The following is a 140029-nucleotide window of genomic DNA, read 5'->3' on the forward strand; positions in this document are numbered from 1 at the left end:
CTCCGCTGCCCTGGGTGATGCCGGGTCCTGGAGGGAGCCCCCCCGCAGGCAGCCCGCTCTGCAGAGGGCCTGCTTCTCCCTCGGCCCTCACCGGCGCCTGCCCTCCCGCTCGCTCGCTCGCTCTCTCTCTTTTTTTAAAGATTTTTAGTTATTTATTCATGAGAGACAGAGAGAGGAGAGAGAGAGAGGCAGAGGGAGAAGCAGGCAGAGCTCCCTGCAGGGGGCCCGACGTGGGACTCGATCCGGGTCTCCAGGATCACGCCCTCGGCCGAAGGCGGCGCCAAACCGCTGCGCCACCGGGGGGCATGCCCAGCTCTGGCTTCTTAGATGCATTGTTTTCTGTTTCTGAGGTGGACTGTGGGCACCCCTGGCGTCTCAGAGCTTCCTGCCTCTGGTTTCCTGGGTCACAACTATTAGGGTCTTTATTTAATTAGCTACGAGTATAAGCATTGTTTCCCTCCATACTCTCTAAACTGGCTTATTGTTTTAACACCTTTGTTGTTCCTTTGCTAGTAAGTTAAAGACTTTGGTATTCGTTTGGTATTCGTTTAAGGTCGGTTTGTCTTATTTTGTATTTAGTAAAAGGGGGTCTCCTCTGACTAAGCTGAGAAAATTCCTGTAGTGGTAGGACTATAACTACTCAAACATGTCTTTACTACCCTAGCAAACTGGAAAAAAAAAAAAAAAAAATACCTGATAAGTAAACTATAGATGTGCCTGCCACATATGTAGAAGATAGAAATTCTTTGAAATGGGAAAATCTCTCAATTAACTATACTTGGGCAACAAAGCCATGAAATATCAATGTTTTTTTTTTTTTTAAGATTTTATTTATTTACTCATGAGACACACACACACACACACACAAGCAGAGACACAGGCAGAGGTAGAAGCAGGCTCCCAGTGGGGAGCCCGTTGCAGGACTCTGCTCACAGGATCCTGTGATCACGACCTGAACTGAAGGGAGACACTCAACCACTGAGCCACCCAGGTGTCCCTATCAATGTTTTTTTTTGTTGTTGTTCGTTTGTTTTGCTAAGATTTTAGTTATCTACTCATGAGAGACACAGGCAGAGGGAGAAGCAGGCTCCATGCAGGGCGTCCGATGTGGGACTAGATCCTGAGACTCCAGGATCACGCCCTGGGCCAAAGGCAGGCTAAGCCACTCAGGGATCCCCCCTTATCAATGGTTCTTAAGTAAACCTTTAGAGATATAAAACCCATTGTTTAACAGACTTTTTTTTTTTTTTAGAAAACCACACCTTATTTTTTTGTTTTTTTAAAAAGATTTTATTTATTCATGAGACACACACACACACACACACACACACACACGCAGAGAGAGAGAGAGAGAGAGAGACGCAGAGACCCAGGTAGAGGGAGAAGCAGGCTCCATGCAGGGAGCCAGACGTGGGATTCAATCTCCAGGATCTCCAGGATCATGCCCTGGGCCGAAGGCGGCGCCAAACCCCTGAGCCACCTGGGCTGCCCAGAAAACCGCACTTTAAAAAAAAAAAATTATTTTAGACAGAATGACAGAGAACATGAGCAAGGGAAGGGGCAATGGGAGAGGGAGAGCAAGAAGCAGATTCCCCACTGAGCAGGGAGCCAGATATGGGGCTCCACTCCAGACCCTGGGATCATGACCTGAGCCAAAAGCTGACACTTAACTAAGCCACCCAGACACTCCAGGAAACATACACTATATTTTGCAGCAATTTTAGATTTATTATTTATGGTGCCAAGTCTTGGAGTAAAAGCCCCTAGATTAGCCAGTGTTACACACTAGCTAGCTGCTTCTAAATACTGGAGTTCTTCAACTCAGAATGTCCTGTTTCCAATATTTTAGCTCTTTTCATCTATTCATGTTTGTTCAGTCATTCTAGTAATAATTTTGCAAGTGTGCTAGGGATAATTTTGTGAGGTATGGGGATGCTTCATTAAACCCAACTACAGTCTGCCCTTGTGGCACTTCCAGTTTATTTTTTTAAAGATTTTATTTATTCATGAGAGACACAGAGAGAGGCAGAGACACAAGTAGAGGGAGAAGCAGGCTCCATGCAGGGAGCCTGATGTGGGATTCAATTCCAGGACCCCGGGATCACACGACCTGAGCCGAAGGCAGACCCTCAACCGCTGAGCCACCCAGGCTTCCCAATGGCACTTCCAGTTTAGTGGATTCTTTCTGTCCTTCCTTAAACTGGTCCTTTTCCTGCCACTCCTTCAAGCAACAGCTACAGGGCTCTCCCAGAGCCCTTTCTTCATGTCAATGCTGAGTTCCTGTTTCATCTCCATCACCCCACCGCCGCAGCTGTGGCCACTACCTCTTCATGGCCAATAGGAAGATGGGAGCGGCTTGGAATGAGGAACACAGAGCCTCCCCCACCCCATACCTTTTTCTAAAGAAGGAAAAGCAGCAGGAGAGTTGGAGAGATCTCCGTTTTATTATGGAAAACTTAAAAAACAAACAGGCAGTTGATAAGGAAGGAGAAATGGGGGAGAAGGGTTGAGGGGCCTTGTTAGTCACCCCACACCCACTTGCAATTCAATTAAATTGTGAACCACTGGAAGGAACAGAATTAAATAATGAGGTGGGGGTACAGGGTTAAAATCCCCAGCTCTCCTTCTTGAGGACAACTGAGGTACAGTAATACTGAGCAAAAGTGGAGGAAGCCACACCCCCAAAGAGACAAAGGGCGGGAGGGGGGGGGGTGTTCCATATGGACTCAACAGTTAGGTGTGCTTGTAAACCTGGGACTTCGGCAGGTGGGGCTGGGAGCTAATGGGATTTGTAAACCAGGCTGGTGGTCAGGGGAGGAGGCAGGAGGTATAAGCAAGGGGGCAATGCCCTAAGGAATACGAAGGAGAGGGGCCTGTAAATGGAATGGGGCAGGCTGTCCAGGATGAGTGCTTAAATCCTCAGAGCCCCCACGGGGTGGTGGGGAGTCAAGGAAGGCTGAAGGGAGAGTGTGGAGATGGAGGAGGTGCTACACCCCAGCCCCAGTGAGCCCTGTGATCCTCCCCAGGACGTGATGCTCATTCTTAATTCACCTAGGATGCCACCAGCATGTCTGACACACTCACACCAGGGATCATTGGTGAGGGTGGAAATTGGGTGACTAGCTCTGCTCCCATAAACAGGATGAGGAAAGAAGGTTGGAAGATGTTGGTTGCCCCTCACTGCCAAGCTCATTTTCAGGGTCTCTCTGTTCTCAATCTTCTGGGCTCCAGGATCTTCAATTCTGGAAAAGGGGGGTATAGACAGACCCTCTGTTGAAGGAGGGTCACCTCCGGCAGGACTCATCTGTGGGAGAGGAGGCAGTAATGGTTACAGAGTGAGTGAGGGCCTCTGCCATCCACCGTCCCCACTTACTCTCTACACTGAGCAAGTCAGTGTTTTCCATGCCCAGCACCTGCTCCTACAGTACCAGCAGTCATTGTTCACCTAGCTCGCATCCTGTGCCAGGCATTCTTACAACCTGTTTAATCACATAGTAGCACCAGAGGAGATTAAGTAATTTGATGGCCAGCCATAGTTACAGGGTGCCTCGTAAACATTACTGAACCTTCTCAGTAAACCCCAGGCGGTGGTTATTATTAACCCCATGTCATAATTAATAAACTGAGGCCAGAGGTCAGGTGATTTCCTGGAGGTTACACCCCATGTAAGAAACAAGACGGAAATCAAATGCAGGCCTGTCTGACCCAAACCCGGTGTTTTTAAGCACACGAGAGTGCTCAGAAGGGGTCCTGGTTCTGAAATCTGGAGACCCCTTGTGCATGCACTTCCACTTCCCCATCTGTGAAGGAGAGCGGTGCGCCCGGAGGTCCTGCTGGAGGTCCTGCCTGCCCAGACTCACGCCGCCCCTTCCCTCCCAGGGCGCAGTGTCCGCCCTGGACGCCAGGGGGCGCCCTCGGACCGGCGGAGCCTCCGCTCACCCACGATCAGGGCCTTGGTGCGCAGGCCGCCCCGGAGCTCCCGCTGCAGCAGCAGCAGCTCCTCGTCGTCGTCGTCGTCGTCGTCGTCGTCGTCGTCAGGCTGGGCCGCCGGGGGGCTGGGGGCACCGGGAGCCTCAGGATCCGGGCCCAAGTCCTCCAGCACCGAGCTCTCCGAGGGGTACTGGTACGTGGTCTCCAGTGCTGTCTCGCTGAAGGAGATCTTGAGCTAGGGTGGGAGAGAAGGGGGAGGCCGAAGTTCAGCCCGGGAGGCGCCCGCCCAGGGGAACGCGTGCAAGGCGGAGGGAAGCCGGAGCGGAGCATCCACCCGGGGCCGCGGGGCCGGTTTTCCTTCTGATACAGGCCCTCCAATTCCAGATTTTCCCTCTTCTATCATAGCATTTCCAAAACATCAGACTCCGCACTGCCTGGGCAGAGGGGAGCAATACAGGACTCGGGTTCCTACTCTTTAGACTGTGGGTGGTGGGAGGGTAAAAAGAAATGAAAAAATATACTCCTGTAATCAGAGCTGAATCCTTAGGCACCGTTGAGGGCAATCAGGAAGGCTTCCCGGAGAGGAGGGAAGTTTGACCTGGCAGGAAATAGCTGACTGGACACAGTCCCAGGCAGAAGCAAAGACAAGCACATTGGTTTCCGCACCGTAGGCCCCCTGGGGTGCCTGGGAAACCCAGCAGCCTGGATACTGTGCCCTCCTGCTCCCCTCACTCTTCTCCTAGAGCCCGAGTGGACTCACAACAAACTGGGGCTAGGGCCTGGGAGGGGAGAAGAGACCTACCGAGAGGCCCAGAGGAAACAAGACTCTACCCTGACACACAGGAGAGAAGGGCCCTTGAGTCCCTGCAAGGCCCAGCTTGGGGAGGTGGCAGGGCAGAGAGGAAAGTCCATGCAAACACAGGTTGGGGTGGAGAATGCATGCACAGACAGGCGAAGAGCCAGAGGGGACCTGAGAGGACAGAAAATCCTTCACAAACACGCTGTCCCCAGAGCAGGCCAGCTCCAGCTGTCCTCACTGCCTTTCTACCCTTCCCCTTTGCCCTTCTAAGAAGCTCAGGGAGGCAGGGGCAGAGTGGGATTAACTCTGGGAGCCAAAGCGATTAAGACGACAAACAGGAGGATTCCATGTGAACTACTTGGAAAGGTCCAGATCATCTACTCGGGCCTTCCCAAGTGCCTGTTGGGGGAGCCAGGGCTTGGGCCCTGCATCCTTGAGAAGACAGAAGCTGGGAGGGTGGCTGGACAGGTGGATGCTAAAGGCTAGATGGAATGTGAAACCTGGGTCCTCACAGGAAGCTGGAACTCAGAGGCACCTTGGCTCTGGAGCTGGCATTGGCTCCTCATCTCAGTGGCAGGCAAAGCCAGAGCCTGATTGAGGCCCACAGGGTACTGGAGCCCCTGTGCCGCTCCCGCCTCACCTCTCAGGCATCTGTTTCCGCTCCAGCCACCCTGGTCAGGGCTCCACTTGGCTCACCAGGGGCACTCCCATCTCAGGGCCTTTCGCTGGCTATTCCTCCTGCCTGGAACACTCTTCCCCCAAATATCCCCATGGCTCCCTCTCTCCCAGTCACCTTAGTGAAAGTTCACATTCACACCCCCAACCTTCTGGCCCTCTAGGTTCCACTTACCCTGTTCTAACCCACCCCCCCCCCCACACACACACACAATTACTTACCACCTTCTAATGTACCAGGGAATTTACATTTGTTATCCTGGGTCTGCTGTCCATTAGAACGTGGAAGTTGCCACAGTGAGTAAGGAAGGGCTGCTCCAACCTCAGATGTGGTCCCCAGAGACCCAACTGTGGGAGGTACACAGTCTGTCTGTGGAACTGCTGGTAGACACGAGGGACAGCAACCAGACCCCTTACGTCCCAGCTTTTCAAAAAGGACCACTTCTGGTTCCGTTACTGACAGATTTACCTAAACTCCTGGGGACCCACTTGTTTTCTTTTCACATCCCCTTTTGGGACAACAAGCTCTGTAGTTTATTATCCATTCTGAAAAAAGATTCATTTTATTTGTTCTGAGTCATGTTTGTCTCTCTTCCCCAACCCTTTTTCTCTCCTCACCCCCCTCCCCTCACCCCTGCCCCAACTTCTGACTGGGCTCCTCAGGAATGCACAGCCTGCATGGGAGCTGAGGGTGGAGTGGGGCGGGAAACAGAGGGGGGTGATTCACTTGTTCCTCTCCCATCAGCTATATAAAGTCACAAGGGGGCCAGAGAGGGGAGGAGCCCAGCTCTCAGCTAGAAGGGGCTCTCAGAAAGGACACCAGCCACAGGGCAGGGCTGGGATTTCTGTCCTGTGGCAAGGATGTGTTTGATGACATTAGCTTGCAAACAGGAGTAATTTAGGGAAGTGGCGGGGTGGGTAGGGTGGGGTGTGTGTGGGGTCCTCTGGTTCCGAGCTAGTGGGTCGGGTCAGAGCTGGGTCAAGGCACACCAGTCTGTGCTGAGCAGGGTGCAGAGAGAGGGAAGGCAGCCTGACGTGGGGTGGAGGGGGAGGTGTCTGGGTCTAGAGAACTCTGTGCTGCTTCCCCACCCCCACCCCCAGAGCAGCTCGCTTCCTTATTCTCTCACCACATCCTGAGCAGTTCTGGCAGGCCCATGGCCCAGCATTTACCCACTCAGCCCTACCAGCCTTCCCGCCCCCACTCCAGGCTTCCTGTTTGGGTGATCTGCTTCCTGCTCCCCTTCTCCCTCACCTAGGTATGGTCACTACCACAGGTTCTGCCCTGCTCTCATATGGTCCCCAAACTCCAGGCCTCCCTCTGCTTTTCCTCCCCAAAGGCAGAGGCCAACCTCAATAGGAAGTCACTTGTTTGAACGCCTCATCCAGGCAGTTCCTGACCTACTTCCTCACATCTGCCCAGCCCAGGAAAGAAGGGGCTGGTTGCAGCCAGAGTGCTCAGGATAGACTCAGGTACCATGGCTCAGGGATGGGAGCTTGAGCTTCATGTGAGATGAACCGGGGGAGCAAGTGACCTGCAAGCTTCATCTAGGTCGTTGGTCCCTGTGGTTTCCCACTGACCAGGGACACACAAAAGAACCAAATCTGAGGATGTCAGAGGAGATGAGGACTGCAGACTAGGAAGGGCTTCCTGGTCTCTGGGGAGATGTGTTTGGTGCAGGAGCCTCTCTCTCCTTAGACATTTTCAAACTGGAAACTGGGTGGTGTGTGAGGAAGGGACTGGGCTGAAGCCAGGGCAAGAAGCCTGGCTGATCCCACTTCCTGCACTTCGTCCTTTTTCCAGTTTTAACCTCTGATCCTCTGCTGGCTTCAGCCCCCACCCCTGTCCCCAACTTCCATTGTATTCCCTGCTTTGGGCACAGGGCCTCCAAAGTCACTTCTCTCTTTTGCTACTCCAAGGGGAGGGAGAGGCCAGGGCAGCAAGGGCAGCAGGAAGACTGGGGAGGGAGGGAAACCAACTGCTGAGCCAGTTCTGGGGAAGGAGGGGAAGCCCAGGGAAGAAGGAAGAAGGGGAAGGGGAGGGGGAATTTTGGAAGAAGAGAAGGCTTTTCTTGTCCCAAGAGAGAAGGGAGCACTGTCTAAGGCAGTGGCCCAGCTGGGGGTGTGTAACCCTGAGGTCACCCACTTCAAATGGCCTCTGTGTGCGCCTCTCCCATGGAGCAGATTTGAGGTTCAGAAGTCTTCTCTTGGCTCTTTGGCCAGCCCTATTCCATCCCCTCACCCCCTCCCGCGGAGATCCCCTCGTTCAGTTCTGCCCCCTCAGCCTTGGGGCTGAGACCTTCCTCCACTCACTTCTCTCTGGAACCCCAAAGCCACCCGCTGTGCCTCTTCAGGCTTCCTGCCCCAACATCCTCTTCCCTGGAAGGCTGTATGTGCTTTCAACCTGATGACCCTGCTCCCATAGATTCTAGGCTGGAGCCTCAGTCTGACTCTCCCACCAGGAGGGCTGGGTTTGGCACGGCTCAGAGGAAGGGAAGAAATGGGGCGGCCCAGGGGAGGGGGAGCTGAAGGGGCAGGGAGGAAGGACCCAGAGCCCGAGGGTGAAGAGTGAGCAGCCTGGGCACACCCTGGGAGACACACCCAGGGACAGCACTTGATTTGGGACAGAACCCTTGGGCTTGGAAATGAATGGAAAATGAGGGCTACAACAAGAAGGAAGGGTGTGCATAGAGGAGGAAGGGTAGTGGCAGGAATTAACAAGAAAGAATAGAGGAAGACAAGAATACAGGGCTATAAAAAAGAAAGGAGGCCAGAGAGAGCTGAGGCTTCTGAGAAGTCTGAGGGCTGCTCCCTACCTGTTTGTGGTGCCTTTCGGGGGACCCCTTGACAAGGCAGCTGCGGCTGAGGCGGAGGTAGCCCCCCAGAACCAAGATCTCCTCCGCAGTCGGGTACCGCTTCTTCCCAACTCCAGGAACTGCAACATCAGCCGCGGCTGGGGTGGCGGGAGTGCTGGGGGCTGCTGGGGGCACAGACCGCCGGGGGTTGACTGTGAAGGTGTGTCCACTGCGGCGAGGGGTCCCCACCCCTGGCCCTGCCTTCACCCCATAGAACAGACGGTTCATGAGGGGATCCCCAGGGGACTGGGGAGCAGGTGGGGCTGGGGGTAGGGGAAACAGAGGGGCTGTTGGTGGGGGCCGGAGATCCACCGCTTCCTCTTCCTGCCTCGTAGAGCCTTTAGTCCCAGCGTCCTCTGGTGGGAAGGGGGAGGGCACAGAGCTACAGTTCTGCAGGGTTCTCAGAGGCCTGCTCAGAGCCCCTGCCTTCTCCTTCTCAGCCTCCCCTTCTCCAGCCTCTGTACCAAGAGGCCCCAGATACTTCTCAGCAGCCTCTGGGGGTTTCTGAGGTTGAGTCTCTGTGTCCCTGGGTGTCCGTTCTCGAACCTTTCCAGAGTTCAGGGTCCATTTCCAGCCTTCTGTCAGCCTCAGGCCCCTCTCACTATCCTCCACAGGGCCGGGCCTTTGCTCTGCTGCCTCCACCTCTCCAGAGCTGCTCTCTGGAGCCTCCCTTGTCAGGGTCTCTGACACCTTTGTAATCTCTTCTGAGGCCAGTGTTGGAATTGGTCTCTCTTCTTTTCTCCTACATTCCTCCAAACAGTCTTTTCTTTCTTCTTCTGAGCTGGGCCTCCACCCTGATGCCTCCCGTTGTACCAAACTCTGTTCCTGAGACTCTCCAGAGTCGGGCCTCCATTTATGGGACTCTGACAGCTCCAACTTCTGGTTGTCAGATTCTGCGGGGCTCAGTCTACTTTCCACCACCTCTTTTCTCCTGGGGCTTTGTTCTGCAGGCTCTGCCAGTCTCAGACTCCACTCTGGAGTTTCTCCAGGGCTCAGCCTCCATTTCCGTGCCTCTGACAGTCTAGAGCTCCTGTCTCCAGACTCTCCTGGGCTCTGCCTCCAGTCCCAAGCCTCTGAAGTTCTGGGGCTCAACTCTCGGGCTCCCCCTATCCCCAACTTCCTCTCTCTGGCCTCCCTGGGACTGAGCCGCTCTTCTTTTGAGTCTCTTCCCTTGGGGCTCTGATCTCGAATTTCCCCAGGACTGGGTCTCCTCTCCCGGGCCTCCAAAGGCCCAGGCCTTCTCTCTGCAAGTAACTCTTCATTGCGCTGCTGCTGCTGCTGCTGCTGGCGCTCCTGCCGAATGAATCGGTTCTGGTGCACCGGCCCAATGGCTTCTAGGAGGACAGCAGACTCATCTGGGTCTGGAGGTCCAGCCTCTGTAGTCCCAGGGGCAGGGCTAGGTTCTCCAGGAGACAGACCAAGCTTGGCCCGGCGGCGCTCCAGGATTCCCCGCTTCCAGGCTGGCATCTGGGACAGACGATCCCGCTCAGCCTTCTCCCGGCCACGAAGGGCCGCCTCCTCCTGCCGCCGTCGGGCCAGCAGCTGTAGCTTCCAGTCCGGGATGGTAGCCATGGTCGCGCGGAGGTAGGGGTGGGAAGTGCTGGGCTAGAGAACAGGAAAGAGAGGCTCCAGAGGTCCTGGGGGTAGGGGGAGGGGAAGCAGAGGGGCAGAGGAGGGACACCGAGATGGGCCCAGGCCCGGGCGGGGAAGAGTGAGAAGATGGAGGGCAAAGTAACGGGGAAACAGAAAGTGAAAAAGCAGTGGGCCCGGCGGAGGTGGCGTCGCGGCCCTGAGAGGAAGAATAGAGATTCAGGGCGAGGAGACAGCAGTCAGAATTGGCAGCGCGGGGTTCATGGTATCGGGGAGGCCCGAGGATGTGAGCGGAGAGAAGGGCGGAAAAGGAGTCGTAACGAGGGAGGCGAGAGCCCGGAGCGGCCGGGGAGCGGGGGCGGGGGCGGCGCGAGGAGGAGCACCAGGCCGGGTTTCCCCACCGCCGCCCCAGAGGCGGGGGGCGGGGGGGGCGGGGAGGGGTCCGGGAGTCCCGCCGGGAGGGAGCCGGGACTGGAGCGGCGTCGGGGAGCCGGGAGGAGCCGGCGTCCGGGGAGGCAGCGGGGCGCGGGGCGCGGGTGCGCCCACCCCGGGGCTCCCGGAACCCCGGCGCCCGCCCCCGCCCCTCCTGCGGCAGCCCCCGGCCCGGGCCGCGCCCCGGCTCCGCGCCCCGGCTCCGCGCCCCGGCTCTGCCGCCAGGCCCGGCTCCCGGCTCAGCGGCCCCGCGGAGCCCGCCGTCCCACCGGCTCGGGGCGCACCGACAGGCAACCGCGGCTCGACGGGAGGAGCCCGAGGTCCGCGCCGGGGCGGGCGGCGCGAGACACCCCCGCCCCGAGGCCGCAGCCCCGCAGCCGACTCACACGCGCGGGGCTCCCACGGGAGGGGTGCGGAGGAGCAGGCGTCCGAGGGAGGAGGAGTGGGACCGAGGGAGAGCCGGAGACGCGGGCGGGGAGGCGGGAGGGTGACCGCGACCCGGGGCCGGGCGGGGGGCGGCGACCGCTTTGTCTGAGGACAATGGGGAGGGAAGGGGGCGCGGGCGGGCGGCGCGGGCGGGCGGCGCGGGGCGGGGCCGGCTCCCGAGCCCGCGCGTGGGCCCCGCCTCCCCGGCTCCCCTTCTCGCGCCCGAGCCCCGGCCCGGCCCGGCCCTCCTGCCGCGAGCCCCGGAGAACGCAGGTGTCCAGGCCCTGGCCCCCGCCCCGCCCGCCCCGCCCGCCGCGCCCGCCGCGACTCAGGCCCCTCGAGGGACTCGCAGAGGAAGCAGCCGCTGCCCCGGCCGGGCCCGCCCCTCCCCAGGCGGTGGCCTCTCCCGGCCAGCCTGCGTCACTGCGGGGTCCCGGGCGGCCACCCGGACACGTACTCGGAAGCCCACGGCTTTGGTAACTGGCCCCCACGACAGCCGCTGCCCAGTCTTTAGCTTCAGCCCGCGTCCCATGGGTCCCGGTCCACGGCGGGGGAACTGGGGACTTGGAGGAAGGGGGCTGGGCCTCGGGGGTGTGCCCGAGGGGCCGCCGCCCAGCGGTCGCCAGAGGGCGCGGTGGCCGTCCGGACTCGACTTCGGCGTGCCTGGGCTCTGCTGGCCTTCCTTCCAAAGTCAGCCCTCTAGTTAGAGACACACTGATGGACTGCATGCCATATGTAGAAAAAACGGGCTGAATTTTATTTTTCCGCCGCAGACGTTCCTCGGGAGGGCAGAGATCTCTTAGTCACCAACATGAAGGGCGGGAGGATCCTCTCAGGTTAGAGGACAGAGCCCAGGGCCAGCGCCTAAGGAGGGGCAAGGCCTAAGGAGGGGCTAGGTGAGTCAGCAGAGCTGGCATTACCATCAAACCTGCAGACCCTGATCCTACTCCTAGGAAGGGAAGCCTGAGGGGGAGAAGGGGATCCCTGAGGTGTAGAAGGGAGCAACAGTGGGAGGGAAGTGGGCAGGCCCACCCTTCTTCCTTAGAAGGACTGTTCTTAAGGTGGGGTGGAGGTGGGTCAAGGCCTAAACTGTGAGGAAATACTGAAGTTCCCCACCCTTCCTCCGTGGTTTGGTGAGAAGTAGATCTTGGGGTCCAGTGGTTGAAATTCAGGATTAGGGTATGGAGCTGGGCCCAAGGAGTGGAGGCTCAAACAGGGGAAGGGATGGCCCCTTCAGTCCATAGATTTGGGCCTCTGGTCTGAAGCAGCCAGAGCCCAGATGTTAAAGGGCTTGGGACCAGGTTAGCTCCTCACTCGGCCTCACCTTCCTGGGGCCGGGAGAGCAAGTGCAGTTTTCTTTGTAACTGGGCCCGGAGGTAGCGGAGGTCTTGCTGGTCAAGCCCATGAGCCAGGCCCAGGTACAGGGTAAGGAGGAGAGCAAGGAGGAGGCGGTCAGTGCCCAGGGTGGGCACCACCCACAGCACCATCAGCAGCTCCACACACACTGGATGGCGCAAGTGGGAGAAGAGTCTCAGAGCCCGGGGAGACTTCAGGGCCAGAGGCTCACCCAGGCCCAGCACATGGTAGTACACCTAGGAGGGAAAACAGCTTAGAAATGGGGTCAAGCCCCTTTTGCAGCTTAGCCACCTCTTTCCTCCCCTTCCAGGAAACTTCCCTTTCTATAACTTAGGCCCAAGAACCACCCTTCTGAGACCTGGGTCCCTGGTCCTCATCTTGGGTTCACGAACTTTCCCTAGGCCCAGGAAGCCCATGATTTCAGGCCTTCAGTGGAGAGCTGAGGGGAGACCGTTTTATAAAAAAGGGAGGTAGGGGGGATCCCTGGGTGGCGCAGCGGTTTGGCGCCTGCCTTTGGCCCAGGGCGCGATCCTGGAGACCCGGGATCGAATCCCACGTCGGGCTCCCGGTGCATGGAGCCTGCTTCTCCCTCTGCCTGTGTCTCTGCCTCTCTCTCTCTCTCTCTCTCTCTGTGACTATCATGAATAAATAAAAAAAAAAAAAAAAAAAAAAAAGGGAGGTAGGTGAGGGAGTTGAAGAGGAAGTTGGAAGAGCATGGGAGAAGGACCAGAGATCCCTGGAAGGGAAAAAGGCATTCTAGATGGAATCATAGGTCTTAGGTAGGAATCTGGGAGCCTTACCTGTTTGAGGCCCATGAGCTCGGCATAGTCAAAGACGAGAAGGATGCTGAAGATGAGAAGCCAGGATATGACGTGGAGCACAAAGCAGAGGAGGGGCACCCAGGTGGCCCATGGTTCAGCCCGAGCCTCCCACAACACAGGGCCTCTGGGTACAGGTTCCCAGTACCGCATCACCAACTGGGGAAGGATGAGGTGCTGAGGTGCTGAGTATCTCGCTGGGTACCTAAGCCCAGAGGCTATCCCCACCCCAGGTTGGCCTGGAGCTGTCCCTGCCTCTACCATGAGCGTCACAAACAGTCATCACGTGGAGGGTGCTCGGTGGAGTCCTAAGTATGTAAGGATGACCTGTATCTACCCTGAGAACTTACAAAACAGATGGGGGTGACCAGATAGGTCCATAAAGTAGGCTATGCCAAGCACTCACTGAGACAAGTGAGTGCCAACTGGAAAGCCTTCTCTTGAGACCTAGGGAGGTGGTTTGAAGAAAGGGTAGCACTGAAAGAGGTATTACTAAGGGGATCTCAAGCAGAACAACATGAACAAAGTTGCAAAGGTGAGAATACACAAATCTGCTTGGGGAATGAGGAATGGTACACCATTCTTGATAAGAAGGATGTGTGCTGCAGAGGAATGGAAGCTGAGATTAGAGTCCCGAACACCCTCAGTTCTAAAACCACATTTTCAGAAGGTAAGGTCCTTGCTCCTCCAATCTAGGACACCCTTCTCACAGATAATTTCCCTTGGGGACTCAGTGGCCAAGACCTCATACCTGCAAGGCCAGGGCAGTGCATGCCACATACAGTGACCTCTGAAGGACCCCAAAATATCGAGACATCCATGCCTTCACGATTTCAGTTGCCATGAGGCTGTGCTGCCCCACAAATAATAGGAGGAGACCCAGATCCCAAGCCAGGGGAACAAGGATGCTGCGGTCCTGCACGGCAGCCAGCCATCCCTGGCGGGCATCTAGGGGTTTTCAAAGAAAGGGACAAAAGATCAAAAAGGTTGTGGAAAACACCCCCTAACCCTAATCTCCTTTTGCGGCCCCCATCCCTGTCCCCTTCATGCTTCCTCTCTAGGCTTTGCCTGCCTTGCTCTTCCATTCCCTGCTCCTTCCCCTTTCCCCTGGCCTCCTACAGAGTGGCGAGGGGGTTTCCTGCAGAGTAGCCGCAAAGGCAAGGCTGGAGAGGCAGCCCTCTGGTTCGGGTACTCCACACGCTCCCTCTAACACTCTCCCCTCCGTAGTCCTCTCTATAAAGGCACTTTCCTTTCCTCGCTTATCGCCCTTGCTCTCCCCACAGTCCTCACTCTCTTGCGTCTTCAAACCGCTAATCCCTGAGTCCCTGATTTAGCCCTCTGGTCTGCCCCGAAGCTCCCCCGGCCTCCAGGGTTCCAGCTCCCTCTCCCGGACTTCCTCCGTCACTGGTCTCCAAGTCCCGCCCCCGCCCCGCGTCCGGCCCCACCTCCCGTCCCAGAGCTCATCCGCGGTCCCGCGGGCTCACCCGGACCACCAGGCTCCGGGGCCCCTCCGAGAAGTGGCCGAAGAGAGGTGAAGCGCACGAACTCCACTCCGGTGCCAAAGGCCAGGATGAATGAGGCAAGGGCAGCAGGGATCAGGAGCAGAGCTGGGGCCATGGCGACCCACGGAGGGGTGGGGGAAGGGGCAGGCCTGGAGTTCCCGCTGCCGCAGGCCCCGCCCCCGCCCCCGCCCCCGCCCCCGCCCCGGGGTCCTGCCCAGGAAGGCGGGGCTCCTGCGCTCCGCGGACCAGGCTGCCCAGCTCGCGTCCGCGGCGCGCCCCCGTTCACGCTGCCTGCCCTGCGGGCCCCGGGTTCCCTGCCCCGAGTTCCCGCGTCACGGAGAGGTGTCGGGACTCCGAGGGACAAATGGGAAGGGCAGGGGTCCTGCGGCCGCTCCAGTGGGTTGAGTCGCAAGCTCGGCTACTTGTCTCATCTGAAGTGAAGCCAGTTCATCTCTTTGAGGATTCTTGTAGAAACCGAGAATTATAAGCCCCCTTTCTGTAACCTGGCCAGAGGTTGCAGAGCCTCAGTTAACACTATACTAATAAGCGGTGAGAGAGCGGAAGATTGTAGACCGAGTCTGAGAACCCGAAGCTCTATCACCCATGACGTCTTATTAAAGACTATTTTACCATAAAGTAAATTAATGTTTATTCTGTAACTTATTCTCTCCACTTGCCAAGGACAAAAAACGTCTTGTAACACTTACAGATTATTTCTAATAATGCCAAAGGCTGTTGATAGGTAATCATGAGCGTAACAATGTTAAAATATTTGTGATAGAAAATTTTGTTGTAAACTTTGTAGTATATTAATTTCATCCAAGCCTGCGATAATTCACTATCTATGACTTTACTCTGCAAGCTTATTATTAGTCTGACCCCACTTATTAGTGAGAAACCGCCAAGATCTATTTTCTGAACACATTTTCCTTCGGACCTGTTTGTAATACCTACAGACTGATATATCTGAAAAAGTATAAGTAATGTTTTCCTCCATCAGAATTAAAGATCTTGTTGCTAAGGACCTAGTCAGAGTAGCTATGACCGTAGCAGGGAAGTGAGACATCATTAAGTGAAATCCTGTGGCTTATAGACAGAGGAAATACAAAGAAAATTTACCAAGATGAGAATTAAGTTGCTGCTAGTCCTGTGGGTTCATGAATGAGAAAATTGTTAGACAGCATCCCACAGCCTTTACACTCCTCTTGGAGTCCCATACTCCTACCCTCCTCTTAATCAATGCTGTCGTAAACTGCTACCAGACATCTTAGGTTTTTCCTCCAGATGCACCCTCCACCCCCTGCTTTCGCTTCAAGAAGTTGTCCTGAATTCACTGTATCAATGAAAATCACAGCTTTTGGGGCTTTAAAAAAAAAAAATCACAGCTTTCATTGAGGAAGCCCTCTCTGCATAACTGCTCCTTTCTGTCAAGCATTAGGAGTTAAGGTGTGGACACAAGAGCTGTGGGTACTGGAGTACTGCAACATCATGATTGCTCTAACTCTCCCAACTCTTTGTAATTTTCACTTTATTAAACTTTCTCCAAATTATTTTTTCAAGATTTTATTTATTCATGAGATAGAGAGAGAGAAGCAGAGACACAGGCAGAGGGAGAAGCATTCTGCCTGCAGGGAGCCTCATGCAGGGACTCCATCCCAGGACCCCAGGATCGCGACCTGAGCCAAAGGCAGATAGATGCTCAATCACTGAGCCACCCAGGCGCCCCAGTCTTCAAATTTTTCTAATTTCACTGTACCATCATTTTCTGCTAGGACTCTGATAGAGATACTTCTCATTTGTGCTACAAGCTATATAGTATTTATTGAAAATGTAAAAAATGATCTCTATTTTCCAGAAATTTAAACTGGGGCACTTCAATGTCACTAAGTAGGAGGGCACAAGTGCTAAGTGGGAATATAGAGGCAGCTGAAATTGTAAGGAATCCTGAGGACCTCAAGGCCATAGTCAGTTTTACACAGTATAGGCTCCGAGTTATACAAGCAGACTAACATTTATTTGGGTCCTATCATGTGCCACACCTACAATGGCTGTGCTTAATATTTATTGAGACATGTTTGTATGTTTAAAAGTGAGCAGCATTGGGATCCCTGGGTGGCGCAGCGGTTTGGCGCCTGCCTTTGGCCCAGGGCGCGATCCTGGAGACCCGGGATCGAATCCCACGTCAGGCTCCCGGTGCATGGAGCCTGCTTCTCCCTCTGCCTATGTCTCTGCCTCTCTCTCTCTCTCTCTGTGACTATCATAAATGAATAAGAAATTAAAAAAAAAAAAAAAACAGAAAAAAAAAAAAGTGAGCAGCATTTGGTAAAGCTCATGTTCTTTCTACTACACCAAAGTTTTACAAACTTAAGTATAATTTACTCACAGAAAAGTCACAAACTAATCACCCATCATTTTTATTAAGGTGAAATTCACGTAACAAAATTATTTTATTTTATTATTATTTTTTTAATTTTTATTTATGATAGTCACAGAGAGAGAGAGAGAGAGTCAGAGACACAGGCAGAGGGAGAAGCAGGCCCCATGCACCGGGAGCCCGATGTAGGATTCAATCCCGAGTCTTCAGGATCGCGCCCTGGGCCAGAGGCAGGCGCCAAACCGCTGCGCCACCCAGGGATCCCTAACAAAATTATTTTAAAAAGAATAGTCTAGGGATGCCTGGGTGGCTCAGCAGTTGAGCGTCTACCTCCAGCTCAGGGCATGATCCTGGGGTCCGGGATTAAGTCCCTCATCAGGTTTCCTGCAGGGAGACTGCTTTTCCCTCTGCCCGTGTCTCTGCCTTTCTCTGTGTCTCTCATGAATAAATAAATCTTTAAAAAAAAAAAAAAAAGTCTAGTGACATTTAATACATTCATAATTTGGGCAGTCACCTTATCTCTAGTTCAAATCATTTGCATCCCTCCAAAATAAATCCCTGTACCCATTAAGCAGCCATTCCCCTCTTCCCCTGCTTCTGGCAACAACCACTCTACTCTGTCTCTATGCACTTACCTATTCTAGGTATTTCTTTTTTTTTTTTTTTTTTTAAAGATTTTATTTATTTATTCATGATAGTTACACAGAGAGAGACAGAGAGGCAGAGACACAGGCAGAGGGAGAAGCAGGCTCCATGCAGGGAGCCCGACGTGGGATTCGATCCCGGGTCTCCAGGAACGTGCCCCGGGCCAAAGGCAGGCGCCAAACCGCTGCGCCACCCAGGGATCCCCTATTCTAGGTATTTCATGTAAGTGGAATCATCCAAGGTGACCTTTTGTGTTTGGGTCCTTTCACTTAGTATAATGCTTTTGAAAGTTCATCCTTAAAACACTGTAACATGAATCAGTATTTCATCTCCCTTTATGGATGAATAATATTCCACTGTATAGATATTCCACGTATTTATTCACATAAATAATGTTGATAGACATTTTTCTTTTCACCTTTTTGCTCTTGTGAAGTGTGGATATAAACATTTTTGTACAAGTATTTGTTTGAACACTCTTTAATTCTTTTGGGTGTATACCTACTAATGGAATTACTGGGTCATTTGGTAATTCTACATCTAATTTTTTTTGAGAAACTGTCAGGTTGTTTACCACAGTAGCTGATCCATTTTATATTCCTACCAGGAATGTATAATAAGGGTTATAATTTCTCCATATCATTGTAATCAACCAACTTTCTTAAAATTTAAATTTATGTTTAAAAAAAAAAACCGCACTAAAACAAAAACAAAAAACCGCACTACACCATAAGGCACAGAGTGAATATTTATTTATCAGACGTTAAACCTAAGCTAATTTTGTAAACACTGGAAAAGCAGGCCAGAAAAGTGCAGAGATTTGCTCAAAGTCAAAGCTAAAGAACGCTTCTAACACGATGGAGGAGAAAGGAAAATATTCTAGAGGATTCCATAACTCCAACCTCAAATTTACTCACTCCCAGCATCCCTTCAAGTTCCTGACACTAAAACTGTTCCACTATCTTTCAGAGGAGAGTAAGGATCCCAGTAAGAGGAAAAGAAGTGGCTTCCAAACAGGAGGTAGGATACTGTGTCTGCCCAGAACAGTAAGTACATCAGTTCTGCTAAGATATCTGAGTATGGTACCACCCAACCCTAAGTGACCACTTAAGAAATCTGTGGCTCCAGACCTCCCTATCTGTTGTTTACCCATAATATTCCAAGATAAGTCAGGTCAGGTTACCCCAATCCTCTCTAAAGCCCTAGGTTCTTTCTTCCAAATCTTACTCTAACACTTTTATTCACTGGTCTGGGAGGGAAAAGAGTATTGTAGTGACATTTTCAGGAGGATGACATTTCCAAAGTGGAGAAGATGAACGCCTCTGGCTTGGCTTCCTGCTTTAGCACTCCTGTTAGCAGGAACTCAGGTGAGAGGATGGGCAGCCCAATCCGAAAAGGAATAGAGCATCGAGGGAAGTCCTGGGAGCATGTAATCACAACTCTCTGAGGCTGGGGAAAGACAGCAAAGACAAAGTCAGGGGTGAAAAAGAATTCTAGGAATAGGTTCAGAACCCACGAATCAGTTTCAGCATCACTGAAATAGACTCCCTGATATGAAGCACTTGCCAAAAGTACTCTTGCCAGAAAAGCCAAACCTGAATTTATTCAAGCTTTTATTTTTATTTAAAATTTTTTTTTATTTTAAAGATTTTATTTATTTATTCATGAGAGACACAGAGAGAGAGGCAGAGACAAAGGCAGAGGGAGAAGCAGGCTCCATGCAAGGGAGCCCGATGTGAGACTCAATCCTCTGTCTTCAAGATCACACTCTGGGCCGAAGGCAGGTGCCAAACTGCTGAGCCACTCAGGCATCCCTATTCAAGCTTTTAAAATTAACTATAGTTTATAAGGAATGTAAAAGAACAAGATAAATGACACAGCATGGGGGCAAACAGTAAAACCCAGACGGGAACATTCTAAAAAACAGCTGACCTAGTTTCTGCAGGAAGTCAATGGAATAAAAAAAAAAAAAAAAGCCTGGGTGGGTTGGGTGGGGGGAAGATCTTCTAGAGTGAAAGAGAATAAAGAGATATGCAATTGTGGCAATACATAGACCTTGTTTAAATCCTGATTTGAACTGTAAGGAGAACTTTTTGGCCAACTGGAGAAATCTGACTAATGGAGTATGAGAAAATGACTAAGAAGCTATTGTTAATTTTGTTATGGATCAATAATTGCATTGTCATTACGTTAAAAAAAAGTACATAATTTCTTAGAAAAGGATACTTTAAGTATATAGGGGGAAATAATATGATGTATGCAGTTTCCTTTAAAATAGTTCAGCAAGGGACACCTGAGTGGCTCAGCAGTTGAGCGTCTGCCTGCAGCTGAGGGTGTGATCGCAGGATCCAAGATCAAGTCTCACATCGGGCTCCCTTGGAGGAGCCTGTTTCTCTCTCTACCTGTATCTCTGCCTCTCTGTCTCTCATGAATAAATAAATCTTAAAAAAAAAAAAAAACAACAACTAAAAAATAAATTAGTTCAGCATAGAAAAACAATACATGAAGAAAATGTAGCAAAATCTAAACTACCTTGTTAATTCTGAGTGATTGATATATGGAGGTTCATTGATAATAAAGGTTCTCTCTGTATGTTTGAAAATTTTTAAAATACAATACAAATAAATCCACTTGGAATCAACAGACTTTTCCTTCATTCCTATCCCTTTACATACTACAGGGCTCCCTTATCCCCTCAATACTTGTGTTCCCACCCATACCTTATAAGACCGGGGCATGCTGGGTAGTACAGTGCCTCCACAGCAGCTGATGATCTCTCCCATCTGAGGTGGTGGTGGCTGGACTCCTGGAGTCACATGGATCTCATAGCCCTAAGAGAAAGAAAATGGTAGAGGCCACAGATGTATGCACTGAGAGGCTATGAATAGCTGGGGAACCTCAGGAGGGAGGGTTGGAGCATGGGGCACAAGACAGCCTCCTACCTCCAGCAACCTTTGCTCCCGAGCCCGGCTCAGGGCATCTCGAAGGCTGAAGCCAAAGTTCTTCTCCTGCTCAGGATCAGTCACCACATATTCATCCGGGGGCAAAAAGCAACCAGCCTTGTGGGACTAAGGACAGTAGCAGTCAGCATCAAAGCTCAGCCCAGCTCACCACCCAGCTCTTCTACCTAGCATTTGGAGGGAGCTTACAAAATGTTTTTTGAATTAAGCTTTCTGCTTCACTCACCTCCCTTGTCTTCCTGGGCCCCTCCTTCCCCTTTCTAGGGCACCCTAAGAGTAGTTTTCTGCCATGGTACCTCTTCTGTCATCTTCTAGCCTCTCACCTGGTGGAGCCAATCCAAGGAGAGGATGGGAATCCCCCGCCCCAGAGCACACAGGAACTTGACCGTACGGCGGACTCGATCAGTCACCAAGTGGGAAGCCTCTGCCACTGAGCTGGCCAGACTCCCCCCCAGGGCCAGCACTGCCCGCTCACCACGGGCATCCACCACTCCTGTGAAGAGAACCTGCGGAGGGAGTTAGCCTGAGCTGGACACAGCAACCCATGCCATCAGCGCCTGTTTCCAAACCCGTTGGTATCCTCCCATCCTCCCACATCTGCCTCCCACCAAGCCCCATGCCCCTTCTCTCCTACTTTGGGGACTGTGGACTCTTGGTTAGGTTTGGTTCGTCTAAGACTGCGGCTTGGGATTCTCTTGGGCTCCTCCTCTGCTTGGTCTCTCTTTCTCTTGCCTGGTCCTGGAACCACTACATCCTGGGATTGAGAAAGATCTTGCTAGGAGTTTCGGAGCCTCCAAGCCCTTTCCTAGCTTCAGTCAGGCCCTGTCCTCACCTCCTCCTCCCTTGGCCTCTCCATTGGATCTTCTTCCTCCTCCTTGAGGAACACTGTCTCCTGGGTGACTTCTCCTCTTTGGTGCCGTTTTTGAGGTGGGGGTGAATCCACAGTAGCCAAAGGCCTCTTGTGGCTCTGAGAGGCCTTAGGTGGGGGCCCCAGGGTGAACTCCGATCTGCCTGCTGCCTCCAACTTGTGGATCTGGGTAGCATGAGTGGGGGCTTCAGGAAGCTGGGCAAAGGCCGGCTTGGGAATGGTCCTGAGGGACTCAACTGTTCTCACTGCTCTTTGTCTTTGGTTCCTTGAGGACCGAGATTTAGGTTCAGGGAGTGCAGAGTAGGGCTCACAGATAATGGGAGCTATAAGGGACTCATGGTTCCTAGTGGCCCTCAGCCTCCTGCTGCAATTGGCTTGAGAGATGGGCTCAGGGGGAATAGGCTGGTCTGTGGGGACAGAAGGCTGGAATTCAGGAGTGGTAAGAACTGGCACAGCACTTATTGTAGAAGACCTTAGCATCTTACCCTGACTTCCCTGAACCTTGGGGGAGAACAGTTGATCTGTAGGGGTGACAGATTCAAGATCAGGGGCTGTGGGTTCAATTGGCTGGGGCATCTTGACAAAGGACCTATGTGTCCTGCCCCGAGTGGCCCGAGATGTGGGCTCAGGAGTGACAGGCTGATCTGTGGAGATGGAAGGCTGGGGTTCAGGCACTGTGGGGGCAACTGGTTCAGGGGTCTCGATAGAGAACCTTTGTGTCCTACCCCGAGTGGCCTGAAATGCAAGTTTGGGGATGACAGGCTGGTCTGTGGGGGTACAAGCCTGGAGCTCAGGGACTGTGGAGACAACTGATGTGTTAGTCTTGCTAGAAGACTTAGGTGTCCTGCCCTGAGATATACGTTTGGGGGTGACAGGCTGGCCTTTGTGGGTGGTAGGCTGGAGCTCAGTGGCTGTGGGGACAGTTGGCTTAGGAGTCTTGAGAGAAGACCTGTGTGTCCTGCTGTGAGTGGCTCCTGATGTGGGCTCAGTGATGACAGACTGGTCTTTGGAGGTAGACGGCTGAAGTTCAGGAGCTGTGGGGACAGTTGGTTCAGGGGTCTTGACAGAGGACCTACGTGTCCTGCCCCAAGTGACCTGAGATGTGGGCTCAGGGGTGACAGGCTGGTCTCTGGGGATAGTAGGCTGGAATTCAGGAGCTGTTGGGACAATTGGCTCAGGAGTCTTGACAGAAGACCTACGTGTCCTCCTGTGAGTGCCCCCAGATGTGTGCTCAGTGATGACAGACTGGTCTTCAGAGGTGGAAGGCTGGAGTGCAGGGGCTGTGGGGACAGTTGGTTCAGGGATCTTGACAGAGGACCTACGTGTCCTGCCCCAAGTGACCTGAGATGTGGGCTCAGGGGTGACAGGCTGGTCTTTGGAAGTAGAAGGCTGGAGCGCAGGGGTTGTGGAGATGTCTACTTTGGGAGTCTTGACAGAAGACCTAAGTGCCCTGCTCTGAGTGGCTGTGGAGACAACTGGTTCAGGAGCCTTGACAGATTTACGTGTCCTGCCTTGAGATATGGGCTCAGCAGTGACAGACTGGTCTTTGGAGGTGGAAGGCTGGACTTCAGGGACAAGGAGTTCAGGGGTCTTCAGAGAGGACCTACGTGTCCTGCCCCGAGTGACCCGAGATGTGGGCTCAGGACAGAGGGGCTGGTCTGTGGGGATGGTTGAGTGAGGTTCAAGGGCTAAAGAAGAAATTGCAGAGAGTGTCTTCCTGGAGGACCCTCGGAGCCTGACTTTGGATTTTGGGTACAGAGGCTCCATCTCTGAGGATAAAGGAGTCCCTGGAACTTCCTGATTCCCATTTTGCCTGGTCCTGGGAATGGGCTCTAAAGAAGATGGAGAGGAAGAAAGGAAGGGCTGAGACACAGGATGTTTTTGACTCTGAGAGAGGAGGGGGTTGTGGTGTGGGGTTGAAGCTTCAGGCACTGCAGCAGGCAGATGAGCATCTGCGGATTCCTGATCACCCTGAGGAGAAATAGAAGTAAGTGAGGGAGGAAGAGGCAGAGAGAAGAGAGACAGTACTTGGATACTATTCTTGATACTTGTTTATTGTTAGAGTGTGTTCCTGGCACTTCACTTGTCTGTGACCTCCCTTCATGAGACTTGGAACTTCCTAGGGAGGAAGCAGTCCTCATTCCCACAGACCTATCCTCATGCCAGTATAGTGTTCCCCAGAGATGGATGATGGTAATAAAAGGATGGCTGGAAAAAGATGGGAAAGACATGAAAAAAAAAAAAAAAGGACATTCTAAGTCAGGCAGAGGGAGACAGACCTTGGGAAACAGATACAGAAAATGATAGGTGTGAAGGGAAAGGTACAGAGCCAACTAAGGAGTGGTGACAATGGAAGACAATTGGGAAGATGGAGAAAGGAAGAGATTAAAGCAAGGTCAGGGGAAGGGGCAACAATGAAATAGAGGGAGGTAGAAAAAGCAGTTCTCACCACAGAGGCCTTCTCAGCAGGTGGCGCCTTGCAAGTCAGGTGGCCTAGACAGAAAGTGAAAAAAAGTGTATGTAGCTGGGGTCTAAGCACTCAGCCACTTAGGGGTTGTTTAGCACAAGTGCTGTGTACCACCTTAGGTTCCCCTCTGCCTTCACTTACCTCTCTCCTGCCTGCTGGGGCTCATCGGGGCTCCACCTGACTGGCTCCCAGAAGCTTCTGGGACTGAAGCAAGTCCCTGCTGGGCCCCCATCCCTGCACTAGGCTCTGGTGTTAGACTGGAGGCCTGCCCTTCCTGGTCTTGGCTCCCTTTCTCTATCTCCCCTCTCTGTGGGCCTCTCTCCAGTTTTACTTCTGGTACCTTCATGCCTAATCCACTTGGCTCACCCTCTCTCTCTACTACTGGTTTCTCTGCTTCTCTTTCAAATATTTCTCTTGCAATAGACTGCTTTTCTGTCTCTTTCTCTTGTGCCTCCCTGGGTATCTCAATTTCTATGTTTAAACTCTCCATGTTCCTTTCAGTACTTGCACTTTTCACCTTTTGGTCAGACTCTTGTCCCTGATTATCTCTAGCTAACACCCGTATCCCTCTAGTTAACTCTTCTCCTAACACATCTTCTCTCTCTCCTGCTGGCAGCTTCTTGGTTTCCCTGTCCAATGGGCCTCTCTCAGGGGCCACCTCCTCTGGTGCTTCTCTTGGTGTACCCATGTCTTTCTCCACAGTCTGCATCCCTCTGCCTTGAATCCCCAGTGGCTCTGCATGAACTGGGCTCTCTGGATGTTGGGCTTGTGGTGCTGTCCTAGGTGTAGAGGGGCAAGATCCATGGGCATCAATGTGGGCAGCAATGGGCTGGGGCTCAGAGGCCTCAGACTCTCTTGGACAGAATGGCTGTGTTGCCAAGACTTCCCACGGCTCATCCAGGGCACCTGGAAGTAGAGTCAGGGAGAGAGAGACAGAGAGAGACAGAGAGACAGAGAGATAGAGACAGAGAGACACACACACAGAGAGAGAGAGATGCAGATTGGGAAAGTAATAAATAGGATGAGAAAAGATTAAGATAAATTCATGAATAATAGGGATGCCTGGGTGGTTCAGTAGGTTAAGTGCCTGCCTTCGGCTCAGGTCATGATCTTGGGTCCTGGGATTGAGCCCCACGTGGGGCTCCCTGCTCAGCAGGGAGTCTGTTTCTCCCTCTCCCTCCACCCCTTCCCCAAATCGTGCAGGTGTGCTCTCTTTCTCTCCCTCAAATAAAGCAATAAAATTTTTAAAATAAAAAATTCATGAATAATAAACCTAATAATCATAATCATAAGCTGGTCATTAAAGGAAAGTTGGGAAGAGGACCAAAAATATAAGATGCATACAGAAGTTCTCATAGCAGCCTCTTTAAAAATGATGGAGATGGAGAAACGTCAGTAAAAAGTCAAAGAATATGAAAGAAACATGTAAAGAGAAAAAGCAATGATGCCAAGTTAGGAGCATGAAGGATAGAGTTTCTTATACCTGAGGCCTGGAAGCTGTAATAGGAAGGGCCAGACTCTTGGGGTAGAGTAGCCAGGAAGGCCTGAGTGGCTTCATCCTCCATGCTCTGGACTGCTGCAGAAGAAAAGCTGGCTCACGCCTAGCTCTTCCACAGAACTCTGGGGACCCATTCTTGGCCTCCTGCCCCACCTACACCAGCTTTCACAACCTTCAAGGACCACCAGTCTGGGCTCCCAGCTCCCACTTGCACCAACATCCATACAACACAGATGCCCTCACCTTCTGGGCTCTGATTCTCTCTCTCCACAAAGCACTGGGTAGCCTGTAGGTCCAGGTCTTCAGAATCTGATGGGGGAGCAATATAAGATAGATAAGTCATATCTCATGCTTAACTCCTTACTCTTTCTCTACCATTTTCTCCCCAACCCCAAGCCCTCTACAATGGACTGAATGTTTGTATCCCACCCAAAATTCATATGTTGAAACCTAATCCCCAATGTGATTTTATTAGGAGGTAAGGTCTTTGGGAGATGATTAGGTCATGAGGGTAGAACCCACTGAATGGGATTGGTACCCTTATAAAAGAGACCCCACAATTAACTTGTGCCCTTCTACCATATGAGGACACAGTGAGACAACAGCTGCCTATGAACAAGGAAGTAGGTCTTCATCAGAACACAATCATACCAGAACTTTGTTGTTTTTTTTTAAGATTTTATTTATTCATAGAGACACAGACTGAGAGAGAGAGAGAGGCAGAGACACAGGCAGAGGGAGAAGCAGGCTCCATGCAGGGAGCCCGACGTGGGACTCGATCCCAGGTCTCCAGCAGGATCACACCCCGGGCTGCAGGGGGCGCTAAACCGCTGTGCCACTGGGGCTGCCCCATACCAGAACTTTGATCTTAGACTTCTAAGCCTTCACAACTATGAGAAAGAATTTCTATTGTTTATAAACCACCCAGCCTATGGTATTCTGTTACAGTACCCCAAGTGGACTAAGATATTCTATAAGCGTTCTTTCTTTTCGGGGTCAAGGAAGAAGGCCAGCACTTACCACCATGGTTGTCTCCACAGTTCTTGGTCCTGTCCACATGTGGTTCTCTCTTCCTTTCTGTGGGGGTCTGGGCTCCCTCTTTCTGTGGTTGGATGGTTTCTCCTGAAGTGCCTGTGTCCACCACCAGATCTATAAGGTTCTCCTTTGAGACAGGGAGAAGATCTTGCTCCACCTGTGATACAAGTGAAACCCCCTGGGCCCTCGCCTCAAGAACTCTCTCCTGCTCAAGAACTGGTGCAGCCGATTCTGTCCCAGCATCTCCTTCTGCTAGAAGCTGGTGCTTTCCAGTATCTGCCACCAGTGAGGCTGCTAAGGATGTGTCCTCCTCCACATCTGTCCCACAGTCCTCAGATAGAGGAGGCTGGGGTTCCCCTAGGTGCATCACAGGCAGCTTTGCTTGGCCCCCTTCTACTTCCACATATGTTTGATCTGTCCATACCACAGGCACCTGATGCTTCTCCACAAGTATAATAGCTGGTCCTGGTAGGACTTTCTCTTCCACTTGTGTGATGTCTATGGTGGCAGAGGCTTGATTTCTCTCCAGGTGGACCTCAAGTAAGCTCTTATCTTCATCTACCTCTAGATCACTGTCTTGGAGAGGAAACTGCCTCTTTTCTGAGCATGCCTTGTCTGTATGACACTTGGGCACAGTTCTTCTGTTTTCCATTGGGAGACCCTCCTCCTCCATGTCTGTCTTACTATCTCTCCCAGCAGAGGTTTGGCTTGGCTCCAGAAGGGCCACAGGTTGGGCCCTGTCCTCTTCCACATCTGTACCTCTGTTCCATGTATCAGATCCGCTCTCTTTCAGACGTGCCAAAGTGAGTGCTGCTAAGACTTCTTCCTCATCATCTGTATTGCTGTCAATCACCATGGAAATTTGGTTTCTCTCCAGAGGGACTGCCAGTTGGATCTCACTTTCCTCCACATCTGTATCATTACCAGCTGGGATCTCCTGTAGATGTACCAAAGCAGGTTCCTGAAGACTCTTTGTACTAACTCTGTGGAAGATTTGCCTCTTCTTCATAGGAACTACAGCTGGTGTTGCAGGGATCCGTTCTTCTTCCACATCAGTATCACTGTCTATGAAATCAGAAGGTTGGGCCCTTTCTAAATGGACTTCAGCAGGCCTTACTGGAGGCCTGCTCTCATCCACATCTGTGTCACTGTCCTTCCCCAGCACTTTGGTTTCTCTCCAGAATCCCCCCAAGTGAGACCACCCCATTCCTTGCATCCCTCTCAACTTTTGTGTTATTGTTCCTCTCCTTCACTGAACACTGATCCTTTCCAAGCTGGGTTGCAGGTGTCATAGCTTTCAGCTGTTCTGTTTCTGCAGTGGAGCCTCTTCTGGCAGATAAGGAGGCCTCTCCCGCTGCTGAATGCTGACTTTCTTCCTCATCTGTGTCACTGTCCAGGTTGAAGGCAAAAGGTGGCCCAGGGCCATCTGGGGCAGGAGAAGGCCCCTCTTCATCACTGTAAAAGGGAACAGAAGAGAAAGGGTTGATAGCATCTGTTTCCCAAGAAGAAATACTCCACTCAACTATGAGCACCTTAAGGGCAGACACAAGGCAGTAGCTGTTTGTTTGTTTGTTTCTTTCTTTTCTCTCCAGCAATTAGTTCTCACTTGGCACATCAGAGATGCTCAATAAAAGTTCAGCTGAGCAAAAGAGTATGTGCAATTCCCCAGCCCCACTTTCATAACAATCATCTCTTGCAGATAGATTCTACAGTCCCTGGTTCCTCCTCCTTTTAAAGATGTAAGTGTCTGGCCCTTTGGCACTTACCTCTCTGGAACTACTGCTGCCAAAGGGGAGGTCCTTGGTTCTTTCACCACACACCTTTCAGAAGGAGAATCTAAGAGTAAAAAGGAATTAAGTTAGTTGACTGTTCTATACTCACCATCCCCATCTTCTCACCCACCCTCCCAATATACAAACATACCTACTTCCTCCTCCGAGTCCTCAGCCAACAGGAGCCCCTGGGGTTGAGTTCCTCCCTGTACCCTGGGTGTCTCTTCTACAGTTAGAGGACCCCGGGAAACAAAGGGCAGGGGGACATTCAGGCGATGGTACTGGCAGGGCAAGTCAGCAAAGAGAATCAACTCCTGGTCCCTCAGCCGATGACTCACCCCTGGGCTTAGGACCTTAGGAGGCCTTAGGACTTGAGTACCATTGAGGCTGCCACAATCTTGGAGGACAGGTGCCTTGTCCCAGGCCAAGATTTCAATGACTGCATGTTGTTTGGAGATGGATGAAAAGGGCAGGGTCACAGAGCAATCAGGCATTCGGCCTACCATATTCTTCCCAAGATACAGGGGAAAATCTAAGAATTAGAGAGATAGATAGGTTAAGGCCTGAGTCTTGGCCTGCTATCGGGAAAATATTCCTGTTAAGTAAGTACCCCACTACTAACTCAAAGTCCCCACACACATAAGAAAAATAAAAGACGGTAGGACATATAAGTATTGAAGAATATAAGCAATACATTATTCATTGTCAATACCCCATCCATCCACACTGGATTTTTTCTACTGCAGTAAAATATACATAAAATTTACCATTTAACCATTTTTAAGTGTACAGTTTAGTAGCATTAAGTACAGTCACATTGTTGTGCAACCATCACCACCATTCATTTCCAGACCATGCTGGATTTCCATCTGAATCTCTTCTTCTTCTCCTACCAAAGTAAAATTGAGCCCATTGAGTCCAGGGTACTTGCCAGGAGCAATCAACTCAATCAGCCCCTCCTCTGCATTCCCAGTGAAAAACTCAGATCTCCTCGAAACATATAAAAGATGCTTACAACCGTCCAACTACCTCCCCATAAAAATAAGAGGCCTATACCAGTACTTTATCATCCAAGAAACTGACCTTTTTCTGGTCCATGGGCACTACTGAAGATATGCAACCGCCCTACAGGCTCTAAGCCACGCCCCAAGGCTTCACTGGGTCTCTCTGTCTCCTCCTCTTCTTCAATCTCCCAGTTGATAGCCTGGGTGTCCTCCATGACCTGGGAAGTAAACACATTATCATCTCAGGTCCTCGGGCAGTCTCAGAGAGGAGGCTGATAACTGGAGATAACCCTGGAGAGTTATAGGAGATTGACATGTCTCCTATCTTTTTTTTAAGATTTTATTTATTGGGACACCTGGATGGCTCAGTGGTTGGGTGCCTGCCTTCGGCCCAGGTGGTGATTCTGGGGTCCCAGGATCCCATCCCACATCGGGCTCCCTGCAGGCAGCCTGCTTCTCCTTCTGCCTCTCTCTGTGTCTCTCATGAATAAATAAATAAAATCCCAAAATAAAATGTGGGACTCCATCCCGGGACCCCAGGATCACGACCTGGGTGGAAGGCAGGGGCTCAACTGCTTAGCCACCCAGGTGTCCCGACATGTCTCCTTCTGACAACCAACCTGTTATTATCCTTCTGAACTATTTAAAAAACATTTGTGTCTATAATAATAAATAAATATTACGGGGGTGGGAATAAACAGTATGAGATCCCAAGTACACATACTACAAATGCATGTGCTTATGTATAAAGAGACAAACATTCTGAGAAAAAACAATGCTTAGCCTTATGGTATATGATATACTGATAGTTTTCATTTTTTTTTTTTTCCCATCCACTATTGTTTAAATGCTGATCTGCAACCTGCTAAATTGATTTCACCATCCACTTACTGGTTTGGAACCCACAGCCTGAAAAAAATATTTTAGAGAGAGCTAAACTTTGCCAAGCATCAACTATGTGCTCAGCATTGTGTTATGTGTTAGGCACCATGGACATATGAGGCAGGCATTTAAAAAAGTAAGGCTAAGGGACACCTGGGTAGCTCAGCAATTGCGCGTCTGCCTTCAGCTCAGGGCATGATCCCAGTTCAGGGATCAAGTCCCACGTCGGTCTCCTTGAATGCAGCCTACTTCTCCCTCTGCCTATGTCTCTGCCTCTCTCTGTCTCTCATGAATAAATGAATAAAACCTCAAAAATTAAGGCTAAAACATTAAATGACTTGCTTAGGGTAACATAGCAGGTAGGTGGAAAGGATAGGAACAAATGTGCTTCTGGAGGCAAACCGCATGCTTTTTATACTTTAGCAGAACATCTCAATGTGATCAACTAACTGCCGAGAATCCTAACAACCGAGGTACATAGAGGCTTGTTCTGTATGAAGCATTACTCTAGTTTATACTGACACTCACTTAATCCTCATAAAAATGTTTTAAACTATTATTATTACTCTATCAGACTAAGCAACTGCAACATAGGCGGGTTAAGGAACTTGCCCAAGGTAAACAAGGTATTTTCTGTCCTCTGTTTAATACTTCATGGCTTTCCATGCCCACAGGATGAAATAAAATCTCAACTCTTTAGCAAGATCCTCCATGATCTGCACCTCAGGGCCTGCTTCCCTCTGCCAAAGCCTATGGTTCAGCCACATGGACCTGCTCTCCCCAAACTGAACACACTGCTCCTGTGGTTCCCCATACCTGCATGCCTTGGTCAGTTCCTTGGCCCTTAGCTCCTAGTTTTCTGGTCCAACTCCTACCCATGATTTATGGTTCAGTCCAAATGTCGCCTCCTCAGTAAGGCCTTTCCTGGAGGCGTCCTTGCTTTCTGTTCTTGGTGTCCCCACATGCCCCCCGTGGTCGGAGAACTTTTATTTCCCCTAACACTTCTCACCATATTGCAACCATTACTTTCCATTTCTGCCTTCGCAAACTGTGTCTCTTCCCCTAGGTCACATCATATTCATTCAAGAATACCTACTGAGCACCTGGAACTGTTCAAGGAGCTCGGAATACAGTCACAAAACAAACAAAATTAACCCCACCGTCCTGCGAAAGGACAAATGAAAGGTGATGAAAACTCAAAACGGTGAGGGTGGAATTCCCTTAGAGGCTAACTGCTGACAGGGAAAGCAGGCGTCGTCCCCGGGGAGAGCTGACTCCGTCCCGCAGGCAGGAACTCAACGGGAGCCCAGGCCCCGCGGCTCCATCCGGGGCGCCACCATCTTTCATCTCCACCCCAGGGGCTTCCCGCCGGGCCCCACGTCTCCCCATCTTCATACCTAACCTCGGGGCGGGGCGTCAAGTAAGGCTGAATACTACAATCCGAGAAACCAACCGGCAAGTGCCGTCCGCCCCGGCGCGGCAGGGCACGCCCCTCCCGCCCTACGGGAGGATCAAGATGGCTCCCGCGAGCGGTGGGCGCGGCCCCCAGAACTCACCCACTGCGAGTCCCCGCGCGCCGCCAGTAACGGCCGCGACCCGGCGCGCGGGAGCTCGCGCCGAGAGGGCGCCGGCCCTTTGATTGGCTTCTGCTGCTGTCTCTCACGACCGACGACTGAGGAAGCGCCCAACCGGGGGGCGCCGCCAAGGTCCCGCCCCGCCCCGCCCCGCCCGCCCCGCCCCCTCAGCAGCTCAAAGGGGCAGGTCTTCCTGGGCGCCTGAAATCGGTTAAGTGAGGCGGTCACCCGAGGCTGCCGTGCGCGCACTGAATGGCGCGCCGCGATTGGGCAGCTCCAAGGCACAGCGCGGCACCGCCGCACCACGCACCGCCCACTTCCCGCGCAGATTTCCGAACCGCGACCACAGAGTCTGGCTCCCGTCGGTGGATAGAGGGGCCGGCCACAGTCGTCGCCGAGGCGTCGGCCGCGGCCAGAGAGCCTTCCTCGGTCCTCCCAGACATGGAGTCCGCTGACTCAGGAGAAATGGAAATGAGCTGCGGGTTGCAGTCGTGGCCGGAGGCTGCAGGTTGGAGAACTGCCCGTAGGCGTGCCGCTTGAAGAGTCTCCATCACAGTGGGAATTCATTTCCTTTTGAATTGGCTTTTTTAGGGCAAGTCATGTCCTTCCCTTTCTGACACTACGTCCTGATGGACCTGTGGAGGTCATTTTCCTAAGGATCCCTAGGCAAAGACGGAGAACTGTTTGTTAACTGTCTTAAAGGTTGACCGAGGTCTTTCAAGAGGTGGAGGACGGATGCTAAAACCATCAGTTTCATGATCTCACACTAAGAGAGGAGAACAGTGACAATACTATTAACGTGTGTACTTGAGGAAGTCCTTTGCGTTCATTATCTGTCCTCCAACCACAACAATCAAATAGATTTCAGGGAGGGAATTGAAGTCTGCGAAGTTAAGAGACCTGCCGACGTTCCTACAGCTAATGGAAGGGAAGGACAACTTGAGACAAGTCCTCTGATTCTAGATTCTGAACTTTCCCCACTAGCACAAAATGACCGCTTTCATTAGGATCATGCCCTGAAACATAGAACATTCTCTTTTAAGTGGGTAGAGAAGGTCTTGCACAACTTGCTGTTTATTTTTTGTTTAGGTGAGAAGAAATGTGTTGACTGGACTGTGAGTGAACAATGATGACCTTGATAGCACAAGTCCTATGTCCTATTACAATGTGGTAACACCCTCCATTGTTTACACATTTCCCATCAAATTGCAGAGACTGAAGACAGGGGAACTAATTTTTACTCACTTTGTATCCCTAGCTTCTGGCTTGGTGGACACTTAGTATCTATCAAACGAACCCTTAAGGAGCATGCCCCTCTGACTTGAGCGCATCCAATTTTCTCCCATCAGACCCCCTCTTTTGTTTCAATCCTGAGGCTTTTGAGAGATTGCAATGGCCAGCTGCCTAGTCAGTGAATTCAGCAAACTGAAAAACACTTCCACCAAAATGTCTGGAGAGGCATCCTGGAAGACACTGAAATTCAGGCACCTCACCTCATAATTCTCTAGACAAAAGCAGTGTCTTCAATGCTGCCCTAAGAGTCCCCCCCCCCTTTTTTAAGAATTTATTTATTCATGAGAGACCCAGGCAGAGAGAGAGAGGCAGAGACACAGGCAGAGGGAGAAGCAGGCTCCATGTAGGGAGCCCGATGTGGGACTCGACTCCGTGTCTCCAGGATCACGCCCTGCGAAGGCGCGCTAAACCGCTGAGCCACCAGGGCTGCCCTAAGAACCCCTTTTGATGGGGGAACAGAGGACTGGCTGAGGACAAAGCACAAGCCCAGGGCAGCACATTGACAAGCCCTTGAAACAGGCAGAGGGACCTTCCTCTACGGACTCAACTGCCTCGATGTTCATACTTTGCTAAGGAGAAAAGGCAATCTTAGCCCAACCCCCAGGATCCTGTAAGTCTTTTTAACATAAAAATTCCTTTAGAAAGATCCTTTATCTAAACCCACAAGATACATGTTGGCAATCATCCCCTAAGCACATGGCCCACCCACACACATCTAAAGGGTCTCACGAATCAGGTTTTATTAGCCGGTAATAAGTGACCTTTTCCCAACAATAGCTGGTCCCCTCAAGGTCCTGGAAACCTTGCTTCCAAATTCCTTAGAGAGTACGCTATCCTCAAACCCCTCCCAACTCCCAGGTATATAATCAGCCACCCCTCACCGGGCAGCAGCTCTTCCTGCCCACGGGTCCTGTCCCCCTGCTTTAATAAAACCACCATTTTGCACCAAAGATGTCTCAAGAATCCTTTCTTGGTCGTCGGCTCCGAACCTCACCTTATAATTCCAAAAACTTCATCACTTTCATGGATAGACTTCTGACTTCACAGATTCTACATACCAGCTTTTCTAAACCATTCAATTTATTTGAACACACCCTCAATTACATCTCTACTCTGAAAACCTATTGCTGCATTTTTGTTTCTCTTTCTAAACATTATCATTAGAAAATTTCCAAGGAAATAACAGGAGGGCCATCCCGTTTTTCCTATCTGGGGGAGCAGCGGCTTCCTGGATTTCATGCCGTGGGTCACCGAAGGACCCGCTGTTTGCTACCAGAGCAGGGTGCCGCATTTCTCCCCAGTTTTAGCTGAGCTAAGCAGCCCTCTTACCAAGAGCTACCGCAGCAGGGAACGTTCAGGGCGTGCCCACTTCGCCTTCCAACTCCTGGCACCCCAGGGTTCCCAATGCCTGTATCCCCCCCAAATGACTCCCTTTTAGTACAAAAAACTCAAGTGTAGGGGAAAGAAATTTGCGCAAGGTCATTTTTCATTAAAAAACAACAACAAGGCCAACTCTACCCCCCCCCCCAACCAAAAATCCAGTATCCACTCATCCCTCCCTTCATTTTCCAGCGTAGACAACAATGGAGGACTACGACTCCCAGGGAGGCCAGCGTTCATCCACCCGAGCGGAGCCCAATAGACGAGACCTACGTGACCGGCACTGACCAATCGGGGCCCACTCCAGCGAGGCTTTGTCTGCCTGCCGCGGCGCGGGCGCTCTCCCGCCTGCAGCCTCCGCGCACGCGCGCCCCGCCCTGCCCGCCTTTCCTCCTTCTTCGCCCTCCCCGCTTCTTTCTACATCTCAACGTTCCTGTCGCTGCGCTCGGACCTCGTTGCTCCAGCCTCTGGACGCGTCCCATCCTTCCAGCCTGCGAATTGCAGTATAGGAAAAAACCCCATCTCACTTTCTGCCCCGTACACACCTTTGAGAGAAGCAAAAAGAATTAAAATAAATTTTAACAATGAGGGAAATCGTGCACATCCAGGCCGGTCAGTGTGGTAACCAGATCGGTGCCAAGGTAAGGATTTTAAGCCTTTTCTTTTAACTATTTTTTTTTTAGAAGAAAAACAAATCCAGCTAAATGATGAAGAATGTGGGACATATTTGCGTTCCATCCATTGTCCCGCTTTGCCCTCAAAAGTTTTCCATATACAATACACGGTTGCAGCTAGAATTTACTTTTGAAAAATGGGGGAATTGTACTTGGCTGGCTAATTTTGGGTGAGCTTTTGAGGACGTTTCGGGTTTGGAGTCGGAAGACTGGCTCTTTAAAATTTTACTTGAAAGTGTTGTAGTGGTCCGAGGAACGGGGAGAGAGGAGATGCGGAAACGGTCCGAGATACAGCGCGGAGAGGCTGTCCCCGTGTGCATCCCCTCCGCGGGGGGGGCCCGGCTCCACGGAAGGGAGGGGGACAGGGAGCGCGGCTGGGCGGCGGCCGCGGGGTCCTGGGCCCACGGTGGGGAGGGGGGCGCGACGCGCCAGGGTGGGCTGCACCGCGCGGTGCCCGCCCCAAAGATGAGGGCAGTCCGCGAGGGGCGGTCCCGTAGGCCCTTGTGGATGGAAGACTGGTCCCTGCAGTATTAATTTCCTTTCATCTCCAGTAAAGAGACCCTTTTAGGGCGTGCACCGATATGGAGAAAGAGGGCGGGAGGATCCTTTTCTTTCAAGGGTCCCTCAGGGCTAAACGGTGGGAGAAGGGCCGAGAAGCCGTACTTAAAGCCAGGTATAACAAGCTAGCCAAGGAAGAAAATCGGAGGCTCAAGCGGGAGGTGGGGGTAGTTTCTTTTTCTGCGCGCGGTTACAGTGTGGCGGGGGCAGGGCAGGGAGGAAGTCCTGCTGCTACGTTGTAGCCCGGGGCGGGGCGGGGCGGGGCGGGGCTCCAAGCGCCGGGCTGGCCGGCTGGGGGCGCGCTAGCGGCACAGGCCCCCGCCCACGCGCGACGCCTCCCTTTGTCAGCGCCGACGGGCGGGCGCCGCAGTCACGTGGAGGGGCGTCCACTGCGGCGGCTTCTGTCCCTCGCCCCGGCTCGTGCGCGGGGGGAGGGTGTGCCGGTCGGCTCGGCTCGGAAGCCTCCGCCCGGCACACCCCCACCGCACCGCGTCCACCGGTCGCCGGGCCTCCGCGGCTGCACCCGAGCAGTGGACGCTGCAGCCCTTAGGGGGCTGCGGGTGTCTGGTGGAGGGCGCGGCAGGCAAGCAGAGCGCCCGGTAGGCGGCGGAGGTGCGCTCTCCGTGTGCGTGTTTGCACTTGAAATGTGTCGGTCGGGTGGGCATCACTGGCTGGGACCAGAGCTGTGCAAGTCTCCCTGCTCTTCCTCGGCAGTTCTGGGAGGTCATCAGCGATGAACACGGCATCGATCCCACCGGAACCTACCACGGTGACAGCGACCTGCAGCTGGATCGCATCTCCGTGTATTACAACGAAGCTACAGGTGAGGGCGGGAACGGGGAACGCGGGGCTCCCACTTCTCCGGGGTCTCCTTTCCAGCCCTGGAGAACCCACCTTGGGATGGGTCTGATTTTTAAAGAAGGTCTTACCCTGATTTGACTTCACGGTGGGGCAAAAGATCAGCTCTGCTGCCCCCTGGTGTCCTCCAGCTCAGCTCCATTTGGTCTTCTGGTCCACCAATTCTTATTCTTTCTTCCATATAGGTGGCAAATACGTACCTCGTGCTATCTTGGTGGATCTAGAACCTGGGACCATGGACTCTGTTCGCTCTGGTCCTTTTGGGCAGATATTCAGACCAGACAACTTTGTTTTTGGTGAGTTATGCACATATTAGTAGTGCTATTCAGTGTATTTGAAGGAAGGAGACTGCAAGAGCTAAGAAGTTATTTTTAATGCTGGAGCGTTTATCTGGGGATATGTTTTGAGATCTCTAACGCAGGGTGTTGGGAATGACCGCCTTAGATGGTAGATACTGAGGCAGGGATGTATCACAGGTGAGTGAGAAAAAAGGCACATTCGTGTATGTTATTTTAAAAGCTGAAGAGTGGAAATGGTCCTTTATCTTTGATGCTTTGCTAATAAAGAGAATTTTGTTCACCTCATTCCAGGGCAGTCTGGGGCTGGCAACAACTGGGCCAAGGGCCACTACACAGAGGGGGCTGAGCTAGTGGACTCAGTCCTGGATGTGGTGCGGAAGGAAGCTGAGAGCTGTGACTGCCTGCAGGGCTTCCAGCTGACCCACTCACTGGGTGGGGGCACAGGCTCTGGCATGGGCACGCTGCTCATCAGCAAGATCCGAGAAGAGTACCCTGACCGCATCATGAACACCTTCAGTGTGGTGCCCTCCCCCAAAGTGTCTGACACGGTGGTTGAGCCCTACAATGCCACCCTCTCTGTCCATCAGTTGGTAGAGAACACGGATGAGACCTATTGCATTGACAATGAGGCCCTGTACGACATCTGCTTCCGCACCCTCAAGCTGACCACGCCAACCTATGGGGACCTCAACCACCTTGTCTCAGCCACCATGAGTGGTGTCACCACCTGCCTCCGCTTCCCTGGTCAGCTCAATGCTGACCTCCGCAAGCTGGCAGTCAACATGGTGCCCTTCCCACGTCTCCATTTCTTCATGCCTGGCTTTGCACCTCTGACCAGCCGTGGAAGCCAGCAGTATCGGGCCCTCACTGTACCTGAACTCACCCAGCAGGTCTTTGATGCCAAGAACATGATGGCTGCCTGTGACCCCCGCCATGGCCGTTACCTCACTGTGGCTGCTGTCTTCCGTGGGCGGATGTCCATGAAGGAGGTAGATGAGCAGATGCTCAACGTGCAAAACAAGAATAGTAGCTACTTTGTGGAATGGATCCCCAACAATGTCAAGACCGCTGTCTGCGATATCCCGCCCCGTGGCCTCAAGATGGCAGTCACCTTCATTGGAAATAGCACAGCCATCCAGGAGCTTTTCAAGCGCATCTCAGAGCAGTTCACAGCCATGTTCCGGCGCAAAGCCTTCCTCCACTGGTACACAGGTGAAGGCATGGACGAGATGGAGTTCACCGAAGCTGAGAGCAACATGAACGACCTTGTCTCTGAGTATCAGCAGTACCAGGATGCCACCGCAGAAGAAGAAGAGGATTTCGGTGAGGAGGCTGAAGAGGAGGCTTAAGGCAGAGTACCATCACCTTAGGCTTCTCCATTCCCTCTTCCTCAGCTGCCCCTATCCTCTCCCTCAGAATTTGCATTCTCTGCCTCTTATTTTTTTTTCCCTTTTTTTTGGGGGGGGGGTCCTAGAACAGTGCCTGGCACGTAATAGGCGCTCAATAAATACTTGTTGTTTGTTGAATGTCTCCTCTCTTCCACTCTGGGAAACCTAGATTTCTGCTGTTCTGGGTCACCCTGTATTTTCTTTTGGTGTCCATTTTCCCGTTTGTGCAGTTGATATTTCCCTTTGTTTTTTAAGGTGATTCACTGAGAAGCTGGGTCTCATTAGATCCCATTTAGAACATGTGCTGAAAACATCGCCACCATCCTAAGCCCATGTGGTAGCCCAGGGGAAAGGAAACCAAGCTACCTCATAGCAGTAGAGGTACATATCGAGAAGGTAGGGTTTTCTATTCTAGAGCAGTTTTAGAGAGGGAAATCCAGGCTCTTGAAGTCCAAATCCAGGAATCTTCCTGCTCTCAGCTTCAGGGGAGATGTTGACAGTATTGTCTATTTTTAGTCTTCTTCCAAGCTCTGTCCTGAGCTGTTTCTTTTGAGGGGTCTGTGCCACTTTGTTGAGTGGGATCCTTCCCTCCTACATAAACTGCTTCACGTGTTCGATTTCTTCCTTTTCCCAGGGGAAAGAGGGACTGGCCTTGATCCCTAAAGTCTGGAAAGGCCCCCTCCCACTCCCCACTTTTTCTTAACAAAACTCCAGCTCTACTGTGTACATATAGAAAAGTGTGTATTGCCACCTAAATCATTTGAGTCATTCTTCCAGAGGGGACAAGGAGACCCTCCACCTTTTGGCAACACCTCAGCTCTTCCTTCTGCTATTCCCTTTCCCCACACACCCTTGATTTTTGTCCTGTCCTACATTTCAAATTTCTACTTTGTGTTGAACTTGCTTTTTTTCATATTGAAAAGATACCATTGCCCCAAAAGCCAAAAATAAAAAAACTGAAAAAAAGTTGCGAGATGTGTGCTCATTTAGGGAAAGATTGCCATTGGACAACCTGAGGCTCAAGTTCAGCTACGCTTATACTCTGCTCTTAATAAACTGATGAGAATATCCTTGTACTTAACCTTATCCTGGTAGAACTATTTCACCATCCTCACTACCAGTCTCAATAACTAGGATAGGCATAGACTCCTACAGGATTGACAGAAATGGGAACTGAGATGAATGTTGAATAGTGCGTAAGTGGCTCCCAGATGAATCGCCTCTTGGGAACTTGTGTAGAAATGCAGATCACCAGGCCTACCCAGATGTACTGAACCAGAAACCAGCTGACTAGTAATCTGTTTAGCAGTACTCCAGGAGAATCTTGTGAATGCAGAGTTGAACGCTATTATTGCACTACTTTCAGTGCACAGCACATCCAGGATTCATTTGAGTTATGGGTCTTGCTTTTTTCTCTTACACCTTGGCAATTTTCTCATTTAACTCCAGGGAAAGATAAAGATAACTAGTGAGGGATGCTACTCCATGGTCCTATTCTAAAGTACTGTTTCACCAAATAAATATACTTTTCTAAGGCACAAAATAAGTCAGCTACCCTGGAAATTTAAGTCCATGTAATTTTCCTTCCAATTAATAAAGGGAACTAGTGCAGTTCTCCCAATTTCTTCCATTTTAGCATGTTTTGCGTATTACCAACTTTTGCCAAAGAAAATTGTATGACGTTAACTACGTGTTAACTTGCTTTTCTCCCATTCTAAAAAGTGTTGAATGAAGGGAAGATGCTACGTTCCAGTATTAACTTTGAATCAGTTCTGCTTTATTAAGTTAATTATTAATCAGTATCAGTACTTTGTAACAGCAACTCATTTGATAAAGTTGAGAACCTCCAGGCGATCCCTCAGTTTTGGTCAGGAAAATTCTAGACCATAAATGTATACAGTCCAGTTAGAAAGTTAAATTGCAGGGTGCGGGGTGAGTAGGATAATCAGAAGGCTGGCATGAAACCCGTGGGGGACTGGGTAGTCTTAGCAGTGTGGGGCTCGGAAGAAGAGCAACCCCTCCTCTCCAAGGCAAGGCACAAGCTATTTGGCAAGGAGATGAGGGGTGGAACCCCATTGTCAAGGGTGTGCTCAGAGAAGCCAGTTGTGCATGCAGTATGGGGACCATTCTGGCAACCATGAAGCAAGGCATCGGCAAAGGTTGAGGGCTCAAGCTGTTCGCAGAGGCTTGTGGTTAACCTGGTAAAAAGACCACAGTGATGACACGGGAACCATGTACCCTGTTCTCCCAGCTCCCCATTTGGATGAAAGCTACAGAAAGGACACGTATTTCCAGGAAGCATCTAAGTTTTTTCTGCCGCCCTACCTTAACCTCTTGTCAAGCAGTCATAAGGAGCCATGTACAGCACCAAATCACTGCAAAGGAGTGGAGAGGGCCAAAGCCCTGCTAAAGTAGACTCTCCTTGGCTCCTAATCTCATTCAGTGCATTCAGTGCCAGCCTCAAGAAGGCTCCAAGGAACCCAGCTTGAAGGTCACTGCTACAGTCTATTGTTTTCACTTAAATATCTTTCTAAGAACTTCTATATTTGAGAGAATGTATGCAAGGTGGGGGGGGGTTGTGAGGAAGGAACAGAAAGGGAAGGGAGTAGGACAAGCAGACTGCACTGAGCACTGGGCCCAATGCAGGCCAATACCAGGACCCTGAGATCATGTCCTGAGCTGTAACCAAGAGCCAGATGACCCACCCAGGTGCCCCTATGTAAGATAGACAGGTAGATATATATATTTTAAGCACTCTCATGTATAGTACTTAACTATGTGTCAGGCACTGTCCTAAACACTGCCAATTTTACTCATTTAATCCCTGTAACAATTCGACAGTAAATCCTATTATTAACCTGATTTTAAGGTGAGGAAAGAGATACAGAGAAGTAGCTAACTTGTGTAAGGTCACAGCTAGCATGCACTGGGGCCAGGATTCACACCAAAACAGTATGATTCCAGAGACTGCTCTGACTTTTATCATAATCTATAGGTGAATAAAGAGGCATCAAGAAAAGCAGTGATGGGCAGCCCTGGTGGCGCAGCGGTTTAGCGCACCTGCAGCCTGGGGCATGGTCCTGGAGACCTGGGATCGAGTCCCACATCAGGCTCCCTGCATGGAGCCTGCTTCTCCCTCTGCCTCTGCCTCTCTCTCTCCCCCTCTCCGTGTGTGTCTCACATTAATAAATAAATAAAATTAAAAAAAAGAAAGAAAAGCAGTGATATGCCTTGGAATTAACTGTTAATAGGCTGCAACCAGTTCTGTGTACTAGTGCAACCATAGGCTCTAGAAGGCAGTCAGCCTGGGTTTGAAGTCTAGCTTTACCAGCTGTATGTCAGGGGCAAAATTCCTTAATATATTGGAAGTTGTTTCTCTACTTTGTAAAATACTATATACCCAAAGGATGGTTTGATTAAAACAACAACAACATACCATTGGTGTAGAGGCTTAGCATGGCATCTAGCATATAGAAAGCAAAACTATCAGTGGCCCCCCCAACCCTCCTTGCTGGCCTAGTGCTGGCCTGCTGCATCACATGCCCAAGAACCCAGAAATTCACAGAAAATCCACACCACCCACCCTAGAGACCCTCACCTGGGAGATGCTGACGCCTGTGAGTCTCTCCACACTCTCTGGCAGGCGGCTCAGGATGTCCAGTACTTCTCCGGTCACTTTGGCCGCCCCCATGGCCCCACCTCCACTGGACACTAGTGTGATCTTATTGGCTGAGGTCAAGGGACCACTGATCTCCTCTGCCACCTGGTAGGTGAAAGATACCCACTCAACACCTGTAGTCTGACCACACCCCTCCTAAATTGCTTTACGCTGGGCTTCAAGATCATTGATCATCTTCACTTTGTAAGGATTATCTTTCTTTACTTTGGTCACTGGGTTCTAATTCCTACCCCTCGTTTATGGTCCCCTAGTCTGTTCTCCCCAAGCCCCTCATTTCCCCCCACCCTACACTCCCTGGTTCTGTTCCTCTCCTGGTGCCCACACAACCTCCAGACCTGGGGCAGCTTCTCCAGCAGCATGTCCAGCTGAGCAGCCTCCTGGTACAGCTGGAATGCTTCTGCCTTCTTGGCCATCTGCTCGGCCTCGGCCCGGGCTCGAGCCCCGATGGCAAAGGCCTCAGCCTCCCCACGCATCTGAGAAGGGAAAGGGAGACTGTGGTGCTGATGGCTGTAGTTAAGGACAAGAAACCCAGCTCAAGCAGCAACTTCCATTCCCTCTGCAAGCCAGCAAGAGCCACCTCTTCACTCACCCTCACCGACTCCGCTTCTGCCTCAGCCTGCATAATTAGCTGGGACCTGTGCACAGAAAGGAAGAGGAGGGAGGGGCTGAGGAAGGGCAAAAGGCAGGCCCTGCTGGAGAGACAGAGGCTTCTGTAACCTGAGTTCCATAGGAGTTCAGGTAGTGAGGGCCTCCACTCTTCACCTGGGGGGAGCCAGATGAGAAAGGAGCAGGATAGGGCCTGGGAGCGGGTGTTTACTTCTCTGCTTCAGCGAGGCGCTCCAGCTTGTAGCGCTCAGCTTCCGCTGGCTTCCGAACTCGGGCCTCCAGCTCCTTCTCTCGCCGGGCGATCTCCTGTTCCTGCACTGCCACCTGCTGGGCCCGCTCCACCACCTGCACCTGTACCCGCTGTTCCTCGATCTGCTGCTTAGTTTTGGCCACCTGGGAAGGAGCAATGCTCAACCTCAGGGCTGAAGAGCAAGTTCCCAGGAACCACAGAGAAAAGCCAGGGCAAGGGCTCCAGGGTGAGATATAAAAACAGAGTAAGGGGCAGCCCGCGTGGCTCAGCGGTTTAGCGCCGCCTTCAGCCCAGGGCCTGATCCTGGGGTCCCGGGATCGAGTCCCACGTCAGGCTCTCAGCATGGAGCCTGCTTCTCCCTCTGCCTGTGTCTCTGCCTCTCTCTCTCTCTCTCTCTCTCTGTGTGTGTGTGTATGTGTTGTGTGTCTCATGAATAAATAAATAAAATCTTAAAAAAAAAAAAAAAAAACAGAGTAAGGACATGAAGTCAGTCCCTGGTGGGTTCAGCCAGCCCAGTGGAGTCCATTTCCCATATGGATCCCAGTTGTGGCTTGAGGGATGGCCTGATCCTCCTCAGAGGTATCTTCCAGGCAGCCTGACCATCAAAAGCTGGCTAGGGCTGGAATCCAGTCCCTGTTCTCCCTCAGGCCAGGCTAAGTGTCCCTCTTGTTGAGCTCCCGTATTAGTCTATTTCTCCACAGCGTCCCTCTCTAGAGTCTGAGAACCTGCAGGGCTCTGATGTGCGGTGGCATCTTCCACCTCCAGTCATTCAAATCCACCCACTTCTCTCCATATGAGCTGCTGTAACCGTCTTGTAAGCCACCACCAAACTCACCCTCCCTGCAATAGCTTCCTACTGGCTTTGGTGGTGGTGGGGCATGTATATATCTCTTTAATCTTTTGTATATGATACAAACTCAAAAAAAATGGACAATGAGAATCAAGGTTTCCTCTACTTATTTCCTCAAACTACCTTGTTCCTTTCCCCAGAGGCAAGCATTGTGACCAGCTTCTTGTGTCGTCTTCTTCCAGGGAGATTCTAAGCATTTACAAGACTGTACATATAGGATTCCTCTTTTTAGGCAGATTTCATTTTCTTATTCCTGTACAGAGATCGGAAGGCTCTTGCCAAGATTTTGGTGAGGAGAGGCACCAGTAGAGGAACATGCTTCTTTCCTGTCCCACTGCTCCAGCTCAGCCATGTACCATCATCCCTGTGGGTCTTATCAATAGCAGATATGATGCCCCTGCCTTTACTGCACTCATCTGTTCACCCAGAGGAAAGGTGCTTCTGGATATGGCACCCTGTGCTGTCTTTGACCCTAAATTTGCAAACCAGTTCCAAACTGAGCTACTTGCTCTCTACCCCAGTGTGCAGGATCTCTCTCTATATTGGAGCCCCTCCTGCCTTTGTTTAGGCATCCTTTTTGATGAAATAACCCCCAGGAGCTTCCTTGGAAGAAGTATATGGGCAATACATTTTTTGAGATCTTGCTTTTCTGAGATTGTTATTCTACCTTTCTACTTGAATGACAATGAGATTGAGTACAGGTTAGAATTAATTTTCTATCAGCATTTTTGAAGGCACTGCTCCATGGTCTTCTAGCTTCTTGAGAAATCTGAAGTCATTTTGATGCTTGGCCCTGTGCAATCTGTTCTCTCTCTCTGGAAGCTTTTATATCCTTTCTCTGTTCTCCATGTTCTGAAATTTCATAGTGTAGTTGTTTTTCATTCATTGTATTGTGCATTGAAACAGTCCAATGTAGAAAGTATCAATCTAGAAAGTCATACCTTTCAGAACAAACATTAAAAAAATTTTTTCCATTGATTTTCCTACCATTTTCTTTGTTCTGTTCATACTTTATGATTAATAATCTGTAGACTAGGATTAATAAATTTATTAAAGTCGGAATTTATTTTTTTATTTTATTTTTTATTTTTTTTAATTTTTATTTATTTATGATAGTCACACAGAGAGAGGGAGAGAGAGGCAGAGACACAGGCAGAGGGAGAAGCAGGCTCCATGCACCGGGAGCCCGACGTGGGACTCGATCCCGGGTCTCCAGGATCGTGCCCTGGGCCAAAGGCAGGCGCCAAACCGCTGCGCCACCCAGGGATCCCAAAATCGGAATTTATTAGAATTAGATGAGTAAATCTGTAGATTCATTATAATTTCTTTCAATATGATTTGCCCCTCTCATTTCTGTCATCTTACTGATTTCTAAGAACTCTTTTTTTGTTTTCTGTTTTATGCTCTGATTTTCTGGATGTGAATTCTTCTGTCACTGAGGACATTTAAAAAAATTTTAAGCTTTCTTCTCCCTGCATAACCTCCAAATTGCTTTGCTATTTGTGGTTCCAGTCTCGGACTTTAACATTGCAGTATTCCCTCATATATCAGGTAATCTTCGATGGCCTGCTCACAGTGAAGGAGGTCTAAAACACTGAAACCCAGCATGTGGGTGAGGCTTCATTCTAGAGTGATCTGGACAAGTCATCTGCTGAAGAACCTATGATTCAGGATCTTTGGATTGGTTGTGTTCCCCAGCACAGTCTTCTGATGACTTCTTTGGAAGATGGAGGGTCTTGGGCCCAAATGGGGTAAAGGAGTTAGGGGAGACTGTCAGCATTTAGCATTCAATGGTCACATTGTGCCCGTCACTGATAAAATGATTATGGCCTTATCGATTACTGGCTTCGTCGATTACAATGGCTTTCTGGCTTCCAAAATGATACCATGCTTTCTGTTCATCCTGATGCTATTCTCTCCATCTGTTTTCGCCTTCTTCCTCTTTTCTGAAAATCACTCTGTGGTTTCAGTGAGGTTTTAGAGAGGGAGTGCAATGAACTGTATTTATTTAATCCATCATCTTTGAAAAAGCTTCCAACTTATCTTCCTGCATCCTCTCTTGTCTTCTGACCATCAATTCTCCACACAACAGTCAGACTGATCCTCGTAAAAATGTAAATTAGACCATGGCACCTCCCTGCTTAAAGTTCTCCAATAGCATTCCACTGGGCTCTGAATTCCCTTCTAAGTCTCCAACAGGGGCACTTGAACCCTATGACCTGGCCCTGCCTGCCTTGCCATCTCACTCACAGCATACCAGCCCCACCAGATCAGAATCCTCCTCTCTGTTCTTGGGATACATCAACCTCTTTCGTATCTCAGGGCCTTTGCAGACGGTGGTCCTCTGTCTAGCCACATATGGCTATTTATATTTAAAATTAATTAAAATAAGTAAAATTTAAAATTCTGTTCCTCACATTTCACTAGCCACAGTTCCACAAGCCACATTTCAAGCACTCAACATCAATGCACAAATTTACAGCATTTCCATCATCACAGAAAATTCTATTTGAATAGCAATGGCCTAGAATGCTATTGGCCCACAACTCTACATTGCTGGCTCCTTCTCATCTTCCAGTTTATCTCATAAATCACTTCCTCACTGAAGCTTTCTTAGATCAGCCCCAACCTAATATAGTATCTCTCCACTGTTTTTTGCATCACTCTCTATATTTCCTTCACAGCACTTACACAAGATAATTAGAACCTATGAAAGTTATTTACTTGCTTTATTAGTTATTTCCTGTGTTAAAATGTAAGCTCCATGAGGGCAGGAATCTTTTCTGCTTCTTTCTTTTTTTTTTTTTTAAGATTTTATTTATTTATTCATAGACACAGAGAGAGAGAGGCAGAGACACAGGCAGAGGGAGAAGCAGGCTCCATGCAGGGAGCCCGATGTGGGACTCGATCCTGGGTCTCCAGGATCACACCCTAGGCTGCAGGCGGCGCCAAACCGCTGCGCCACCAGGGCTGCCCATCTTTTCTGTTTCATTCATGCTTATATCCTCACTTCTAAAACAATGCCTGAATGGGTGACGGGCACTGAGGGGGGCACTTGACGGGATGAGCACTGGGTGTTATTTTGTATGTTGGCAAATTGAACACAATAAAAAATAAATTATAAAAAAATAAAAATAAAACAATGCCTGGTACATAGTAAGCACTTAATAGCTATTTGTTGAATGAGTCCTTATTTCCCAAGCAACCAGCACAAAGTCTGGCACAAAATAAAGAACTGGTATAACTGGAACAGAGCCAAAACCAGCCCAATCCTTTAATTTGCAGAGGAGGAAAGCCATATTTAGGTTAAGGACCACACAAGCTAATTTCTGCTATGTTAATGCTTCTCAAACTCCAATGTGTACATGAATCCCCTAGAGATTTTGTTAAAATACAGATTCTAAGGGCACCTGGCTGGCTCAGTCGGTAGAGCACGCAACTCTTGATCTTAGGGTCATGCATTCAACCCCCATGTTGGGTGTGGAGCCTACTTTAAAAAAAAAAATGCAGACTCTGATTAAGTTAGTATAACTGGAGCTTCAGATTTTGTATCTAACAAGCTCCACAATGATGCTGATGCTGTTGGAAGGCAGACCACATTGAGGAAAAAGTGCTATGCCACACTCAATGACCTGTCAAACCACCAGGAATTTAACATCATAACTAGAGATGCTTTGTACTTCATTATCCTTTCAGCCTATACCAACTCTTGGCAAAAACAAATCTCACGCTATTGCTATCCTTTGGGTAAAAGTCTTAACGTATCGTTGATTCTCATTATTCATGGTGGATCTGCTCCATAAAGTAGCCACAAATACCGCACTAACAAACACTTATTCTGTTGTTAGGGAAAATATACGGTTAGGTTCCTATGTGCCCCTGTTCACAACATTTCGTCAACAGATCAGTATTATGTCCTTGCTTTATATGTGTTTCTGATTAAAGATACCTTATGCAACATACATGGTTAATTCATTAACAATGAAGTCATTGCCAACAGTACTGTAACCCATGCCTGAAAGAAGCATGTAATTTCTTTATAAGGCATATCACAGCCTCTTTGCACTTAGGAACACTTAATGCTTTAGCGGGATGCTTGGGGGTCATTTTAAACAGCAAAATCACCAACAAAGTACAAAAATGCAAAAAAATGTAGCAGTCACTATACGGTGAAAATGACAGTGTTTACAGTACTGACACTGTTTACACTACGAGAACTGCAACACGAAGGCAGAACATCTCGTTCACCTTCAACTGCACATCAGGCAACTCAGATTTTTCAATGCTCTGTGCATGTCCACAAATGATCACAAAGGTGCCACAAGTACTGTTTCTGGGGTTACCAGTAAATTTTAGTGAGTAGGCAAATTCTCAAATACAGAATCTGTAAACAATGAGGACTGTCCATGCCTCCTCGCAATATCAAGGGCTGCCCATATCTTACTTTGCAGGGTTCAAAGCCCAAGTCCCCATTTCCAAGTCCCCAAATGGCTGCTGTGAGCTCATGGGAAATCAGAAAAAGGTGCCCCTTCCCCTAGGTGGATGCGGCACCATTCACCTATGCCGGAATGCAGAGCATGGTGAACAGAGCACCAGCTAGACCTTAGCTCTGCTTTCCCCCTCATCCAGGGGCCCTTGCCCAGTCTGCCCAAACATACGATCCCATCCTACTGACCATGTCCCTTCTTGGCCTCTGCTTTTCAACCGAAATGCTTAGGTCTTTCAAATCTTCCTCATATGGAGAAGTTGGGTCAGAAATGTAGAGCCAGAATAAAGGGATTAGAGTTAGAACCTGGGAAAGTGTGGAGGGCTAAAATGGAGGGCTTGAGAGGAAATAACTGCCCAGTGTGAGAGGTCTGACCTGAAGCTGATAGGCCAGGTCAGCCTGGGCTCGGCGGGTGTTGACCTCGATGTCATATGCAGCCTTCTTTAGCTCATAGTCTCTCTGCGCCTTGGCCATCTCAATCTCACTCAGGTACTGAGCAGACACCTTTTCTTGCTTAGCTTTGGCTTCCTGTCCACACAGAGATCAGGGAGGAAGTTAGAGTAGGGAGAGGAAGGCCCCAAGGCAGAGAGCCAGCTCCTCACCAGGCTCCCCTGCCCATGGCCTCATCTCTTTCCTCTGCCAACCCCGCTCTCTGAGTCCTCACTCAGTCGTGCCCCTTCCATCCCCTCTCCCACTGCATGCCCAAGAAGCCCATGGTGACCAAGTGAGCCCTCAAATGGGATCCAGCTCACCCGGATCCCAGCGTCTCTTTTGGCTTCTGCTTCCCCAATGCGAGCATCTTTTTGGACTTGAGCTGTTCTAGCTTTCCCTAAGGAGTGCAAATAGTCCTGAGGAAGAGAAGCAGCAATCAGAATCCTCAGGAGGGCTTAAGAGATAGGAGCAGGGAACTGGAGAGGATCAGCCCCACCTAAGTTTACCTGATCATCATGAATGTCCTTCAGGGTGTAGCTAACCACACTGATGCCCATGTTGACCAGGTCTGAGGAGGCCACCTTGAAAACTTGCTCTGAGAACTTCTGCCTGTCCTTATAGATTTCCTAGGGTAACAGAATGGTAGGAAGGAGGAACTGAGGCTCTCAGTCTTCTGGCTACTGTTTCCCACAGACTAGCTGGGTTCTTCAGGGCATCTCTCCCAGATCTTTCCCTGCCCTCAAGCCCACCTCCACAGTCATGTGGGCCATGATAGCCCTCTGGTGGCCCTCCAGAGTCTCCAGTGCAATGTGGGCAATCTCAGCCTCCGTTTTCCCCAGGAACATCTGGCAGGCAGCTGCCAACATCTCCTTGTTCTGCCCCTGGATTTTCACCTGTAACCAGAGCAGGGATAGGGAAAGTGTGGTGAAGGCCTCCTGAAGCCAAGTAGCAAGCAGGAAGAGAATGGAAGAGTTAAGTGCCTTGGGAGTCCCTGGAGAAGGTGAAACTTAGCAGAGAAATTTCTTTGTGGCCAGAGGTTGGGGAGGCCATGGTCAGAAGATTCTTAATGTCTGGGGACAAAGAAGGGGATGAAGGAATGGACTTTGGGGGAAAAGGCTCTGAAAGCCTCACCTGGGCAATGCCAGTGACTGAGATGGGGACCCCATGGCGAGTGTAAACCTTTTCACTCTTGACATTGAGGGTCAGTGTGTTGAGAGAGATCCTACGGGAAAAAGAAGGAGTGGACAGTGAGGAAAACAGGAAAGAGAGAAAACTGGGGTTCCCCTTCCTGGTTCTTTTCTACCTACCTCTGGATTTGCTGGATGCAGGGCAGGACAAAGACACGTCCTCCGGCCACCATGACTGGGGGGCTTCGGCAGAAACCTGCAAGGTGAGGGGGTAGCAGACTGCAGTGGCAGGAGTAGGGCTAAGAAAACGGAAGACTGAAAACGTGGGGTGGGGGTTGATCCCAAAAGGGAAATCTGGGAATCGAAGAGGAGGCAGTCCAGGCCTTGTTAGGTAGCGCTGGGAATCACAAGTGGGGTGGCTTGCAGCCATGGGGAGGTCGCGGGAGGGTGGTGTGTGGACAGAAGGCCTGGACCTGGGAGCTGGTGGGGAGAAGGGTACGGGGCAGAGGCCGGACCACAGGGCTTGGGGGCACTGGCTGGGAAGAGAGCATTACTTACCAGAGACCACCATGGCCTCATTTGGGCCACAGGTGAAAAACATGGCTCAGGCTGAAGCTGGAGGAAAAGGGAGAGAAAGCCTTTGCGGGCGGGGTCTGGGGGAGAGCAAATTCTCTTTCCGTCAGTCTAGCCCCATCCGCAGCCGCCAGGGCCCGGTCCCTTCCGAACCCATGGGTCCACTAAGGCATTTCCCGGTGAAGTCCCACCGATCGCCAGGGCTCTCCCCCGCCGGCTCACGGCCACTTCCTGCTTTCGGGGAGGACGGTTTCTCGATCCTCGGGTAAAGCGCTCCTGCGCCTAGAGGCCCCAGCCCGTGCGCCGCCCTCCCTGGCCCTCCGCAGCCCGATTACCTCTCGGCGCCCCACCCGCCTCCCCGCACGCAGGCCGGGGCGAGCAGCGGCCGGGGAACGGCGGGGAACGGCGGGGAACGGCCTCCAGCCAGCGCGGAAGGCGCCCGCGCCCCTCCCGGCCCCACCCTGCGGCAGCCACAGGCCCGCGCCCAGGCCCGCGCCCGCGCCCGCGCCCCTCCCCCGGCGGCCGCCCTCCGCCCCGCCCCCTTCCCGGCAGGCCGCGCCCGCCCCGGTCCCGCCGCCCTCCCCCAGCCGGGAGCTCCGCCCCGGGACGCGGGACGTGACCTCCGCGGGCCCGGCAGCCGGGCCCGGAGGTTGCCTCATTTCGGGTTTGCCCCGCGGGGCCTGGGAGGCCGCCCCCGGCTGCACCCGGCCGCCCGGGGCGCGGCCCCCGCCCCTCCCGCTCGCCGCTGGCGCCGGGAGGCGGGGACTAGTGGGGAGTCGCCGCTTGCAAAATACACTCGGAGGACTACGGACAAGAAGTCGACTTTATTGGTGTTCACGGAACATACTGGACGGCCGCGCAGCCGCCCCCTGGCCGCCCGCCGACCTCCGACACCCCAGCCACCCACTGGGGGCAACTTTGAGAAGACCGAAGGCCAAGGACCTCACCCCAGTGGTCCGCCGAAGCCTCACACGGCAGATCCAAGGGGCCGAAACCCCGGAGGACGAACACCGCCCCTAAGCCCACGTGCCAGCGGCGTCCTCGACTCCGCCTGGGCGCTCCCCGGCCCTCCGGGTGCGCTTCAGCCCTGCGCGCCCGCCTCCACCTCTCCCACGAAGCTCAGCAAATACCGAGAGTTCTGCGCTTACAGCACGGGGGCACATCGCGCTCCCCTGCATAAGTTAAAATAAATATTACAGACACCCCTCCATCACCTAGGGGGACATTCATAAATACATATAAATATTAATTAGGATCAGTGAGAAATAAATTAATGACGCTCTTCCGCACCGGGCCTGGCCCCGGAGGGCCGGTGCTCGGCTCGTCTCCGGCGCGGGCTGGCGTCTCTGCTGACGTGCTCTCCGCTCAAGTTGCCTCGCAAGTCCCAGTTTGGGATACGCTCTCGCGCACCAGGTACACCTGGTGTCTATTTGGGTTTTCCGGTTCTTTCGGGGGGAGGTGGGGAGCTCGCGTTAGAAGGCGGCCGGGTGTTGCTGTAGGAAAGTGCTAAGGTCCAGAGCGTAGTCCGAGGGCGCAGAGGTCAGGTTGAGGGGCTCGAGGACCGGGGGCGCCGGGGAGGGCGCAGGGGGTGCGCCGCTGGGGACGTCCCCCCGGGCCAGGGGCGCCGGCACACCCTCCTCGGCCAGCAGAATCTGGCAGAAGATGACGGCGAGCAGGAGGAACAGGAGCCTTTTGGCCGGGTTCGGATCCTCGGCCGGGAGCGGGCGCCGGACCTGGGAGACAAGCAAGGGGACAGGTTGGCGGGACCCCGCGTCGGCCGCCCCCGCCCGCCGCCGGCTCCCGCGGTACCCACCACTCGCGGGTAGAGGACCCTACGGCTGCGCTTCCGATGCCCGCGGGACGCGCCGGGGCGCGCGGCAGGGGCCACCGCAGGCTCCGGGAGAGGATCGAAGGTGAAGATCTCGGGACCGGAGCCCCGCCGGGGCCCGGGGCTGGTGGACGAGACGGAGGTCGGAGCCCGCGGGACGGTCATGGTGGGGAGGGAGCTGCGGGAGCGACACATCGCGCGGCGAGCGGAGCGGAAGGCCGGATGCGGACCCGCGCCGGTGCCGAGCGAATTAAGGGCGCCTCAGACCTGGGCGGGTCCTCCTCGGCTCCTCCCGCCGCCGGGAGGGATGGCCAGAGCAAGCTGGAAATTCCGACGGTTAAGCAAAGAGAGGGGGTGGAGACTTGGTCTGTGCACCCCTAGGCGCCCAAGTGTGTGTGTGTTGGGAGTGTGGGGGTTGGGAGTGGGGTGGGTGAGATCCCGGGCTGCAGGCACATGTCAGGGCATGTGGCAACTAGGCAGGGACCACCGGATAGCTTAGGAGATGGCTGGGCCACCGGCCCCATCTCTGGGGAGGCAGGAGGACTGACCAATCTGGCCACGCTGGGACGATAGTCACCCAGCAAAGTCAAGGAATTACAGTTACACACGCACATTTATACACTTGTAGGTACACACAGAAAACACACACACACACACACACCTCAAGAGGAAAGTAGTTACAGAAATAGCCAAGAAGACAGAGAAATGAACACATTAGTACACGCAGACACCATGCTGCTGACCTCAGCACACATGTTGTAGGGGCAAAAAGAACGTCCCTTCTTTCCTTCTAGCTTCTTTGGCTGGTCTAATAATTAAATTGATACAAGATAGAGTAACAGGAGAAAAGCAGGTTTAATTACATACTTCGGGAGCCTGGGAAGCCATGAGATTCAAAGGCAATAAGGCAATTGGGGTTACATGCTATCTTGAGCTAAGGAATGGAACAGGAGCCTGGGGCTTCAAAGGGGAGGAGGGCAATTCACAGGAAGATAAGAGAAGATGCTCCGAGGCAGATGTTTGTTCTGTCCTGATAAAAAGTTATCTGTGGTAATAGCTGTCTTCATGGTTCAGGTGCCTATCTAAATTATTATTATTGTTTTTTTAAGATTTATTTATTCATTCATTCAGAGAGAGCGAAGAGAGAGGGAGAGACACAGGCAGAGGGAGAAGCAGGAAGCCCGATGTAGGACTGGATCCCAGGTCCTCCAGGATCACACCCCAGGCTAAACCACTGTGCCACAAGGGCTGCCCCCTATCTAAATTCTTTTAGGCAGTTAAGGGAGAGAGGTAAAAAGCTCTTCTTGTGTGCTGGGTGTTGATTGCCGTCAGCACATTTTGGGGTGGCCTGGTCTGTTCCCCTTTAACATGCACATAACACATGTGCGTGCGGGCACACACATACACAGAGCAAAGGGGCAGAGACTTCACAGGGGCAACACAACAGAGCTACTACCCACATAGATGTATGCAGAAATGCTCACGTAGGGAAGGTGCTACAAAACAAAGGCAAGAGGTAAGCAACCACCCAGATTTGTCCCTTGCCATCAGATTTGTCCCTTGTTATTTTTTAACACAATTTATATGAAAAGAACATTTTAAACTGTGAGATGTTATTTAAGTGTGGTAGTAGTACTAAGAGAGAATTGCATATTTTCATAACTGCCTTAGAGACAGCTCCTCATGGACACAGTTTAACATCCTTTACTGGAGCCAGGCACCCCGTTAAAGGTCCTGTTGAAAGTACTGAGGTTGGTTTGAAAGTACTGAGGTTGGTTTCAGTGTATGGGCTGGTGAGTAGGGCAAGCCAGATTCAGCAGGCGGCTCACCGTATGCATGCAGAGGGGACCCGGACCCCGGACCCGGAGAACTCTCTGGAAGGTCTTTAAAAAAAAAAAAAAGATTTTATTTATTTATTCATGAGAGACACAGAAAGAGAGAGGCAGAGACAGAAGCAGGCTCCGTGCAGGGAGCCCGATGCAGGACTCGATCCTGGTTCTCCAGGATCACGCCCTGGGCTGAAGGCAGACGTGCTTAACCAGAGACACCCCAGGCGTCCCTCTCTGGAGGGTCTTAAGACAACTGAACACTAAGTGCAAAGAAGGAGGAGGGACCCAAAACAACGAATGTTCACGTCTGTCTAGTCAATAAGGCGAGGGTTCATGGAAGAGTGGCATTTGAGATGACTTTGAACAGTGGGTGGGATACCACAAAATCAGATGTGGAAGATGACTGTGAGGAAGAGAATGGGATCAGCAAAAGCCCTGCACTGGAAAAGTACAGGATGTGTTTGGGGAATTGCTAGAAAAACAATCTTACAGTAAGTTTCCTGTAAAGGAGTAGTGGGAAGTAATGATTCTGGAAAGGAGGGCAGAGTGTGGAGAGCTGAGCTGCGAGGCCAGACTAGATCCTGGATTCCGTGGATCATGAGAGATTATAAAAGGAAGGCAGTTCAAGCTGGGAACTAAATCGGATGACAAGTATGCCCTGCATGGGGAGACACTGTAATAGGGGATCAGAGGCTACTGGAAATGTTCAGGTGGATGGTAACAAGGGCTGGAGATGGGCCATGGCAGAGGGAGCCAAGAGGAGGAGTGGCAGGAAGCAACTTTCCTAGCCTAAGACCACAGGGATTTAGTAATGAGATGGGAATCATTAGAATCAGGGAGCATGGGGCAGCCTGGGTGGCTCAGCAGTTTAGTGCCGCCTTCAGTCCAGGGCGTGATTCTGGAGACCTGGAATTTAGTCCCACGTCGGGCTTCCTGCATGGAGCCTGCTTCTCCCTCTGACTGTGTTTCTGCCTCTCTCTCTCTCTCTCTCTCTCTCTCTCATAAATAAATAAAATACATACATACATACATACATACATACATACATAAATAAATAAATAAATAAATAAATAAATAAAATCTTAAAAAAAAGAATCAGAGAGCATGGAGAGTTTGGGGTGCTGACTGTGAGAGCATGAAGGCATCAAGGCTGACTCCAGGGATTTGAAATGCATCTGGCTCAGGTCTTTACTCCAGATCGTATTATGTCTGGTGTACACAGAGTACACATATGATCTCTTCCACCACAGGCTGTGTCACACATGTGTCTGTGCCCTCCATAAAGCCCAGCACACTGCCTTACATGCAGTAGTTGCTCCACAGTCTTGTTAAACCAAGGCTGAAAATACAGAACTATACACACACATATAGTATTCACCCCCTGGCTGTGTCACCCCAAGCTTTGAGACATGGATATACTCTTTCAAACCCCACATACAAATTTACAGTATCTTTTTAAAATTTAATTTACAGTATATTAAGAACAGCTGTGACAATTCTTACACACACATCAAACAAGGAACACCTAATGGCATTTCTCAACCAAGGATGTGTGGGATGCAAACAGGGACATTCCCACGATTGGGCTTCAATTGATACATTATTGCTGTATATACAATCGCTTCCTGGGCCTCTATGTCGCTTGATTTTACACCTATTACTACTGTCTAAACTCATGTGTTACCACACTTCTTCCTGACCAGCATAAAACACACCTCCACAGAGACATGTCCCTTCCCTATACGTGCCTTCCACACCTGCCATCATTGTTTTTACACCCAAGCAGTGAGCCTGCACCTACTTACACCCTTATTCCAGGGCAAGCTGTACACTACACAATGATTAGCATGAATACATGAACTACTTACATGTACTGATGGCCCACATACAGGCTCACACAGATATAAATCAGGGGTGAGGGAGATGGTGATGATGGGAGAAGATGGCTTGGGGGGGCACCCAAGGTCAGGAATGCATAACTTGTTTATGATGGAAAATTTCTCTAGGGCACTTGGCAGGGGAGGGGAAATGAAGTGGGATGTCAGGATCTTATTTCACCACTACCTCCCACATCTGGAATCAGGGCCTCCAGCTGGGCCTAGTTATCTTCACTGTCCTCCTGGCACAGAGAGACCTTTCTTTGTGGCAAGACCAGAATGGGACAGAGAAGAACCAGAAATCTTAGACTGCTCATCATTCCTTCTCAACCAATGTCATCCCTGTTCCTGCTACCCTCAGAGAGCCAAGGCTCTGCATTACCCCCTCCTTGCCATGCAGGAAGCTAGGGAAAAGTTGAGAGTGAATCATTAAGCCAATGAAAGGTTGTGGGGGGGGGGGAGGGTAGAGCTGGAGGATGAGTTAAGGCCAGGAAGGACCAGGGCTGAGACCAGCAGCTGGACCAGTTCTCACTGCCCTAATCCTGGGGAGACAGGCCTTTGGCCCCTTTCCATTTCACTGCTCTCACTGTTCCTCATTTCCTCTCCATCTTCCCCAAGATTGCCAATGCTCCTTCCTTTCCCTCATTTGACCTGTGATCTTGACCTCCCACCAACGTCCTTCTTAGCCCCTTGTTCATGTTCTTAGAACTCTTGCTACAATGGGGCATCATTTTATGTATTTTTATGTATGTTGTTGTTTTGTGTCCCCCCACTGGAATATAATCTCCATAAATAAACAGGACCACATCCACTCTTTTTCTCATGATATCTTGGTAGTATCTCCAGTACTTGGCCTTTCACCTAGTAGGGGATTAATGTGTATCCTTAGAAACATCCCCTCTGAGGAGCTACCCCTCAGCCTTGGAAGTGTCTGTTTACCCAGCTGTGTCCTTTCAGAGGCCCCCTCCCGGGTTCAAATGCTTCCTCTTCAAAGATGGGATGCGGGATGCTCAACCATGGCACAGAAGGATCTGCCATTAAATTGAGAATAACTGTGCAGGTGATGGATGGCAAAGCACTGGCCCTCACTCCTTGGCAAAGGAGTGAATCATGCCTGATGGCCCACCTAGATAACTGCTACATTGCAGACCAAAGTCTAGAATGGGGGATGAGGGTAATGGGAACAAGACAGATATTTGGAAGTGAGAACATTTGAAAAGGGGAAACAGAGGTCTGGAGTCAGGGTGCTCAAGAAATGGAAACTAAAACCTCAGCTATACCCGGCATTTGGTAGATACTCAGTAACTTTGTTGACTTGAGATGGATTTGTGATAGAAAGGAGGCATGGTGTAACAAAAAAAGCATGTTAGGATCTGGTGGTGTTAGAGGAAACTGGCTTTAAATTCCAGCTCTGGGGATCCCTGGGTGGCGCAGCGGTTTGGTGCCTGCCTTTGGCCCAGGGCGCAATCCTGGAGACCCGGGATCGAATCCCACATCGGGCTCCCAGTGCATGGAGCCTGCTTCTCCCTCTGCCTGTGTCTCTGCCTCTCTCTCTCTCTCTGTGACTATCATAAATAAATAAAAATTAAAAAAAAAAATTCTAGCTCTGCTACTATTAACTACGTGATACTGGGCCAGCTACTTCGTCTCTGAAAATGTCTCCTCTATTGAAAAGTGGGCATATTGGCTTTAAGGTTATTGTGAAGATTAAGGATACCAAGGGGACTGCTCCTAGGCACTTCCGTGAGGGCCATTATTATGATTATACGAAGAGGGGCTCCTTTGGAGATGAAATGGGCAGCAGTGAGCTAACCCAGGAGTAGGTGACCAGGATGACAAATAGCCTTCAAGTGCTAAGATCATCAGGAGATAGACTTTCTCTTTCTGTTTTCATCCCTCCTTCCTTCCCTCTCCAACTCAGGCAGGTTTTGTGGCTTTTGCTTTTCTCCAAAGAAGCAGAGACTTCTGCATTCCTAGTTCTTGTTGAGCCAAAGTGACTGATTTTAAACACCCTTCCCTAGAATGCGCACACATTCTAGCTGGAACAATTCTTGCCAGAGGCATGTAGGGTAGGGTGGGGTGGTGAGTTCTTGGCAGCAAGTTAATGAATAACCATCAAAGACACCCATTAGGACCTTAGGAGGGTCAAGATCAGTCCCTGGCAGTTTCCCCTGATGCAAAAGGAAGGCAAGAGTGCCTGGAGCACCAACGCAAGGTCACAAGAAAACAGTATCCCCTGCCCCAGGATGTAGTTTGGCCCGTCCTAGCTCAGCCCAACTCAACCAGAATTCCCTGGAGGCTGCTGGGAGAGATGGGAAGCTGGGAAAGGATGCGATGTGCCTGTTTTGCCAACACAGGCTTCCCAGGGCCTGGTTTTGTAGCTCCTCCCTTTGGCCTCTCAGTTTCCTACCAGATAATAACTCCATGAGAGCAGGATTTTATCGGTCTTGTTCACTGCTCTATATTCAGTGCCTAAAACTGTGCTTATCCATCACTACAGGCTACTTGAAAAGGCTAGAAATGTAGGGCCCTTTAATTCATTAATGTTACAGAGCTGTTCATGTGGGAAGCAGCTTGTATCTCACTGTAGAACGCTCCTACATCAGCATTAGAGGGTATGATTGTGATTTAACTCAAAGCATAATATGGACGGTAGGGGAGGAGCAAGTGAAACAAATAAAGTATTTCCCCCTTTGTCCTGCCTTTTCAGACACCCTGCATTTACTGGATGAGTTGATCTGTAAAGTCAAGTGCTTAGATTAAAGGCTCTTTGATGTCTTTCCCTCCTCTGTAACCCCATGATTCAGCAATGTCTCCCATGGGTTCTCAAAAGTTAAACTAAGCCTTCCTTCTACTTCCAACAGTACTGCCTTTTCTTTGAAGGTTGGAAGAGGCCTCTGGGGGCGGGATGAGTGTTCCTGACCAGCCTGTCTCCAGCTGCTGGCCCATCTCCAGCTGCTGGCCTGCCTGGTAGTATCGCGTGTTAGCACTAGGCTTGACTGGCTGCCAGGGGGTGAGCCCTGGAGTGGTTTTCTGGGAAGGGTAGGTGCCTGTGTGACTCAGAACCAAGTTAGGGAAAAAACATGCTCACTCGATCTCTGGCACCCTCCTGCCTGGCCTGGCTTTGATCATGAGCTCATGAAAGAGGAAGCTGGACCAGGCAGACAGTAGCCCTGCCTTCCCTCATGTTTTCTCTCTATGGCCTCACAGATTCCCTGGAGTGTCTGGGCCTCATGTTGTCATCATCCTGGCTCTGGGGCGGCCCTGACCCTTCTATGAGAGTCTCCCTTCCCAGCCTGATCAGGTTTTTCCCCAGGTTGGAAATCCCACCCAGCACAAAAGGGGATTGCTCACCGGGGGAGGCTGAAAATGCTGTGTCCCTTGGGTCTGTTGATTTGTACCGTGAACCATGACTGTTTAGGTTTGCTCCTGTAACCATTGTATGGTGGTTACAGGTCTGAAATAGACCAAGTGGTGCTAATCCTGGGAGCCTGAACTAAGGGGTTGCTTGGGAGCTAGGGTTTCCCAGTTCAGGAAGACATACAGGGTGGTCCCAAAGTACTGGGAAGCTGAGCTACCCTCAGGGCTGCTTTATACTGAGACTTATCTAATACTTTTGGCATGCAGAACAGTCCACTATCAGAGAGGCACATTTTATTTCAGTGTATTTTATGACAAGGATGGGCCACAAAGAACCTTCCTAACTCTTCTCCCCACAATCCATCTTCTTTGTCTTCCCCAGAGCTTTCTTGTTAAAAGATAAGCTTGACCAAGTCAATAGTCTGCCTAGCAACTTCTGTGCTTCCAGCCTTTCATGGGTCTATACTGGCTTCCCAACCTGAATCCAGGCTTTCTCTCTCAACTCTCCCAGTGCTTTCCTGCTGTCCTGAGATACAGCACTACATCTGGTTTTGTGCTTTTTCTCACATGTGCCAAACTCTTACGTATTGGACCCTTCACATATGTGGTTTCTTCTTCTTTTTCCTCTCCATTCTCCTGAGAAAACCTCAAGTTTGAGGCCAAACTCATTTTCCTGAGAAAATATTAGAAAACTAATATTACATGCCCTGACTCCTGCATGTAATATTAGTCCATCTACTTTGTACCTCTTGAGGCATCAAACACAGTTGATCATTTTTATTTTTTAATGTATTTATTTGAGAGAGAAAGATAGCACTAGCGGGAGAGGGAGAATCTCAAACAGATTCCCTTGCTGAGCTCAGAGCCCAATGCAACACAGTGCTTGATTTCACAGCCCTGAGATCATGACCTGGGCTGAAATCAAGAATTGGTCGTTTAACTGACAAAGCCACCCAGGTGTCCTGTCTGTTGAACTTTCTAATTGCCTGGACCTGCCATTGCCCTTTTTGGTCGCCATCACCAGACATTGTGGTGCAGCCATTTTGATGCCGGGAACCTTTCGATGAGGCAAAAAAAGGTTATTAAATTATCAGCATTTAGGCGTGCCTCTGTGGCTCAGTCGGTTAAGCATCTGCCTTCGGCTCGGGTCACAATCCGAAGTCCCAGGATGGAGCCCTGTGTCAGGCTCCCTGCTTGGTAGGGAGTCTGCTTCTCCCTCTCCCTCTGCTCCTCCCCCAACACACACACACACACACACACACACACACACACACACACTCTATCTCTAATAAATAAATAAAATTTTTAAAGAAATTGTCAGCACTTAAAATCAGAAAAAAATGCATAAACCAGATATTTTCAACCTATTCCTATGGGTTGTGATCATCCTGTTTCTGACTCCCACTCTTTCACAGAGAATTTGCTAGTGCTTAGTGATATTGTCTTTATTAAAAGCCAGGCACGTTGAAGTATAGTTTACGTATAGTAAAATGCATCCTTTATAGAAGTACAGTGTGATGAGTTTTGACAAACTCATACATTGTACAAATGTCACTACAATCATGATACAGAATATTTCCATTGCCTCACAAAATTCCTTATGCCCCTTTGTGGTCAGTACCCTCTCTCTAGTCTCAGCCCCTGGCAACCACTAATCTGATATTCATTTCTGTAGTTTTGCCTTTTCTAAAATGTCATATAAATAAAACTATGCTAGGCACTCTTTTGTGTCTGAATTATTTTGCTCAGTATAATATCTCTGTGATTCACCCATGTTCTTGCATGAATCAAGATCTTTCCTTTTGATTTCTGAATTGTATTCCATTGCATAAATATACTACATTTGGCTACTCATTCACTGTTGGTGGACATTTGTGTTTTTTTCTTCTTTCTGGCTATTATGACTAAAGCTACTATGAATATTTTATACAAATCTTTTTGTGGACATGTGTTCTTATTTTTCTTGTGCTCTTATATTTTCTCTGTAAGAGTAGTATAATTAGGTATGGATTTAACTTTATAAGACATTGCCATGTTGTTTTTCAGAGTGGTTTATCATTTTATTCTTTGACAGGACTGTTTAAGGAAGCTACCTCAAAGCATCTCTGTTGCTGGGGCGCTGGTTGGCTCAGTTGGTAGAGCATCCAACTCTTGATCTCAGGGTGGTGAGTTCAAACCCTACTCTGGGCTAAGTATAGCTTACTTAAAAAGCAAAACAAACAAAAAAATCCCTGTCTACCAAATCTGCCAAGTGAAAATGATTTCTTCATCAGAGAACAGGATCTCAGGTTACCTCAGGGGACAGGGATGGGCTGGAATGCAACTAACTCCTTGGTTAGCAACCTATCCCTTAAAGAACTGGCATGTTCTCGGGATGCTGCAGTAGTTTCCCTTGGAACTGCAGCAGCTCCAAGAACACACCTTGCCTGCCCCCCAGACCACCTGTGGCTTGGTATCTGTCTGCCTCGCTCCCCACTCAGTTTCTGCTATATGGCTCTGCACAGGTCGCATGGCCCCATGTAAAGTAACTTGAGCTCATACTGCCATTAGGCACTGTTCTTTCTGACTACTATACATAAATCAATTCATTAAGCCTTCACAAACCCTATTATTATTATTTTAAAATTTATGTATTTATTTATTTGAGGTGGGTGGGAAGGGGCAGAGGGAGAATGAGAATCCTGAGCAGATTCCCCTATGAGCGTGGAGCTGGACACAGGACTCAATCTCACAGCCCTGAGATCACGACCTGAGCCGAAATTAAGAGTCCAATGCTTAACTGACTGAGCCACCCAGGTGCATCCCTACTATTATTATTTATACCCTCATTTTACAGATGAGGAAAATGAGAGGTTCAGTGAAGCAGCTCACTTTCCCAAGACGGCATAACCATAAAGTAGTAAGAGTTAGATTGGAACTCTGGTCTACCTCATTCTGAAGGCCAACAATATGGCATATTGGTCAGAGACTGGAGTCTGGAGCTAGTCTACTTGGGTTCAATTTCATGTTCAAGTTTGTATTTATAAGCCTCTGAAAGGAGGGCTATTATAACATCTGTTTTATAAGTGAAAAGAGGCATTACACAGCAGGAGACCAGCAAGGCTGGAATTGACATGCAGGAAGTTTGGCTCCAGAGACAGAGCAACCAACCTCTATGTTTTCCTGTCTCTCAACAATCCTCATTATTTATGTTATTATTTGTTTTTTTGTTTAACAATTATTTTGAACTTTTTTTTTACGATTTATTTATTTATTTGTGAGAGAGAGAGAGAGAGAGAGAGAGAGGCAGAGACATAGGCAGGCTCCATGCCAGGAGCCTGACGCGGGACTCGATCCTGGGACTCCAGGATTGCGCCCTGGGCCAAAGGCAGGTGCTAAACCGCTGAGCCACCCAGGGATCCTATTTATGTTATTATTTGGATCGCTGCCCTGGTTCTTAGTGTCTTTGGGATTTTATACTGTCCTGACATTTGCGTCCTTGCTTGTGTCTTACTTTCAAACTCTGAATGTGTTGTGTACTCGGTCCCCAGGATAGAATAACCTTGGTGGGCAGCCCTCTTGGCTATATCGCTGGCCTCTTACCAGCCCTTGAGAACTGCTTCTAGGTCAAGCAAGGTTCCAATCCAGCAGGTGAAGTCAGGGAGGTAAGTTATCTGCAGGGTGACCCATGTCTAAGAAATCTTCTCCAGCAACGTATCTCAAAAGGATAAGGACTTAAGATCATCTCAAAGGATTATTTGCTTCCCTAAATAAATTTTGAGCTGTTTCAGTGGAGACAATCAATTGAACCCACTGTCAGGGCTTACTACTGTGCCCGACACGTATTAGGTACTCAACAGGTTTTGCTTGAATGATGAATGAATGAATGAATGAATGAATGAATGAATGAAAGAGACCAACATTCTTAGTTTAGCTCTGTGCTGTTCCATAGGGTAGCATGTGACTATTTAAATTTTAATTAAAGAAAATTTAAAATTCCACTTTTCATTTACATCACCACATTTCAAGTACACAGTAACCACATGTGACTAGTGGTTATCCTATTGGAAAGAGCAGATATAGCACAGAAAGTTCTATTGGAGGGGAAGCCCGGGTGGCTCAGCAGTTTAGTGCCGCCTTCGGCCCAGGGCCTGATCCTGGAGACCCGGGGATCGAGCCCCACATTGGGTTCCCTGCATGGAGCCTGCTTCTCCCTCTGCCTGTGTCTCTGCCTCTCTCTCTGTGTGTCTCATGAATAAATAAATAAAATCTTAAAAAAAAAAAAAAACAGGAAAGTCCTACTGGACAACACTGGGTTAGACGATGAGGTGAGAGAAGGAAAAATGGTGCATAGGGAAAACATTTATCACAGGCTGATGGCTCTACCTTGCTTTCAACACTTTTAAAACAGCCTAGATCAGTCCTCTCTCATTAGATTTTGCATACTGCCCATTCAGAGGTCTAGGAATCACTTCAGAAATCTGTTATTAAGAAACATATCTCGGGCACCCTGGGTGGCTCAGTGGTTTAGCACCGCCTTCAGCCCAGGACATGATCCTGGAGACCAGGGATGGAGTCCCACGTCGGGCTCCCTGCATGAAGCCTGCTTCTCCCTCTGCCTGTGTCTCTGTCTCTCTGTCTCTGTCTCTCATGAATAAATAAATAAAAATCTTTAAAAAATATATGCCTTAACAAAAAAGAAAGAAAGAAAGAAGAAAGAAAGAAAGAAAGAAAGAAAGAAAGAAAGAAAGAAAGAAAGAAAGAAAGAAAAAAAAAAGAAAGATATCTCTGATCATATCCATGACCCAAACTTCTGAGAAAAAGAAGACAGGAGATTGAAGGAGGAACTAAAACCACAATGTTCTGTCATTGGCCACAGGGAACTCACCCATGCAGGATGCTTTGTGCCCATTATCTCACCTCGTCATTCCAACAGCCTGTAGGACACAGATGGGCAGTGAAGATAACTGGCCGAAAGTCATGTACTTGTGAAATGTTGGAAGTGAGTCCACACTCAAAACATCAGTAGATTGACTGACAAATGTGTTCCAACTAAGAGCAGCAGAAGGCAGAAAGATGGATAAAATATGCTTCAGGAAGCTTATAACCCAGTGAGGGGAAAATAAGAGAAACACACAATGACTACCTAACCGTACACACACACACACACACACACACACACGTATTTATATATAAATACGTTTGTACACTAATATGTATATATTATATACATTACATGTATGTGTAGACACTACACACATGTATATACATACATACACACATAATACATACTAACTAAGATTTGTTTGGTATGTTAGAACTTACAAGTACTTTTCCTAAGCAAGTCACTGTGATGAATGTCAAATGAATGGAATGTTGATACAGAAAGCAAGCGTTCTAGGAATTTAGAGCACAGTGAGATCACTGCAGGGTGGGGTGAGGGGGGCAAGTTTTGATTGAGGCACAGAACTAGAAAGAATTCTGGACAGTCCTGCAAACCTGAATACAACTTCTGGCTTCCATGCTACAAACCTTCAGATTCTTCATTGCTTCTAGTTTTTAATGAGATGATTATAAATTCGTTTTTCTTTCCAGAGGATAAAATGCTGATGGAGTACTTAGTGGTCTGTGCTTTCTTTCTGATCCTCCATCTAAATGATCAACATATTAAAAACAACAACAGGGGTGCCTGGGGTGGCTCAGTCAGTTAAGTGTCTACCTTTGGCTCAGATCATGATCCTGAAGTCCTGGAACTGAGCTGCATTGGGCTCCCTTCTCACTGGGGAGTCTGCTTCTCCCTTTGCCCCTCACCTCACTCATGCTCACTCTTACTTTCTCTCTCTCTCAAGTAAATAAAATCTTAAAAAAAAATGCGACAGCAACAAACCTCCCACACATTTTATGCAATTCTAGAAACAGAATAACTTTGATACTCTACATGTAAACAGATTTGAGTTGCCTTTACTTAATTACCTTATGATAAGCATCCAATGGTTTAGCTCCAACACCTTACTTAATACTCAGCGTTATGTAATGACAGTTCTGCCCATAATTCTTGCGGTGTAGAATGCATAAAACTCCAGCCCTATATTCTGACTGAGCTTGCCTCAGTTCTTACATAATCATAGCCACCTCCCTATTGGTGGTGATTTAGAAATATCTTTCCAAAGTTCTGTGCACCTTGCCTCAGCTACCTGTAATTTTTCCTAAAGCTTCTGTCTTTCTTCCTTTGGATTTCTTCAGTTTCAAGTCATAGAAACTCATTATGGCTACTTTAAACAGAAAACTTGAGTGTTGGAGGGTATTAGATAGCTCACAGAATCAAAGGAAGGCTAGAGAACCAACCAGGCTTAGGGGACACAGCAATGAAGGTAGCTCTAGGGGATTCAATGGCAGGAATCAAGTCTTGCCTTGCCACCTGCTGAAACAAATGAATAAAAATCAGATTTTTCCATCTCTCCCATTCATGTTCATCATTCCAAGCCCCAGTAGAGAAACCTGGTTAGCCTAGTTTAGACAGGAGCTAGATGAAAAAAGGACACCTAACCTGACAGTCATTATGACCACACAGAGGTAATTCCCCAATGAATCCAGTGACTGCTGTCAGAGGAAGGGAGAGTGTGTGCTGAATGATCAAGCCTTCATATCCTCCATACCCCATTTTCTCTTCCTGACCTCAATTTCCTACCTTTTAAAATTTTCCACAATTGGGATAACCCACATATCTGCCTAAGGTTATAGAAAAGATATTTTTTAAAAATCCATTTGTGGAAAAAATAAAAAATAAAAAATAAAAAATAAATAAAAATCCATTTGTGGGGATCCCTGGGTGGCTCAGTGGTTTAATGCCTTTGTTCAGCCCAGGGCGTGATCCTGGAGTCCCAGGATCAAGTCCCACATCAGGCTCCCTGCATGGAGCCTGCTTCTCCCTCTGCCTGTGTCTCTGCCTCTCTCTGTCTCTGTATCTTTCATGAATAAATAAATAAAATTGAAAAAAAAATCCATTTGTATTGGAATTTTCCCCAAAAGGTGTTAATGGTTGGAGAAGTCTGGCCTTGCCCCTCAGAAGTTTGGTAGGAGGCTTAAAGAAGGTAATGTAAGAAAAATGCCTATTACAGTGCCTAGCCTGTAGCAAGCTCTGTTAAACGTCATTGCCATACCAGCCCTTCCCTAGTAGTTTGCAGGAGCTGGCTTATACCAGCTCACAAGAGCTAATCATTCTATTTTTGGGATTTTTGTGAGCCAATTGACATAATATTGGTAGTTTGAAGTTGACCTTAATAAGAATATATACGCCATGGACATTGGAAATGTTGCAAATGAGGGCTTGCCCCATACCCTACCCTGAAAGTAGTTATTAATCATTACCCAATACATCAATGCATCTACTTCTTTCTTCGCAAAATGTGAATAGAACCATGAAGGACTGAGCGCCAGTTAGGATTAGATTCAGCTGTGAGTAAAAACAGTGGCTTACAATATATAAATTCATTCCCTAGATTGAGGTAGGTCATTTGGGCTTGGCTCACCATCTAATTTGTTGCCTCACCATCCTCAATACATGGCTTTTACTTCGTGATCTAACATGGCTATGGTAGAGGCCAAGGGCCAGCTGCCCCAGTTTGGCATGAACATTATTTTGAGTTAAAAGCAATCAAAACACAGCCAATTAGGAGAAGCTCTTCAACTCTCCCTTGTTGCCTGCTTATACCAGAGAGAGCTCTCTTGTATCAAAGAGAGCTATTTAACAGAGATTCCTCTTTACTGAAGAAACTTATCTGCAAAATAGAGAGATCTTTGTTTTCCAAATATTTTTCACCTTCCGGTTAATGGTCTTTCACTCCTTTGTATCCTTAAACACTAGCTCTCTCTCATATAAATGTCATGTTGCCTCATTGTCTTTGGAATTTCATGTCTGTGTGGATTCCCTGTATGTATACTATTAAATTTGGTTTTCTCCTGTTAATCTTTCTCATGTCACTTTGATTCTTTGTCCAGCTAGAAGGACCTTGAAGGACAGAGGAAATTCTTCTTCCCTAACACTGCTCAAGCTCCACACTACAGCCAGTAGGGAAGAGAAAGGGAAACACACTCTCCTTTCTATTAAGGCCACTGACAGAAGTAATGTGCAACATTTCCACTTCTATGAAATAGGTTGAGGTGAAGTCACTTAACCACATCTAGCTGAAAGGGTGGCTAGAGCATGTTTCCCAGATGGAAACTGGAAAGAAAGAGTGAATGGATATTGGGAGGCAACTGGCCATTCCTCTTGTCACCAGCTAGAACCCAGGACTTGACCTTTACTGACTGCTGGCTTATACTCATAAAACTTTGTCCCACATTTTTCCTTAAGCTCTTTTTTCCAGCTTCTTTCTCTCTTTTAAAGATTGATTTATTTATTTTTAGAGAGAGAGAGCAAAAGAGAGAGCGTGCATGTGCATGGGGGGAGGGGCAGGGGAAGAGGGACAGAGAGAAACCCAAGTAGCAAGGAGCTCAATGTGGGGCTCGGTCTCATGACCCTGAGATCATGACCCAAGCCAAAACTAAGAGTGGGATGCTCAGTTGACTGTGCCACCCAGGCGCCCCTCCAGTTTATCACTTAACTTGGGCAAATGGAAAGCAAAACCAACTTTCAAGCAATAGCAACTGTCCCATCAGGACCTCCCACTGGCCCAGACTACCCAAACCAGTTTGAGTTTAGCTTCTGGGTCACATCTGCACAGTTGGATGATGGAGTGACCTCTAAAATTACCTTCAATTACCTTTACCTCATTATAATACTAAAACCTCCACCCAAGGAAGAGCCTCAGTCTCACTCATACAATATACAATGCATGTATAGGCATATTTCCTTAAGGCTCATGCATGACCTTATGCCTGCCTTTACATTAAATGACAAGGCTTCCCTATCTAAATATTCACCCTAACCATAAATAAAGGAGCCCGTCACCCTTGCTCAGGGAGTCATATCTTTGGAGGCTATACCCCATGATCTCCCTACTTGCTGCAAATAAAGTTTTCTGTGTGGGACAACCTGGTGCAGTTTCTGATTCACCAAGGAGTGAATTCACATTAGTTCTGGTTATACTCTCACTAATGGGCAGGACTTAGGAAAGTATAAATGAGAGGGGAAAGTCATGCTGGTATAGTAGAAATGTGTGTGGTTTCTGGAACTTTGAAGGAGCTGGCTGGAATAGAAACCTAGAATACTGAAAATGAGATTAAATAAACAAGATGGAAGCCAGATCTCAGTGAGAGTCCAGGAAAGAAGACCAAAGGAACTTGATCTGGTACCATGAAAAAGAGGAGGCATTAATGTTTTGGGTAGGGAAGCTGTACAATCAGAGGCATTTAAAAAATTTTAATCTGGCACTTACATGCTAGACATGTTGAAGGAGGGTGGAAAAACAGGAAGCATCAGGCAGGGTGGAGGGGAGACAGATTTCACAATCCAGCTGTGAAGTAGAAGTACATCTGAGGCATTTGCTAGACAATGTGTTCAGATTGATGTCTGGCCTGATAGGGAGTTTCAGGGTAGGGTGGCCAAGACACGGCATTTATAGAGTAAACATAACAAACCTCCCTTGGTAGGAGTTTTTGATTGGGTCACTTAGAAGCAGAACCTGGTGCGGGACCAGGAGAAGGAGAATGAGGGAAACGGGACGGCCAAGGGGAAGAGGGCGAGTAAAGGTGTGGGCTGAGCCCACTGGGAGGCTTTTGGCACAAATGGCAAAAGGGTGGGCTCCAGTTACAGACAAGTGGGCTGGTGCTTTGTAGCCCTACACCAGGCAGTCATTGACTCAGGTCTGTCCAGAGTATGTGTAAGGGAGGAAGACTCGGTTCCCCTTTGGTTCCAGGGTAATTCATTGACCAAAAAAGGAGGACAGCTATGTGTGGTTATTAGACCACATGCTTGTGAGTGATGAGTGGACCAGCTGCTAAAAAGGATCTGAGTGAGGCCCAGGCAGCATCCATTGCAGTGGGCCCATTTTGAGAGTGTTGGATTTAAGGTTTGATATATGACTAGGGGGAAATGGGAGCTACAAGAGAGGAGTTCACAGAGAAGAATGGGGCTAGCTATGCAGATCCTGGAGTAAGGGACTCTGGCACACAGATGGTAGTTTCAACAAGAGGAAACGAGCTCTTTGAGGGCCATGGATAGAGAGAGAGAGGAGCAAGCCCTTGGAAAGGAAGTTGGCTATACCCTAGAGGGAAGGTGGGTAGGAGAAGAGGAATCAATGAATAAAACAAGGGGTGGCTCAGTCAGCTGACCATCTGCCTTTGGCTTGGGTCATGATCCTGTGGTCCTGGGATCAAATCCTACATCAGGCTCCCTGGTTGAGGAGAGACTGTTTCTCTGTCTCCTCCCTGCTTGTGTGCTCTCTCTCAGTCTCTCTCTCTCAAATGAATAAATAAAATATTTTATTATTTTTTTAAGATTTTATTTATTTATTCATGGGAGACACAGAGAAAGAGGCAGAGACACAGGCAGAGGGAGAAGCAGGCTTCCTGCAGGGAGCTGGATGCGGGACTCGATCCCAGGACCCCGGGATCACGACCTGTCAGAGGCAGACACTCAACCACTGAGCTACCCAGGCGTCCCTAAATAAAACCTTTTTAAAAAAAATTTTTTTTAATGATTAAAACAAGGCATAGATCAGCAGAAAGGTTGTTAGTGCGGTAGTTGAACTTATCACTGGAAGTCAAGAGAAGAAGACGTTGAGGAAGAATGAGTATGGAAAAAAAGTTGAGTTGTTTTTTGTTAGTTCAGATGTTGTTGGTGGCCATTGAGGGGACAATTTCACAGCAGAACTGAATTAGAAACTACGTGGCGAGAGCTAGTAATGCTTTCCATATTTAATGCCATTCCATTCTGGTTCTAAATTCCTCCAGGGCACTTCCTGCTCCAGTTGATATGTGCTCATTCTTGCTTGTCCTAAGGTTACTCTATGTTCTGGTTACCTAATGTTGCCTCACAGATTACCCCAAGACTTAGTAGCATGAGACACTCTTTGTTACGTTCATGAGTTCTGTGGGTTAGGAATTTGGATGGAGCCCAATGGGGATGGCTTGTCTCTGTTTCCTGTCGGGGGGCTGCAGCTGGAATACTCAAAACCCGCGGACCAGAGTCATCTGCAGGATTTTTTTTTTTAATTTTTATTTATTTATTCACGATAGACAGAGAGAGAGAGAGAGAGAGGCAGAGACACAGGCAGAGGGAGAAGCAGGCTCCACACCAGGAGCCTGACGTGGGACTCGATCCCAGGACTCCAAGATCGTGCCCTGGGCCAAAGGCAGGCGCCAAACCGCTGAACCACCCAGGGATCCCCATCTGCAGGATTTTTTGCTCACGCATCTGACCGTGGATGCTGTCTATTGGCTGGGGGGCCTCAGTTTCACTCCTAATGATCTAGATGGATTTTTCCTGCGTGGTGCCTGGGTTACTGAAAGAAAGAAGCAGGCATGAACTGTATTTTTTTTTACGACCTCATCTTTTTTATGATCTACATTGCTCGCCCTGTACCCATTGGTCAATGTAGCCACAGCCCCACCCTGATTCTGTAAATGACCCCACCCTGGAGTCTGTAAAACTCCAGAAGAGCATGAAGGGGAGGCACTCATCTTTGGAAAATGCAATCTCCTATACTCTGTTAGAGCTCTCCATTTGCTTCTTCTGAGTGGCCCCTTTATTCAACAACCATCAAAAATAACAGCAATGGAAAGAACTACCTGAGGCTTAGAAGGGTAAGTGTGCTAGCCCAGATGACTCAGCAAGAGCTCTGCTGTGACATGGACCAAGGACTTCTGGGTTGATGATGCTACTTTTATTAAGAACTAGATGCCTCCAGGGGGATCCCTGGGTGACTCAGCAGTTTAGCGCCTGTCTTCAGCCCAGGGTGTGATACTGGAGATGCAGGATCGAGTCCCACATCAGTCTCCCTGCGTGGAGCCTGCTTCTTCCTCTGCCTGTGTCTCTGCTCCTTTCTCTCTCTCTGTCTTTCTCTGTCTCTCCGTCTGTGTCTCTCATGAGTAAATAAGGTCTTTTTTTTTTTTTAAAAGATTGTATTTATTTATTCATAGAGAGAGAGAAAGAGAGAGAAGCAGAGACACAGGCAGAGGGAGAAGCAGGCTCCACACAGGGACCCCGATGTGGGACTCGATCTCGGGTCTCCAGGATCACACCCCAGGCTGCAGGCGGCACCAAACCGCTGCGCCACCGGGGCTGCCCCAAGGTCTTTTTTTTAAACTTTTATTTTATTTTCAGATTTTATTTATTTAATCATGAAAGACACAGAGAGAGAGAGAGAGAAAGAAAGGCAGAGGCACAGGCAGAGGGAGAAGCAGGCTCCATGCAGGGAGCCTGACGCGGACTCGATCCCGGGTCTCCAGGATCACGCCCTGGGCCGGAAGGCAGGCGCTAAACCGCTGAGCCACCCAGGGCTACCCATGAATAAATAAGATTAAAAAAAAGAAGAAAAAAAAAAAAAAAGAAGTACTGGATGCGTCCAAAGAGCAAATAAAACTTGTGGAGACTGGGACTGTTTCTTCAGTGCCCCTGCTTCCTCCATCCTCACAGCAGCTCAGGGTCACCACAGAGCTATGAACAGACACCTCAGCCACTTACCGACTGACTGGTCTTGCATTTGACACACCCATTTAATGTGATGATTTAATGTAATTTTGTATCTCTCTTCTCAGGAGAGCAAAGTCCCTCATGCTGCGTTCAACTTCCTGGCTGGAAGACCAGGATAAAGTTGCTTTTCATCCCTCTGCTAGCAAGAGCAAGGCAGCACCCATGTCAGGAGTGTGAGGTGAGTGGGAGAGACCAAGGAGCATCAGGTGGAGCAATTAGATGGTGATCTGATGTAACTGGGTGGGGAGAGCAGGAGGGCTAGAAGGGAAGTGGCTGAGGCAATTCCTGTGGGTCTAGCTCAGAGAGGGGAGGACAGCCAATTTCCACCCCCTTCCCCAACTCACATCCCAACCCTAAACAGCTTCATAGCCTGGAGGTGGGAGGGGGGAACTCTGGCAAAGGATCCAGTGTGGGTGGCAGGGGTGCTTATCATGATCAGGAGTGGGTGGGGACAGATCTTAGGACTTGCATCAGGTTTCAATTTTCCAGACCCTGTCTATGGCCTGCCACCCTTCCACCCAAACTAATCTTTGACTTTATCTCTTTAGAAATGTCCTCAGGCTAGCAGTTTCTCAGAGATTGCAAATCGGGAAGGATATTCGGAAACCACAGTTTCCACTCTGCTGTAGGGGCAGAAAGCATGGGGCAGCCCAGCCCCTCAGTGCCTGGGAAGTAAGAAGTAAGAGGATCAGAGTTGTTTCTGTTAAAGGACAACTACCCTTCCTAGGTGCCCCCTGACCTGCCCCAGCCCTGCAGGGCCTGGTGGGAAGGGGAGGGGTGTCTTTTTGCCTCTGGTTTCTCTCCATCCAGCTTGCCTCTGCTAGAAGGTATATTTTTCCTGTTCAAGTCCCTTGAAAGTAGCTCACTATCACTTTTTTTTTTTTTTTTAACATTTTACTTATTTATTCATAGAGACACAGGCAAAGGGAGAAGCAGGCTCTTTGCAGGGAGACTCGATCCGATCCTGTGTCTCTGGGATCACGCCCTAGGCTGGAGGCGCGCTAAATCCGCTGAGCCACCAGGGCTGCCCAGCTCACTATCACTTCTCATCTCACCCCCAACACCTTGGCCTCACCTTCATGGACTTTGGTGGACTGGCTTCAAGTGTATCATTTGTAAGCCACACATGCTGCTTTGTTCCAGCCCCACCAATGTGCTTATTGCTCTCTCCCACATAGGAATTACTCATTGCTTATGTCACTAGTCCCTCTGGAATGTACCCTCTTCTCCATGACATCCATTCTCTCTGCATCATTTATTATTTGTTTAAACTAGCATTGTTGTTTTCCCCCCTTTGATAATTAAAATAATACATGTTTGTTGTAGGAAATCTGTAAAATGAAAAATGTATACAAAAGAAAATTGGGAGCGCCTGGGTGGCTCTGTGGTTGAGCGTCTGCCTTCCGCCCAGAGCGCATGATCCTGGAGTCCTGGGATTGAGTCCCACAGGGCTCCCCGCAGGGAGCCGCCTTCTCCCTCTGCCTCTGTCTCTGCCTCTCTCTCTCTCTGTGTCTCTCATGAATAAATAAATAAAATCTTAAATTAAAAAAAAAAGTACCCATAATTCTGCAGCCTGAATATAATTAACATTACCATTTTGGTGGGCTTCCTTCTAGTATTCTCACCAGAACTCCTTTGCTGCCTCAGGCCTTCATGCATGCTTATTATTCCTTCTACCTAAAAGTCTCTCTCCCTTTCCCTCTTCCTGATCCCCCTCTTCTCTCTTCCCTCCTTTGTTTTGTGAGTAAATCAACTCATGTGTCTAATCATAAAGGTCATTCTTTCAGAGAAACCCTTTCTCTACCCCCATGTTATGTCTGTTACACATTCACAGTACCCAGTACTTTTCCTTGTAGCACTTACCACAACCAGAAATAAACCATCATTTTTGTCCTCATGTGTTTAATGTCTGTCTAAGCTACTTGACTTGACGTAAGGTCCATGACTTGCTTGCTTGTTTATTCTGTTGACCCTAGCATCTACCACAGTGCCCCATATACAGAAAACACATCACACCAAAATAACTTCCTAGAATAATCATATATCTGTCCTCTTAGCACTTTAAAATAATCATCTTAACAAATATAATGAATCAATCACTGTATGAGACCTGGTTCCAGGTACAGGATACTTGGTTCTTAACCCAAGGGATCCTGTCTTTTGAGGGAGACAGACAAGTACGTGGAGAATTCTGATATGTCCTTGATGATCAATTATAAGTATATATGATCAATAGTGTTAAGTAAAGCATAGAGAAGGGGTTCCTAAACTAGCCTTGAGGGGGATGATACTATTGCTTAAATTTGTCCTCATTAATGCATTTACTTCATATGAGTCATTTGTTGGTGGCAGATCTGTGATTAAAGCCTCAAACTTGAGAATCTCAGCCCAGTAATCTTTCTAGCTGTGTTTTAGGGGCCTTTGGAATCTGCCCTCTCCTCTTTCCATTCTGTTAATCCCCATGTCCTGCTGATTTGACCTTGTAAAGGTTTCTCCAGCCTGTCTGCTTTTCCTCCCGTCCCCTCCACCATGCTCCAAGCCTTTATTACTTCCAGCCTGAATGTCTACACTCATCTCCTACCTTGCCTCTCTGCTTCTAGTCTTGTCCTGCTCAGATTCCTTCTCTACTTTGCAGCCAGAGTGAGCCTTCCCAGGCTTAAGTGTAAAGCATATATATCCCCAGCTTAAGGTCTCATTGAGGGGTGCCTGAGGGGCACAGAGTGTGAAGTGTCAGACTCTTGGTTTTGGCTCAGGTCGTGATCTCATGGGTCATGAGACTGAGCACTGAGTCAGCTTGGCCGTGTGGCGTCTGCTTTGGAATCTCTCTCTCTCTCCCTCTCCTTCTGTCCCTTCTGCTCATGCTCTCTCTCAACTAGTCTTAAAAAGTCTCATTAAGCTTTCAGTTCAAAATTCTTAATATGGTGTCATTTTCTTGGGCTACCATAACAAAATACCACAGACTGGGTGGCTTAAACAGCAGAAATTTATTTCTCACAGTTCTGAAGGCTGGAAGTCCAAACTCAAGGTGCCAGCAAGTAGGCTTAATTCTAAGGCCTCTTCTTTTTTCCATATCAGGCAGATAATGTGCCAAGGTTATAATAAGGTTTGAGAAAGGTACATGTCACACAATCCCATGAGCACCCAATCATCACTCTTGTGAACTACAAAAGAATCAGAGGTCTCTTTTTTTGACTTGTAGGTGGCCACCATCCTCCTTGTGCTCATATGGCCCTTTCTCTGTGTGTATATGAGAAGAAAGAACTCTCTTGTGTTTCCTCCTCCTTTTTTAAGAATACAATTCTCATCAAATTAGGGCCCCACCCTTAGGACGCCCACCCTTAATTACCTACCAGAGACCCTATCTCCAAATCTCCAGTCACATTGGAGTTTAGGGCTTCAACAGATGAATCCTGGGGACACACAGTCCCATCCATAGTACACGGTCTACCAAGCCTTTCTTAATCTAGCCTACTTTGCCAGCTTTGTCTACTCTCCACCACCCTCTTTGCCTCCATGCTTCTTTATCTTGAAGCTCTCTTGGTTCCTTGAACTTGCTCAGTTCTCTGCAGCTCTGATCCCTCCATCACCTTCCGTTCTTTCTCTGCCTGTTCTACTTCTATTTAGTCTTCGTAAGGAAAAATATATCTAGCCTTGGAGCAAATGTGTATGATTTTGTCCACATTGGCTCTGAGTCCCTCAAGACATCACAGGACCTGTCTTGGATCTCTTTGAGAGCTGCTTGCTTTTTTGAGAACTGAGACCCGAAGAGGGCCCATTACAAATTAGTGTATAGCCCCCACAGTGAGCCAGACTCAAACTCAGTCCTACTTTATTGGTTTCCTCCTTTTGGACCTATTTCTGACCCTTTCAATTTCTGCCTGGGGAGACTGCTGAACTTTTATTTCTTGGGAGACATGGCTGTCCTTTGCCTAGGAAACAGTAAATCAGCTTCCCTCTGTCAGCTCTGTTATCTTTGGATTTTGGTTACTTTTAAGTCTCAGTTTAAATATCAGTTTCCAGGAGAGGCCCTCCCTGATACCCCATCTTTTGTTTAGTCCTCTGGCTCTCCATTCCTGGGGTAGCTTATGCTCCCCCTTTTGTAAGAATCACCACTTATTCCTGTATGTTTCATGTCTGTTCTTCTGAGCTCCTAGGGCAGGATTTATCTCTGCTTGGTTGCAGTATCCTCAGGTTAGTGTAGTGCCTGGCTCCTAGCGGGCTATTAGAAACTGTTAGGTTTTTTTAGTAGATGCTCCATAAATATTCATTGGCTTGAGTTGTTCTGAAATAGTTTCTCAGATAGTATATGCATTTTGTTGTCTAAATTAGACTAAAATTGCTCATGACCCTGTCTTTTCTTTTTTTTTTAATTTTTAAAAATAATTTATTTATGATAGTCACACAGAGAGAGAGAGAGAGAGGCAGAGACACAGGCAGAGGGAGAAGCAGGCTCCATGCACCGGGAGCCCGACATGGGATTCGATCCCGGGTCTCCAGGATCGCGCCCTGGGCCAAAGGCAGGCGCTAAACCGCTGCGCCACCCAGGGATCCCAATCCTGTCTTTTCCTTTCTTTAAATCTCCTGGGGTAGGGGGCAGGGGCCCCTGAGTGGCTCAGTTAGTTAAGGGTCTGCCTTCCTTCCATTCAGGTAAGGATTCTGGGTCCTGGATCCAGCCCCAAATGGGGCTCACTGCTCAGCAGAGAGCCTGCTTCTCCCTTTCCCTCTATTCTCCCCACCCCCTTGTGCTCACTCTCTCACTCTCTGTCTCTCTCTCAAATAAATAAATAAAAGCTTAATCAATCAATTAACCAATCAATCTATCTCCCTCATATGCTCACTATGGGCTTCTTCATCCAAGAAACATTTCATAAATGATTCATTTTTTGTCTTAAAGCTTTTATTTATTTATTTATTTATTTATTTATTTATTTATTTATGTATTTATTTGAGAGAGAGACAGAGAGAGGCAGACTCCCTGCTGAGCCTGAGCAAGGAGCTCAGTGGGGCAGGGGGCTCAATCTCAGGACTTTGAGATCATGACCTGAGCTGAAGGCAGACGCTTAACTGACTGAGCCACCCAGGTGCCCCTTCATAAATGATTTTTTTTTAAATTTTTTTATTTATGATAGTCACAGAGAGAGAGAAAGAGAGGCAGAGACACAGGCAGAGGGAGAAGCAGGCTCCATGCACCGGGAGCCCGACATGGGATTTGATCCCGGGTCTCCAGGATCGCGCCCTGGGCCAAAGGCAGGCGCCAAACCGCTGCGCCACCCAGGGATCCCCCATAAATGATTTTTAACTGATTTCCCAGAGTAACTTTACCCAAAGGCATCATATTCTAAGAAAGGATCAAATTAAAAAGAATATGTATGTAGCAGGATAATTTATCATGAAATTATGGTAACAATCTATTAAGGATGAAAAAAGAATGATGATGTTCTCCTTTCCCTCTTCTGCATAGCCATGACTTTGTTTCCTTGAAGTTATGGGTTTCCTGACCCCTTGAAGAATTTGGTGTTTTTTGAGTGTGTGTATTTATTTATTTGTTTGTTTATTTATTTAGATTTAATTTATTTATTCATAGGAGACACAGAGTGAGGCAGAGACATAGGCAGAGGGAGAAGCAGGCTCCCTGTGGGGAGCCCAGTGTGGAACTGGATCCCAGGACCCTGGGATCACAACCTGAGCCAAAGACAGAGGCTAAACCACTGAGCCGCCCAGGCATCCCTTGAGTGTGTTTGTTTATTTTTTTTGTTATTTTATTTTATTTATTTATTTTTCATCATGATAAATGTACTCCTTAATCCCCATCACCCATTTCACCCATCCTCCCACCCTACCTCCCTTCTGGTAATCATCAGTCTGTCCTCTATAATTAAGAGTCTGTTTCTTGGTTTGTCCCTCTCTTTCTCTTTTTTTCTTCCTTTGCTTATTTGTTTTGATTTTTACATTCCACATATGAGTCAGATCATAAGATATTTGTATTTTTCAGACTGACTTCTTTCTTTAAAAAAATATTTTATTTAGTTAGAGAGAGAGAGAGAGAACATGGGGAGGGGCAGAAGGAGAGGGAGAAGCAGACTCCTCAATGAGCAGTGAGGCTGACACGGAGCTCTATCTGAGGACCCTGGGATCATGACCTGAGCTGAAGGAAAATGCTTTACAAAAGAGTCATCCAGACGCCCCCAGACTGACTTATTTCACTTGGTATAATACTCTCTAGCTCTATCCATGTCATTGCAAATAGTGAGAATTTGTTCTCTGTTATCTGAATAATATTCCATTGTGTATATATATACACACACACCACCTCTTCTTTATCCATGATCAATTGATGGACATCTGGGCTGCTTCCATAGTTTGGCTATTATAAATAATGCTTCGATAAACAGGAGTGCATGTATCCCTTTGAATTCATGCTTTTGTATTTTGGGGTAAATATCCAGTAGTGTGATACTGGGTCACAGGGTAATTCTATTTTATCTTTTCGAGGAAACTCCATACTATTTTCCACAGTGGCTGCACCAGTTTGCATTCTTACTAACAGTGCAAGGGGGTCCTTTTTGCTCCACATCCTTGCTAACACTTGTTTCTTGTGTTTTTTATTTTAGCCATTCTAATGGGTGAGAGGTATTATCTCATTGTAGTTTGGATTTGCATTTCCCTGATGATGAGTGATGTTGAGCATCTTTTCACGTATCTGTTAATCTGGATGTCCACTTTGGAAACATGTCTTTTCATGTCCTGTCCCTACTTTTAATTGAATTATTTGTTTTTTGGTGTTGAGTAGTATCAGTTCTTTATATATTTTGGGTACTAATCTTTATCCGGTACGTCATTTGCCTTTTAGGTTTTTTTTTTTTTTTTAAGATTTTATTTATTTATTCATGAGACACACAGAGAGAGGCAGAGACACAGGCAGAGGAAGAAGCAGGCTCTATGCAGGGAGCCTGACATGGGACTCGATCCCAGGTCTCTAGGATCACACCCTGGGCTGAAGGCGGCGCTAAACCGGTGAGCCACCTGGGCTGCCCTGCCTTTTAGTTTTATTGATTGTTTCTTTTGCTGTGCAGAGACTTTTTATTTTAATGTAGTCCCAATAGTTTATTTTTGCTTTTGTTTTCTGCCTCAGGAGACCTATCTAGAAAAATGTTGCTATGGCCAATGTCAGAGAAATTACTGCCTCTCTAGGATTTTGATGGTTAGGAAATCAAATGTCTCACATTTACGTCTTTAATTCATTTTGAATTTATTTTTGTGTGTGGTGAAAGAAAGTAGTCCAGTTTCATTCTTTTGCACATAGGTATCCAGTTTTCCCAACACCCATTTGTTGAAGAGACTTTTTCCCATTGGCTATTCATTTCTCTTTTGTTGAAGATTAATTGACCATATAATTGTGGGTTTATTTCTGGGTTTTCTATTCTATTCCATTGATCTATGTGTTTATTTTTATGCCAGGACCATACTGTTTTAATTACTTCTACTTTGTAATAACACTTGAAATCTGGAATTGTGATACCTTTAGTTTTGTTTTTCTTTTTCAAGATTTATTTGGCTATTCAAGGTCTTTTGTGGTTCAATACAAATTTTACGACTGTTTCTTCCATTTCTGTGAAAAATGCTGTTGGTATTTTGATAAGGGTTGCATTAAATCTGTAGGTCACTTAGGATAGTATAGACATGTTTTAAAAATATTTTATTTTATTTATTTGAGAGAAATAGAAAGTGAGAGAGCAGGAAAGGGGCAGAGAAAAAGGGGCAGAGGGAGAAGGAGAAAGGAGAGAAGCAGGCTCCTTGTTGAGCAGAGAGCCCAACTCAGGACTCAACATGGAGCTTCATCTCATGACACTGAGATTATGACTTGAACTGAAATTAAGAATCAGATGCTGGGTGGTCCCGGGTGGCTCAGAGGTTTAGCGTCGCCTTCAGCCCGGGGCGCGATCCTGGAGACCTGGGATCGAATCCCATATAGGGCTCCCTGCATGGAGCCTGCTTTCTCCCTCTGCCTGTGTGTCTCTCTCTCTCTCTCATTAATAAAAAATAAATAAAATCTTAAAAAAAAAAAAAAAAGAATCAGAGGCTTAACCAACTGAGCCACCTAGGCACCCCTGGGTAGTACGGGCATTTTTAACAGTATTTGTTCTTCCAACCTATGAGCATGGAACGTCTTTCCATTTCTTTGCATTGTCTTGAATTTCTTTCATCAGTGTTTTATAGTTTCAGACTATAGGTCTTTCACCTATTTGGTTAAAGTTATTCCTAGATATTTTATTGTTTTTGGTGCAGTTGTCAATGGGACAGTTTTCTTAATTTCACTTTCTGCTGCTTCATTATTAATGTCTAGAAATGCAACATTTCTGTACATTGATTTTGTATCCTGTGACTTTACTGAATTTATTTATCAGTTCTAGTAGTTTTGTGGTGGATTATTTAGAGTTTTCTATATATAGTATTGTATTATCTGCAAATAGGGAGAATTTTACTTCTTCTTTACTCTTTGGATGCCTTTTATTTATGTTGTCTGATTGCTGAGGCTATTGTACTAGGTTAAATAACAGTAGTGATTTGTCTTGTTCCTGACCTTAGGGGAAAAGCTCTCAGTTTTTCACCATTATGATTTTGGTTATAGGTTTTTCATGTATGGACTTTATTATGTTGAGGTATGTTCCCTCTAGATCTACTTCCCAGAGAGTTTTTTTTTTTTTTTAAATCATGAATGGATGTTGTACTTTGTTTAATGCTTTTTCTGCATCCATTGAAATGGTCATGTGGTTTTTTGTCCTTTCTCTTATTGATATGATATAACATCTGTTGCTAATACTGAACCACCCTTATATCTGGGAATAAATCTCACTTGATGGTGGTGTATGATTTTTTTAATGCATTGTTGGAACAAGTTTACTAATATTTTGTTGAGGATCTTTATGTCTATAATCATGAGAGACATTGGCCTATAATTCTCTTTTTTTTTTGTTATGTGTTTATCTGATTTTGGTATCAGGGTGATGCTGGTCACATAGAATGAATTTGGAAGTTTTCCTTTCTCTTCTATTTTTTGGAAGAGTTTGAGAAGAATAGGTATTAACTCTTCTTTAAATGTTTGGTAGAGGGATTCCTGGATGGCGCAGCGGTTTGGCGCCTGCCTTTGGCCCAGGGCGCGATCCTGGAGACCCGGGATCGAATCCCACGTCGGGCTCCCAGTGCATGGAGCCTGCTTCTCCCTCTGCCTGTGTCTCTGCCTCTCTCTCTCTCTCTCTCTCTGTGGCTATCATAAATAAATAAAAATTATTAAAAAAATGTTTGGTAGAGGGGATCTCTGGGTGGCTCAGCGGTTTGGCACCTGCCTTTGGCCCAGGGCGCGATCCTGGAGTCCTGGGATCGAGTCCCACGTCGGGCTCCCGGCATGGAGCCTGCTTCTCCCTCTGCCTGTGTCTTTGCCTCTCTCTCTCTCTCTATCATAAATAAATCTTTAAAAATAAATAAATAAATGTTTGGTAGAATTTTACCTGTGAAAGTATCTGACACTGGACTTTTGTGGAGTTTTTAAAATTATTTATTCAATTTTTTTAAAGATTTAAAAAATTTATTTATTCATGAGAGACAGAGAAAGAGAGAGAGAGAGGCAGAGACATAGGCAGAGGGAGAAGCAGGCTCTATGCAGGAAGCCTGATGTGGGACTCGATCCCGGGTCTCCAGGATCACGCCCTGGACCGAAGTCAGGCACTAAACTGCTGAGCCACCCAGGGATCCCCCTATTTATTCAATTTTATTGCTGGTAATTTGTTCAAAATTTCTATTTCTTCCTGCTTTAGTTGTTTTTTTGTTTGTAAAAATATTTTATTTATTTATGAGAGACACATAGAGAGAGAGAGAGGCAGAGAGAGAAGCAGGTTCCATGCAGGGAGCCTGACGTGGGACTCCATCCTGGGTCTCCAGGATCACACCCTGGGCTGAAGTGGGCACTAAACCGCTGAGCCACCTGGGCTTCCCTCTTCCTGTTTTAGTTGTGGTAGATTATATGCTTCTAGGAATTTATTCATTTCTTCTAAGTTGTCAAATTTTTTGACACAGGTTTTCATAATATTCTGTTAAAATTTTTCGTGTTTCTGTGGCGTTGGTTGTTATTTCTCCTATTTCAATAGTGGTTTTCTTTATTTGGGTTCTTTCTCTCTCTCTCTCTCTTTCCCTTTCTTTTCCTTTTTCTGTTTTGGGTGAGTCTGGCTAGAGGTTTACCAATTTTGTTCATCATTTCAAAGAATCAGCTCCTGGTTTCATTTGTCTGTCCTATTGTTTTTGCTTTTTTTAGTTTCTATATCATTTATTTCTGCTCTAATCTTTATTATTTCCTTCCTTTTCCTGGGTTTGGTTTTGTTTGTTCTTCTTTTTTAGGATTGTTGTGCATTTTAGAAGGAAAGGAAAGAATCAGACTGAGTGAGACTCTAAAGGAAATATACCCCTAAGTAGGCTATAGTTTTGCAAGGTACTAGATGTCTAATCTGAGAGGGGAGGATGTGGAGACAGTAGCCTACCCCTTGGTTAACTCTTGGACCTCTGGGAACTCAGAAAGAAGATAGGGGATACAACTTCTCCAGGATGTGTGGAGGTCTAGGCCCATCCTAAGATGGGATTAGCTGCCAAGGTCCATCGGAGCTGGGCTGGGGTGCTTTGGATAGGGCATTTTCAGAGCTTCAGCAAATGTCCTCAGCCCCCAGGGAAGGTCAGATCAAGACTGTAGAGAAGCACTAAATATGTTACAGTGGCCCCCATATACTTAAAAATAAAAGAGCTATATGAAACCAAAAGCAACTTTAAGGATGTACTACAGATTTGTGATTTTTCCTAGTATGTGACTGCTTTCGTGCTCTCTTTCTCTCTCTCCATCTGCTTCTCCTGCTCCTCTTCCTCTTCTTCTCAAATATGAAATTACTTCCAAAGTTGTTTTTTCCCCTCTCTTGGCTTTGTGGGTGTCATGTGTAGGGGATTAGGACCTGCCCAAGCTTGACTGAGTGGCTTGACTTCTAATGGCCCCCACAGGCCTGAGTAAGGAATAAGGCAGTTCTGACCACCATGGTCAGAGCAGGAGACTCTCCTGTTTCCTCAGGACTGCATGAGCCTAGGCTTCCTTGTATGACCCAAGGGGGCAGTCTGAAAACTGTTAGACTCTAGAATTCTAGTCAGTGATGGTCAGGGCTAAAGCCAGACTTGATATAAGTGAGTCCATAAAGACATAAGTAATTACCTGTGCCCCAAGAGCTGTGGATCAGTTCATTCATACCTGTTATGTGTATATGCATACACATATAAATGTTTCTAGAGAGAAGAAACTAGTAACAGTTATGGCTTCTCAGAAGTAGGACAGAATCTATTATTTTTTGACTGAGTTTTTAAAAAACATTGAACAGATGTTATTTTTATAATAAAAGTGTACATCAAAAATTAAAATGACAGCAACAATAAACTCATGAGATTCCTAATATCTTTAGATTTCAAATGACAGGCCAGATGGGAGATTCTGCTTTCCAAGAAGGATAAGCTTATGACCCAGGCTTGGGCTATGAGAGGAGACCAGTGATGCCTTCCAGCTATGGTCTATCCAGTGCAGCTGGAGAGGAGGCTAAATATAGATAAGCTGTGCAGTATACCAAGATGAATCAGGCTAGTGTTAGGACTCTGTCGGTGAGCACTCACTTTATACCTAAGTTCTAGGCAGGAGGATGTAGAAGTAAACAAAGCAGGGGAGTGCCTGGCTGGCTCAGTCAGTAGAGCATGTGACCCCAGATCTCAGGGTGGTAAGTTCAAGCCCCACATTGGATGTGGAGCCTACTTTAAAACAAACAAACAAACAACAACAACAACAATGAAAAGAAGTAAGCATAAAGCACAGGAAAATCCCAATGTCAAGTATGGGGTTAGAGTGGAGGAAAGTGGTGTGCCTTTTCCAGGGCACTTAGTTCTTGAGTACCTGTCCTCAGGGCCCCTTCTGTATTGTTTGAGGGGCTAGAAGGGGCTAGGAAGTATTTGTTTATTTATTTGTTTACATGGGGCTTGAACTCATGACCCTAAGGTCAAGAGTCACATACCCTCACTGACTGAGCCAGCCAGGCACCCCTAGAAGGTTTCTTTTTAATTTAAAAAATATTTTAAATATTGTAATTTAATTTAATTAATAAATATTATTATTTAAATAATAATTAGCATATAGTAAAATGTACTTTTAAAAGTGTATACTCCCTATGAACTTTAAAAAAAGATTTTATCTATTTTTTAAAAAGATTATGTATTCATTTATTTCAGAGACAGCAAGAGAAAGCGCATGAGCAGGAGGAGAAAGCAGAGGGAGGAGAAGGAGAAGACTCCACTCCCTGCTGAGCACAGAGGGCTTGAGGCAGGGCTTGATCACAGAACCCTGGGATCAATCCCTAGGTGAAGGCAGATGCTTAATGGACTAAGCCACCCAGGCACCCCTTAAAAGATTTTATTTATTTTAGAGAGAGAGAGAAAGAGAGAGAGCATGAACGAGCAGGGGGAGGAGCAGAGGGAGAGGGAGAGAGAAACTGAGGCAGACTCTGGACTCAGCACAGAGCCCCACATGGGGCTCAATTCTGGAAAACCAAGATCATGACCTGAGGCTTAACTGACTGAGATACGAAATACACCCAGGCGCCCCACTTCTATGAATCTAAATACATGTAAAAATTCATGTCATCAACACCACAATCAAGATATAGAACAAGGACAGGCCAGGTGGCTCAGCGATTTAGTGCCGCCTTCAGTCCAGGGCCTGATCCTGGGGACCTGGGATGGAGTCCCACATCGGGCTCCCTGCATGGAGCCTGCTTCTCCCTCTGCCTGTGTCTCTGCCTCTCTCTCTCTCTCTCTCTGTGTGTGTGTGTCTCTCATGAATAAATAAATAAAATCTTAAAAAAAAAAAAGATATAGAACAGCTACTGCCCCCCCCAAAAATCCATTATGCTATTCCTTTGTAGTCACATCCTCCCTCCCATCCCCCACAAACCTCTTGTTAGTTTGAGCTATTCTCCATGACTATTGTTTTGTCTTTCCAAAAATGTCATATAAACGGAACAATACAGCATGTAACCCTTTTCAAAAGATTTTGCTTGTTTATTTATTTAAGATTTTATTTATTTGAGAGTGAGAGAGAGCAGGAGCTGAGGGGCAGAGAGAGAGGGAGAAGTAGACTCCCCACTGAGCAGGGAGCCCATCTCAGGACTCTGGGATAATGACCTGAGCTGAAGTAAGATGCTTAACTGACTGAGCCATCTAGGCATCCCTAAAGATTTTATTTTTAAGTAATCTGTATACCCATCATGGGACTCAACCCCACAACCTTGAGGTCAAGAATCACATGCCCCACCAACTGAGCCAGCCAGATGCCCCAGCATGAGATCAGATTTGTTCAGCATAATGCCTTTGAGAGTCATCCAAATTTTGCATGTATCAATAATTGTTTTTGTTTCTGCATACTCTTCCACAGTATGTATATGCCAAGTTATGCATTTACCCATTTTAATCTGGTTTTGGGTAATTACAAATAAAGCTGCTAAGAACATATTTTTCTCTCAGGTAAATACATAAGGGATTGTTGAACTGTATGGTAAGTGTATCGAATTTATAAGAAATTGCCAAGCTATGTTCCAGAGTAGACTTTGTTTTTTTTTTTTTCAAGATTTTATTTATTTATTCATGAAAGAAACAGAGAGAGGCAGAGACACAGGCAGAGGGAGAAGCAAACTCCCTGCAAGGAGCCTGATGCAGGACTCGATCCCGGGACTCCAGGATCATTCCCTAAGCTGAAGGCAGATGCTCAACCACTGAGCCACCCAGGCGTCCCCCAGAGTAGACTTTGAATTCCACTAGTAATGAAATAGAATTGCTCTGCATTCTTGTTAACACCTGATGATGCTGTCAGCATTTTTTACTGTATCTATTCTAATAGAACTCCAATGGTAATTCATCATGGTTTCAATCTGCAAAATTGATGGCCAAATGTCAAGCTTATTTGCCTTCCTTATATTCCCTTAGTGAAGTGTCTATTCAAGTCTTTTGCCTATTTTTAAATAGGGCATCTGTTTTCTTGCTGTTGAGTTTTGAGAGTTTATATATTCTGGATACATGTCTTTGTTGGGTATGTGATTTGGAAATATTTTCTTTCACTCAAAATCTTGTTTTTTTTTTTTCATTTTCTTAACAGAATCTTTGGCACAATACATTTTTTTAACTTGATGAAAATATTCTTTATCACTTGTTTTTATTGAGACATAACCGCTATTCAGCAACATGTACTAATCTTAAGTGTACAGCTTGATTACTTTTTAAGTATGTATTCATTCACTCTTTTAACCACAATCCCCTCCAACATAGAATCACTCCATTTTCCCAGAAGGTTTCTTTAAGCCCCTATCTAGTCAGTATGTAGCATTCTCTCTTATACCTTCCTTTGAAATAACTGCTACTCTGACTTCTGTCACCATAGATTAGTTTTGCCTAGAAGGTTTCAAATGACTGTGCTCCAAGTTTTGTGACCTACTTGGTTTTGTCTTGGAAAATGGAACTCTTCAAAAACCTCACTTTGGAGAGAGATGCCGATGCCCTCTCCAGATGTGATGTGGAGGTTGGTGAGCAAAGCTGGGTTTCTTATCATCCTGCTTCTGACATGCTATGCTGGCAAGCCATGCTTCACATCATGGTCCAAAACCTAGGTAGAAAATGGCAGAAAAGGTCTATGCTCACAAAAAATCCACTGAAATGGGAAAAGCAGAGTCTCAGGAATCAAAGGCATGAGTTCAGCCCCCCTCTCTGACACTTCCTGAATGTCTTTGAACAGACCAAATAAACTTCTGGAGCCTCAGACACTTCATCTATAAAGTGGGAACAGTAATATCCACTGTGCTTCTCAATCTTGTTCAAAGATAGATGAACCTCTTTCTCCTTCCAGGTTCCTAGGAAGACTGTATTTGCCACCCTATTTAACCCTTACTGATTAGCCTAGGTATGGCTATGTAACTTACATTGACTAATTAAGATGTGTCCCTTCTATGTGGAAGTTTTTACAAGATTTAATTTTAAGTGATCTCTACATGCAGGGTAGGACTCAAATTTCAACCCTGAGATCAAGAGTCACATGCTTGCTCTTTCAGCCGAGCCAGCCAGGTGCCCCTCATCGAATGTGGCAGTTTTAGAAAGCCAATGTGTGCTTTTCCACATTCTCTCCTCCTACTTGTGGCAACTGACAATGTTCCGGATCGTGGCTGCCCTGTCAGCCTGGGTCCTGGAGTTAGGACCAGTGCAGCCTCAGCCAACCTACACTGCAGGAGCAGTAAATACATTTTTGTTGCATAAAGTCATTGAGATTTTGGGGATGTTTATTACAGAATCATAACCTAGCTTCTTTGGGGGATGTACCATATTATGGATATCACCAAAAATAAGTGAAATAAAATATATGGAACTTCTGGGGACATACTAAGGTTTGATTTTCTTCCTTTTAAAATCTTTCCTTCTTTCTGAAGAGTTATTGGGATATTCTTACCAGCCCAGAACCTTGGATGAGCTGTCAGAGAACAGATATCCATGCAGTCACAAAAGAAAGAAGAGGAAAGGATATAAAGCAACACAGAGTAACAAATATGACACAAAGCAAAGAGGAGAAACAAAGTGAAAAAAGTGAGACAAAGTATAAGAATGGGGGAAGAGACATACAGAAGATGCCTGAGACACAGACAGAGGCAATTCTATAACAGCTGAGGAGGCAAATGCAAACTGTATCTGTTTGAGACTCAGCCCAACCCCAGGCAAGCAATGTCATCTGTTTTGGTAGCTGAACAAACAAGCTTAATTAGTTCTTGGTCATCCATTCATCAGTGCTGGCACTCAATGTTTACCGAGCACCCACTGTGTGCCTGGTACTGGTGCTGAGTTTAGGGAGATAAGTCCAACCCAGTGCCGGCTTCTGCTTTCAAGAATCCCTTGATCTGTTGTGAGTCACCTGAAGGGGTAGGATAAAATCTGCCCTGTGCCATGGTGGAAATGCCTTCAAGGACTTAAGGGAGGAGTGGGGAACCAAGCCCTGTACAGGAGAGTGAAGAAGAATTTTCTGGAAGGCATGAAACTAAAGGTCTTGAAGAATAACCAGGAGTTAGCAAAGACCGGGAGGTGAGGGCATGCTGGGCCAAGGTGCAACAGAGCTGGATGGTGGAGGTGAGAAGCTGAAGGTAGTTTGGGGTTGCTAGAACTGTGATGAGAGGCGGTGGGCATCAGGAGATGAGGCTGGAGAGGAATTCAAGGGCCTGTCTCAGGGGCTGGATATCTTCACTGGGTTCGCTAGGGCAGATTGGGGTGGTTACACAGAGAAGTGACAAGGTCAGATTTTAGCTGAATTGCTCTGCCTGCTGTGTGAACCATGGATTGGGGGCAGAATCTCTCTTTGTGAGGTCTCTTGGGATTAGCCCGAATGCGCAGCCTAGAGCCTGGAAGTGCACAAGATGGCGTCTGGGACAATCACCTTAGCCGAGACTTCGTGAGTGCCGCCACGACTGGGCAGTGTCCTCTGCGCCCGTGTGCCCTACGTGGAGTAAGTGCTTCACCCTCCTGACAGCCCCATGGTGAAGGTATTCTTGTCATCCCCATTTTGACCACCAGGAAACTGGGTGCAGAGAAGATAATTATGAATCCTTGCCCTAGAGCTAGTAAAGCTGCACACCAGCATTCCAGTGCAGGCGGCTGGCTCTGATCTGCCTGTAACCACTCTCCCTCTGGTCTCCTTGGGGTCTGCTGCTGTCAGGAAGGCCTTCCTAGAAGCATGGTTTGATTTTGGCATCCTGCTTCAAGTTTATGAAATCTTCCACACAGATGACCTCACTTAAGTCTTGCAACAATAACTTCTGTGAGATAGGTAGTGTTATTCATAGCTAAGAAAACTGACCAAGGAAACTGAACGATTTGTCAAAGGTCAGAAGTTAGGGGGCAGAGTGCCGTTGGTGACTTAGACTTGTGTCTTCGAAGCCTCAGTCCAGTGTCAGCTCTCACGTTCTTTTGTCAGTCAAGGCTTCATGTTGTGTGGCTCAAAGTTCGGAGCACGTCCACTCCAACTGCTTTCTGTCCAAGAAAATGCTTTTTTGAATTAAGAGAGGGAGTCACAGAGAAATGTGTTGTTGGCATCAACTTCCTATGGTTGGGCAATGGCTTCCGCCATCCGGACCAGGTGACGTCAGTGGTCTGGATTTCTGCCAGTGTTCTCTGCCCAGGAAACAGACTTCCGGCCAGGGCTCCCAGCTGTCTCTGGGCTTCCTGGAGCAGCAGACCTCTCAATTTGCAGCCAGACACTGAAGATCAGATCTCAGGGAATGCTTCACTATGGGGAAGGAGGTAAAAATGGGGAAGAGGAGTTGAGAAGACACTGTCTACAGATGAACATGGAGGCACGCTGCCTGCAGTCTGGGGTTTCTCTTCCTGCATGAGAGCAGGTCCAGTGATTAGACTAGGAGGTTTAAGACTGTGACTAAGAGAGTTAAGTAAGCTGGGGGTGGAGGGGAAGAAAAGCAAGCAAAGCTAAGGAAATCTGGAAAAAATTACACATAGAGATATAAACACAGAAGGTCAAACATAAGCCAAGAATAGAATGTTGATCCCAATCCTCATGCACTTTTCTGTGGATATTAAATCTTGAACAAATCAGTAATGCAGGAATGTAAACAGCCCTGATTTCTTTTTTTTTAATTATGAAACTATACCAGTTATAAAAAATCTGAAAAATAGATACATGAATTAGAGTAGAAAATTAAAGTGTCCCTCCACCACCCTGAACCTCACTCTCCAAGCCTGGTTCATAAATGTTATGAACTTTAGCCATTACAAATGGCTAAAGTTACACACTTTAGCCATTCCTTCAGCCAATATTGATCTCATCAGTCCTCACAACAACCCTATGAGGTAAGAACTACTACTATGCCGTTATTATTATTATTGATAGAGAGAGTGTATGGGCTTGTGTGGGGATAGGAAGAGCAGAGGGAGAGGAGAGAGAGAATCACATGCAGGGCTCAATCCCACAACTCTGAGATTATGACTGGAGCTAAAATCAAGAGTCGGATGCTTAGCAGGCTGAATCATTCAGGCACTCTGCTTTTATTATTATTTTTTAAAAAATATTTTATTTACTTATTTGACAGAGAGAGAGAGAAAGAGAGAGAGCATAAGCAGGGGGAGCAGCAGAGGGATAGAGAGAAGCAGAATCCCCACTGAGCAGGGAGCCTGATGCAAGACTGGATCCCAGGATCTTAGGATCATGGCTTGAGTCGAAGGCAGATGCTCAACCAACTGAGCCACCCAGGTGTCACTGTTATTATTTTTAATTGTAGTAAAGTATACACAACATAAATTGACCTTATTAGGGAGTCCTGGTAGCCACTGAAGGCAAGTGGCCATCATGGCCTCTTGGAGCTTTGTGAGTGGGTGCTGTGCTACTACAAGTTGTAGCACATTCACAGGGACAAGTACTGGTCCTTTGCTTGTTTGGCATGAACCAGTTTGAAGAATATAAGAGTGAAAAGGATTTGGGGAAGGCTGCCCAGATGCTAAGGGAAGTAGAGGAAGAATTCTGGCACAGTCGGCTTCCACCACCAGTCCCTAACCCTCCTGTGGGCCTGCCCTCTGAGAGCTATGAGTGTTACAGAGTTCCTCAAGGCACATAGGTGACTGGCATCCTTCTCAGAAAGCAATGTACTGATTTCTTTGCCAAGGAAGAGCAGTGGAAGAAAGTGTGAAGGGAAAGCTGGGCCTAAGAGGCTAAGCAGCTGCAGAAGATCCTACCTGGTGGTCCTAAGATTTAAGCTTTGCCCCTTGCCTGAAAAGAAGGTGAGTTGTCCCACTGTGGTGGCACATTGTGACCACGCCCAAGGGCAGTCCATGTAAAGAAAGAGAGAGAAGGACTCCTCCCCGTTCATGCTTGTGAGGAAATAAGTTACAGAACATACACACTCTTGCCCTAATAAAAATAATAGACATGGAAAGAAATGTACCACTTTAACCATTTTTAAGGATACAGCTCATGGCATTAAGTATAATCACATGTTGTGCAACCAACACCACTATTCATCTCTAGAGCTTTTACATCTTCCCCAAATGAAACTCTGTACACAGTGTCTTCCCATTCCCCACCTGTTGCCCCTGATAACCACTATTCTACTTTCTATCTCTATGAATTTAACTATAGTAGGTATCCCATATAAGTGAGACCATATATTTGTCCTTTTGTGACTGACTCTTATTTCATTTAGCATAACGTATTTGATGTTCATTCATGTTGTAGCATGTAACAGAATTTTCTTCCTTTTTAAGGCCAAGTAATATTCCATTGTATGTATATACTACATTTTGTTTATCTATTCATCCATCAGGGCTGTATCCACCTTTTGGCTCTTGTGAATAATGCTGTATGAATGTGGATATACACATATATATTTGAGTTATGCCTTTACTTTTTTTTTTTATTTATGATAGTCACACAGAGAGAGAGAGAGGCAGAGACACAGGCAGAGGGAGAAGCAGGCTCTATGTACCGGGAGCCCGACCTAGGATTCGATCCCGGGTCTTCAGGATCACGCCCTGGGCCAAAGGCAGGCGCCAAACTGCTGCACCACCCAGGGATCCCTTGCCTTTACTTTTTAATAATTAAAAAAGTTTTTAAAATATTTTACTTATTATTTGAGAGAGAGAGAAAGAGAGGAGAGAGCACAAGTCAAGGGGAGGGGCAGAGGGAGAAGCAGACTCCTTGCTGAATAGGGAGCCTAATGTGGGACTCGATTCCAAGACCCTGAGATCATGACCTGAGCAGAAGGCAGACCCTTAACCAACTGAGAAACCCAGGCATCCCAAGTTATGCCTTTACTTTTAATAACAACTGTATTGAGATATAATTCACATAGCACATAATTTATTCTTTTATTTTTTTTATTTTTTAAACATTTATTTATTTATAAGAGACACAGAGACAGAGAGAGACAGAGACACAGGCAGAGAGAGAAAGAAGCAGGCTCCCTGGGGGGAACCTAATGTGGGACTCAATCCCAGGACCCTGGGATCACCACCTGAGCCAAAGGCAGACAGCTCAACCACTGAGCCACTCAGGCGCCCCTGATTTATCCTTTTAAAGCGTACAATTGAAATGCTTTTAGTGTTCTCACAGAATTGTGCAATCAACAGCACAGTAAATTTTAGAACATTTTCATCACCCCCAAAAGAAACCCCATGCCTGTTAATAGTCCCAATTTCCCCTCAGATGTCTCCTCACTTGAGCCCTCGGCAACCACTGACCTACTTTTTGTCTCAATAGACTGGTCTATTCTGGATATTTCACATAAATGTCATCATACAATATGTAGTCTTTGTGTCTGGCTTCTTTAATTTAGCACAATGTTTTTGAAGTTTATTTACATTACAGCATATATCAGTTCTCTCTCTTTCTTCTTTATTTTGTGGTTTTGTTCTTCTCAGAGTTTGTTTTCCTCAGAGTTTGTTCTCCTCAGAGATTGATTGGTTGATTATTGAAGTCTAGTTGACACAGAATATTACCTTACTTTCAAGTGTACAATATACTGATTCAACAAGTCTGTAGGTTATGCCATGCTCACTACAGGTGTAGCTGCCATTTGTCACCATAAGATGCTATTATAGTATCATTGGCTATATTCCCTATTCTGTACCTTTTATCCCTGTGACTTATTTATTCTGTAACTGGAAACCTATATCTCTCACTCTTCTTTACCCATATTACCCATCCCCTTAAGCTTCCTCCCCTCTGTTCTTTGTATTTATGGGTCTGTTTCTATTTTTGGTTTGTTTGTTTATTTATTCATTTCCTTTTTTAGATTCCATATATAAGTGAAATTAAATGGTATTTGTCTTTCTCAGACTTACTTAACTTAGCATAATACCTTTTATGTCTATTTATGATGTTGCAAATGACAAGATCTCATCCCTTTTATGGCTGAGTAATATTCCTTTGTATATCTTCTTTACCCATTCACCAATCAATGGACACTTGCATCCATCTATTGGCTGTTGTAAATAATGCTACAATAGATACAGGAGTGCATATATCTTTTTGAATTAGTGTTTTCATTTTCTTTGGGTAAATACTCAGTAGTGGAATGACTGAATGATGTAGTATTTTTATTTTTAATTTTTTGAGGAAACTCCATACTGTTTTCCACAGTAGCTGCACTAATTTACCCTCCTCCCAATTGTGCATGAAGATTCCTTTCTCCCAACATCCTCCCTAACACTTGTTATTTCTTGTCTTTTTGATTCTAGCCATTCTGATAGGTGTGAGGTGATTTGTCACTGTGGTTTTGAGTTTCATTTCCCTAATGATGAGTGATGTTGAGCATCTTTTCATGTGTCTGTCATCTATATGTCTTCTTTGGAAAAATGTCTATTTAGATCCTCTGCCCATTTTTATTTATTTTTTAAAGGGATTTATTTATTTATTTATTTGTTTATTTATTTATTTATTTATTTATTTATTTATTTATTTATTTATGAGAGACAGAGAGAGAGAAAGGCAGAGACACAGGCAGAGGGAGAAGCAGACTCCATGCAGGGAGCCTGATGTGGGACTGGATCCTGGATCCCAGGATCACACTCTGAGCCCAAGGCAGATACTCAAACAGTGAGGTGCCCCATCTTTTCATTTTCTTGATAGTGTCCTTTGAGGCACAGAAGTTTTAAATTTTGATAAATTCTAATTTATGTGTTCTTTTCTTTTGTTACTTGTACAACCGGTGTCATATCTACGAAGCCATTACCTAATTCATGGTCACAAAGATTTATACTTATGTTTTATGTCTGTGTTTTCTTTTAAGAGTTTAATAGTTTTATATTTAGATATTTATATTTAGACACATTTATTTATTTATTTATTTATTTATTTATTTATTTATTTATTTAAGACACAGAGAGAGAAGGGCAGAGACAAGGGCAGAAGGAGAAGCAGGCTCCATTCAGGGAGCCCGACGTGGGACTCGATCCCGGGTCTCCAGGACTAGGCCCTGGGCTGAAGGCCGCGCTAAACGGCTGAGCCACCCGGGCTGCCCTTTAGATATATTTTGAATTAATTTTCTTTTTTTCTTTTCTTTTTTTTCTTAAACTTTCTTCTTTTTTTTAAAGATTTTTTTAAAATATATTTATTCATAAAGACACACGGGGGGAGGGGTGCAGAGACACAGGCAGAGGGAGAAGCAGGCTCCATGCAGGAAGCCCGATGTGGGGACTCGATCCCGAGTCTCCAGGATCACACCCTGGGCTGCAGGCGGCGATAAACCGCTGCGCCACTGGGGCTGCCCTGAATTAATTTTCATATATGGTGTGAGGTGGGAACCCAACTTCATTCTTTTGCACGTGGGTATCTAGTTGTCCCAGCATTAGTATGCTTTTTACAGATGAATACATTGTAAATGCCACGAAAAAAAAGGACAGTACTTAGTTTTACTCACCTTTGTCTCCTCAGGATTCATTTAGCCCCTGACTCATACAAGATGCTTAATAAATATAGGTGGAGTGAATGAATAGATGAGTGACTGAGACTTAGAGGGGTTGAATAACTTGCATGGGTTAGTCAGCTAGAAAGTGACCATACATGGTTCAAATCCAAGGTTTCCCATTCATTAAGAGTTTTTGTGCTTCCAAGTTTCCAAAACTGTCTCAGGTTATCAAAAGCTCTTTATCACAAGAAATCAGATTTCCTCAAAATTTTGTTTGATGCCCCTCTCTGTGTCATTCCGATAATTCCAATGTTTGTGAACAGCCACACTTCTCAAAAATAGTGAGCCTCATGTTCCTTCCACCTCCCTTCCTCTCTCCACCCTTCCCAGCCACAAAGACTCCAATCCTTCTATAGTGGTTTTATAGTTAGAAAGCTCTTCTAGATGTCTGACCACAGCCTCCTGATGCACATTTTTTACTATGAGAGTTAGGTGTAACCACTTATTATGGGACTTGGTTTGGTGTGGGAAGCATTTTGGCTGTGCAGAAAGCTTTATGTGCTCTGCACTGTGTAAAGTACAGTTTTGGTGAAGCTTGCCGCCCTTGCTCTGGTCCTGACGTGGTGCTCCCTTCATGGACCATGGTTTCTCATTAGGAGTATAGCCTGCCATCTCGGAGGAGAATGAAGGCGAGTGGCATAAATCCCATTCTAAAATATTTTGATGGACTCATTTCTTTTAGGATGAGGACAAGGGAGAGCCTGAAAGAGTAAAAGCTTTGCTCCTCAAAGCTTCCCCAGTTAAAACCAAGACTGGTGAGAGAGTTGGGCTGAATTACCAGCCCTCCACCCTGACAGTGTTGAGTTTGGGCTCCCCCTGTTGGACCCTTTGGAAAATAATCATGTGAACTACAGGAAAAATTAAGACCAGGGTGGGTGCAAAACAAAGAACATTATGGAGAGCTTGCTATATATTAGGCATTTTATTTAGGCATCTCATTTCATTCTTTTTTTTTTAATTTTTATTTATTTATGATAGTCACAGAGAGAGAGAGAGAGGCAGAGGGAGAAGCAGGCTCCATGCACCGGGAGCCCGACTTGGGACTCGATCCCTGGTCTCCAGGATCACGCCCATGGGCCAAAGGCAGGCGCCAAACCGCTGGGCCACCCAGGGATCCCTCATTCTTTTTTTAAAAGATTTTATTTATTTATTCATGATGGATACAGAGAGAGAGGCAGAGACACAGGCAGAGGGAGAAGCAGACTCCATGCAGGGAGCCCAACATGGGACTCGATCCCAGGTCTCCAGGATCAGGCCCTGGGCTGAAGGCAGTGCTAAACCGCTGGGCCATTGGGGCTGCCCTCATTTTATTCTTTTTTTTTTTAATTTTTATTTATTTATGATAGTGACACAGAGAGAGAGAGAGGCAGAGACACAGGCAGAGGGAGAAGCAGGCTCCATGCACCGGGAGCCCGACGTGGGATTCGATCCCGGGTCTTCAGGATCGTGCCCTGGGCCAAAGGCAGGCGCTAAACCGCTGCGCCACCCAGGGATCCCCTCATTTTATTCTTAAAGTAATCCCACAGGTAGGTTTTATCAATCCTCTTTTGCAGAGTTGGAAGCTAAAGCTTGCCCAAGTTACACAAGGATTTGAACCCAGAGCTTTGGCTCCCTAAAGTCCATACTCTTTCCAGTACTCTGAGCCAAGAAAGCCAGCAGGTGAAAATGGCACATGAGGGGTCATTCCTTCCTTCACTTCCACTGAATCTATTGCTCATTTTGTTGAGACATTTTAGGGACCCAAGAATGTTCTGGAGCTCCCCTAGAACAAGTGATGTGCTTCAGCCACCTCAGACCAACTGGTGAGAGAAATTATTAAATTGTTACAAGCTGGTCGTTAAACCATTGTTAGTTGGAAAGTGGTCATGGTGGGTGGGGGTATTTACATCATGGAAATTGGTAACCTTTGCAAATCAGGGATTTTACCTCCTGGTAGTGAAACCACTCATGCTGGTTTATCAGCACAGCATTGTAAGTGAACTCTCCTCTGAGGTCACAAATGCCCTAAAAGAGTATTAACTTTTGAGTTAATTAATGAGCCTTGAGTAAGAGCTGAGGATGATGGGACCTGCCCTGTCACAAACCTTCAATTGCAGGCTGAGGAAAGATAGACATACATATTAGTTGGAAAAATGAGAAAGTATGTACATGTGGGAGAGAGAAAAGAAGGCTATCGGTAATTCACATGTAAACAAAATATCAACATTTTTAATAATGGGGATTTGGGAGGGAAGGGTTGTGACTCATCATTCAGAGTTTTTTTCTTTCAGAGCAATGGGAGAGAGAGAGAGATCCAATCTTGTGGGAACTAGATAAGTGCCCTGGAACGGGGCGGGGGGGGGGGGGGGGCGGGCGAGGGCTGTGCACAACACAGAAGAGGGGAGATCTTATTTGTGAAATGAAAGGTAGCTTTGAGCCTTGAGGTCTTGAGGTGAGAAGCGGTGGGTAGACCACATTCCTGACTCTGAGAACACAGATGGGATCCTTTTACCTTCTAGGTGGTGACTTTCTTCCATCAAGGCCTCCAGATTACCCAAAGCAACTCTAAGCATCAGGAGAACAAATCTCCAGAGCCAACTTGGGGTGCTTTGGGGTCATCTCCATTTGAGGACTGGAGTCAGGGGCCTTCCTCAGCTGGTCTAGATGCTGCAAAGAAACAGCCATGTCCCATAATAAAGTAAGAGGAACATCCTAGGGGATGCAGTTGGAGGGAGCATCCCTATGGGGAGAAGGGGACTTCCCAGCTCTGCCATGCCCCAGAAGTTTCCCTGTCCCTTTATGGTTGCGGGCAACCACAGTTGAAGCCATCAGCAATGCAGAATCTCAATAATCAAATAATAATTCCCTAAAGATCTAGAGTTAAGAAAAGGAAATCAGGGCACCCTGGGTGGCTCAGCGGTTTAGCACCACCTTCGGCCCAGGGCATGATCCTGGAGTCCTGGGATCGAGTCCCACACCGGGCTCCCTGTGTGGAGCCTGCTTCTCCCTCTGCCTATGTCTCTGCCTCTCTCTCTGTTTCTCTCATGAATACATAAATAAAATCTTAAAAAAAAAAAAAAAAGAAAAGGAAATCAAAGAATTGAGTAGCAGGCAACCAGTTAATCTGATTCACAGGACAGAGCTGATTTATCTTCAGCCCACAGGGAATTGCACGATTGCTCCTCCTTCACTCCTAGCCTGCTGCCTCCAACTCAAAGAAGCTCCCCGAGTCTAAGGGGAGAAAGATAGACCCCTGCACATTCCCACTTATGTCTGTTCAAAGCTCCCATTCTGAGTTCCAGGTCCCTGCCTGAGGACCCACCTGACCTATGCCTACCTGATGCCAGAATGTGGACCTCTAAGAGATCCACTGACAGGCAAGTGACCTTAGCCTACAGGGCACAGCAGGAAAGCCAGTCTCCAGGTAATCCCCCTACAGTGAGGGGTAGAATGGAGGTATTGTCCTTTTTCCAGGTGTTGTGACTCTCTTGAGGTTCAACCTAAGGCTAGAGATTGCGACCAAAGAGACACCAGATTGGACAGGTCAGAGCTATGACACTGATGTGGCTTTTAGGATTAATTAGCCTTTTTGGCAGGGCAGGTTTCCACCCACTGGTATAGCTCCCAGGCTAAGCAGACAACAGAATGTGTTTGCAACAGGAGGGAGGCTTGAACTCAGAGGCTACTGGTTTCTGTTAGGCAGAGATTAACATCCTGTGGCATCATCAGCTAACTACTGGCTGGTACAACACCTTCTCTAACCTTTGAGAGAGCCTGCTCCCACTGCTTATTCACATCCATTCATTCAACAAATATAAAATTTCTCTTAGGTGCCAGGTGTTACACAAGATACTGGATATAGCAGTGAACAGGATAGCCATCTTGCCCCCATGGAGGTCACAGGACAATGGGATGAAAGACACTGAACAAATAATTAAAGGGTGATGAGTTCTTTTTTTTTTTTTTAAAGATTTTATTTATTTATTCATGAGAGACACAGAATGAGAGAGAGAGAGAGAGAGAGAGAGAGGCAGAGACACAGGCAGAGAGAGAAGTAGGCTCCATGCAGGAAGCCCGACGTGGGACTCAATCCCGGGTCTCCAGGATCACGCACTGAGCTGAAGGCAGGCACTAGTGGATCGCTGAGCCACTCAGGGATCCCTAGTAAGCAGTTTTTATAAAACTGTTGATGCTGTCTAATTTGTGATGGGTAAGAGAGTGGTAGTAACGAGATGTGCCCCATTAGAGGCAGCTTACTATAGAACAAGCCCTGAAACAGATTCCTTCCCACTTGCGTTTGAACCCTGAATCTACCACATACTATGAGAATCTTTTTTTTTTTTAAGATTTTATTTATTTATTTCTGAGAATACACAGAGAGGAGAGAGAGAAGCAGAGACACAGGCAGAGGGAGAAGCAGGCTCCATGCAGAGAGCCTGATGCGGGACTCCCTCCCGGGTCTCCAGGATCAGGCCCTGGGTGGAAGGCGGCGCTAAATCGCTGAACCCCCCGGGCTGCCCCCATACTATGAGAATCTGAGCAAATTACATTTCCTGTGCCATGTTTCTGTAGATTCTATCTCCCAGCATTGTAAGGATAAAAGACAATGTATATAAACTGGAATGTGATAGTGTATTGTAACATTCATACTATAACTATTACTGCAATAAAACTATATCTATCTTAAATAGTATAGTATTATATATAGTGTAACTATAGCTTATATTATAACTATTAATATAATTAATAGCTATAATACTTGGTAGTTACTCTTATTATTCATGTATATCAAGCTTATATCCAAAAGGACTTCGGTAGTTAAAAGAAAAGACATAAACACCATAAATCTGGATTTGATAGATGAGAGTAGACTAATAAATGAAGTAGAAAGGGAGGAGAGGGTGTGTACGCAGTGATAATATCTATGTAGAGAGAGGATGAGCCTTTGGAAGGTGAATCAGAAGCCTTTCCTTTTGGGGAGGGGCCTATATACTTGGCGTGCTGGCAGCTTTTTACCAACCTTCTTTCCCTCTAGACAATCTTATTCTAGGGAGGTCAGAAATTTTTAACCTTCAAAAGTGGTTTGTAGCAAGTTCTGGATGAGGGCTACTAAAATTAAAGGGGGATTGATGTGCCATCACCCAGTGCCATGTTTGCAGAAAGGACAGCAGATCCTTTTGACCTTTACAAGAGGCACCAGAATCTTTGCATATCTCTAAATTATATGATACATAAATACTTATCCAGATTTTTCCAGACCTTTCTTAATTACATTTCTGTTGAGAGGTTGCTGTTTCCTGTTTATACTCTCTTACTAGGAATTAACTGCTGTTCCTACTTTCACTTAAGTTTTGTATCTTGCTCTGTAAGAAACTTTTGAGCTGCCTGAAAATATTTCCTGAAATTTCTCAAGTCTCTTTTCAAATATCTGGATTTATTGAGGACTAATAAAGCTGAACTGCCACCAAGATCAAAATGCCTGTCTTTACTTCAATATACAATTCCTAAAAACCATTATTTTCTTGGAACTCTTCACATTTTTATACTTCAATTACCAGTGTCAATGACTGGCTTTCTTTCTGGGCAATTTTTACAAAGAAATAAAGTTAAAAACATTTTTTCCCTTCATAGATCTCTGGCTACTGGACTATCTGCTGAGAAACACAAAACTGCTTCCTGAAGCTGAGTGGTCAGCTCTCCTCACCCAACCAGACCCAACTGGGCAGCACCATTCTTGCTATGCCTCAGTAGGGTCTTCACAGACAATTGAAGCAACCCAAATGTAAAATTTATAGATGTCATCTGTACTGAGTATCCATATCAAGAAGACACAAACAGTAATGAAGCCGTGTACCCCATCACCGGTTCATTGTTCCACTGCAGTAATTCTTGATATGATTAGTTGTAGCTACAGAGTTAAGCCCCATGGTTGATTATTTTTGTGTTTTGGGGGGGCTAAAGTAATGGACATATAGTTCAAATGTTGTTCTTTTCCTGGGGTCAGACAGATCTCACATGACATAGTTTGCTTCTTTGCCTCATGTGTCAATTCCTCCTCCTTTTCTGTCATTATCATTAGGCCATTATTGAATTTCCGAGGCATGACTCTTGTTAGGAAATGATGGAAAAAATACAGTTGCTCTATAATCACCAATTACATTGTGACTTCTTACAAGTAAATGCACTCAACTTTCACCATTACTCATTCATTATAAAATTGTAAGAGGTCCAACATGCCTTTGTTTAGAGATGTGGTCATGCTTTGCTTGCTCTACTTCCTGGACAAGGATCTAAAATCATAATGGCCAGATGAGACACTGTGAAGGAATAATGGCTGGTCATGGGTCATATCACACACATAGCCCTGAGTAGAGAAGCATGGCATCTTCTAGGCATCTTTTGTAAAGATGACAGGTTTCTTTAGATGGGTCTCTGCTCAAACGTTAGGTGGAAGATGTTTTGTTGACTGTGTTATGGAGGTCTTTGGCCCTCCAATGACTATAGACCTCCCACAGGTCTAGGCATATCTGCTATAAATAATATGAAAACTTCAGATATTATGTATAACTGCTAGGTATTTAAAATAGGAAATAGGTAAGAGATGCATTCTTGAGAAGAGGGAGAGAAGTTGCCTTTGAGAAAAGATTGAGGGCATTACTTAATAGGTTGCTGAGAGTATCAAATGGGATGATGCATGAAAAGGACCTAGCCCATTACCTGGCAGGTAATAGGAGCTCAATAAATGTGAAATTATTATTAATATTGTTTTCTGGGCAGCCTGGGTGGCTCAGCGGTTTAGTGCCACCTTCAGCCCAGGGCCTGATCCGGGATCAAGTCCCATGTCAGGCTCCCTGCATGGAGCCTGCTTCTCCCTCTGCCTGTGTCTCTGCCTCTCTCACTCTCTTTGTGTCTCTCATGAATAAATAAATAAAATCTTTAAAATAATAATAATAATATTGTTTTCTGCCTAGCAGCTTCAGCTCCCTTGGCTTCATGTGCTGGCAACACTTCCTGACTTGTTCATTTCTTGCCCTTCCTTGGGTTCTTTTATCTTAAATTCTTCTCTATCATGAAATAATCATATCTCAGATCTATGGTTGAAGAGCTAAGAGCAGTGAGTAGATGTAGAAATAGATGGGAATAATGGCTAATTCCCAGGTTTCTGACTTAAGAATATTCAGGCCCTAGGGGCAGGTTTTTACCTTTTTTTGAGATGGAATCCTATATTCCATAGTTTATAAGTTATTCCAGTCCGTGGGGTTGCTGGTAGAGGTATTGATGGAGTATGCCAACTACCTCCCTTTCTAAATTAGGCTCATATGTGATCAGGGATAACAGCTCCCTCACACAATCAGACCTTGTTCATCTGGGACATCCTGAATGATGCCATAACTTGTGGTCCAGATGGGCAAGAAACTGAATGAGAGCCACCTCAAGAAAACCTCCTGCTGGATCCTCATGCTGAAAGTTGAATGTTTTTATGTGGGAGGAAGGGAGAATGGGGGGTGAGAGGGAATGAGAGAGGTGGTCTTGCTATTTAGACTCTTCCTCTGATAGTACAGAGCCATTTAGAAGGAGCTGTTCCAACTCTAGTTCTGGGCTCTCAAGTGGTCTTTGCTTACAACAGCAGCAATGCCTAGGCTCAGACCAGTGGGAAAACAGCCTAGAACTCCTTAGAGGCTCCTTAGAGCCTCAAAGTTTTTTCTTCCAGACTCCCCCAAATGTCCTATTTTTAAAATGAGTTTATGTTTCTTGAATCAGAATTGAAATAAAGTCCATACATTATGGTTGGTATTTTTATGTTTTTTTTTTAATGTATAAGTTCTCTTACCGATTCCATTTTCCCCCTTGAAATATATTTGTTGAAGAAACTGTGTTGTTGTTGTTTCTTTCTTTCTTTGTTTTGTTTTGTTTTTGTCCTGTAGAATTTCCCTCAGTCTATGTTTGGCTTATCTTATAGGACTCCTCGGAGAATGTGAACTTCCAACAGAAGGTGCATAATGTCAGCTTGTCTCTCTTTTGGTTATGAGGCATTGACTAATGCATGATTTTCTTAGGGGATGCAAAATGGTGATATTGGAATTCTATCATTCTGTTCTTCATTTACTAGCTGGACTACTTCTGTAAGAGAAATTTCCTCATCAACCATGTAGTCAGGTATGGTTCCTGTAGGAAAGGCAGGAAATTTTCATTTCTTTTTATGACCAGTTTTCAAATTAGTGAGTTGGCTACCTACAACTCTCTAAATGTGAGCAACTAAAAAAATCATTATGAAGTCATAGGTTTGAATATATTTGATATAGCTCAGTTTATTACAGCTCATTGCAATTATTATTCTTATGAATGCTTGAATTGTCCCATCTTTGGCAAGTGGGAGTCTCCTCACCTCCCTTTGATATATTCCTAAGATACTTTGATAGCTTCCTGAGTTTTTTGTTATGACGAGACATCCAAGTACATCTTGTACATTTCCTTCTCCAGTCTCAGAACCAAGCATTTCTTTCCATTGATGGGAAATTGCAATTAGAGATCACAGTCAGGGTAATAGGGATATTCATTGCTTTAGGTTGATCTTTTTTTTATAGGGCCTTCTGGTGGATAGGAAATACACACATACATGTTTTCACTTAAAGTCATTCTTTGTTTCTACTAACACTTTAAAAAAAAAGATTTTGTTTATTTATTCACGAGAGACACACAGAGAGAGAGGCAGTGGGCAGAGACACAGGCAGAGGGAGAAGCAGGCTCCATGCAAGGAGCCTGATGTGGGACTCAATTCTGGGACTCCAGGATCACACCCTGGGCCAAAGGCAGGTGCTAAACCACTGAGCCACCCAGGGATTCTCTCTACTAACACTTTTAATTCAAATAGACACTCCCACTATTTTACATGACTTCATCTTACATCTGCTCTTCCTCCCAACCAAATATCTCAGTTCCCAAACACACCAACATTGGCATTATCTCTTCATATTATCATCATTAATTGATTAATCAATTAATATAAAAATGAAAAACACTTTTCAATTCTTTTTGTCCTTAAGTTATATCTCACTAGGTAGATACAGTCAAGTTAGTGTTTAAAGTTTTTTGAGGGGATCCCTGGGTGGCTCAGCAGTTTGGCGCCTACCTTCTGCCCAGGACGTGATCCTGAGTCCCGGGATCAAGTCCCATGTCCGGCTACCTATATGGAGTCTGCTTCTCCCTCTACCTGTGTCTCTGCCCACTGCCTCTCTCTCTGTATGTCTCTCGTGAATAAATAAATAAAATCTTAAAAAAAATAAAAATAAAGTTGTTTGAAATAGTTCTCTTTGTGATTATACCACTAACTCACTGTGCAGATATTTTATTTTTCTTTCCTTTTTAGGGAAAGCCTTTTTTATTATTTTTAAAAAAGATTTTATTTATTTATTCATGAGAGACACAGATAGAGAGAGGCAGAGACACAGGTAGAGGAGAAGCAGGCTCCATGCAGGAAGCCCAACGTGGAACTCGATTCTGGGACTCCAGGATCACGCCCTGGGCAGAAGGCAGGCGCCAAACCACTGAGCCACCCAGCGATTCCCATGGGAAAGCCTTTTTAAAAAAAAATTTTTATTTATTTGAGACAGAGAGCATGAGCGGGGGTGGGGGGGTGGGGAGCAGAGGGAGAAGGTGAGGGAGAAGCAGACTTCCCACTGAGCAGGGCACCTGACAGGTGCCCTGTTCTTGCAATTTTTTTCCCCAGAGACTTATCCATTTGTTTGAGAGAGAGAGAGCGTGAGTGAGTGAGTGAGTGAGCACACATGCACGTGAGTGAGGGGAGGGGCAGAAGGAGAGAATCTCCAGCAGACTCCCTGCTGAGCACGGAGCCCCATGGGGAGCTCAATCCCAGGATCCAGGAGATCGTGACCCAAGCTGAAACCAAAAAGTCAGGCGGATGCTTAACCAACTGAGCCATCCAGACGCCAAACTGCTGAGCCATCCAGATGCCCCTATTCTTGTCATTTTTTTTTAAGATTATATTTATTTATTCATGAGAGACACACAGAGAGAGGCAGAGGGAGAAGCAGGCTCCACGCAGGGAGCCCAAGTCCGATCCCGGGTCTCCAGGATCACGCCCCAGCCGAAGGCGGCACTAAACCGCTCGGCCACCAGGGCTGCCCTGTTCTTGTAATTTTTAAATTGAGTTTGTAGTTTGCCAATTAAATTGAGTTTGGCGGTCTATTAATTAATTTGACATAGATTAAAGAAGAAAAACAAAAGTTTTTTTTTTTTTTAATTTTTATCTATTTATGATAGTCACAGACAGAGAGAGAGAGGCAGAGACACAGGCAGAGGGAGAAGCAGGCTCCATGCACCGGGAGCCCGACGTGGGACTCGATCCCAGGTCTCCAGGATCGCGCCCTGGGCCAAAGGCAGGTGCCAAACCGCTGCGCCACTCAGGGATGCCCAAAAGTTTTTTTTTTAAAGGTTTTATTTATTCATGAGAGAGACACACACACACACACAGAGGCAGAGACATAGGCAGAGGGAGAAACAGGCTCTTCACAGGGAACCCGATGTGGGACTCGATCCCTGAACCCAGGATGATGCCCTGAGCCAAAGGCAAACGACAACCGCTGAGCCTACCCAGGGGTCCCGAAAAACGAATTTTGTACACACAAGAGCCCCATAAAAACATGATACTTCAAGATAGGCAACTGAAGCTTACACGTTGGCCTAAGCTAAGGAATTAGTTGGGGACCTAGGGCTTCAAAGGGAAGGGGGCAATTCATAGGAAGATAAAAAGAGCGGATATTTTGTAGTCATGTGTTTGCCCTACCAAGCAGTTAAAATTTCAAGATAAAAAGTTTCAGGATACCTGGCTGGCTCAGTAGGTAGAGCACATGATTCTCCATCTTGGGGTTGTGAGTTTGAGCCCCACATTGGGTGTAGATATTACTTGAACAAAAAAGTTATCAATGGTTAGCTCTCTTTATGGTTCTTGACCCTCATCTAAGTTCTTTTAGGCAGTTGAGGGAGAGGTAAAAAGCTTTTTCTGAGTCTACCGGGTATCGATTGCCTTCAGGTCAAAATAATTCACATGCCAAAGTGGTACATTTTGGGGTGGCCTATTCTGCTCCCATTAAAGTTGTTGATTCTTTTCCCTCTAATCTCAGAAGTTCTTTATATATTAGGAATGTTACCCATTTGTCTGTGACATGTTTGTTATTTTACTGTGCTTATGGTAATGTTTTCCTTAAAAAGGTTTTTGCTGGGCAGCCCTGGTGGCGCAGGGGTTTAGCACTTCCTGCAGCCCAGGGCGTGATCATGGAGACCCCGGGATCGGGATCGAGACCCACCTCGGGCTCCCTGCATGGAGCCTGCTTCTCCCTCTGCCTGTGTCTGTCTCTGCCTCTCTGTGTGTGTGTCTGTATGAATAAATAAAATAAAAAATCTTAAAAAAAAAAAGTGCTTGCTTTTAAATTCTTATGTAGTTAAATTTATCAATCTTCTTCAATTGAAGGTGGATTTTTAGCTATAGTTATGAAAGTCTTTTCTACTCTCAAGTTATACAGAAATTCTGCCATTTTTTTCCTTTGGTACTTTTATAGGGTTTTTTTAAAGACTTTTTTAAAGAGATTTTTTTAAGATTAAAAAAACAAGATTTATTTATTTATTTGAGAGAGAGAGAGTGCGAACAGTGGGGAGGGGCAGAGGGAAAGGGTGAGGGGAAGCAGACTCCCCACTGAGGGGGAGCTCTTACCACCCTAAAATCATGACCTTAGCTGAAACCAAGATTCGGACCTTGACCAACTGAGCCACCAGATGCCCCACTATAGTTTCAATTAAAAAAAAAAAATCCTATGTAGAAGTTATCCTTTTGTATGATATGATAAATAGATCAAATTATTATTTTTTTATAGAGTCTCAAATTTGATATTATTAGCTCTCTTCCCAACCTCCCTTCAGCTTGCCTTCTCCTGGACATTGTATTCTTTTCCAGGTTTGCCAGAACTGGACATGGATCAAAATAAACACCTATTCAACTCTCTGCACTTGTTCCGTTTTGTTGCCTGTTTTTCTTTCCTGGACTCTTTGTGATTTCTGTGCAGTGTTTATCCAGCAGCTCAAGGGAGTTATGGCCTTTCAGGCTTTAGGAAGAGTGGCCTAAAGAGAGTGATTCAAGCTGGAGCAGGTCCTGCAGAGGCAGCTCTGCTTGGGGCTGAGGGTAGGGGTGGGTAGAAAGTGGCTTTCTGGGGGCAGGGTGAGGGTGCTCACTCAGAGCACTGGGGAGCTCAGTTGTTGTTAATGATTCATGTTTCCTGTTCCCACATACCTCCTGCTCTTGTTTTCTATATTAGGAAGTGCCAGGTTTCTGACTGCGGAAGATTGGTGACAGAGGGAAGAGAAGTGGGCAGGCAGCAAAAGGGAGGGATGGAATACAGAAGCTGGAACCTTTCTTCCTCTGTGCTCACATATCCAGGGCAGCTCCGCATCATTAATACCAGTTTCCCCTTGCTATTGTCTACAGCCAATTGCCAGGTACTCTGCTAAATGGGGTAAATCATCAATCTTGACCTGTTAGTTGGCTTAGGTTGTTACTGCCAGAAGGGAAAAGAGGCTCAGAGTTAAGGTCACACAGTTGGTAAGTAATAGGATTTTGATCTGTATGACATTGAATTCCAGGCTCAACGCTCCTATGTCTGTGGCCTCCATGATTAGTTTCATAATGCCCTATAGTTCTATTTCCTTTTCAAACTGAGGACTAACCTCATCTCCCTTTACTGCTCAGATCCACTGAGCTCAGATGTGGGGAGTGTGGTTGGCTCTAGACCTGTAGGCCTCATGTTGGGCTGTAAGGCTCTGTGGTTGGGAGGGCCCCCATGGTGGCCATCTTTTATTCTGTGGCCACCACAGTGTCTGGCACATTGCAGATATTCATTACATATCTGCTGGATGATTGAATAGATGAAAAAGGAGGGGGAAAAGGAATATGTATTGGAGAAGAAGGGGCAGGAGTAGAGGAGGTAAGATGGTAGGGCCTGAGGGTGCTGGTGGCTGGGAGAGGCCCATGTTGCTGTTGTTTAGGAGCACAGAAAAAAATATCAATTGCATGGCAAGCAGGATTTCAATTTTTTACGAGCTTGATCATGAGGAAATGACCTGGACTGGGACCAGGAGTGAACAGAGCTCTCCTCTGTGCAGCAGAATATGGACCTCTTCTTCCATCCTTCAAATTTTGAACATTTTTATTCCATATTCAAACATCCTCAACTGTCGTTTCAACTGGGAAACAAAACACACAAACACAAACCCTGACTATTCTACAAAGAAGCTAAGGTGAAAAAGGTATGCAGCTCCTTGAGGTCTCAAAGAACAGAGAAACACCCAAGTTACCTTCAGGGAGGTATTTTCTCTGAGACTACACAGATGAGTAAGGAAAATAGGATATGGCTCTTTTCCATATTGCAAGATGGTGGGTAAAAAAGTGGAGGAGCTGGATACTAAAAAGAAACCTGAAGTCAAGAAGGCTGATGCTGGTGGCAAGGTTAAGAAGGGTGACCTCAAGGCTAAAATGACAAAGAAGGGGAAGCCCTACTGTAGCTGATACCCTGTTCTAGTCAGAGGAATTGGCAGGTATTCCCCATCGAGTGAGTATTCCAGAAGGGCTATGTACAAGAGGAAGTATTCAGCAGCTAAATCCAGGGTTGAAAGGAAAAAGGAGAAGGTTCTTGCTACTGCCAAAAAACCAGTTAGTGGTGACAAGAATGGTGGTACCCAAATGGTTAAACTTTGCAAAATGCTATGTATTATCCTACTGAAGATGTGCCTCAAAAGCTGTTGAGCTTCTCCCTCTGCCTGTGTCTCTGCCCCCCCCCTCATGAATAAATAAATAAAATCTTTAAAGGGGGGGAGGGGCAGCCCGGGTGGCTGGGTGGTTTAGCGTCCGCCTTAGGCTCAGGGCTTAACCCCGGCTCCCTGCAGGGAGCCTGCTTCTCTCTCTGCCTGTGTCTCTGCCTCTCTCTGTGTGTCTCTCGTGAATAAATAAATAAAATCTTTAAAAAACAAAACAAAACAAAACAAAGCACTGTTGAGCTTCAGCAAAAAAGAAAACCTGGGCAGCCCGGGTGGCTCAGCAGTTTAGTGCCGCCTTCCGCCCAGGGCCTGATCCTGGAGACCTGGGATCCAGTCCCACGTCTGGCTCCCTGTGTGGAGCCTGCTTCTCCCTCTGCCTGTGTCTCTGCCTCTCTCTCTCATTCTGTGCCTCTCATGAATAAAAATAAAAAATAAATCTTAAAAAAGAAAAAAAGAAAACCTTTCAGTCAGCTTGTGAAAAACCTGCCAGCTAATGTCACTCCTGGAACCCTTTTATCATCCTCAGTGGGCACCACAGAGGCAAGAGGGTGGTTTTCCTGAAGCAGCTGAGCAGTGGCTTGCTACTTGTGACCAGGCTTCTGGCCCTCAATCCTCTGCGTAGAACACACCAGAAATTTGCCATTGCCACCTCCACCAAAACATCTCATGGATGCTTGCTTCAAGAAGAATAAGCAGTATGAATCCAGACGCTAGGAAGGCGAGTTCTTCACAGAAAAAGAGAAATATGAAATTAGAACAGCACAAGACTGATCAGAAAGCCATGGACAATGAATTCTGCCAAAAATCATAGCTGTTTCTCAGCTTCACAGCTCTCTCTGCTCTGTTTCCTCTTATAAATGGAGTTTATCCTCACAAATTGCTGTTCTAAATTTCTTACAAAGAACCTAATTAAATAATAGATCCATTAAAACAAAAAAAGAGGGGTACCTGGGTGGCACAGTTGGTTGAGCATCCGACTCCTGGTTTCAGCTCAGGTGGGGATCTCAGGATCATGAGATCGAGCCCTACATCAGGCTCTGGGCTCAGCTCAAAGTATGCTTGGGATTCTTTCTCCCTTTCTCTCTGCCCCTCCTGCTCATGCTACCTGCACATGCTCTCTCTCAAATAAATAAATCTTTAAAAAAAAGAAAAAAAAGAAAGAAATGTTCTGGGGCACCTAGGTGGCTCAGTGGTTGAGTGTCTGCCTTCTGCTCAGGGCGTGATCCTGGGGTCCCGGGATCAGGTCCCACGTTGGGCTCCCTGCATGGAGCCTGCTTCTCCCTCTGCCTGCCTCTCTGCCTCTCTCTCTCTGTGTCTCATGAATAAATAAACAAAACCTTGAACAAACAAACAAAGAAATGATCTGTATAGGCCTTGAGGAGAGCTGGAGTGCTAATGGGACATTGTCGCCTGGCAGACAGGAGGAAACTGCTCTTTCCTTGAGGATGATGACAGTAACTTGCCCGATTCACAGCCCTTCTAGGGCCTGACCAGCAGCCCTACCTCCATATCAGCTCCAAACCCGCTCTGCCTTCTCTGCCTCTCTCTTCTGTCTCTTCTTTCTGCTCTAGTACTGCAACTTCTACCAGCGGGCTATTCTTCTTTTCCTTTCCTTTTTCTTTTAATTTTTTTTGATTTTTTTTTTTTTTTGTAATTTATGATAGGCACACAGTGAGAGAGAGAGAGAGGCAGAGACACAGGCAGAGGGAGAAGCAGGCTCCATGTACCGGGAGTCCGATGTGGGATTCGATCCTGGGTCTCCAGGATCGCGCCCTGGGCCAAAGGCAGGCGCCAAACCGCTGCGCCACCCAGGGATCCCTCCTTTCCTTTTTCTTTTCCTAGCGTCCGCCCTTCTTTTCCTCCCTCCCATCTTCCTTCCTTCCTTCCTTCCTTCCTTCCTTCCTTCCTTCGTCTTCCTCCCTCCCTTCCTTCCTTCTTCCTGTCCTTCCTTCATTCGTTATTGCTTTAGGGTATGATGGAATCATTTATTTGGGGGATGTTGCTTTTTTGTAAGACAAAACTCTGTAATGTATCCTTTAATTTCATGAAATTAAGGCAGAGTTTGAACTGAGAGGCTAATCAAAGAGGTGTTCCATTGCTGAGCACAATGAAAAGAAAGGGTGTCTTCCTTGAGCAGAGAGGTAAGAAATGTCCAGAATGGGTCCCCTGAGTCAGAAATCATTTTAGGAACAGTCACCTTTGATACAGAGTTCTACTGTGTCCCTGTTCTGGGCTGTAACCACCCCCCACACACACCTTTTTCCCCCTTTTTTTGAGAGAGAGAGTATTTGCATAAAGGGTGGTGAGAAGGGGAAGAGAGGGAGAGAATCTTAAGCAGACTCCATACTGAGTGTGGAGCCTGATACTTGATCCCATGACCCTGAGATCATGACCTGAGCCAAAATTAAAACTCCCAGGTGCCCCTGTAATTCCCCTTCTTTAAAAATTTTTTTTTTTAATTTATTTACTTGAGAGAACAAGTGGGGCGGGAGGCAGAGGGAGGAGCAGACTCCTCACTGAGCAGGGAGCCCCTGCTTGATCCCAGGACTCCAGGATCATTACCTGAGCTGAAGACAGATGCTTAACCAACTGAACCACCCAGGTGTCCTGTAATCAATCTTCCTTCTTTTTTTTTTTTTTAAGGTTTTATTTATTTATTTATTTATTCATTCATGAGAGACCCACAGAGAGAGGCAGAGACACAAGCAGAGGGAGAAGCAGGCTCCCTGCAGGGAGCCCGATGTGGGATTCGATCCCAGATCTGGGATCACGCCCTGAGCCAAAGACAGGGGCTTAACTGTTGGGACCAGGCGGGAAGGGAAACTCCTCAAGATGGCGGATACTCCAAAATGGCTGAGGTTCCTGTCACCACCTCCACTTGGGACGCCAATGGGCCAATGACCTACTGACAGCTTGAGCAGACCCTTACACCTCCCCTTTGGACTTCCCCAACCGAACCCAATGCCCTTCAAACCCCAGAGGAGTTAGTCACCTTTGGCTGGTCGAATTGCAATCCTTCCTTTGCATAGTGAGGGTCACTCTGACCGGTTGGATTGCAAGCCTTCCTTTGTATATGAGCCGACCAATAGGAAACCGTTCTGCCTTACAACGTTATGTAAACCCCCGACCACCTTGTCCTGGTGCGACTTCCCAGACTCACTCTCTTTCCCCCGTGAGTCGTGGAACCTCGCCCGAGGGTGCCTGCAATAAAATCTGTTCTTGGACCCTCGCTTGCCTTGGCGGTCTCATTTCCATTTAGTTACTAAAAAACCTAACATTAACCACTGAGCCACCCAGGCGTCCCATCAATCTTCCTTCTTAACTGGCCCATCCGTGGTTCAAGCCTCTGCTGAAGCTGAGCTGACTCTTAGCCCAGTGTTAGTTTATAAAGGAAATGAGGGGCTGAAGAGGCTGGATGCCTACAGGAAGTGATGAGTGATGAGAGGAAGAGGCCAGAGGTGATATTGACCTTGGGTATTAACTGGGGGTATTGACTGACCCAGGTAGCACTTCCTGGGCCAGGGTCCTAAACTTTCTACAGCTGTAGAAAAGTGGGGGTCTGAGTTATTTTGTAACTGGGGTCATGGGTGCAAGAGCACCTAGTTCCGAGGATCCCAAACAGACAAGGTTCAGCTGCTTGCCACTGACAAAATCCAAAGGCAGAGACCTGAGTGGTGGTGAAACAAGAGAGGAATTCGTTGCCGTGAGGCCAGCATCTGAAGGCAGTAGAGTGATTAACATCGAAAAGATTGTTTCCAAGGTGCTGAAAAAGGCTCTAGGTTTATACAGGGAAAACACGGAGCGAAGGTTGGTAGGTATGGGCAGGCAGGCAGCACAGGTCAGGGGCCCCATTGCCTTAGGGCCAATCACATGGGGTCTTGCTGGCTCAGAGCAGCGCTGCAGCTTGAGGAGGTAGTTCCAATCCACAGCTTTTCCCTGGAGGTCTGCCGTCTGAGTTAAGAGAGACACTGGAAAGGAGAACTTAAGTCTGAAGTCAAAATGAAGTAGTTGAAGTCCTCTTTCAATTTGACTATCAAAAGAAAGTGATGGCCAGAGGCTGGGAAACTGGGCTTCCCTTTCACCTTGTCCTTCTCCCTGTGGTGTGGGCATATTCCTTTGTCTCTGTGGAGAGATTCCAAACCCCCACCCCTGCCTATAGCAGCCCCCCTAATCTCCTCCCCTTTCACACATTCTTCTCCCACCTTTGGTACCTTCTTTCTCCCTTCCTCACTTCCTCCCAGTCTCTTCTTGCTCTCATTTTTCAACATTTTTTTCTTTCTACCTATGTTTTTTTATCTTTCCATCCCACCATCTTTGGTCTTTTCTTCCATTTTGCCCTTCTTTCCCATCCCCTCACCATACCTGCTATCAGCTCCTTGCCTTTCTCCCACTTTCCATTGCAACTGCTTTTTAGCCCATCCATTCAGCATTTTGGAGGGCACAAACTCACAACCTGATGCCTGATAACTGCAGAAACATAATTTGCTAACAGAATTTTACCAAAATGTGTCCCAAAAATATTGAATTCATTCCCAACATTAAAAAGTAGAAGATTTCACCCCAAAAATACAGACTTCCAGCTTTTAAAAATTGAGACTATTTATTGCTGATAACAATTGATGGAACTGGGTGGTAACTGGCCATGTCAGGTCACCAGTCTACTTGGTGTCCCCTGACCTCCTGGACGCTGAGGGAAAATATCAACTAGCAATGTCATTAGCTTGAGCAGCTTTTTCTCCTTTAGCAGAAAAATTTCAGTTCCTTACCACATCTTAAAAGTGAGAGAACAAAGAGACAGCAAGAGCCTTGTTTTTTCCTCACCCCTGAGTGCTTTATCACTTGCATTTCCTGCTTTGCTCTGCAGGCTGTGAAATCTGCAACCTCTGCTTTAAACACTCATGCTTCCCTTCCCCATTTCTCTCCTTCACTCCCTTTTTTTCCGTAGTATATCCTCCTTCCACCTTTTGTTCACATGAACATTAGTATTTAATGCAACACAGAAAGGTTAAGTAACTTCAGGACCACGACTGAAACTTTCAATATACAGAAAAATTCTGGGAAAAATCATTGTATTTTTGAAGCAGTGTTTTGTTTATGTTCATAGATGGGAGTAGTTATCTTGTTGGCAGTCTATTATTTGTCTTGGTATTTGTGTGTCATCTGGCTAACAACCTTTTCATATGGACAAGAGCTGAGGAATTGTTACTGAGCAGGCCCAAGACAGTCTTCTTTTAGGATCGTTATCAGCTGGGGGGTGGCATTCAGCTGTAGTAACAAAACCTGAAAAATACTGACATAAACAATTTTGAGGTTTAATTTTTCTGCATTTAAGAGACACCTGGGTGGCTCAGTGGTTGAATGCCTGCCTTCAGCCCAGGGCATGATCCCAGAGTCCCAGGAGAGTCCTACATCGGGCTCCTGCATGGGGCCTGCTTCTCCCTCTGCCTGTGTCTCTGCCTCTCTCTCACTCTCTCTGTGTCTCTCATGAATAAATAAATAAAATCTTTAAAAAGATAATTTTTCTGCATTTAAAATCAACCTTGGGGCACCTGGGTGGCTCAGTCGGTGGGATTAGGGCTCCTAATAGTGCAGCAGGAACCTGGCTCCCTCTTCTCTAGGACTGGTTTGTCTCTCTTCATTTATTTTCCTCCTTAATCCTTATCACATTCTGACATACTCTCTAGCAGTTTGTTTATGATCTGTCTCTTCCCACTAGACTGTAAACTCATTGAGGGAAGGGACAGACAAAAATCTGTTTTCTTCATGCAGAGTTCCCAGCACTGAAGTGCTGTTGAGATGACTGCTAGAGCTCCGGCCAGCATGCTGATGCATCAGGCATGGAGAAGTGGGAGGATAAATGGCAAAGGTGACTGAAGCCTGTAGAGTCAGTTCCAGAAAAGGATTTTTCTGCAAGTCCCATTTAGTGACTTACAAGTGACGAAGTTTTGGAATATAGGTAAGGTCTGGAGCCGACGACCAAGAAAGAATTCTTGAGACATTTTGGGTGCAAAATGGTGATTTTATTAAAGCACTGGGACAGGACCTGTGGGCAGGAAGAGCTGCTGCCCCAGGGCCTGTGAGGGGTGGCTGATTATATACCTGGGAGTTGGGAGGTGGTTAGGGATTAGGTAAGTCTCTAAGGAATTTGGAAGCAGGGTTTCCAGGACCTTGGGGGGACCAGCTATTGTTGGGAAAAAGTCACTTATTACCGGCTAATAAAACCTGAGTCACGAGACCCTTCAGATGTGTATGGGTGGGCCATGTGCTTGGGGGATGTTTGCCAACATGTATCATGGGGGTTTAGAGATAAAGGAACTTTCTAAATGATTTTTTACATGTTAAAGTAGACTTGCAAGGTCCTGGGGGTGGGGCTAAGATTGCCTTTTACCCTTAGCAAAGTATGAACATCGAGGCAGTTGAGCCTGTAGAGGAAGGTCCCTCTGCCTGTTTCAAGGACTTGTCAGTGTGCTTTGTCCTCAGCTAGTCCTCTGTTCCTCCATCATTTCCCTTTGAACAATTTTGACCCTTAAATCTTTAAGGTTGAAGGTGGAAGGTCTCATCTGTAACTTCTTCCTGCTGAGTAGGGGCGTAGAGATGTCCCTACCTGTGGGTCAATATTATTCAGTTGGGGAACATATCGGGGAGTTATAAAAAGGAGAAGGCAGCTGAATCCAATGAGGACAACACATGAATCTCCTTGAGCAGAAAGGATCATCTGTCAGCTGGAAGTTATGGCAGTGAAGGAGTCTTCGCAGTAGTCACGGAGATGGCAGAAATAACAAAATTAAGGTTAACATTATAATGAGAAATTAAAGACCTTTGACAGTTGACCTTTGATAGTTTTCCTCTAGTCCAGGAGTTTAAAGCAATCACTTAAGGAAAGAGATTATTTAAAGCACAAATCTGAGTATTTATGTTAGATAGAAACCCAGAAATATTTTTGTGGTCATCTGGAATATATACACAGCATTGCTTTTATAATAGCACAAGTTTTATCTTGTGTAACAGTTAAAACATCTAATGTCATTCTATTTTGTAAAACTGCTTCACGCATTTGTGTTACTTTAGTATTTAATAGAGAAGTTTTACATTGAGTGTTATTTAGGGCTTTGTCCATGTACTTATTAAGAGGTTCCATGATCCAAACAACATCCTCTGGTCTCAAAGAGAGAACAAAGATGGATGCTAGTTGGTCACAACAATGAAACATAAAAACACATCACTGTTTTTAAAAACTCCAGAGTACAGTGGCCTATCCAGACATGGCCTATTGAAGCCATGGCCATGAATTAGAGTGGCATAGTCATTGGGTCACATTAGAAGACAGTCATATAATTTTGGGCATCCCATTAATGTATCATCCAATCCAATCATAAAGTAGGGTCATCCATTATCTCCATAAGTCCATAGTTAATGCCATAGTGGGGTATGTCTGGCTTTCAGGGAACTGATTGTCATCCCAGCCACAGAGAATTGGTTAGAGTGCTAGCTGGGTTATGCAATTGTTGGGGGAATCAATCCCCCCTTTTTAAAGCTGTTTAATTATATTCCCATGGGGCCTTGTTATCCCCACAGAATAACAAAAAGATTGTCTATACATGAGCTATTGTGGCAATTTGTCTGAGGTTTACCTAAAGTTGTCTAGGTTAAGTAAACACGACAATCAGAACTAGAACTACATTCACAAAAGTGTGTTATTGAAACAGTGTCTGTCTAAAATAACCCTCATTTCTTTTTTTTAAAAGATTTTATTTATTTATTTATGAGAGACACAGAGAGAGAGAGAGGGAGAGACACAGGCAGAGGGAGAAGCAGGCTCCATGCAGGGAGCACAACGTGGGACTCTGGGACTCGATCCAGGGACTCCAGGATCACGCCCTGGGCTGAAGGCAGGAGCTAAACTGCTGAGTCACCCGGGCCTGCCCACAGCCCTCATTTCTTAATCAGAGATTTGATTGACCTGTCTGCAAAACAAGTCCAGTTTTAACAAACTTGGCCTAATTATTATTTAAAAAAAAAAAAAATTTATTGGAGTTCAATTTGCCGACACATAGCATAACATCCAGTGCCAAGTGCCCCACTCAGTGCCCATCACCCAGTCACCCCAACCCCCCGCCCACCTTCCCTTCCACTACCCCTTGTTCATTTTCCAGAGTTAGGAGTCTCTCAGTGATATTTTCACTCATTTTCTCTCCTTTCCCTTTATTCCCTTTCACTAATTTTTATATTCCCCAAATGATGAGACCATATAATGTTTGTCCTTTTCCGATTGATTTATTTCACTCAGCTTAAAACCCTCCAGGTCCCTCCACTTCGAAGCAAATGGTGGGTATTTGTCGTTTCTAATGGCTGAGGAATATTCCATTGTATACATATACTACATCTTCTTTATCAACTTGGCCTAATTATTTACATAAGCTCAGCAAGAATAATGATCCCATATATCTTTTTAGAATCTGCTTTGCTGGAACCTTTTTTTTTTTTTTTTTAAGATTTTATTTATTTATTCATGAGAGATACAGAGAGAGAGAGAGAGAGAAGCAGGCTCCATGCAGGGAGCCTGATGTGGGACTCGATCCTAGGACTTCAGGATTATGCTGTGGGCCGAAGGCGGGTGCTAAAACTGCTGAGCCACCCAGGGATTCCCACTGGAACCTTTTATAAGGAATCTCTAGGTTGAACTTTTAGTAGCCTCTCCAGGTCAGAGGCCAAGCCAAGTATTTGCCATTAGACGTGCCTGCAATACCTGTAGATTTGGTCAGATGCCTCTTCACAAGGTCCCCAAAGTATCCTGAGTTTCCTGCACCTGCCAGGGAGTGACATTCTTTACTTACCTGGTGAGGCTGCTGGGAACTCCATAAGCAAGGTATCAGGCCAACATTTCCAAAGGGTTTTATTGCTTCAGATTTCATAAAGCCAACCTTAGTTCCTTAAAGCTTTTTGGTCATATCTGAGTCTATTCATGTGTCCCAAATATGACATTCCAGTCAAAGCCTTGGTAAAATAACCAATATTCCAATGGTGTCCTTTTACAAAAACAGATTCTTATTGAACTTATGCAAATGAATATGATTGCCATGGAGATAACGTAAATTTCAGAGGGTTCAAGTAGAGAGAAAAGTTAATGCTTTAATTTGTTTACAAATGAATACTCTATCACATTTCTGTGAATCAGATATCTTAAGAGAAAGTTTTAACCTGAGAGAGCAAATAGAACCAGTAGTAGTTCAAACAAGGAGTCACAAAACTATCCCATGTTACTATTCTTGTTTAATTTGTTTATTCGTGAGAGACACAGAGAGCGAGAGAGGCAGAGACACAGGCAGAGGGAGAAGCAGGCTCCAGGCAGGGAGCCCGACGTGGGACTGGATCCCGAGTCTCCAGGATCATGCCCTGGGCTGCAGGCGGCGCTAAACCACTGCACCACCGGGGCTGCCCTAAACCAATGAACTTAATTTAGCTTGAATATTGAGTATGTTTCACCCGGGCTCACTCTTAAAAGTCATTTTGTTCCCCATTGCCAATTTTTACCTGAGACACTGGTGGGGAAATCTGGAGTGGGCAGTGTTAATTCCAGGGAGTGCTCTTTGCTCCTTGACAGAGAGGGTAGGAGCCAATGGTGCCAGAGGCACCAGGGAAGGTATAGAAGCCAGTTACTAGGCTGCGCCCAAGGTGGTGCAGAAACAGGAGGAGGGGGAGGGGAGATAGAAGAGGCAAAGTGCAGTCAGAAAGCAGAGAAAGGGTTCCTGGTTCTAGAGCTTGTCCCCTTGGATAGATGAGTAAATGTCATGTTTTTTTTTTGTTTTTTTTTAAGATTTTATTTATTTATTCATGAGAGACAGGAGAGAGAGGCTGAGACACAGGCAGAGAGAGAAGTAGACTCCCTGTAGGGAGCCTGATGGGGGACTCGAACCCAGGACTCCAGGATCATGCCCTGAGCCGAAGGCAGGCACTCAACCGCTGAGCCACCCAGGGGTCCCACGTCATGTTTTTCCACCAACAAGTAGAATGAGGCAGTCCATATTAGGCCGGACAAGACAGGGAATCCCCGAAACAAAGAGACTTTCGGCAGCTACTTGGGAATCTTCCTTGAAGTCCCCATCCTGAGGTAGACTAACCACAGTTGGCCCCAATTATTTCCATTAACCCAGGAAATGAGTGAGGGAGAAACCCCCCACATCTATTAGGAGGAACAGTGAGAGTAAGAGTCAGAGTTCCCTTTGTCTGGGATGGCCTGTGTTTCCTCCAACATCCTGGGTTTACTTGGAAGAGGCCTATTTAGATCATTATCCAACATTGGGAGGGAGTTTACGAGCCGACATGTTTGGGCCATTTGCCCTATTTCCTGCAGAGGAGATCTAATGGATAGATCCCACTGAAGCCATGCAGTGTCAGAGTTCAGTCCTTTCCTAAATTTTGCAATCTGAATTGTCTCCAGTGGTTAAAAGACACCCCAAGGGAGAGTCCTTGGGGACTGAAAGAGAAGCTCCCATGCTCCAAGAGAAGAGTAAAGAAGGTCCATTACCAAAGAAAACCCCCCTTGACTCCTGGGTGGCGTCCCACGCGCAGGATATGTCAGAGGTTCCTAGTGTCAAAGTGACCCAAGGCATCCCCCTGAACAGAATCGCAATGATCACTCCAGCCGCAGCCGTCAAAGGCCCCGTAGGAGGGAGGCCTGTCTCCTCCTGCTTCCCCATCGCATCCTAGGCTAAGGATGGGTTCAGTGTATGGATGGGTGCCAGCATATGGACCGAAATACTGTGCCTTGGAGGTTATGTAGTGAGGGTCACGCCTTATTTTGCCTTGCCTTGAGGCAAAACCCGCTGGTTTTAACCCATGGAGAACACTAGAAAAGTTTTACAAGGGGAAATTACCCAATTTTGTAGCTTAAGTAGTTGGTAGAGGACAACGACAGAAAACAGTAAAGATAGAAATCCATCTTGGTCTAAGCGACGTTCCAACACATGGAGTCTTTTTTTTTTTTAATTTTTATTTTATTTATGATAGTCACACAGAGAGAGAGAGAGAGAGAGAGGCAGAGACACAGGCAGAGGGAGAAGCAGGCTCCATGCAGGCAGCCTGACGTGGGACTCAATCCTGGGTCTTCTGGATCATGCCCTGGGCTGCAGGTGGCGCTAAACTGCTGTGCCACCGGGGCTGCCCTATCTTGGGGGTTTAGAGATAAAGGAACTTACTTGGGCAGCCTGGGTGGCTCAGCGGTTTAGTGCCGCATTTGGCCCAGGATGTGATCCTGGAGACCCTGGATCAAATCCCACGTCAGGCTCTCTGTATGGAGCCTGCTTCTCCCTCTGCCTGTGTCTCTGCCTCTCTCACCCTCTCTGTCTCTCCTGAATGAATAAATTAAGAAAAAAAAAAAAAAAAGAGAGAAATAAAGGAACTTTCTAAAGGAATTTTTATCTTAAAGAAGACTTACAGGATCCTGGGGGTCATCCTGGGGGTCAAGCTAAGATTGCCTTTTGCCCTTAGCAAAGTATGAACATCGAGGCGGTTGAGTCTGTAGAGGAAGGTCCCTCTGCCTGTTTCAAGGGCTTGTCAATGTGCTGCCCTGGGCTTGTGCTTTGTCCTCAGCCAGTCCTCTGTTCCCCCATCATTTACCATGGCCCTATGCCCTATGGCTCCTACTTCATTTACTCTTGTGAGTAACATCAGCTTCCTTGAACTTCACTACATTGTGATTCCTTAATTCCATATTTACCATTTACTTGTTGGGTTTCTAAAATGTAATTGCATATAAACCCAAGAACTATGAATAGTAAAATAACCCCTACCTTTAGTCCACCAACTATTCTATCTTAGGTATCACTGTTCTTTCTGAAACATTCAGTGGCTTAAGCTCTACCCAACAGACCTTTGACTTTGTGTGTCCTTACATGTGTGCATGTGCAAGTGTGTATTTATGTGTTCACATGGGCACAGACCTGTGTCCACATATGATACAAAAGAGGAAGAGAAAAGAAGTTTCTCCATGCCTCTTCCTTCTCCCTTCTAAGGCAGATGTTGTCTGGAGCTGACAAAGTTTTGATGTGTAGAATGCAGGGTTGTGGACCCCAACAGATGTCCTGAGGCACAGGGAGAACTGGGTAACTTAGGCCCTGCCTATGAACTCACAAAGGTGGTGAGTGTGCCTGAATTCCAGCCTATGCTCAGCTCCCTTGGCCTCATGCTCAGCAAGGCATAGATTGCCTACCCAAAGGAAAGGGCCTTTTTTTTTTTTTTAAAGTTTATTTATTTATTCATGAGAGACACACACACAGAGAGGCAGAGACACGGGCAGAGGGAGGAGCAGGCTCCCTGTGGGGAGCTCAGTGAGGATGGATCCGGGATCCCAGGATCACGATGTGAGCTGAAGACAAGCAGTCAACTGCTGAGCCACCCAGGGGCCCCTGGAAGGGGTCTTTTTTTCTAATTTGCACAAAAGGTGCCCCTTGTTGCTGAGCTTGTATGCCTATGGGCTGCCTGTACCTATTTAATTCACCCTGAGGAGGAGTCTTTTAAAACTGCACACGGTCTCCCTATAGGCAGGCTGCAGCCAGCTCTTCTGTGTGGAGGTCAGAAGATTTCTCTCCTACTGGATCTGAAAGCCAGATATCTGCGTGTGAGTCATCACTGGAACCCCTACTCTTTCTCTTCCTTCTTTCTTCCATCCAGTCAATGTGTGACTATTGAATGAAAATAAGCTAAAGGGGATTCCTGGGTAGTTCAGTGGTTTAGCGCCTGCCTTCGGCCCAGGGCATGATCCTGGGGTCCTGAGATCGAGTCCCACGTCGGGCTCCCTGCATGGAGCCTGCTTCTCCCTCTGCCTGTGTCTTTGCTTCTCTCTCTCTCTGTGTCTCTCATGAATAAATAAATAAAAATCTTAAAAAAGAAAAGAAGCTAAAGACAGACACATTCCATTCTTCAATTCAGACCAACACCTTCCTCTAGGACTCTCTGTCCCCAGGCATGCTGCTCCAGCCAAGCTTGCAGGGCTAAGGATCTGGCTGAGTGGAGGGGGAGGTGGCTGAGTGGGTGATGGAAGAATTCACGCAAGGCAGGACAAAGGAGATAGAAGTTTACTGAATACACTGCAAGGGAGCAGTGGGCAGGACAACAGAGAGAGACTCTCTGCCAGGATCCAGTGTGGGGTGGGGGGGTGGGGAGGTGGTTGGGGGGACTACTCTTAAGTGGGGGAGTGGGCAGGAATGGGGAAGGATGCAATTTCCCATCGTGGTACCTGTACCCAGTTGTAAGTGACCCTTTGGTCAGCTGACTATTTCCAGGGGGGGTCACCTCGTGGGCCTGTTTGCACTCACCTGGTGGTCACTGTGGGCCCTCCTTTCTTACTCAAATTCCAGTGCCTGCTGCCTGAAAGCAGCCTCTACAAGCTCACAGGGGGTACGGCCCATACTGTACTCCACTCAGGGACACTTGGGGCTATCCTGGCTCCCTCCGGATTGCCTCTACAGGTTTCTGACCCCCTCCTCCCTAATTTTAACTTCATTTTAGAGAGTGCTATTTTCTGATGCTGGCACCAAATAGGTATGAACTGTTTCTGGAGCCCCTTGTGCACTGGCCTCACTTTTGAACTCAGAGGACCTATGAATGTATGGAATAATTAAATCTACCTTTAAATTTTTTTGAATTAATTTATTTGACAAAGAGAGATATCGAGAGAGCACAAGCAGGGGGAACAGCAGAGGGAGAGGGAGAAGCAGACTCCCCACAGAACAGGGAGCCTGATGTGGGGCTTCATCCCAGCACCTTGGGATCATGACTTGAGCCAAAGGCAGGCGCTTAACTGACTGAGCCACCCTAGGCACCACTCCCAGCCTTTTTAAAGTAGGCTCCATGCCCAGTGTGGAGGGTAATGCAGGGCTTGAACTCACGACCCTGAGATCAAGACCTGAGTTGAGATCAAGACCTGAACTAAGATCAAAAGTCAGACACTTAACTGACTGAGCTACCCAGGTGTCCCATAATTAGATCTGTCTTAAAATGTTCACCAAATAATGAGTGTACACAACAGTTATATGGCAGAATGGTTTTTAAAATAATGGTTCAGTCTTTTTAAAAAATATTTTATTTATTTACTCATGAGAGATACAGAGAGGCAGAGACACAGGCAGAGGGAGAATCAGGCTCCCTGCAAGGAGCCCGAGGCGGGACTCGATCCTGGATCCCGGAATCATGCCCTGAGCCAAAGGCAGATGCTCAACTGCTGAGCCACCCAGGTGTCCCATAGCCTTTTTATTACATTAAATTTCATAGAGAAGGAAGCTCACTAAATAAGACAAACTCAGAGGTGAAACTTCTCTGGGTGAAGAGGACCAAGGAGTTGAGCCCTACCCACTGTGTATCCAACCTGATACTTACCAGATCCTCTAGAGACCTCTCAGTGGACCTCTTGAACATGGTTTGCAAATGTATAGGGTGGTGAAAAGAACCCAGCCTCCAAGTTGGGAAATGGTGTGCATCCCTGCTTTGTGGTTAACTATCTTAGTGACCTGGGGCAAATGAAACAATCCACTCCCTCTCTATCGGCCTCATGCTCACACCAACAGGCACAGGAGGCCAAGCTATGCAGGTGCCTGAACCTCTGATGGAGAATTACTCAGATATCCCCTCCCCCTTATCCACTCAGAATGCCCTTTCTCAGCAGCCTCCTCTATCTTGTCATTTGGCTATTTATTGGATGGCTATGTATCTCTGATATCATTGCAGCTGATTGCTGCTTCAAATTCCATCATCCTCATCATCCTCTTCAATGGAATCTCAGTCTTGTCTGGGTGACAATATTCTACTTAAGAACACTTAAGTTCCCCATACTCCTTTGCATCTAGGGGTGGCCACATGACTATATGGCTAATGAGTCATCAACAGAAGTCTGCCTGGTGTGGCTTTCAGCAATTCAAGTGCTTTCCTGATTAAAAAGGAAAAGCTAGATTCTGTTGCAACATGTCTTTTGCTCCTTCCTCTTCCTTTCTGCCTGAAATGTGGATGTGATACCTGTAAGTGGCTGTAAGAACAGCCACTTAGCACCCATGAGGCAGAAGGATGGACTAGTATAGGTGGGAGGTAGCCACTCAGGCAACTTTGGGGACATTTTACCAAACTAGAAAAATTGGGTCAATGCGGCATCAACGTCTTTCTTAGTGAGCACTGTCCTTGTAGTGATGGATAGAGGCGGGGTCTTGGAGCCTTTAACACCCATCCTGCCTGTGATGGTAAGAAAGGAAAATCCAAAGAGGTTGGGTGTCAGCTGAGGCCTATGAAGGGCTAATAGGACACTGATCTTGCCTGTCCTACCCAACGTCTTTTAATAATATCATACTAATAATCTTTCTCCCATGACCTTGTCTCTGTTTCCCAGGCTATTTCTATAGTCTCAGTATTTGGCCATAGCTTTGAGAAAATTCTCTTACCATTATTCTTTGTTTATTTTGCAGTTCTTTGAAGATATTCTTCAGATGGATTTTTTGTCATTTGTCTTTTTTTTTTCTCTATTCCTTGTGTGTCATCATTATTTCTCGCTTATTTCGTCACATGCTCACTCCCTGAAATTTGATCTACTCTTCAAGGTCCGTCTCAGATGCTTTTATGAAGCCACCCTCGATGGAGACATTTCCTTTCTCTGGAACCCCACAGCACTTATTTTCTGTGGCTTCTGTGATCATCAGCAAACTGGCACGTGCTTGATTAGACATTCTTTTACTACCCTGTAGCTCCTTAAGGCAAGGATTGTCTTGTACTGAGCCCTGCCCTTGGAACACTGTACTTGCTTGATAAGTATTCATTGAGTCCAAATGGAAATTCCAATTTGGGAAGAGAGGACAGACACACTAAGCATGATGCATTTAAATAAAATGGAGATCATTTTCCTGGAGAAATGCCTCCTATACATGTCTTTGCTACCCAGATATAGGACTAGGAAAAAAAGGGAGGGCATGGCTGAAAACAACCTGCTCAGAGAACTCTTCTTCAGGAGAAACGCAAGCTATAAAAGAAATCACTGTCACCTTTCATCACCTGTAATAAGGAAATTCTGAATAACTCTTTCCTGGGGACCCACTGAGTCAGAGGTTCACATCTAATTAGGTAAGCAGCAGATGTGATCAGGGAAGAAGTGATGAATATTCTTTCGGCTTCATCACCCAGCATCAGCTATTTATATGGCAGTGATGCAGGTTTCCATACGTAGAGTCCTTGCTGTTGTTCAGAGTGCTTTCACATGCCCAAACAGGACAGAGCAAGGGTAGCTGCCTAGAAAAGGAACTTGCTGGAGGAGGTTCAAAGGATCCCTCAACTGTTGAACCAGAAGAAGAGCCTTCTTCAGAGTGGGAACATGACAGGAAAGGGAAAGCAGCACTTCTCTTTCTGGACAGTTTTAACATTGGCATGTCTGGCAACCAATTAAATGTGAGAACTGGAAGCTCAGGAGGGAGGGAGTGGGCTGAAGAGTAGATCTCAGAGTCACTGGCATGTATGTGGGGATTAAAACATACATGACAGTGGGCAAGGTCACTCTGGGAGGGTATGGAGAAAGGGGAGGGTGGAGTCCCAATACTTAGTTGGTGAGTAGAGGACAAGACCCCTGAGAAGGCCAGGAAGGGAGGTTAAAACTAGGTAAGAGAGCAAGTTATCATGGAAATTAAGAGTTAAGACTTCTGAGACAAGAGAGAGAGAGACAGAGAGAGACCGAGAGAGAGAATGAATCAGCACCAATGAATGCAACAGAGTTTCTGGGAAAGGAAACTTTCCTGTGGGGCACAGGCAGGGGATGCATGGGAAAAAGTGGAGACAGAAGGTAGATTTCCAATGTATCAGAAAGAAAGGCAAAGCAAGGAGAATATAGTAGACACAGAATATAGTAGACACAGAATTAGGGTGACCGTCACCAGCTGTCAGCTCCTTCAGGGTCCTTCTTTTTCTGAGCAGCTCCATGGTGACTGAGCAGGGCTGGGGCTGGAAAGGCCTAGCTGATTCATTCCAATTTGGTTTGCTCTGTGAAGTTCTCCATAGCTATCTGAGACTCTACAGGCCTCCCTTTGCCCTGCCCTGCCTGCTTCCTCCCCTTACTGTTACAGAGGTTGACTCCTAGTCAACATCTTGCATCCCAAATCCCATATAAGTATCTGCTTCCAGAGAACCCAGTCTCTGACAGAGTGGCAGAAACAAGTCTTTTGAAGAGTTTATTGGGGAAGGAGAAAAGAAGGGTTTCTAAAATTGTTTCTTTTTGTTTAAGAGTAGGAAAGAGAGGAAGGAACCTGAAAGGGGGCACTTGAAGATACTGGAAAGAGGATGGCTAATAGGTGAGCCCTGGGAAGAAGATAGAAGGTGGACTTTAAGGCCAGGAAGATTGATTGGCCTGGAATAAGAGGGATCTTTTGTCCAGTCTCTGTGATTGAGGCTGAGGGCATATTGATCAGGTTAATTTAGATTGTTTTTGAGGTAGTCAAGGAAGTAAGGAACACTCTGCTCAGTGACTTCAGTGACCAATTGCTAGAGAGATGAAAGGAGGAATCCTTGAGGTTAAGGTGGATAAGATGCTTTCACCCACAGTAAGGATTTGGGGGAAGCAGGGCAAGTTTTAGCTGAGCTATAAACAGAGGAGGAACTTTGGGCAAAACCATAAAACAAGAGAATGGGATCTGGGATGGAGAAAAGAAAGATCCATTTCTTTCTGTTAGAATCTGTTTGGTCTCCAATAAAAAGTAAATTTATTATAAAAAAAAATAAAAACGGAAAAAGAAAAAAAAGAATCTGTTTGGTCTGACTAGATGGATTTGGGGTAGATTCTGGAATCTAATGGATTTTCTTTTTTTTTTTTTTTAATTTTTATTTATTTATGATAGTCACAGAGAGAGAGAGAGAGAGAGGCAGAGACACAGGCAGAGGGAGAAGCAGGCTCCATGCACCGGGAGCCCGATGTGGGATTCGATCCCGGGTCTCCAGGATCACGCCCTGGGCCAAAGGCAGGCGCCAAACCGCTGCGCCACCCAGGGATCCCTCTAATGGATTTTCTATCCTTCAAACTCTGTACCATCTTCATATTTGCCAAATGTATCCTATATACAACACATAAGACATGATACAAATACTGAGCAGGCAGGAGTGAGGTGAGAACTCCTCAGCACCTTGGAATTCTGTCATTTAACCAGCTTCAGATTTCTCCATTTGTTCCGGAAGGATATAATTTAAGATGTCATGAAATGCCTTAATCACATGCAGACCCTGGGTCTGTTATAGTGCCTCTTTCTATCAGTCTTAACGGGGGACAAGAGAACATGAATGAGGACAGTCTGGCACTGCGTTTGCTTCTCCTGTCTTCACAAGACACCTTTTTGTATCTTATTTGAGGCTTTTTGCCTACGGTCATTGTCAAGGCCACTGATTTGTAATTTTCAACATTCACCTTTTGTCCATCTTTGGAAGTCAAAGCCATCTCTGGTCTTCTAACACCTGTCTGCCTTTCATGATGGCGACTTTGGTGTACCACGAGTATCACCATTTTTTGGGTGCTCTGACATGTGATCTTTTCATAGTAGGAAGTTTAAACACGTTTAGTGCTGCTACAGTTTTTCTTACTTTCTTTTTTTAGGTGTTGGGTTCTAATCTCTGTTTACCAATAGTCATCCTACCCTTCCCACTCAAAAGTCATGCTTCCCATTGAGAAGCTGGAAGCGCTCAAAGTCTTCTGCTCTTTGTCTCTCATCTGGAAACACTGTGTGAATGGCCATGAGTGAAGGACGTATCCCTTTGTCCTTTTTCCTTTTGTTATAGCCAGTTGCACATAATCCCAAGACTAAACTTGCTTATCTTTTTCCTGTAGGAGTCCGGATACCCTCAATGCCCGGGCTCTCCTAATGCAGCGACTCACAGATTCTCATGGGGAAATGGGGGTGGGAATTAAAAAGCAAGGGCAATAACTCTAATGGGACCCGCTCACACATTCTGCGACGACAAAGGCCCTGCTCAAGCCGGCTACTTGCACGTGTCCAATTTATTTGGCCACCAGGTGGCATGACTTGAGCGCGTTTACTTAAGAAGAAAAGAGGAAGTCGTCGGTTCTAAACCCCACAACGGCCAGCAGATGAAGGTGCCCCCCGCTTGTGGCCCGTGTGAATTGTGCCGTTTCACTTTTACAAAAGGCCTGCATCAGTACCTGCTTTCCCTAACCAAAAGAAATCTGAGAAGTTTTTCTCCAGTGGAAAAAAAGTGAGAGCAGCGGGGAGCCCTGACGTCCCGAAAGCCTTTCTCCGGACGCAGCAGGCACCACCAGCCGGGGCAGTGGCGCCACCACGCGCTGAGCGGGGGAACTGCACTCGGCATCTCAGCGTCTCCGCAGTGAACTGGTCTGTGAGCATCTGCGCTTTATCTGGATTTGCTTTGTACATCCATATGTCCTGAGGGATCAGAACAGCTTAAAAGGTTATTTTTTGGATCTCGGGGTGCTAAAATTTTTTTCCCATAAAATTAATATTAATTATTTCTTCAATTTTATGCCATTTCGGCTTCCAGAAGTTTTCATAGGAATGCTCTATTTTTGGGGATCCCTGGGTGGCGCAGCGGTTTGGCGCCTGCCTTTGGCCCAGGGCGCGATCCTGGAGACCCGGGATCGAATCCCACGTCGGGCTCCCGGTGCATGGAGCCTGCTTCTCCCTCTGCCTGTGTCTCTGCCGCGCTCTCTCTCTCTCTGTGACTATCATAAATAAAAAAAAAAAAAAAAAAAAGGAATGCTCTATTTTTGGAAAGGAAGGGAAACCTGTAATCAATGCTGAAAATACAAGAAAGCATATTTCACGTGTCTGTTCTAAGTGACACTTGTTATTTTGATGTGTTTTTCTTGCCATCAAAGTACAGACAAATTCCTTTCTTAACCTTAAAATGATAAATATGGGCCTCCTGAGCCTGTTCAGTCTGGATTTTCCTCTCCTGCATTTTTTTTTTAATTTTTATTTATTTATGATAGTCACACAGAGAGAGAGGAGAGAGGCAGAGACACAGGCAGAGGGAGAAGCAGGCTCCATGCACCGGGAGCCCGATGTGGGATTCGATCCCGGGTCTCCAGGATCACGCCCTGGGCCAAAGGCAGGCACCAAACCACTGCGCCCCCCAGGGATCCCTCCTCTCCTGCATTGTGTGTAGAAAGCCACCTGGGAGTAAGAACTGGATGCAGGCTTATCTTTATCTGCAACATGCACTGCCCTTGGCTATAGACTCCTTGACACAGAGTGGAAGACGTTAGGCAGGAATTATTGCTAATATTAGCATTATTGGACTAAAACATGCATCCCATTTTGCGAAGTGCTAACTATCCTGCGGTGTCTGAAGATGAGTACAGTTGGCCCCTGCATATCAGCCTGTCTCTTTTGGTTACATCCAGATTGGATTTGGCACTTGTGAGATCTAGAGTCCAAGGTAAGGAGTGCCTGAGAGTCCACCGCAGGTGGTCGCAGCTGAGAAGGTGGGAGCAGGAGGCACAAGGCAAGAGGGAGCTGAGAAAAGTAAAGGCATTCAGGGGTGACTTTTGTGCTTCTATACATTTTGACGCTGGAGAATTTTAAAGGACTATTTCTAATATTTATTTTAGATGGATGGATTCATTCAATAAATCTACCAGGCCTGCTGTAGGAGCTGGGGTTAAAAGGTAAATAAGGCAAGGTTCTAGGCTTCAGGGCACTTTATAGTTTTGGTCATTAGTCCCACAGGGGCAAGATGGAGATCCTAGGAGAGGCTCTTCCCCTGAGGCCCCAGGACAGTCCCAATGCCCAGATGTGTGGATGGAGACAGAGCTCCCAGTGAAAACAAAATTCCTTTAAAACTTTGTTGAGGGCAGCCCTGGTGGCTCAGCGGTTTAGCGCCGCCTTCAGCCCAGGGCGTGATCCTGGAGTCCTGGGATCGAGTCCCACTCGGGCTCCCTGCATGGAGCCTGCTTCTCCCTCTGCCTATGTCTCTGCCTCTCTCTGTGTGTGTCTCTCATGAATAAATAAATAAAATCTTAAAACAAAACAAAACAAAACTTTGTTGATTGTGGGGCAGCCCCAGTGGCCTAGCAGTTTAGCGCCACCTTCAGTCTGGGGTGTGGTCCCGGAGACCCGCATGGAGTCCCACGTCGGGCTCCCTGCATGGAGCCTGCTTCTCCCTCTGTCTGTGTCTCTGCCATTCTCTCTCTCTCTGTGTGTCCATCATAAATAAATTAAAAATCTTAAAAAAAAAAAACTTTGTTGATTGTGAGGATACGTTAAAATGGCATACCTTTATGATAACATTCTGGCTCATGTTTTAGAAAGATTTTAAGTTATCTATACTCCGACGTGGGGCTCGAGCTCACAACCCCGAGATCAAGAGTCGCAGGTGCCTCTTGCTCATTTCTTTTTTTTTTTTTTTAATTTTTATTTATTTATGATAGTCACAGAGAGAGAGAGAGATAGAGAGGCAGAGACATAGGCAGAGGGAGAAGCAGGCTCCATGCACCGGGAGCCCGACGTGGGATTCGATCCCGGGTCTCCAGGATCGCGCCCTGGGCCAAAGGCAGGCGCCAAACCGCTGCGCCACCCAGGGATCCCTGCTCATTTCTTATATAAGGGAAGATACTGAGGGTTTCCTGAAGAAGGAAAGAGAGAGCAGCATAATAAGAGCCATGTTGCAATAGTGTAAATTGCTCCCTGATCATTGCCGGGATCTTGATGATCTGATAAAATGGCTGGTGTATAAAGCAGAGCAAACATACTCTTGTTATACTGAAAGCCTGAAATTTCACCTACAGGGAAGGGAGAGAAAGGTGCATAGCAACAGGCCGTGTAGGAGTGGATTGGAGAAGTCCAGACCGATGTCAGGAAAAATAGTTTGGAGGCTATTGAACCTGTTTCAATGGGTGATGAAAGTTTGAATTAAGACAATCACCAAAGGGCAGGCGGGGACAGAAGGGAGACAGATTTCAGGGTAGGAAGGGCAGATCGAAGGCTGAGGGAGAGGAAGAATGACTGGAGAGAACATCACTGCCAGGGGCCTGACCCCAAGGCCTGTGTTCTTTTCTGAGGTTGCCCATGTTGCCCTGTCAACAAGGACCTCACTTTAGTCCAGTTCTTTCATTTTATAGCAAAAGGAGGAAATTAAAACCCAGGAAATGGAAACCCTTGTCTATGGCTGAACTGCAAGATGGTGGAAGACTGTGTTAGAAGCCAAGTCTCTTCCCAGATCCAACCTCCTTCCACAGGTTCACATTAGAACTTGCGTGGTAGAAGCACCTGAGGAGCATTTCCAAACACTTGGGCCTGGGCCCAGGCCCAGCCAACTGGAATCCCCGCGCTGGTACCACTGGCTCATTCCAGGCTGGTGCACAAGCTTCTCTTCCTGCCATGGTCTTCCATAGCACATTCTGCCTAAACCCCACTCCTTCCTTCCTTCCTTCCTTCCTTCCTTCCTTCCTTCCTTCCTTCCTTCCTTCCTTCCTTCCTTCCTTTCTTTCTTTCTTTCTTTCTTTCTCTCTTCCTTTCTTTTCCTTTCCTTTCCTTTCCTTTCCTTTCCTTTCCTTTCCTTTCCTTTCCTTTCCTTTCCTTTCCTTTCCTCTTTCCTTTCCTTTCTTTTTTTAAAGGATTTTATTTATTCAGGAAAGACAGAGAGAGAAAGAGGCAGAGACACAGGCAGAGGGAGAAGCAGGCTCCATGCAGGGAGCCCAGTGTGGGACTCAGTGCTGGGACTCCAGGATCACGCCCTGAGCCAAAGGCAGGTGCTCAACTGCTGAGCCACCCAGGCGTCCCACCACTTTCTTTTCTTTTCTTTTCTTTTCTTTTCTTTTCTTTTCTTTTTTTTTCTTTTCTTTTCTTTTTTCTTTTTTTCTTTCTTTCTTTCTTTTTCTTTCTTTCTTTCTTTCTTTCTTTCTTTTTTCTTTCTCTTCCTTTTTCTTCCTTTCTTTCTTTCTTTCTCTTTCTTTCTTTCTTTCTTTCTTTCTTTCTTTCTTTCTTTCTTTCTTCTTTCTTTCTTTCTTTCTTTTGATTTTATTTATTTATCTGAGACAAAGAGTGAGCAAGCGAGGACAAGCAGAGGGAGCAGCAGGACAGGGAGAAGCAGACTTCCCACTGAGCAGGGAGCCTGCTGCGGGTCTCGATCCCAGGACCCTGAGATCATGACCTGAGACAAAGTCATAACCCATAATCATGACTCTGATCCACTGAGCCACCCAGGTGTCCCTGAACCACACTTTCTTTTTTCTGTTTCATACTTGCATCACATAAGTGCAATACATTACATAGTCCCACTGATCATTGGAAAGATGCTGAGTGTTTAGATGGAGAACTACATGTGAGCAAACACCAAAATCCTTTGCCATAGGTCCATTAGTGATTAAAACAACAACAACAACAACAAACAAACCTAGAACTAACTTGCAAACATCTTATTGAAACTACACGAGAAGGGAGTCTTCTCCTGTAGAAGGAAGGGAGGGAAGATTAATGGATAATCATTGTTCGACAAGCACTTAATAATTTGTTTTGTAAAACTGATCATTTCTTTATAAGTTTTAGTAAAAATAAGGAATATTTTTTAAATGTAACAACCAAGATCTTAAACACTAAAAAATTGTGGTAAATGGGACTCTTGGGTGGCTCAGTTGGTTAAGCATCTGCCTTCAGCTCAGGTCATGATCTCAGAGTCCTGGGATCGAGCCCCGAGGTGGGCTCCCTGCTCAGTGGGGAGCCTGCTTCTCCCTCTCCCTCTACACAGGCCTATTTGTGCTCTCTCTCTCCTCTCAAATAAATAAATAAAAATCTTCAACAAAATTGTGGTAATAAAATTTACCATCTCAATCATTTTTAAATGTACAATTCAGTGGTGCTAAGTACATTCGCATTGTTTTGCAGCTAATCACCAGGACGCTTTTCATCTTGCATGACTGAAACTCTGTACCCATTAAATAATTGCCATTGTGCCTTCCTCCTAGGCCCTGGCAATCACCATTCTAATTTCTGTCTCTGTGAATCTGACTACCTCATATAAGTGGGTTCTTACAGTATTTGTCATTATGGTTGGTTCATCCATGTGATGGCATATATTGGAATTTCCTTTCTCTTTAAGGAGGAATAATATTCCAATGTGTGTGGAGTATATATATATATATATATATGTACATATATGTACATACTCCATTGGTATATGCATGTGTGTGTATATATATACATACACACACACATCATATTTTGTTTATTCATTCATCTATTGATGGATATTTGGGTGGCTTCCACCTTTTGGCTATTGTGAATAATGCTGCTATGTGCACAGGTGTATAAATATATATTGAGACTCTACTTTCAATTCTTTGGGGAATAGTGGGACTTCTGGATCATACAGTAATTCTATTTAACATTTCTTGAGGAACGGCCATGCTGTTTTCCATAGTGGCTTGGTAATTTTATAATCGTACCAACAGCTACAAGGGTTCTCATTTCTCTACACCCTTGTCAACACTTGCTACTTTTCTCTTGTGATGTAGACATCCTGATGGGTGTGCGGTGGCATAATGTCTTCCAGAACATAGATTGACTGAAGATTGTGACCTACCCTAAACTTTGCATAAAGTCCTAAATTCTTTAATCATAGTGCTTTCATCCAAGCCGATTTTTAGGATGGTTGTAGAAGGAATACTCTATTGTCATTTTAACAATCTTTATCAACTGGGATGCCTGGGTGGCTCAGTGGTTGAGTGTTTGCCTTTGACTCAGGGCGTGATCCTGGGGTCCTGGGATGGAGTCTTACATTGGGCTCCCCTCAGGGAGCCTGCTTCTCCTTTGTCTCTCTCTGTGTGTCTCTCATGAATAAATAAATAAAATCTTTAAAAAAAAAACATAATCTTTATCAACTAAAACAGTAAAAATTAATTATTATTTTGATTTTTTTTATTGGTGAAGTTGAATTTTCTACTGTGATTTTTAATTAGTTATGGCTTCTCTGCTGTAAACTGTTTGTGTTTGAATTTCTCACACAATACAATAAAAAATAAAAATAGTGTTTTCTATGTGCTAGTTACTGTTCTAAGAGCTTTACATGTAGTAAGTCAGTTAATCCTGACCCACCAGGAGGCAGGTGCAATGATAGTAGTCTCAGTGTATAGAGGACACAGAGACATGAAGAAATCAAGTATCTTGCCCCAGGTCATACCCAGGAAGTCTGGATTCAAAGCCTGTGCAAACTACAAAATAGCCAATATTTATCTGATTTATTTGTTTGCCTTTTTTTCCCTATTAACTATAATCATTAAATTTTTATGGTTAGGGAATGCCTGGGTGGCCTAGTCAATTGTGTTTGCCTTTGGCTCAGGTCATGATCCCGGGGTCCTAGGACTGAGCCCCACATTGGGCTCCTTGCTCAGTGGGGAGCCTGCTTCTCCCTCTTCTCCATGCTTGTGCTCTCTCTCTCACTCTCTCTTTCAAATAAAAAAATAAAATCTTTTTAAAAATTAAAAAAAATTATGATTAAATCTATCAGCCTACTCCCTTTCTTTTATTGCCCCCCGTCCCTTTGTTTTCAGTCAGTTTAGAACATCCTCTTCTCTTCAGAGATTAGAAAATATTTGGATTTTTTTTAGCATGATATATATTTTTTCCCAAAAAATCAATTATTTCTCCCAAATCATTTATTAAAGACATTTTTGTTTCTGTTGCTTTATAATGGAAACTTTCTGCTGAGTATTATTTCATAATTGCTTGTTTTTATTTTTATTTATTTATTTATTTACGATAGTCACAGAGAGAGAGAGAGGCAGAGACACAGGCAGAGGGAGAAGCAGGCTCCATGCCAGGAGCCCGACGTGGGACTCAATCCCAGGACTCCAGGATCGCGCCCTGGGCCAAAGGCAGGCGCCAAACCGCTGCGCCACCCAGGGATCCCAATTGCTTGTTTTTAATGTCCAGTCAGCAATTTGAGGATACTGAAGTCTCCTTCTGGTTGCTCTTTTGGCTTCATTTGGTGTGAATCTATCTTTAGCGTGCTGATACTCTGGCTGCCTTTCTCTTTTTTTTTTTTTTTTTATGATAGGCACACAGTGAGAGAGAGAGGCAGAGACACAGGCAGAGGGAGAAGCAGGCTCCATGCACCGGGAGCCCGACGTGGGATTCGATCCCGGGTCTCCAGGATCAGCGCCCTGGGCCAAAGGCAGGCGCCAAACCGCTGCGCTACCCATGGATCCCTCTGGCTGCCTTTCTCGTGTGAGTTTTTGTGTAGTTCAGAACACAGCCAACAAGTTCATTTCTTGTGTTTTTTTTTTTTTTTTTTTTTTCTTTTTTTCTCTCTGTCTCCCTTCTCTGCTCCTCAGCCCTTCCTGTCCAGTGACTGAGTGGTTGCCCTCCCTGGGGCCTGTCCAGAGTGAGGTCTTACAGGCAGTCTGGGCTCCTGCCCCAGTATGAACTTAGGCATGACCCCCTCCAGGCAGGAGGGAGCTGTGTTAGGTCCACATGCAGATCCATTTTGGTATCCAGGGACTTCACTATCCATCTATTTTCTTTTCTTTTTTTTTTTTTTTATCCATCTATTTTCTTGAAGAGGATGGAGAGAGGCCAGTGGCAGCTCCTGGAGTTTTTTTTTTGTTTGTTTGTTTGTTTTAACTCTTTTTTATTTATTGTTTTTTGTATATTTTTTATTGGAGTTCGATTTGGCAACATATAGCATAACATCCAGTGCTCATCCCGTCAAGTGCCCCCCTCTGTGCCCATCACCCAGTCACCCCATCCCCCCGCCCACTTCCCTTTCTATCACCCCTTGTTTGTTTCCCAGAGTTAGGAGTCTCTCGTGTTCTCTCATCCTCACTGATATTTCCCACTCATTTTCTCTCCTTTCCCCTTTATTCCCTTTCACTATTTTTTATATTCCCCAAATGAATGAGACCATATGATGTTTGTTCTTCTCCGATTGACTTACTTCACTCAGCATAATACCCTCCAGTTCCATCCACATCGAAGCAAATGGTGGGTATTTCTCGTTTCTAATGGCTGAGGAATATTCCAGTGTATACATAGACCACATCTTCTTTATCCATTCATCTTTCGATGGACACCGGGGCTCCTTCCACAGTTTGGCTATTGTGGACATTGCTGCTAGAAACATCGGGGTGCAGGTGTCCCGGCGTGTCACTGCATCTGAATCTTTGGGGTAAATCCCCAGCAGTGCAATTGCTGGGCTGTAGGGCAGGTCTATTTTTAACTCTTTGAGGAACCTCCACACAGTTTTCCAGAGTGGCTGCACCAGTTCACATTCCCACCAACAGTGTAAGAGGGTTCCCCTTTCTCCGCATCCTCTCCAACATTTGTGGTTTCCTGCCTTGTTAATTTGCCCCAGTTCTCACTGGTGTGAGGTGGGATCTCATTGTGGTTTTGATTTGTATTTCCCTGATGGCAAGTGATGCAGAGCATTTTCTCATGTGCATGTTGGCCATGTCTATGTCTTCCTCTGTGAGATTTCTGTTCATGTCTTTTGCCCATTTCATGATTGGATTGTTTGTTTCTTTGCTGTTGAGTTTAAGAAGTTCTTTATAGATCTTGGAAACTAGCCCTTTATCTGATAAGTCGTTTGCAAATATCTTCTCCCATTCTGTAGGTTGTCTTTGAGTTTTGTTGACTGTATCCTTTGCTGTGCAAAAGCTTCTTATCTTGATGACGTCCCAACAGTTCATTTCTGCTTTTGTTTCCCTTGCCTTCATGGATGTATCTTGCAAGAAGTTGCTATGGCCAAGTTCAAAAAGGGTGTTGCCTGCGTTCTCCTCTAGGATTTTGATGGAATCTTGTCTCACATTTAGATCTTTCATCCATTTTGAGTTTATCTTTGTGTCTTGTGTAAGAGAGTGGTCTAGTTTCATTCTTCTGCACGTGGCTATCCAGTTTTCCCAGCACCATTTATTAAAGAGACTGTCCTTTTCCAGTGGATAGTCTTTCCTGCTTTGTCGAATAGTAGTCAACCACAGAGTTGAGGGCCCATTTCTGGATTCTCTATTCTGTTCCATTGATTTACGTGTCTGTTTTTGTGCCAGCACCACACTGTCTTCATGATCGCAGCTTTGAAGTACAACTTGGGATCCGGCATTGTGATGCCCCCAGCTTTGGTTTTCTTTTTCAATATTCCCCTGACTATTCAGTCTTTTCTGATTCCACACAAATCTTAAGATGATTTGTTCCAACTCTCTGAAGAAAGTCCATGGTATTTTGATAGGGATTGCATTGAATGTGTAAATTGTCCTGGGTAACATTGACATTTTCACAACATTAATTCTTCCAATCCATGAGCATGGAATATTTTTCCATCTCTTTGTGTTTTCCTCAATTTCTTTCAGAAGTGTTCTGTAGTTTTTAGGGTATAGATCCTTTCCCTCTTTGGTTAGGTTTAGTCCTAGGTATCTTATGCTTTTGGGTGCAATTGTAAATGGGATTGACTCCTTAATTTCTCTTTCTTCAGACTCATTGTTAGTGTATAGAAATGCCACTGACTTCTGGGCATTGATTTTGTATCCTGCCACGCTGCTGAATTGCTGTATGAGTTCTAGCAATCTTGGGGTGGAGTCTTTGGGTTTTCTATGTACAGTATCATGTTATCTGCAAAGAAGGAGAGTTTGACTTCTTCTTTGCCAATTTGTGTTTTTTTTTTTTTCTTTGCCAATTTGAATGCCTTTTACTTCTTTTTGTTGTCTGATTGCTGAGGCTAGGACTTCCAGTACTATGTTGAATAGCAGTGGTGAGAGTGGACATCCCTGTCTTGTTCCTGATCGCAGAGGTAAGGGTCTCAGTGTTTCTCCATTGAGAATGATATTTGCTGTGCTCCTGGAGTTTTGATCAGTGAGCATGACTCTGGTCCCCCACCTCAAGTGGGCAGTTGAATTCTTTCTCATCACTTGACAGGCCTTGAATTCCTAGTTGCCCTTGGCTGTACCTAGACTCAGAGCCCAACAGGCCACTGCTTCAGCCCTATTAATTTTTTGCATTGATATTCCATTTCTGAGAATATCTATGGGGATATCCCCCGTTGTTGAACATGGAGTTTTTATTTTCTCCAATATTTTCTCCATCATTGTTCTGCATCAAAAACTCTGGGTTATCTGTTCTGTTTCACTCACGTGTCTGTGTCTTTTGTACAAGTACGAACTGTAGCTTTGTGCTACATGGTAGGGGGCTATTCTAACAAGTTCCTCCAATCATATTCTGCTAACTTTCTCAAAGCTGGATCAGGTAGGCGGGGCTATAGCAGTCACCTGAGATGAGGCTGGGGGAAGCGGTACTGTCCCCCACCCAACACAAGGATGCATGAAAGGAGCCCAGGGATAGCAGCTTTAGGATAGGAGGAAGGTTTCTGTATGGGTTCCATGACAACATTTCATCAGGGGTCTCAAGTCAGGCTGGACCCAGCACCAGGGAGCATATGAGAACAAACACTGGAGGCTGGAGATGGTGCCTGGATGGACAACCAGAAGTGTCATATGTCATGGGTGTATATGATAGCAGGATGCATCTAGAGCATTACTTAGCCGTGTCCTTGGGACCCAGTGAGCAAATCATCCAATATTCCAAATCTGTCCTGGTCTGGGTGAGGAGGGGATTCTCAGTTCTTTTCACATGGAGGCAGGGCTCATGCCTGGCTCTAGTTTCTTTCCCTTCTCCTGCTGCACCAGTATTCTCCATGGCATCGCAAGGTGATCTCAACATAGAACTGCATCAGCCACGGGGCACCTGGGTGGCTCAGTGATTGAGCGTCTGCCTTTGGCTCAGGTCATGTTCCAGGGGTCCTTGGATCGAGTCCCACATTGGGCTTTCTGTGGGGAACCTGCTTCTCCCTTTGCCTATGTCGCTGCCTCTCTCTCTGCATGTCTCATGAATAAGTAAATAAAATCTTAAAAAAAAAAAAAAAAGAATTGCATCAGCCTCCTTTGCAATATAAACAGAACCAGGCTCCTGCATGTGTCCCCTCTTGGCTGTGAATTTAAGGACAGTAAGGAGCAGCCTCTGTCCCACCAGAAGCCCTGGCTCCTCTTGCCACCAGCCTTCTGGCTCAGTGGGGCTGAGGAGCAGACATGGGCTGGTTTACCACCAGACACACTGGACTACCTGCTTGGCCAGACTGGGCACCAGTGCAAGTTTGTCCCAGAGGCCAATTCTTCCCGGAATTGTCATTTCAGGACAGAAGATGCCAGGAGCCATGACTTGGCCCTTCGGCCCATGAACGTCTTCCAGTCCTGCCTGAGATGGCAGATTGCATAGCTAGGGCCGTGGGCCTGAGCTGGGATGGCAGGTGCGTGGGGAACTGCAGGAAGCCTGCCAGGGGCGCCCTGGCCACATCTTGTGGCGGTGGGTTCTCCCAGAGTACATGCGTGGGTGCGCGCCCATTTAGTTTTTCTGCGATACAGCACTGACCCATGGCTCCACGTCCTACTCACGTATTCAGCTGGACCTACTGCCGCCGCTCAGGATCTGTGGTGCTTCAGACCAGAGTGGCTACGACTGCAGCACTGCAGGCACACGTGGCACAGTGGGGTGAGAGGGAGAGGACAGTGCTGTGTCCTCACTCCCCAAATGCTGCTTTGTCCACCCTGCCTGGTAACCGAGGCCTGGAGAATGTCCTGAGGCTTCAGAGGCTCAGGCAGTGGGAGGAGAGGGGTGAAGGAGCTGATCAGCACAGCCGGTCCCAGACAGACTCCACGGCTCCACGGCAGGCATCCCCACTAGATAGAGAGCCCCGGCTTCCAGCAATTGTCCTTGCCTGCTCTTGCCCTGTGCTCTAGAGACCACGGGTGGGCGGGAGGCACACACAGTTCAAGGACTGCTCAGGGAAGACACTGCCTGGACCAGGAGCCTGCAGCTATGTTTGAGGAAGGAGGGTGGCTAACTGGGCCTTAGGGGTGCAGGAGAGGAGTTGGGGGCAGAGAACGGGGTGAGGGCAGAGAGGCTGAGCAGGACAAGGCAGGGGCAACCTTCCCAGCTTTTCTTTCTTTCTTTCTTTTAAGATTTTATCCATTTTTTTCATGAGAGACAGAGAGAGAGAGAGAGAGAAAGAGAGAGAGACAGAGACACAGGCAGAGGGAAAAGCAGGCTCCATGCAGGGAGGCTGACGTGGGACTCGACCCTGGGTCTCTAGGATCACTCCCTGGGCTAAAGGTGGCGCTAAACCGCTGAGCCACCGGGGCTGCCCCCTTCCCAGCTTTAATCGCAAAAATACCAGTGTACTCTGGCTCCTCTGTAAAGCACCACGAGCTCCCCTGCCTGGGTCAGAATACTAGAGGGTTGTACTGTTAGACGCAGCCAAGTTAGTCGGGGGGTGGGGGGTCATGGGGCTTGTAATTCTCTGGTTCAGGCTGAGAAGATGCCAAGCTCTCCCAGGAAAAAAACTATGTTCTTTTGTTGCCTGTAAGAAACCGGAGGAAGGAGGGATCTAAACGGAGAAAAAGCAGGGAGATAGGGTCTGCTTATCCTTCTGTGGCTCCTGAGTTTTAAATACTAGACCTTTGAGGGAAATGAAAGGATTCACAGCAAAAGCCCAGGATTTAGGAGAAGGGGAGTCTAAGAGCAACATGCCCACCTTGGACTGCAGGGGCAGAGGGGACATGATGAGGCTAGGGACATTTGTGGGCCCTAGAGGAAGGGGTCCTTGGGCTAAGCCCCGGGAAGGTGGTACAAGTGCCAAGAAGGTTTGTGGGACAGGAGGGAGGGCCTCTGTCTTGCTTCGTTGAGTCTGGGGCAGGCTGGAGCCCTTGGGAAGGAAGTACTCTGTGGTGCTGCCAGCTGCGCCAGGTGTCAAATGCCTCAGATTGGTGCCCTATGCCTCAGTGGGGCGCTGTGTCTCAGCAGGGTCCTGTGTCTCAGGGGGGCTTGGCCCTCAGCGGGAGGCAAGAGGAGCACAGCTGGTTCCAACAGAGTTATGCCCACTAGGGAGCATGCTACAGCCTAAACCAGAAACTGCCCAAATATCCTTCCACAAGAGAATGAGAAGAAAAAAGAAAAATTGTAGCAGTTTCATGCAAAGAGATGCTTCTCAGCGATGAAAATGAATCATCTCGCAGCTCCTTGCGATGGCCCAGGTGAATCTGCAGACATAGTCTAGTAAAAGAAGCTGACTATCCAAGGGCACATACTGTCAGGTTCCATTTATCTAGACATGAATGTAGAAGCCAGGAGAATGGTTACCCTTTGGGGAAGGGTAGTGACTAAAAGGGGACATGAGGGCGGCCCCTGGCATTCTGGGAATGTTTTATTCCTTAATCTAGGCGCTGGTTGCATGATATGCT

The 140029-nt window shown here is 46.9% G+C and overlaps 6 protein-coding genes, 1 long non-coding RNA gene, 1 other non-coding gene and 2 pseudogenes across 14 annotated transcripts; 4 read left to right on the forward strand and 6 right to left on the reverse strand.

Annotated features, from left to right (window-relative positions):
• Positions 1-2425: 2425 nt before the first annotated feature.
• On the reverse strand, positions 2426-11176 carry PPP1R18 (protein phosphatase 1 regulatory subunit 18). 2 transcript variants are annotated; one of them, XM_025418092.3, is made up of 4 exons: positions 10665-10799; positions 8218-9861; positions 3940-4165; positions 2426-3304 (listed from the first exon to the last, which is right to left on the reverse strand). In XM_025418092.3, the coding sequence occupies exons 2-4, from the start codon at positions 9826-9828 to the stop codon at positions 3285-3287; spliced, it is 1857 nt and encodes a 618-aa protein (XP_025273877.1). In that variant the 5' UTR covers positions 9829-9861; positions 10665-10799; the 3' UTR covers positions 2426-3284. The 2 variants fall into 2 exon arrangements, with proteins under 2 accessions (XP_025273877.1, XP_025273876.2); XM_025418091.3 differs by lacking the exons at positions 2426-3304; positions 10665-10799 and adding exons at positions 5627-5752; positions 11162-11176 and having other exon boundaries at positions 4026-4165.
• A 262-nt stretch (positions 11177-11438) lies between these two features.
• On the reverse strand, positions 11439-14570 carry NRM (nurim). Of its 4 annotated transcripts, none has more exons than XM_035697800.2 (5): positions 14324-14570; positions 13630-13826; positions 12861-13037; positions 12029-12296; positions 11439-11568 (listed from the first exon to the last, which is right to left on the reverse strand). In XM_035697800.2, the coding sequence occupies exons 1-5, from the start codon at positions 14493-14495 to the stop codon at positions 11537-11539; spliced, it is 846 nt and encodes a 281-aa protein (XP_035553693.1). In that variant the 5' UTR covers positions 14496-14570; the 3' UTR covers positions 11439-11536. The 4 variants fall into 4 exon arrangements, with proteins under 4 accessions (XP_035553693.1, XP_048948465.1, XP_025273878.1 ...); XM_049092508.1 differs by having other exon boundaries at positions 14363-14567; XM_025418093.3 differs by having other exon boundaries at positions 11439-12296.
• Positions 12396-15021, forward strand: LOC125752288 (uncharacterized). The gene is made up of 2 exons (XR_007401415.1): positions 12396-12530; positions 12740-15021. It is a non-coding gene; the product is annotated as an uncharacterized LOC125752288 (long non-coding RNA).
• Positions 15022-18129: 3108 nt separating this feature from the next.
• MDC1 (mediator of DNA damage checkpoint 1) lies at positions 18130-31591 on the reverse strand. The gene is given in 16 exon segments (XM_025418098.3): positions 18130-18848; positions 20120-20230; positions 20342-20467; positions 20683-20865; positions 20994-21113; positions 21192-23198; positions 23677-23720; positions 23836-24600; positions 25178-25270; positions 25436-25501; positions 26213-27380; positions 27382-27682; positions 27994-28063; positions 28151-28531; positions 29083-29221; positions 31442-31591. Coding segments are annotated over 15 exon segments (5739 nt in total). The 5' UTR covers positions 29219-29221; positions 31442-31591; the 3' UTR covers positions 18130-18680.
• A 2880-nt stretch (positions 31592-34471) lies between these two features.
• TUBB (tubulin beta class I) lies at positions 34472-38047 on the forward strand. Its single transcript, XM_025418106.3, has 4 exons — positions 34472-34773; positions 36079-36187; positions 36408-36518; positions 36813-38047. The coding sequence occupies exons 1-4, from the start codon at positions 34717-34719 to the stop codon at positions 37868-37870; spliced, it is 1335 nt and encodes a 444-aa protein (XP_025273891.1). The 5' UTR covers positions 34472-34716; the 3' UTR covers positions 37871-38047.
• Positions 38048-39664: 1617 nt separating this feature from the next.
• Positions 39665-50400, reverse strand: FLOT1 (flotillin 1). Of its 3 annotated transcripts, none has more exons than XM_025418107.3 (13): positions 50248-50400; positions 49898-49954; positions 49520-49595; positions 49344-49434; positions 48962-49105; positions 48719-48838; positions 48533-48628; positions 48156-48308; positions 42406-42587; positions 42178-42223; positions 41924-42061; positions 41508-41672; positions 39665-40107 (listed from the first exon to the last, which is right to left on the reverse strand). In XM_025418107.3, the coding sequence occupies exons 2-13, from the start codon at positions 49938-49940 to the stop codon at positions 40078-40080; spliced, it is 1284 nt and encodes a 427-aa protein (XP_025273892.1). In that variant the 5' UTR covers positions 49941-49954; positions 50248-50400; the 3' UTR covers positions 39665-40077. The 3 variants fall into 3 exon arrangements, with proteins under 3 accessions (XP_025273892.1, XP_025273893.1, XP_048948467.1); XM_025418108.3 differs by having other exon boundaries at positions 50104-50250; XM_049092510.1 differs by lacking the exons at positions 49344-49434; positions 50248-50400 and having other exon boundaries at positions 49898-49959.
• A 317-nt stretch (positions 50401-50717) lies between these two features.
• Positions 50718-52103, reverse strand: IER3 (immediate early response 3). Its single transcript, XM_025420207.3, has 2 exons — positions 51726-52103; positions 50718-51645 (listed from the first exon to the last, which is right to left on the reverse strand). The coding sequence occupies exons 1-2, from the start codon at positions 51933-51935 to the stop codon at positions 51385-51387; spliced, it is 471 nt and encodes a 156-aa protein (XP_025275992.1). The 5' UTR covers positions 51936-52103; the 3' UTR covers positions 50718-51384.
• A 17925-nt stretch (positions 52104-70028) lies between these two features.
• On the forward strand, positions 70029-90952 carry LOC112641260 (NADH dehydrogenase [ubiquinone] 1 beta subcomplex subunit 9-like; annotated as a pseudogene).
• On the reverse strand, positions 74489-74592 carry LOC112641914 (small nucleolar RNA U13). Its single transcript, XR_003124897.3, has one exon. It is a non-coding gene; the product is annotated as a small nucleolar RNA U13 (small nucleolar RNA).
• A 16443-nt stretch (positions 90953-107395) lies between the features above and the next one.
• Positions 107396-108589, forward strand: LOC112641836 (60S ribosomal protein L6-like; annotated as a pseudogene).
• Positions 108590-140029: the final 31440 nt, after the last annotated feature.

Source organism: Canis lupus, chromosome 12 (genome assembly GCF_003254725.2).
Source record: "Canis lupus dingo isolate Sandy chromosome 12, ASM325472v2, whole genome shotgun sequence".
Lineage (NCBI taxonomy): Eukaryota > Metazoa > Chordata > Mammalia > Carnivora > Canidae > Canis > Canis lupus.

Excerpts from the sequence above, each read along its gene's own strand:
- PPP1R18 (XM_025418092.3), bottom strand. The coding sequence starts at position 9,828 with ATGGCTACCATCCCGGACTGGAAGCTACAGCTGCTGGCCCGACGGCGG. Across the intron at positions 4,166-8,217 it reads CCGAAAGGCACCACAAACAG|CTCAAGATCTCCTTCAGCGA; the intron begins GTAGGGAGCAGC and ends CTCCCACCCTAG. Across the intron at positions 3,305-3,939 it reads CACCAAGGCCCTGATCGTGG|ATGAGTCCTGCCGGAGGTGA; the intron begins GTGAGCGGAGGC and ends CCTCTCCCACAG.
- TUBB (XM_025418106.3), top strand. The coding sequence starts at position 34,717 with ATGAGGGAAATCGTGCACATCCAGGCCGGTCAGTGTGGTAACCAGATC. Across the intron at positions 34,774-36,078 it reads GTAACCAGATCGGTGCCAAG|TTCTGGGAGGTCATCAGCGA; the intron begins GTAAGGATTTTA and ends CTTCCTCGGCAG. Across the intron at positions 36,188-36,407 it reads GTATTACAACGAAGCTACAG|GTGGCAAATACGTACCTCGT; the intron begins GTGAGGGCGGGA and ends TCTTCCATATAG.
- FLOT1 (XM_025418107.3), bottom strand. The coding sequence starts at position 49,940 with ATGTTTTTCACCTGTGGCCCAAATGAGGCCATGGTGGTCTCTG. Across the intron at positions 42,588-48,155 it reads ACCTGGCCTATCAGCTTCAG|GTGGCCAAAACTAAGCAGCA; the intron begins GTCAGACCTCTC and ends GCTCCTTCCCAG. Across the intron at positions 41,673-41,923 it reads TGCTGGAGAAGCTGCCCCAG|GTGGCAGAGGAGATCAGTGG; the intron begins GTCTGGAGGTTG and ends TTCACCTACCAG.
- NRM (XM_035697800.2), bottom strand. The coding sequence starts at position 14,495 with ATGGCCCCAGCTCTGCTCCTGATCCCTGCTGCCCTTGCCTCATTCATC. Across the intron at positions 13,038-13,629 it reads GCACTGCCCTGGCCTTGCAG|TTGGTGATGCGGTACTGGGA; the intron begins GTATGAGGTCTT and ends ATCCTTCCCCAG. Across the intron at positions 11,569-12,028 it reads GCTCTCCCGGCCCCAGGAAG|GCGCTGGCCCTGGGCTCTGT; the intron begins GTGAGGCCGAGT and ends GCCCCTCCTTAG.
- IER3 (XM_025420207.3), bottom strand. The coding sequence starts at position 51,935 with ATGTGTCGCTCCCGCAGCTCCCTCCCCACCATGACCGTCCCGCGGGCT. Across the intron at positions 51,646-51,725 it reads GGGTCCTCTACCCGCGAGTG|GTCCGGCGCCCGCTCCCGGC; the intron begins GTGGGTACCGCG and ends CTTGTCTCCCAG.